Source organism: Lactuca serriola, chromosome 2 (assembly GCF_051521515.1).
Source record: "Lactuca serriola cultivar US96UC23 chromosome 2, Lser_US96UC23_V15, whole genome shotgun sequence".
NCBI lineage: Eukaryota > Viridiplantae > Streptophyta > Magnoliopsida > Asterales > Asteraceae > Lactuca > Lactuca serriola.
The window spans coordinates 153,323,604-153,467,782 of record NC_136409.1 but is presented as its reverse complement, the minus strand read 5'-3'; the positions used below and the strand labels follow the sequence as shown (position 1 = coordinate 153,467,782).

Below are 144,179 nucleotides of genomic sequence, written 5' to 3'. Positions count from 1 at the left end.
CCAACTATCGTGCTTCACGGAACAATTTAAATACCATGTTTTGTAGAAATTTCTAATCATTCTATCTGTCGAAGATAATTTTGATGTGATTTGGCTTAGTTTTGATGTTGATTTGGAGAAATCAATAATGTTGGGCACGATTTTGATCGACTGTGGTGATGAAGATTATTTGGATTGATTCAATGGCTGATTTTTTTCGCGATATGGAGAGATATGCCTTAGTAACTTGCGATTTTGGTGGTTTCAAAAAAAATGTGGAGGGTAAAATCGGTATGATCTGGAGTTCGATAAATATGGTCACTATTCTTTCCCTGGTGTAGTAAATAGAGTGAGGAAGACACACATATTCCTCGATTCCATTTGTCTTTCACACTAGTCCTGGAGTTCGAATCAAGGGTTAAACTTTTAGGTGGAAGGAAGCGGTCGTAGTGTTGTGGTTGGATGAAGTGGTAGAAATATAGGGGAAATGATTTACAAGCCCAACAAAGTTTCCAAACCATTCAAAAAACCTCAATTACGTTTTATCTCTTCAAGAAAACCCAACGAACTTAACATTTTTGTCTAGAAATCCCAATCAAGTTTTCAAACTGTTTAAAAAACTCCAATCATGTTTTGTCTATTCAAAAGGTTAAGTTCATTGGGTTGGGTTTTTTTGAACAAACAAAACATGATTGAAGTTTTTGAACGGTTTGGAAGCTTCGTTAGTCTGACAAGTCATTTTTCCGATATGGTAGTAAACCAAGCCATCTGTTTCTCTTCTTTGAGTTCTATAGAATTGAACAAAAGTGTAACTTAATTAGTTTGGTTTTTTTAGACAAAAGGTTACGTTCGTAGGGTTTTCTTGAACAAACAAAACATAATTTGAGTTTTTTGAACGGTTTGGAAACTTTGTTGGGCTTGTAAGTCATTTTCCCTAGAAATATAAGTTGTTGGCTAAGAAGGGGAGGAGGAGGATAGGGAGCAATCAGCTAAAGATGGTGCATTGACAGGTGAGAGTAAAGATACTTATATGGGTGTGGTATTAATAATCTCATATATTTTTGTCTATGTAGCATTAATAATCTACATCATACAATTAAGTCTACATTGATGAGGACCTACAAACCGGATATAATACCATTCATTACATTTTCCTTGTAGGTATATTATTTTTCATTTCTAATAGTTTAAAAGTCACAAAATTTAGTTGAGGAGTCATTTAAACATTGAAGTCATATCTTATGATGTTTTGACGACAATAACTCTAATAATAATTACTCATTTACATGATCGTAAACACTCTAATTATAGGGTACGTTAATATGTTTGGCACAAGTTGTTAGTAGTAATCAGTAGTTGTAAGGCTGAGATTGGTTTCGAAACCGAAATGAACCGAACTATACTCAACAATCTAAGAACAAAATTTATTGATATGGAGGAACCGAAAACAAAACCGAATTCAGTTTCCAATCGGTTCAGGTTCAGATAGATTCGGTTCCAACGGATATTTTGCTTATTCCTAGGTGTCTAAAATCGGAATTGCATAACGGAAAACCGAAAAATGGGAAGTTTAAGAACTGAAACGATGAACCTATGCGGTTCCAAAACGGTAAAATAGTTGTAAGCTTTTGAAATACACAGATTAAGACTAACGTTAAACTCTACTTGAAATAACCTTTTGAATGAGTTTTTTTTTTCAAATAAAAGTTTTAATTTCTTACTTCCAAATGAAACCTTTTATTTTAATTTGAGTTTTTTGTTAAAAGTTTATAGCTAAAAGTTTTTATGAACTCTCATAATCGCTCGCACACATTTTTTTAAAACAAATTACGTTAAACTCATAAATGGACTATGGAAGTGATTCTCTTACACAAGTACCTGATCCAAAATGAAAACATATTGAACCTGTGACACGTTTCTTAAACGTGGGAAACTCCCGAAAGAAGAGCCTCTTTGATAAACCGATGGAAGTTATTATATGATGAACCACCAATATCATTCGCTTCTTTTGCTTTTGTTTTCCATTCATTGGCCTTTCTTCTCATTTCCTTTCCATCATTCCCCAGAAGCATTTCCTTAACAAGAACTTCAACTTCATTTCGCTTCACATCGTGATTAATCTCCATCCCAATCCCCCATTCAATGCAAGAATATCGACAATTTGTTTGTTGATCTGCGAAGAAAGGCCAACAGATCAACGGAACACCTTCCGATATGCTTTCAGTCGTAGAATTCCACCCACAGTGTGTTAAAAACCCACCAATCGATGGGTGGGCCAGAACCTGATCTTGTTCGCACCAACTCACCATGAGTCCTCTATCCTTCGTCTCCTTCAAGAATTCTTCAGGCAAAATTGCTGAATCCCCCATTGTCACATCTGGTCGAACCACCCATAAGAACGATTGCTTGCTATCTGCTAAACCCCATGCAAACTCAATCAGATGTTGCTCTGTCATAGTAGTCAAACTTCCATAATTGACATAGATAACAGACCTTTCCTTCTTCTGGTCTAGCCATTGCAAACATGAGGAATCTGGTTTCCATAAACTCGAATTCAACGAGTGTACTGGACTATCATCTGGAACGTATTTGGCGAGTAAGTGAAGAGGGCCGAGTGTGAACATGTTATGGTAATTGAATTTGGGTGCAATGGCTTTTAATACTTTGTGCTCTAATGCATCGAAAGTATTGAAGATAATTGCGGAAGCATTCAAGTTATTTTGGGTCTCCTCGCCCGAGAAATCCATCATGATATCATCGGGATCTGTTGTTCTAATGAAACTTGGAATATCTTTATAACGAATATTGCTCATCCCCGGGATCCAATCGATTGTTTTTTCCAATGTTCCATCCGTTAGATAGCTATCATCTACACAATAACGCAGTTTAATACGATTATTAAAACATGAAGTTTAAAACAAATACACATTTGCTAACCTTTAAAAGGAACAATTCCTCTTTTGATGAACTCTCGATAATGCAAAAGACCCATGAAAGAACACGCCGAAGAAGTCCAGAACTGAACCTCCGGAATCCCCAAATCCTTAGCAGCTTTTATCGCAAAGGTCATCAGGCCATCTCCGACGACGCAGCTGACTGGTGGGATTCCGGCTGACGAGCTCAACTTCTGCAACAACTCCTTGAACGGAACCAAACATGTCTTTCTGGTCATGTCACAAAGCATCGGTATGTCCTGACTGGTATCTTGATCTGAGTGAGGCATGCCGTCGGGGATGGTCTCGAACCGAAAGTCCGGCAAACCTTCGACGGACTCCGGGCCTTTGGAGCGGATGAGACGCTGGTGGTTGAATTCGGTGTTGACAAAGGAGATGTGGAAGCCATTAAAGTGGAGAAGCTTCGCGAGCTTCATAAAAGGGTTTACATGGCCTTGGAGTGGGAATGGCACAAGAACTGCATGTGGTTTGTTTCTGCAACTCATTTTGCTTTAGATTGTCGAGTTTTCTAAGGAATATGCTAACCTTTAAAAGAATGGTCGCGGTCCCAATCATTAGCTAGTCAGAAAATCTATAATTTTATGAAATTTATATATTAATTATAATTAATAATTTTATTTTGGGAAAACAAATCTTTAGTACACTGTACACAAACGTTTGTTAGCTACATAAAAACGATGAGGGACCACGTGTGTCTGCCTTTCGATTTCAAATCGAAGTAATGTGTGTAGGGGTAGAAACGGTAGTTTTGTAGCTTTAAATATGATGGTAAGAATCATTTTATAAATAGGTTTAAGATGTATGAATTACAAACATATTTTGATATTTTGATTCATTCAAACTCATTTTTTTAGTCAAAGAAATTCGTGTGGTCCTTTCTGGATGATTTAAAAAATAAAACATTATCTTCTTAAGCATGTCGGTAGAAATTGATTATTCAAAAGTTTGGTTTGCATTCATTGAAAACCAGAGTTGAAATACAAGCACGTATCCAAATTGGAAACACAAAAACGTATCCAAATTGGAAAGAAACTAGAATCCTAATATTATGATAAAGATAACAATAAATATCTTCTCTTCTCTTCCTCTAATAAAGATAATAATAAATATCTTCTCTTCTCTTCAAATAAAATAAATCTTAAGGTGCCACGTGTCAATTTTCTATATTCATATTTTGCCATATGGCATATTTCTAAAACGTCACACAAATAATTTCCCGTCCATTCCTACATAATTATAAAAAAATGAATTTAAATAAGTATTTTTCATTCAAATTCATATTTCAAATCTAAAGAAACCCAAAATGTTAACCTAAATTTCCGTCAAGTATCCTTAGATTCTAGAGTTTTATTTGTTATGATTTCACCTTCATCTATATCTCGGCCGCTCCCATGACTTCTTCCCTTATTTCTCATGATGCTTCGAGCTCTTTCATTGATTTAATTGCTTTATTTAAATTTTATTAATAGAGAAATTTGGGCAGATAAGGTTTTTGTTGTAGATAGAACCACCATATTCAGAGCTAGAGCTATTTTATTGGCAATACAAGGATGATGATCAACTATAGTTTTCCTTATCATGTATTACTCATTGTGCTTATATTTCTTGTGTTGATTTTGTTATGTAGACTGTAAATAATTGAGATCTTTGAGCTATGAACGACTAAAACCTTAACCTTTGAAACCAATATTGACATCTAACAATCCCATTCATAGTCGGTACTTTATAGAACCCCATATAAGCATTATACTATATATCTAGATTAGATCTCTGTTTTATGCGTTTTCTTTTTTACATTTTATGTTTCTTGCTACTGCTTTCTTTGACATGGTGGATCTATTTTTATCAAATTTGGTTTTCTATGTTTGTTATTTGTTGAATCAGTATAAACTAGGTGTAAGACCAGTGACGTAGCCAAGATTTTGCTTTAAGGTAGGGCAAATAATTTATAAAATATGAACGGATAGAAAAATACTTCAAATATTAGCAAAATTTAATAATGTATGCATTCTAAAGTAAATTGTTTATTTAAGCTCCACACACGCTCTCTTACATCATTAAAATCATTTAAAATGTAATCTAAAATGAAAAGCTTAACAATATTTTTCTCTACAAAATTTACTAATCACAAAAAATTCAATTACAAACATACTCATATTTTTAAACAAAACAAAGTTTCATGTAATATAACAATACAAATAGCTATAATTAATTCATAGAAGTAATAGCCTAATTTATTAAAAATCAACAATAAAAATATAAAATCTATGATAAAAACTAATTAGGATAAAAAATAATAAAATAGCTTCATTGTAACTATTGGTGAATACCCTTAATATATGGAGACAAAATACTGAGCCGGTGTGAGTTAAGAAAATAGGTGTCACAAATTCTTGAATCAGAAAAGATAAATATGTATATATGCATTAAAAGTGGCGTCATCTGTTCTATGCAATTTTAATATGTTAAAGGGGTGGCCATTTTAACCGTATGAAACCCAACTTTTTTTATATAAATGAAATATATACTATATATAAAAAATAAATTTTTATAGGGTGGGCCAAGGCCCACCATTGTTTTAATGTGGCTCTGTCACTATGTAACACTCATGTATTACATAGGTTTATTTTAAAGAAAAAAATATGAAATTCTAAACATTTGAAAAGTTTGGATTTATAAGAAAAAATTAAAAAAATATTGAATTATTAAAATTAAATTGTTTGTTTTTCTTTTAAATTAAACAAATAATTTAGTTAAATAAACAAAGGAAACTAATGAAACTTTAATTTAGAACATTTGAAATTAAAAGTAAGTCAATTAATGAAATTGATATGCATTTATTATTACATTTATTGCAATTATTACATTTAAATATTATGTGGAAATTAATAAAATGAAAAAAACCACAAAATGTCATGTGGAAAAAAATTAATTGAAAATAACCATAAAATGACATATTGTCAAATCAATGAGAGTGTGACATATGACAAAAAGTTCTTTATTTATTAGAGATGATTATGTCAATTAGGGTTCTATCTGCTTAACTGTGATCACTTTCCCTAATCACAATTTAATCGCATATCTCTTCTTTTTCATCTACTTATACTTTTTGTCATTTGTTTTCTCTCAATCTGTTAGAGATTCAATTGTTGGAGGTGTTTTGGCATTGTTGCTTGACAGGAAGTAACTCAAGGAATCTGGTGTACATAATTCAATGGTTATGTTGGATCTATTTTGATCAAAATTTGGTTTTCTATATTTGTTATTTGTTGAATCAGTTTAACTTATGCCAATTAGGGTTCTATCTGTTTAACTGTAAACACTTTTCCTAATCACAATTCAGTCATATCTCTCTTCTTTCTTCTTCTTTTTTCATCTACTTATACTCTTTGTTGTGTGTTTTCTCTTAATTTGTTAGAGATTCAATTGTTGGTGGTGTTTTGCATTGTAGCTTGACAACAAGTAACTTGAGGAGTCTGGTATACATAATATCAATGGTTATGTTACTTTGTTGACTAATAATTTGTTAATTCTCATAAGTGCCAATTTAAACCAAGATCTGATCTCAAATCACTTAACATTTTCTTTTGATTCTACTTGTGACTTGTGAGGAAAGCTATGGCTTTGTGATCTAAGAAAGGCACGTCTTTACAAAAACTCTTGAAATTAAGTTCTTATTATCGATGTTGTTTATGATTTATTTTATTATTTGATTTTTTGGAGTTTGTAGTTAGTTACAAATGAAGAAAGTAAAGTGTTATCTCAAATAGATATTTAGGCAGATATCATGTTCTCATTTTGTTGCATAAATGAGCTCATTTTTTCTTACGTTAACAAATTTTAAATTTAAAGTTTGATGATATAATTACAGAGCATTATTTATTTTGGATTGAAAGGAAGACAAATGGGAAACCTTGGAATTTTGGGCCAAAATCATTCATTTTTAAGCATACTATTATACTTAATTTTAAAAGTATGATTGTTTTCTTAAAACAACTTGCACCACATTGATTTTGTCCAAGTCTTTTTCAGCATCATCTACTTCAATGACTACAAATGATAAAATTTGATCAAGCAAATGCAAAATAATAATAATAATAATAATAATAATAATAATAATAATAATTACAATTAACAAGAGTCAAGGGCACTCATTGTCGAATGTTAGTTTGTTTCTCAAGTTTTTACATTTCGCCAATTATATGTTGTTTTATCCATAGTTTAAAATAGAAAATGATTAAAATTATTGATTTATATAAAACTAGTAGACTAACAAATAAACATATAATATTGTGTATAAAGAAGTTTTTAGAAATTTATAAATACTTTGTACATTTTTATTATTTATATCAAATTTTATTTATTATTAATAAATGAACATTACTTCAGCATTTTAATACATACATTTTTTCTTGTCTCTGCTTGTTTCTATTATATTACAACAAAGTTTAAATTTCATAGAATACCATTTCCATTAATATTTTCATTTCTATTTTAAATTATGTTCAAAATTATATTGCATTGTATAAAATCATAATTTCCTAACATATCTACAAATACAAATTCTCCATCAGTTATGCAAATCACTATGCTTTCGTAGTTTTAACCTATCATTTTATCATTATGAACTTACAGACAAAACAACTATATTTATAAATTATTTAATTTTTTATTATCATTGGTCAATAATTACGTTAAAATTTTAATAAAAATTATTTTTACGTTTTCTACCCGTGGTGTCCACGGGTTATAACCAAGTATCATAGTAATCCGCTATGATGGTGATAACTACGATGAAATTCTTTATTTCCCTTCAAGTTGGAGCATGTAAGTTCCGAATGCCCAACTTGTATAATAAAAATTGTAGACGTTGTGCACCTAAAGCTTTGTTTAACAAATCGGCTACTTGATGTGTCGTATGAATGCAGAGAGGTAGAATCTTTTTAGATGTTACTCGCTCACAAACAAAGAAGCAGTCCATTTCAACATTCTTTGTTCATTTATGGAAGGGTTGTTAGCAATGTGCCTAGCAAATTGGTTGTCATAAAATAGAGGTGTAGGTCCATCAAAAGAAAAGTCCAAATCCTTGAGAAGCCAATGGAGCCATAAAATTTCAATTATTGTTTCGCTAAAGTCATGTATTGTGACAATCGGTAAAATTATGTCATCTTTCACCGATCTAAGTTACCATGAACACAAATTGTAATATATATAATATAATAATATATTCCAATCTTTTTATACGATGGTGTAACAACGTAAATTTTCAAAACAATTTTTCATTTTTAAAACATACATTTACTCATAAAATATTGTATCAATTGTTATCATCACAAAACATCTCCCCAGAATCTCAAACATAAACTCCATAAGTGTGTACGAATCATGCCGGCGCCTTCCCGCGCTCATCACTAGTACCTGAAACACATAACACAACAACTGTAAGCATAAATGCTTAGTGAGTTCCCCAAAATACCGCATACAACATATACGTCACTCGAGGCTATAATACGACCTTCCGGTCGATGTGTCTCAGCGGGACCCTCCAGTCCCGTAGCTCGTTAGACCCTCTGGTCCGGTCATAGCTCGTTGGACCATCCGGTCCGGTCTATAACATCATACACATACATATATCACATAGCACATAAACTCATACGTGACACATAAGACCCTCTAGTCAACACATAATACCACTCTAGGTAACGTATAGTGAGAAGACTCACCTCGATGTCTCGGTAAGTATCTGACTCGGTAAAAATGTGATCTAGCCTCCGCCTAAGCACACAAAGTAAATACTCTCATAAATACAACTGTACTCAACCCTAAAAGTCAACAAGGTCAACGGTCAAACTTTGACCCGACTCGTCGAGTGTACTAGGGCGACTCGACGAGTCTACACGTGTCCATTGACTCTCTTAGTCCCTCTCTTGGCACGTCGAGTACTTCCCCTGACTCGACGAGTTCCACCTGGCATGAATCGCGGGGCCACCTCGACTCAACTCGCCGAGTCTCAAGAACAACTCGGCGAGTTCCAACTTGAACTCCGACTCCCCTGACTCTCCCTGACTCACCGAGTTATTCCCCAACTCGGCAAGTCCACTCACTGAGTGATTAACGGGCAACTTTCATACTACTCGCCGAGTCTGTTCTTCGGACTCGGCGAGTTTATGCCATGCACAAACTCTATACAACTCCTGAGGTCAGATCTGTTCCATACAATCATAGATCCGGCCTCCCCAAGCATGATAATCACGTAAAGTTCGGACCTTGGCACTCATATAACATCTAAATGGTCCAAAATGGTGATTTAGCCCCAAAAATGACATCCCTAGCTCATGGCTCCCAAAAGGACTCATAAAGCTCCAAGGGTTAAGGCCTCTAGACCTCTTTGGGTCCAGATCTAGAACATAAACTCGAGAAGGGACCAAATGCTCCACTTAATCAACCTCTAAAAGGGTTAGAAAACCCTAACACTAAGAATCAACACCAAAAACTGAAGAAGGTCCGAGAATAATACCTCAATACAATCTCTATGAGCTTAAAAACCACCAAAATCGCACCTCCTTCAGCCTCCTCTTGCCTTGAACACTTCCTTCTTGCAAAAACACCCACAAAAGGTTCAAGAATGGCCTCTCCTTCCTCACAAACGCTCTAGATCTCTTAGGGTTTCTCTCTGGGGGTTGGTGGCCTCAAATGATGGCCCTAAGACCCTTTAAATAGGTCTCAAACCCTGGAAATTAGGGTTTCATTAAACAGCGTGGACTCGTCGAGTCCACTCATGAACTCGCCAAGTCCAGTTGTGAACTCGCATACGAATCCGCGACCATACTCGTCGAGTCTCCCCTCAACACCCAAAAATAAAAGAACAAAATATAATACCTGGGAAACCGGATGTTACAAATGGAAGTTTTCATACTTGGAAATGCATGTGGAATACCACTCAAGTACTCTTCAATGGATATAGATCGTTGACAAAAAAACACTATACAGTATACATTAGTAATCTCCCTATCTAATAAAAGACTCTTTTTTTTCCATATGGCTTCTCCAAATTGCTTTTAACCTTAAACTTAAATTACCAATGTACCCTCATAACCGATTTAATTTGAACCCCTTTAAATAAGGAATGCATTCAATTTGATATCCTCATAGCCATAAATCTCGACAAATCACCTCTTTCCCATCTCGTTTAAACCCCTAATTCCTGCTATTATCTCAATCAAGATCGAAAAAAAATAAAAGATACTCCATATGGTTTCATATGCACGAGTTATTACCGGCTCTCGTCTGTTGCCCCTCGAACGATAAAGTCCCTGCTTTAGCGTTGAAATCCACTTGTTGTTGCTACCACCTAATTTTAGGTAGTTTTGTAAGTTATTTTTTCCATAACTAATGTTCAATTTCAAATTCTGCAACTCAAATGGTTTTTCTTTTTTTGTCCACTTGATCGACTCACTGAAATCCATTTGTTGTAGCTACCACCTAATCTGAGGTAGTTTTGTAAGTTCTTTTTTCTATTTTTTACTTCAGTTTCTATAAGGGATTTTAAATTGTGATTTCAAATTACCAGTTTACCTTTTTCTTTATTCATTCCCAAATTAAGCTTTGATTTGAATTCCTTTAAATCAGGCTAAACAGCTATTGATTTAGATATACAAATTTCACTTCACTAATTAATATTGTTATAACCACCCCACTTTTTGTCTGTCGAATTCTAGGGTTCTAGTGAGGTACGACTATGATTCCAGATAATAAGATTTCTCTAGTACATGTTTTAGAAGAAGGAAACCCAGTAAGCCATTTGAAATTGTAAACGGTAAAACATCGACACTATTATTTCGTCTTCTTTATCCACCAACACATAATATCTTCTCCTCATGGATAATCAATTCCATTCATTTAATGGACTATGATACATGTGTATTTGAAAAACATGGAAGAGAATAAGTTTTTTTTCATCAGATTCACCACCCACCACCAGGTAGTTTCATTTACAATGCAATGCTTTTGAAATTTAAACCTTTTGACTCTTAGGTTTGTTACAGGCAGGAGATATATTTTTCTAGGTTTGAGAAGAAGAGATTCAAATTGAAAGGCTTGAATTTATCATGCATTATAACATGTATATGAAGAAATTCATTCAAGGTTAATACAATCACAACCAAGTACATACATGTTTAAAAGTATGTGACAGAGACAAACCATCTATGGGATGTAATACAGAGGCTACCATTATTGACCTTCATTATTGAGCTCTAACGCTCAGGTAATGTTTATGATCTATATTCATATGATTTCACATTTACCAGGTGTTTAGAGGCGTAATATTAGTGATAAAAGTGTTTTATTTATTTGGGGGTGATACATCAAGAAAATAGAAAGAACATATTCCGTAGAAAAATGAGGTTTTTATTTCTATCGATCTAAACTAAAGTTATTTAAATATATATCTTATGGAAGAAATCGTCTACAGAGAATACTTTTTATGAAAAACTTTTAACTCAAGCATATAAAGAAGCTAAAGTGATTATATTATCTTTCTGGTTCACATACATATTTGGTAGAACTGTATGATTATTTTTGTATTAATGTAATACTCGAAATCTTGAAGAGAAATTGTTGAGAAATAATCCAACAATTTACTTTGCATTTTTCCCCACACACCATAAATGACTTTTTCCCTGGCAGGTTTACTTTTACTATTTTCTTCTTGCACAATATTTCAGCATCATTGGCACTAAGTCAATCCATCCTGTAACGACCCGAAAATCCTATCGTAAACGACGTTAGCTTCCATTATTCGAATAATGATTATTGTAAATGATTTTTAGTTTTTTTTATAATAAGTTAAAATAAAGTGAGTAAAAATGATGTTAATTAATATCTAAGAGAACTAGATAATATTTAAAAGAATCAAGCAATTATTAAGAGGTATATAATATAATTAAATTAATCATAGTTGGAGGGTTTAAGTTGATAATGTGGCAAATTATATAATTTTAATGATAAGTAAGGGTTAGAAATAACTCAAACAAAAATAGAAGGTTGATTATGAACAAAGGAGCATACATAGAATGCTATAAGTTGTAACGTGTTCTTTAACAGACAAATGCAAACGATGGAATCAATTAAAGCCTCGTAACCCCCATGTCGTTTGTTTCCTTCGTCCGTTTCTTTACGAGTCTTTATGGGTATTAAAAAAAGAAAAACGATCGGCAACTACTACTTCATGGTGTACTTCGATCGATTTCAATCCAAGAACACAATGAAAAAAAACTGAACCCTCTCTTGAAAGGGTGAGTGTGTGACGCAAGCAACAAGGAAGAAAAAAAACGATCGTTTGTATTAGGAGGAGGAGGTAGTGACGAACCTAGAAGAGAGGGGAGTAGAGAGTTGTGATTTTGGATCAATTTTGGGTCTAGGAATCATCCTTGGTAAGCCTCTAATTCCCTTCTTGTGAAATTCATTAACCAATTGATGATAGTTGGTTAATTGCATTGTCAATTTTTCTCTCTTTGATGTTATTGTTCATTCTTTCTTCTTCCTTGAAATTTTTCAATGTTCTATTGGCTAATTCCATCCTCATTGAGTGTGTTTTGATGATTCGTTGATGCCCAAATCATGTTATGAACACACTCAAGAATGATTTAGATATGTCCTTGAATTACTCTTTTGTTGATTGTAAAAATTCACGTTTTTGTTATCTCCTATTCATGAAGGAATTTTTGGTGAATGTTTATGTGTTGGACTCTTCATAAGATCATGAAAATAGTTTTCAAGTATATTTAAATATGTCATTTAGTGGGAGAAGTTCAAAACCAAGTTGGTTTTCTCTTTTTAACATCATATGTTGTCTTTCCTTTAAAGACAATGTATTTTGGACCAAGGTTGGAGGGTGAAACTATCTTTTTACATCCACGACACATTGCTACTGTTTTGGATTTGTTTATAAGCTATTTTGTCGATTTGGGTGATGGCTTAATGGGTTAAGTGGTCAAAAAGTCTTTAAAACCCAAAGCTGGAAAATTCAGCAAAAATTACTAATCTGTCCCTGTATTGGAAAAATTATAGAGAACTCACCAGGAATCGAATTAATGATCTGTAAACTCTCAAAGTTTCCATTTTGAGTCTAGCTTATCCATGAATTTTCCAGAACCTGTTGTTGCTTCTAACTTAGGTGAAAATCGCCCTTTTCACCAGCTGGTCAAAATTTAGCTGCATTGATAGGTAGATTTGTAAAAATCATATAAAATTGTAGAAAAATTGTTTGGACCTTCAAATGTACATTATAAAAAGCTAAAAGTATGAACTTCTGTAATATGAAATAAAAATGAAAGTTATAGAGGTCCTAAGTTTGCTAAAACAGCTCTAAACAGGTGGCTATTTTGGGTCCAAAACTGGGAATTTTACTTGCTAGTTGATTTATGTGTTTGGCTTATAAATTTGTCATCTTTGGCATTGTAGAACTCCAATAACCTTGTTTTTTGAAATGTAATAGGGGAAAGGGTGATACTTCAACCAATACAATATTTGAAGTGTGAGTTGGTCACATTTTTGGCAAAGGTGAGTCAACTTGTGGTTTTAAGAGTACATTGTTAGGAGTATCCCATATCTTAGATGGATTGGGATGAACCTAGTTATTTAGGATGCATGTGCCCTTTTGATGATTGATTGTAATGCCATTCTTGTTGAAATGTTTTATGTGTAATGATACCTAGGGTGTTGCATGCTAGACTCTTCCTTGTTTGGTGTGAGATGTGAGTTAAGGTCATGTTAGATTGAGTGAAGTGTATGATCATTATGTGATGTGAGCATGTTAATTCTTGTTTGAAAATATTTGTTTAAAATGTTTTAGGACAAGCATGCTAGTGTTGTATCAAATTCATTGATGTGTTGGGTATGGAAGTAGTGTGTGACGTAAAATGTAATAACTTCATGAAATTACATGTTTGTATGAAAATAACCCTTAAGGAGGTAATATGTTAATAAAAGAATATTCATAATAATTACATGATTACTTGAAAGGGTAAAAGTGTAACTCTTAATTTAATTAATCATTATTAAATTAAAAAGGGGAACACACTAGCGGGACGAATAGTAGAAACCTAGACATAGGTAAATACCCAATCCGGATATTATGATAGCCTAGTGGGTTGAAAGATACCTATAGGAAAAAGAGCTTAAGCCAACTTTGACACCGATTGGTTTTTCTAGACAACCACTCGGGACATGGTCTTGGTACACTTTGGTATACCGGGACTGGAGTGATGTTGGTCAAGCGGTGGGACCAGTGCAAACATCACGTGGGATTTGGGAGGTGTATCTGTTGGAATTGGCACCGCTCGTACCAGTCCTTAACGACAACGCATGTACATGTATGTGCACAGTCGGAGTAGCGAACGCAGCGCACCGGGAGCAATGATTACGGGTGAGAGTCGCGCCTCACTCAGTGCATTGGGTCATGCCGGTCACGTTAGTAGCGAATGGGGTCTTGTTTTGGGGGTTTTGCGATGAATAAATAGACCCTAAATAAGAGGTAATACTTTAATAATTATAAAAATGAGTGTTGAGTAATTATTAATGTAAAGCAGAGAAACAAACTATTATATAATAATATTCAAGCGGTGAATCGATAAGATTAAATTAGTTACAGCGGTGTTGAGGAGAGTAACTAATAAAATAAGCTCCAACTGAAGAACTAAAATAAATTGAGCTAAACTTGTGTTTGTTATGTGGTGTGATGTTGTATGTCTGGCTAGTGAGTCTTTGACTATGTGTGGATGTTTTGTGTGATTCTGTCTAAGATATGTGTGTTCTCTTGACATTGTACTGTATTGAATCACTTAGCTTGTGCTAACACTTGTTCTTTGCTTGTTGGCTTTCCTTGTGTGTTGGAACAGGTAGCTTGACATGATGCTTTGGTGAGGATGGCACCATTTCACTTCGCTTCCTCCTCCACTTCCTCTCAAACTAGACTTCAAGAATTTATTTTTCCTTCTGGAATCTGAAGGTCGATCAAACTTCTTTTTCTCTCCAACCTCTGACCTCTCCAGACCCTTCTCCCTGATTTGGGTCTCAACACTCTTAGCAGCCCAGATGTCGGCTTTCAATGTTGTTGCTTGCTTAACCATTAGACCAAAGTCCGCTGGTAATCCACGAGCAAACTTGTTGGCCTTAGAGAGTCCAGTTGGAACTAGGTATGGAATAAGCTTCATCTTTTCCGTAAAACTTGCAGCGTATTCCGCAACGCTCATCTTTCCCTTCTTCAAATTCTGAAACTCATTATTGATTTCCGGAAGCTCTTGCTCTGAGCAGTATTGCAATTTAAGTTGCACCACAAAGTCTTCCCAAGACATCCTGCTAGCTTCTCCTTTGGGCATCGAATCAGCTAACAACTTCCACCAACTCAACACACCAGATTTTAATAGAGGGATCGCAAGAGCGGTCTTCTGTATGTTGCTGCATTCACAACTTTCAAACATTGTCTCCATTTCGGAGATCCAGTTCATAACTTCTACCGGTGTCGGGCTTCCGGATAGACATGGTGGTTTGGATGCCATGAAATCCTTGTACTTGCACCCACGCCCATCATTTCCTCCGTCCTGGTTGATTTGCCTAACAATCGGTGGGTTGGCTTGACCAACAATCCCACTGAAGTCATATGTGAGATATAGTTACTAGACTTATCCAAGTGGGAGACTGTTGGATTAGTGTCTAAGTCCGTAACTATATTTGGTATGTACTTGACCTGGTTGTGCATGGTCCTTTTGGGTTGCCTTCACCAAAGCAACTTGACAAGGTAATTTAAGGAGAGAGAGAGAGAGAGAGAGAATATTATGGTTTATTAATATATTATAAGAATAATATAATAAAGGAGAAATCATATTTATTTAATTAGTATTGGTCATAAATTAATTAGGAATTAATTTGGTGACTAAAAGAGATTAATTAAATAAAGGGGCATAAACTGTCAAATGTATGATAGTTGAGTTTTGGGCTGCGAAACCTAATGGAATAAAGGGGGAACTAAATTATGATGGGGATCCATCATATTTTCGTCCAAGGCCTTATTCCAGAAGGTTCCTTGGGCTGCTTGGTGGCTAAGCTATCTATTAGGGTTTAGACTGAAACCTTAACAACCTACAGTATAAATATGACCCCTAGGTTATGAAAAACTGCTACACTTGATTCCAAGAGAACCCTAGGGCCGACTTTAACATCTCTCACCCTCTCTCATATTGCCTTCTTGCTTGTGGGGTTTGTGAACCATTAGAAGAGTTACAATTGTGACTCTAAGCTCAAGATCAAGAAGACTACAAGGATTTCAAGCTTTGAAAGAGGTAAACACTTAGATATGTTCTTATGATGTTGATTTCGAATTTTATATGATAGATCTAGGGTTGCAAGTCTTCGATTCAAAGCATGTACAATAGAGAAAGCTAAATCCAAGCATTAGGGTTTGTATGAGCACTAGGATTGTTCTTATGCATAAAACCCATCAGTGAGTTGTCCTCACTGTACTTAAGGGTCGAAGGCACAAATGTCGGCCCATTGGATTGATATCATGTTATGCATGTTTTGTATTGTTGAGATATGTTAGATCGGTATCTGGTAGATAAGATGATGTTATGCTATAATGATTTGTTAGATCGGTATCTTGGTAGATAGGATGATGTTATGCATAGTGATCTGTAAGATCTGTTTAGTTGTTCACTGGCTGGTTAATGGTATGCTTATCTGAATTATGTGCACATGTTTGGTCGTTGGTTGAGGCTTCACTGCTTTGTGTGTGAGCCAACAGGCCAGGGCATTCCAACCCGATGGTTGAATGGGCCCGAGGGTATTCCATCCCAAGGATGATTGGACCCATTGTATGTTGGTATTCCAACCTGATGGTTGAGGGTTTGGGGTATTCCAACCTGATGGTTGACTGGACCCATAGTATGTTGTCATTCCAACCCGATGGTTGAGGGCCTAGGGTATTCCAACCCGATGGTTGACTGGACCCATAGTATGTTGACATTCCAACCCGATGGTTGAGGACTAGGGGTATTCCATCCCAATGGTTGATTAGACCCATAGTATGTCGTTATTTGTATATGTTATCTGTTTGGGTATTGGTACTTTGGGGGAACTCACTAAGATTCGTGATTACAGTTTTGGTTTATGGTTTCAGGTACTTCAGTGGATCGTGTTAAGATGAAGGCGTGACCGTACACATCCTTGCATTGTGGACTTATGATTTATGGTAAACTCTAATAATGTGAATATTTTGAAAACTATGTTGAAAGCAATTTTGATTTTTAAATAATGTTTTGGGAACAATGGTTTTTGTAAACACTTCTTTAGAAAAGGGTTGTTTTGAAAAGTTTAAATTTTATGAATTTTTATGGATGTTACAAGTTGGTATCATAGCCCTGGTTTATGTGAATTAGAGGAACACTCGTGTGATTTCGGTCTCAAACTAAGGAAAAAGGTTTATAAAACAATTTTCAAATGGTTTTCAAAATAATAAAGGAAGATTGTTTAAATTGTGGGTCATGTGATTGTATGCATGCAATAGTCGCCTGGAACCAATGGAGAATCACATGGCAATTAGTGGTATGGTGAGTAGTATGGGGTCAGCCGACCAGTCGGGTTATTGGATGAGGAGGCGGTGGTTTCCTTAGAAGGGGCTCAATTCATAGCGGGTCAGTGTGAGGAATGATCAACCCCTATTAATAGAGTGGGAGCAGAGCAAAGGTGCACTGTGGTGTCGGGAGTTTGAGATCGAGGATTTCGTAGAAGGATCTATCATATTTTATTGCATTTTAGTGCTAGTCGGCTCCTCTGCACGGATGTTGTTTGCTTTGTGCTTTGTGCAATTCATGAGTGATATGAGTTACATATTAAGTGATATGCAAGTTACATGTGAGCAAGGTTGGATAATCTCAGAGTGACGAATTTGACCATTATGTGCAGCTCTTTTCTGAGTCCAACTGTTGTAGGGATGAGTCTGTTACTTGAAGAATTATCTGAGCTTTGTTGCATGTGATTGTATTCATGGAATAGCTAATTGACATTGTGAAGAGTTCTTCAACAACTGATGGAGTATTTTAGTGCAGTTGTTTCGATTTCAGGAGTATTTTGTGACTAGGTCTTAGAGGACCCAAGATGATTCTTGAGGAAAGTATGGATATTGGGCTCGTACTACTGGAAGCACAAGATCCATACCCGATTTAAGGAAGATTTCGAGGATTCTAAGGACTGGTCAGAAAAGATAGCATGGTTGGATACCATGGTTCGAGGCAATAGTTTCGTATCTATCGGTCTTTTGACTTGGGCCGCCCAGGCGAGGATGGGTTTTGTGTATGTTCAGGCCCCTATGGCGATATTGATGTGGGTTGAGTGGTTCAGACCCGGATGGTATGTTGGTTGGAGGTCTTGGAGGTTTGGCTAGAGGTCGTGCCTTGGGCCTCAAGTAACAGGGAGGAAGCGGTTGATATGATCGGTTTGGAATTGCATCTGGGATTTAAGTGGCAGATTGTCGGATTAGATTGTCGTTGTTTGTGCCAAGGATCTCGCCCTTCAGATTTCCTAGTTTGAAGGAGTGGACAGGCTTCTGACCTCCTGAGTTAGGTTTGATTCTCAGCTTGAGGTCTGTTGGTAGCAGTGGTTGGTGATACTATGTCAACGGCCGGTGTGCGCAAGTGGTTTGATGTGGCACGAGTACCTTAGCGATGTGAGCAAGGGTCGTATTGGTGGGAGATGGGAAAGCTAGGTGTCAGATTGTCGTGTAGGTTACAAGCAAGGTGTCACACCCCCGAACCAGACGACAGAAACGTCCGGGGGCTTGGGTGACTTTATCGTCACAATGTATATAATTGAAACAAGACAACATCATACATATCAAAATACAACCATCATTGTTTACATCAAGTATAGTATTATAAATTACATGCCAACATATTTAGTGTATGATGGTAACAAAATACGACAAATTCCACATGTTCTTGTTGACCTTTCCGCTTAACGATTCCCTAAGAATACAAGTTATTTTGAAAATGTCAACATATATAATGTTGGTGAGTTCATAAGCATGTTTGAATGAAAAATTTTGTATTGTTCGTAAAACACCAGAAAATCCGATATTTTCTGTAAAATGGTTTGAAAGTGATGTATCAAAATCAAGTATTAATGCATGTGTGTTTTCTGTTTTTGGAATGTATATAAAAATCTAATCCGAGAAAAAATCTTGTATTTTCTGTTGTAAGTATAAGGTATTGTTTAATTGTATGTTTCCCCAGAAAACCCGATATTTTCTTTTTATAAAAGTGTCGTGGTCTTAAAACCCTAAGACCGAATATCAGTGTATGTATGGTTTCGTATCGACAAGATTTTATATGTATTCCATAAATTTATGATGGAGTTAATCTTTATGTGAGCCGTTATAACCATACTTGATAACGACAAATTCACCTGTCATGGCGTTTTCAGGCGCCGACTTGTTTAAGGTAAAGTTTGTCACCCTAGACCGGCCTAGTCTAACTGTAGCGAACAGTTCAGGTGTGGGGTGTCACCCCGTATAGATCTATACACAAACTCTCCCTCTCCCTCTAGGAGAGTCTGGTTATAACTTACAGGCTACGATTGTACACTCGAGAGGTGTCAACCGACATGTGTCACTAGATCCTTAACTGAGTTTACGCGAATATTGTATTACGTTGTGTATAATGTTTCCGTGTACGTTTTATGTTTGAAAAGCCAACGAGTATGTATGTAAATATACGAGGCCCAACAGACATGTAGAAGGACAACTAAGGCCCACTAAACGTGTAAGTTATTTTCAGGCCCAATAAGCATGTAAATGGACCACTAAGGCCCAACAAACATGTAATGTATAGTCCATGCCCAATAAGCATGTAAATGGACCACTAAGGTCCAATAAACATTTAATGCATAATCCAAGCCCAATAAGTATGTAAATGGACCACTAAGGCCCAATAAACATATAATGTATAATCTAGGCCCAATAAACATGTAAATGGACCACTAAGGCCCAATAAACATGATATGTAAGTATTAGGCTCAATAAACATGTAATCGATGTATTTAGTTCGTTTGTTATTACATTGTTTGTTTTAGCTCAATTGTTTTCCTAAATGACATAAAAAGCCCACTTTTTGTAATGATGACATTTTTGGCCCATTAAGCCGAAAGTTTACAATTTAGACACATTTTTGGTAAAATTGACACTTTAGGTCCCTTAAGACCAAAAGTATTCATTTATGGGTTTATTTCAAATAAAATGACATTTTTAGCCCACTTTTGTTAAAAATAACATTTTTGGCCCAATATCATGAAAATTGACATCTTCGGCCCGATTATATAAAAATTGACATTTTCAGCCCAATTTAATAAAATTGGCATTTTCATCCTTTTTTAACCGAAAAACAACATCTTTGGCTCAAATTTGTTTAAAATGACAATTTAATCCACAAAAGTCATAATTTTTCCAATTTGGCCCATAAAATCGTAAAGGCCCAATTTAAGCCCATTTTGTGAAAAATTTACTCTTTTGGCCCTTTTAAAACCATGAATATCATAAAGACTCCTTTTTTTATAAAAATGACTCTTTGGTCCTTGGAAAACCGTAAGTATCATAAAAGCTTCATCTTTTGGTTTATTTATAAAAAATGGTCCCTTTACAAGATTTTGTTTAGTTTTTCAACATCCTTAACATGTTTAACACTTTCATCTTTATGGTAAGTTGCATAAAGTGTTTTAGTTTACAATATTGTCAAGTTTTGATAGAGTTCTCGACATTTATGAAGTTTCATCACATAATCACAACATATACCCGAGAAAACACACTTAAACATGCACAAATACATAGATCTATCACATAAGCAACTTGTATTCTCCCCCAAAACATAGTAAAACCAAAAACAAAGGGGTATAAACTCACATAGGGGTGTTGGATTCGGCTTTGATGAAGAATGAGAGAGATTCTTGGCCTTGGTTGTTTCTTGAGGAGAGTTTTCGAGTCCTAGGGACTTCTAAGAGCTTGAATCACAGTTTAGAATGTTAGTAAGTGAAAGATTGGTCATATGAAGTTAAACACTTTGAATAAAAAGTGTCTTACCAAGTATGAACTTTGATGGAGTGTTCTTGAACACAAACACACACAAATTTCTTGATGAGAAATGAGAGACCTCTTTAGAGTTATTAGAGGATTTTAGGGATTGAAGTTGGATGAGTTGGGGTGGGGTGTGGGATCTTTGGCCGTAAATAAAGGGGAAAGATGAGAGTGATTAGAAAATTTTGCATGGAGGGTAATAGGTTTCTAGATGTATGTGATTATCTTGATATATGATGGATAATTATGTGTTGTCAAGCTTACATTAAATCTTCTTTCATTTCCCCTGTTTTTTTGAACCATGAATAGGGTGAGGGAAGGAAAGGATTTGATGTTGGTCTTGAATTGAATATATCCGAAAATATAAGGTCCACTAAAGGAAGTTTTCGGCCCATTGGGCCCAACTATGTGTTTACGACCCAATAAGATAAAAAGGAATGGAGTTTACGGCCCATTAGGACTAATGAAATCATTTATGGCCCATCATGGTCCATTAGAGATAATTGAATCATTCTATGCCCATATGACCCGAAATGCTTTAGTTTCATGGATGTGGGTCCAATTGGAGCCCAAATAGGGTTCCTTGGCCCAACATAATCAAATTGAGAGTTTATTGGCCCAATAGGCCAATAAAAGGATTCTGGTCCAATCTGAGTTTGAACCGGAACATTAGGGTTACAACCCACAGTTAAGTGTATGAATTGCTTTGAATTAGGTTTTTGGAATGAACATCATGTATTATCAGATTAAAGTTACAGAACACATCAAAAGTTGAATATATATTGACAGAATTTCCTAGCCGAGAGTACTAGTTGTGACACAAGGGGTGTATGTTTGGATGGTAGATTAGTAGTTGCCTATGCTTTGTAAGTGTTTATTATGAGGGAACTCAGAGGTTTTCAATTTAAATTCAGGTTTTTCTTGGGGTTCATTTGATTTGTATCTGGAGGATCATTCTACGGATGATATTTATTCCATGGTCAAGTATGGTTGTACCTGGTTGGGTTGTTTGGGTTATGTTTTGGTATCAACACTAGTGGATGGTGGTTCGAGTTCTAAGTGGGGGAGAATTAGGATTCTCAGTTTGAGCGTCAGTCATTGAGGGTTCTGTCAGTTTGATGTTTAGTTTGCTACTATCAGATTTGTTGGGCAGATGTTGATCGGTGAACCCTTTCCAGAAGCGGGTATGTTCAGCTACATGTGGGTTGTGGTTCTCTAGTTTAGGTGTCAAGGTGTCCTAGACCATTGGTCGTTGAGTTCATCTTCCAGCGGGAATTCTATGAAGGATTTAAGTGGTGACAATTTAAGAGCAAGGAATGTGTCACCTACCCTCCAGTGCAGTATGTATGTTCCATTGGTTCGTGGGTATGTTTACCCTCAATGGTGTAGTGGAATTCTGATTCATAGCAGACTCAAGTTTTGGTACCTTGTAAGATCATCTTGGAGGTCTTCTCGAGCTATCGATGTAGTTTCGGAATCTGTTCAGTCTAAAACAAGTATGGGGTCTTGTTTGACCAATCATGAGGATGTTTTTTGTTTTGATTAAGGTGGCCTTTCGATTATCTCTGGTGTTTCTTTTCTTTTCAGATGAAATCATGGGGTTCTTAAGTATGTGTATGGGGGTACTCTTTGTGAGCTGGGCAAGAGGGAACTGGAGCATTTGGATCAATTTATGTGCATGGTCCTTTTTGGGTTATAGTTTTCGAATTTGACCAAGTGTGCGATCGTTATCCAATCCGCGAATCATGTGTGACTTTATTTTCGTAAGGTTTTGCTTGGTATGTGTTCTATGGTGCTCAGTTGGCATTGTAAGGGAGTCGATTAGATCCCTTTGAGGCAATTGAATGAGGTGGACATCTTCAGGAGTGTTGGCCAAATGATGCGATAACTACAATTTCGGTGGGTTATGGGGAGCATTCCAGTCATAGGCTGTGGTTGTAGTGCTTTCGGTGTGGACGCGTTGGCGGACGGTCTGGCAAATCGTAAATTTGTTGGTTGGATAAGGGAAACAGTAAGGATTGAGGAAGTATCAATTCGGTATTAGAAAGTCTCGGTAGGTTGTATGCAATATAATTGCAGTTGTTCTCAAGTCGTTGTTAGATTTGTGATTCTTAAGTTGGAAATTTCTGATGTAGTCATAAGTCATAAAGTTCTTGGTGATTCTATCAAGTGGATACCCAGATGGGGGTGCACCAGAGCCGGTAAGGTTTGGGTGTATCGTAGAAGTTCATGGTTAGATCGTCATTGCTCTTCGAAGCAGGGGTTGTTAATGACATAACAAGAGTCAAGGGTTGTTAAGATTTTGGTTCATCATATGGTTCGGTTTTGGGTTAAGTTTGCGGTCGGTGTGTTTCGAGGATCATTCTTCATGGTTCTGGTAGTGCACCAGTTGGGGACTAAGGGTAGAATCAAATGGATATTCATCAGTTTTAGGGAAGGTTCCATGAGGAGTTTTCATGGGTAGCCATTTTCGTGTAGGCTTTTGGTGGGAACTCGTGTTAGGAATCGCGAGTGGGTTCGTGCAATGTCCGTATCCAGAGCGGAGGGGGTTAAGGAATTTGTATGTCAAAGTCATCAGTTAGAGGGTTCAAAATGTAGTCTATGTGTATGCACTCCAGGATATCTCCATCTTGTGAATGAAGGGCAAGTAATGAGGTTTCAGGCTCTTAGTAGTAGTGTATCGGCCCGACAGTCGATGAAGTCCGTATTTTGTATCTCTTATGTGTTTATGGAATTGTTATCATCAAAGGCTGGATAGATTGTTTAATGGATACGTTTCATGGTTTTAGCAATCGGTTCAGTTGGGGAGGTCTATCAGGGAGTCAGGCTAATTCGATACCCAAGTTCGGATATATAAGACTAGGCCTTTGCATGGGATTATGGGTTATCCTTCTTCTAGTTGGCAGTTTCTGTTTAGGTTTGATTGTTTGGGGAAGCTCGTTTTATGTACAAAATTTTCGGGTGCATTCCTCAAGTGTTGTTTTGTTATGAGTGTTAGTAAGGAGCGATTTCGAGGACGAAATCTAATTTAAATAGGGGAGAGTTGTAACATCTGAAATCTTGAAGAGAAATTGTTGAGGATAACCCTATTTATCGGTTAACTCAATGAGTTGGAGGGACCAACTCTACGTGTTTAAGATGGAAGAATCGCGGGAATGAAATGAACCAACTCGACGGGTTGAGAAGCCTCAACTCGGCGAGTTGGAAGTTGGGAAGGAAACCCTAATTTTTAGGGTCTTACACCCTATTTAAAGGCCTTAAGTCCTTTTTATGGTCTCCTTATTAGCCTCCACTGTTATCAAAATCCTAAAACGAGTTGTAGCCTCCATTGTCAAGTTTTTGAGCTTTGGAAGGAAGTTTGGTGTTCATTTTGTGCATTGTGAAGGAATTAGAAGATCTTGAAGTTTATAGCTTAGAGAAGGAAGTCTTGGATCTAGAATCCTCCATTTCTTGTAGTCACTTTAAGGTATCAAGTTCATATCTTGATTTGTAGATGATTAGATCTCCTCATTTTGGGTTTTGTTGTGTTTTGGCCTCTTTTTGGGGATGATGATAGAGTGAAGTCATTTAAGGGGTTGTCCTTTCAGATCCGAGTTGGTTTTGGTACCCTTGAGTTTAAAGGTGCAAACTTTATGAGGATTTTGGTGCTATGCATGCATTAAGTCTGTTATTACGTCCATTCCAAGCTTAAGAGCTTCATTTAGACATGCATGAATGTAAAGTTGGCAAGTTTACGTGGTTTTCCAGCTCAAGGAAGTCAGATCATTGTTGAAACCCATTTTGACGATCGGTTTGTGCGGAATAAGAACATCTTGAGATTTAACAATCATAAAAATATAAATGAAGAACATAAGATGAGTAATTCCATGATTTTACTAGAAAAGATAGATAAAAATAATACATGAAGAACATGGGTTGGGAGAGATAACTCTCCCTTCGTGGGAGAGATCCCACCACACACTCTCTCTCTAAGAAATACATTTTAGTGCACTCTTACATTTTATATGACCAACTCTCTCTATAGAGAAACCAAACAATACAATAAATGGAATAAAATAACCTAACTTATCACTCATAATTTATAGAGCATTTACATGCTCCAACATTATCTCCCTAAATGATCGCAAATAATGAAGGATACAAATGAAGTGATAAAAGGCTAAAATACACAGTTTCCGACTAGGAAGTGTGGTAATAATGAGAACCAAATGCTGAAATGTCTATGAAACTCTGAAGTGTCTATGATGTCTGAAACTGGTCGATGAAGTCTCTTTCGTCAAAGTCTTCTAAGTACCGATGCATAAGCTTCTCCGGTGCTGAAGAGTGAGATTCCAATCCACAAATGTAATCAGTGAACCGAGTTGATCAACTTAAAAAAATGTACCAATAACTTTTGAACTGTATGTCCCGTAATGAATTCACACTTCGGTTTTAAAAATTATGAAACATCTCTTGTTCTCTAATCATAATACACCCAAAACTCTTCAAAAGAATAACCTGCTAAATAGGGTTGAGCATTTGGACCAGTGGACCGGACCGTTTTTTCCTGGGCCGGTTCTCGGTTCTAGGAATTCATCAAAACCGGTCCGGTTCGGTTTTTACCGGGTTTAGAACCGATTGGACCCGATTTAAAAACAATTGTAATCTGTGAAAATTTTTAAACAATCATAACTCATTCTTTTAAGTCGGATTGAGACACGATTTTTTCCAACGTTTAATTTACAATTTGCAGATGAACTTAGACTATAATTTTGTTGATTTTGGTATTATATTCAATGAGTTACAGTTTTTCAAAGTTGAGCTATCAAAGCTGAAAAAATATTAGCTTTTCAGCCACATTTTTAAAATTTTGTAATTTGTGAAAATTTTTAAACAACCGTAACTCATTCATTTTAAGTCGGATTGACACACGGTTTTTTCCAACGTTTAATTTACAGTTTGTAGATGCATTTAGACTATAATTTTGTTGATTTTGGTATTATATTCAATGAGTTACAATCTTTTAAAGTTGAGCTATCAAAGCTGAAATTTTTTAGTTTTTCAGCAAGATTTTTAAAATTTTGTAATCTGTGAAAATTTTTAAACAACCATAACTCATTCGTTTTAAGTCGGATTCACCTTCAGTTTTTTCCAACATTTAGTTTACAGTTTGTAGATGAATCTAGAATATAATTTTGTTGATTTTGGTATTATATTCAGTGAGTTACAATCCTTCAAAGTTGAGCTATCAAAGCTGAAATATTTCAACTTTTTAACTATTATTTTATACTATAATTCTGAATTTTATGTGTATCTGACAGATAAATCATATGAAAGGGATCTTGGTAAACTTGATTTATATGTTAGTTGCTTTTATTTGGAAAATTATAATATTATAACATCAAGGTAGATTAGTTATGTATGAAACGAAAACATAATCATTTTTACAAGTATTATCGTATCAAACCCAATAACATATTCGTTTTAACAAGTTATATCAAACCCAAAAACTTATTTTAACGACTTGTACTCTATGCAATTAAAGTTGTACCGGTCCAAACGGGTCCAAGAACCGGAAAACCCATACCTAGACCCGGACCCGGACACGACTCATTCGATTTGGTCCGCGGTCCACAATATTCTCTATAACCGGTCCGGTCCAAGAGCCAATTCGGTCCAAATGCTCACCCTATATATGAACATTTCCAACAAGTTTGTTACCCAGATGTGTACAAAAAAAAGATAATTACTCAAATATAAACAAACAGAAAAGTTAATTACCTTTCATATTCCATCAATCAAAATAGGATGATATAATAGTTATTTATAGTTTTTCAACTTTGTAATTTTCTAAAAGTCGGGGGGTGGATGAGCCAAATAAGAATCTTGAGGGGGAAGAGGGGTAGAGGGCTGAATCAATTACTCGACATAACGTGATTTGCCGTCAAACGTTAATGCTTTTCTCCTTTAGATTTCATGCTCCGTCAGGGTCGCTATACCAAACCTACAAATCGGAGAACCCCTCTTCTCTCACCGACGAAACCCGGTCAATCAAATCGAATTCTGGGCGTTTACTCAATTGTTTGTTGATTGGAGGTCTGTTTCCGCAAACAACCACAATACATACGTATATAGAGCGAACAGAGCTGGGTGAGCAACACAGACAACTAGCAAAGTAAAAGAAAAACAAAATCAATGGGTGTTCCGGCGTTCTATAGGTGGTTAGCTGACCGGTACCCTCGATCAATAGCGGACGTCGTGGAGGACGAAGCATGCCAGGGTAATGGGGTTGAATTGTTAAAGCCGAACCCTAACAACATCGAGTTTGATAATTTGTACTTGGATATGAATGGGATTATTCATCCATGTTTTCACCCGGAAGGAAAGGTAAATTACTTTGTTTCACCTCTGTTCTGATAAAAACTATGCGTATCGGAGTTAAACTACTACTTTCCAAAAAGAAAATCTGAAAGATTTTTATCAAATTTAACACCATTATCTGTATTTAGCACACGAAGCTTGGTGTAAAATTTCAACACCTATCCTTCAACTATTGCATTTAATCCAATTTGACATTTTTTGTTCTTGCTCGAATCAAACAAGGATTATAGAACTTGAATTGCATTATTTGAGAATAGAAGGTATTTTCTGATTAAGTCTTGCACTTGGTATTGCAGCCTGCTCCAGCTACATATGATGATGTATTCAAGTCAATATTTGACTACATTGATCATCTCTTCTCATTGGTGCGTCCAAGAAAGATTCTTTATATGGCAATAGGTAAAGCCAACAACTTTCAATCTTTTAAATCATCATCCAAATTGAACTACCCTTCAGCTGTTTGCACTTTCAATTTTTGCAGATGGTGTGGCCCCCAGAGCCAAAATGAATCAACAGAGGTCTCGTCGATTTAGGGCTGCTAAAGATGCTGCTGAAGCAGTAAGATTCCTTTTTCTTTCTTATATAATATGTACTCTATCAAAGTGGTTGAGATAATAACCAAATTAAGTAACTAAAGTAGTTTTGTGTCATTTAGGAAGCTGAAGAGGAGAGATTGAGAATTGAGTTTGAAGCTCAAGGAGCTGCACTTTCTCCTAAAGAGAAGCTTGAAACATGTGATTCCAATGTCATAACACCTGGCACTCAGTTTATGTCTGTGCTTTCTGTTGCCCTTCAGTATTTTATACAATGTAGATTGAACCACAATCCTGGTTGGCAGTATACAAAGGTTTATTGATAATCCTTCACCTTATACTTTCTTTTCAGCAACAATCAAAGTGTTTTTGTGTCTAATTTGTCATCAGTTCAATTCTAATTCCTTTTTGTTATATATTTATTTGAAGGTGATTCTTTCTGATTCAAATGTTCCTGGTGAGGGAGAACACAAAGTAATGTCATTTATTCGGTTACAACGAAATATTCCTGGTTTCAATCCAAACACACGTCACTGTCTCTATGGACTGGTGAGTTGAGTTGTATTTAGTTATTTACCATATTACCCTTCTCCTTCCTTATCATTTAAATGAGGTATATCGGTTATTTTGATAGGATGCAGATCTTATTATGCTTGCTCTAGCCACTCATGAGGTTCACTTTTCAATATTGAGGGAGGTTAGTGGATAATGACATAATGTATAGTGGAATCTGTCATTTATGTTCATTGGTTTTTTACCAATCTAACCTTAAATGCTGGACAGGTGATCACACTCCCTGGGCAGCAGGAGAAATGTTTCCAATGTGGGCAAGTTGGTCATTTGGCAGCTGAGTGTCGTGGGTCTGTAGGCAACCATGTTGATGCAAATGGAAAGCCTGTAAATGATATTCCAATTCACAAGAAAAAATATCAGTTCCTCAACATTTGGGTGTTAAGAGAATATCTGCAATATGATTTAGAGATTCCAAATCCTCCTTTTGAAGTCAACCTTGAAAGATTGGTGGATGATTTTGTTTTTCTTTGCTTTTTTGTTGGCAATGACTTTCTTCCCCATATGCCAACTTTAGAGATTCGAGAGGTATGTGAAGTAATTCTTTTTGATAAACCAATCATATCATATAATGTATTTCACATTTATAAATATCAATTTTTTTTTTCTTTTTTGTAATTCTAGGGTGCTATAAGTCTGTTGATGCAAGTTTATAGAAGGGAGTTTGTTACAATGGGTGGTTATCTTACTGACTCGGGTGAGGTATGTAATTTCTTGAATTTTTGTCCTTTTTGACACAAAAAACAACCATATAATCATTTTATATCAGAATGGTTAGAAATTGATCAGTTTATGTAATAGCATAATGCATAAATAACATAAAAATCCTTTTTTTTTGTATGTATTATATACAAACACCTAAATTTCCAGGTCTTGCTGGACAGAGTTGAGCAGTTTATTCAAGCAGTTGCAATTCATGAAGACCAAATATTTCAAAAGCGGGCCCGCATACAAAAGGTAATTTTGGAAAATGGAAAATGGAAATCTCACTATAAAATTTATATGCTTCTTATAATAACTTATAACTTATATTATGTTGTTTTAATTTTAGTCATATGAGAACAATGAAGAGATGAGGCGTAAAGCAAGACAAGAAGTTGTTGAAGAGCCTGTGACTCCAGTAGTTGACAAGGTATGATAAAATATAAATCCTCTGAAATCAAATGATTATTTATTTATTATTATTTTTTTTTGTTACATATGAAAACCATTTTAACTTTTTCCTTAATTTTTTGCATAGATCAAATTAGGGGAACCTGGGTACAAGGAAAGGTATTATAAGGAGAAGTTAAATTTAACAGATCCAAAGGAGATTGAAGAGGTTAAAAGAAAAATGGTGAGTTCCTTTTACTCTTTTAGTCTTTTAAGTTTTATCATAAGTTTCTTTAATAAACACAAATTAATTTATAAAAATTGTTTCTTTTATTCAGGTATTGCATTATGTTGAAGGATTATGTTGGGTTGCTCGTTATTACTATCAAGGCGTATGTTCTTGGCAATGGTAAATAAAAATTATCCTCAAAAATTCTTTCTATTATTATTATTTTTTTAAATTGCTCAAATTGACATTTTGTAGGTATTATCCATATCATTATGCCCCATTTGCATCTGATCTTAAAGATTTAGCTGACTTGGAAATAACTTTTTTCCTTGGAGAGCCATTTAAACCTTTTGATCAGCTCATGGGAACCCTACCAGCTGCAAGGTACTTACTTACTTTACATCAACCAATAAGAAATCGACATGTGTCTTTTTGAATTAGTTTATATTATATCTTATTCGGTAATAATAGCTTTGAATTCTTTAAAAAAAATGCTACAGTTCAAATGCTCTCCCTGACAACTACAGAAAACTCATGACTGATCCCTCATCACCTATAATTGAGTTCTACCCTTTTGGTAATTCCAACTAATCTTCTAATTTCACTAAATGTTTATTTATTAATCTTCATAACAATAATAGTTTATATATGTACATGTAGATTTTGACATTGACATGAATGGAAAGCGATTTTCATGGCAGGTAATATTGGTTAAAGATGTCAAACAAATATTTTTTGTTTACTAAATTATTTAATTTCATGATATTTTGTTCTTAGGGGGTAGCGAAATTGCCATTTATTGATGAAAAGAAGCTACTCACTGAAACAAGAAGACTTGAGGACACTTTAACAGTTGAGTATTTTGCTACATTTGAATCTTGATTTTTTTTTGATGTTTTTATTTTTCAAATGCTATATTTAAAATATGGGTTTTATTTTTTATTTTTTTTACAGGAAGAAGAGCAAGCACGGAATAGTATTTGTTCTGATTTATTATATGTATCTCCACATAACCCCCTGGCCCCACAAATTATTGCATACTATAATTTTTTCAGTCAAGTACACCCAACTCAAAGATGTCTGTGGCCAATTGATGTATATGCTAGGTTTGTTGTTTCTTTTTTTCTTTTTTTTTTTTTAAATATAAATTTTAATTTTAAGTTTTTATGTTGGATTTATTCAGTGGTGGAATGAATGGTTACTTGTGGTTGTGTGAGAGAAATGGTTTCAGAATGGTGCTTCCTTCCCCAATTAATGGCTTAGGGGATATTATGAATAACCATGTCATGTAAGTTTCCTTAAAAACAATATTTAGAAAATAAAAAAGATTTATTATTATGATTATTTTTTTAAATTTAGTTATTGTTTTGCAGAAATGCGACGTATATAAATCCAGCACCTCATAAACATATTCCAGAACCACCAAAAGGTGTAGCCATGCCAAAGAAGGTGTGTTTTTCACTTTTTTGTTTTTATATTTATTGAAAGTATTATTATATTATATATAAAATTGACATGTAATTGTAATTATTATTATTTATTGCAGATTTTGAAACCTGTTGATATAAAACCGTTGCCTATTTTATGGCATGAAGACAATAGTGGACGTCGAGGACAAGGCAGTTATAATAGGTACACTTGCATCTCTCTTGCTAATAATTCTTAAATATACATAAGGGTATTTTGGTCTTTTTTTTTTTTGTTTTTTAATGCTGACATATCTATAATTATTCAGGCCACAAGTACCAGGGGCAATACATGGAAACATGTTGGGTGAAGCTGCACATCGTCTCTTGAAAAACTCACTGAATATAAGATCCAGTGGTCCGTCTTCAGGGTACTACGAGCAGTCAAATTACCGAAATACCCCTGGCAGCAACAATCTTCAACATAGACCAAGACCAGCCGGTCCTTCTGGGCATGGAAGAAACCCTAACCCTAATGAAGATCAATTTTTTTACCAAAATTACCCCTCAAATCTTAGGGCTTCAATGCCTAGGCCCAAATTCGGTTTCTCCAGACCACAAGGGAATAATAATAATAATAATTACACGTATCAAGAACAGTACCCAGATTTAAGCAATGGGATGGCTGGTTTATCAATGAATAATAATGGAATCAGAAACAGACAGTATCCGGTTAGGGCGGCAGCGGCACCACCACAGAGCTCCGGCAACCTCCCGACCCCGCCGTCTACTTGGATCAGTAGACCTTCTTCTTCAGCTGCCATGGGAGGGGATGGAAATGGAAATGGAAATGATAAAGATGTAAAGAAGGTTTATCAAATCAAGAGTAGGGTTCCACTTTCACAGGAGGATTCTGTTTCTGGTAATAATGGAGGAATATAATGGGGGGTTTAGTAGTAGTAACTTAGTTTGTTTGATTTTTATTAGAGACATTTGAAGGTTGTAGTTGTTTGTTGTATATCTTCTTGGTTTATACGACAGGATTAGTCAAAAGGATAGAAAAAGGGAAATATGCATATACCTCTGCAATTGTGTAAGCACATTGACATTGTAAGTTAACTTGTTTTTATTATTTTTATCAACTTTGTTTATTTTATTTAACTGTTTGTAACTGGATTTGTCATTTGTGTTCTAGTTTCGATACATTAATAACTTGATACAATAATGAACTATGCTCCGTGTACACATTTGGTCTGTATATATATTTATGTACGCTTTTTATCATGAAACTTATATTTGTGTTGGTTTATCAAGAATTCAAGATGGTGGTGTCGTTTGATTTTGTTGAAGATCTCATTTTCAACAAATAAAATATAAAATGGTGTAGTTCAAAACCTGCTTCTTCCATTTTCTGGTTTCTTGCAAAAATGAAGATAATCCAAATCTGGAAAAGGTACGATGTAGAAACGAAAAAATCTAGAAAAAGAATCTTAGAAAATCACAAACAAGGTTCACACCAATCCAAATCAAAACCCACTTCCTCAATTTCATCTTGTATGTTTTTGGCCTAGAACAAAAACTTTGTATCCTCCACCTATGATAAAGATTCAAGAAGAAAAAAAAACCAACTCGAGGAGTGATTCATGACCTCTCACATATATCCCTCGGTTGAAGCCATGAAGCCCTTATCTCCTATATTGAGTGTTTTTTTGTTGGACTATGGATCATGCGGGTGGAATGGAGGAAACATTTGTTAACTCAAAAGGATGCCAAAATGTCTATGGTGGCCATGTCTGTGATCAACAAGGTTGATAGCATTTGATTGTAACATATATCGAAAGAATTATGAACTGTTTCGGTTTTTAACACCAATATACTAAAGTAAATTACCAATAAAATGGTAGTTCTTTCTCTCAAGACATATTAGCATAATGGAATCAAAAATATTGGGAGAGTTCAAGAATCTTTCTATCGATATTCACTTGTAATTGTGGGCTAGCATAAATATATTGGAAAACTTACAATAACAATATCCGGCATGCATCACGAGATACAAGCAACTACACAAAGCACATTGTCATTAGTCATTACAGTTTGACTATTTTTATTGTTTAACCACTTTATTTCACACTTGTCAATAAAAACCACTCAAGTTTGACTATTTTTTTATGTGGTAGGTTACACTAAAAAATCTATCAAAGTTTAGTAGCTTTAGTGATATATTAACACTAAATGTTCAAGCCATTGACAAATTTATTGTTCTTACCGCTTTAACCTATATATATATATATATATATATATATATATATATATATATATATATATATATATATATATATATATATCAAGCCAAAGTTGTCCATAGAGGGAAAATGCGCAAACATGGCTGACTTTTTGTAACATCCTCTCTGACACGTATCATAATATTGTCCGCTTTGTTGTTGTATGCTTATCTGTTTATGTTTATTTTCTGGTATATGTCGACATATTGTATTGGGTTGGGTTGAGGCTGTACTATTCCGTGCGGTAGCCAACAAATCCTGGAGCATTCCAGATATGAGCTGAGGGTCGAGTAGGGCATGCCAGACTCATACTAAGGGCTCATGAGTATTCCAGATACGATTTGAGGGTCGAGTAAGGCATGCCAGACTCCTACTGATGGCTTGATGGTATTCAGTCCAATGACTGATCTGGTCGGGGAGCAAACCAGACATAAGCTGTGGGCCGCGAGGGCAAGCCAAACTTAAGTTGTGGGCTCAGAAGTAATCCAAACTTTTAGCTGTGGACCCATTGCATGTTGTTATTGTATATTTATATTATTTGGTTATGTGTTGGTATTTTGGGGGAACTCACTAAGTGTTGACTTATAGTTTTGGGTTATATTTTAGGTACTTCAGATGACCTTGGGAAGACGAAGGCGTGACCGTACACATCCTCATGTTTTTGACCTATGATTTTGGAAACTCTAATGTTGAAATGCTTTTTGAAAACTATGTTTGTAAACAATTTATGAAATTGATGGATTTTTAAAAGTTTAAATTTATCAATGATTTTATGAGTGTTACAGTTGAGGAGGACGATTTACAGATGATGTTGGTGATAAAGAAGATGAGACTGAGAAGAAGATATGCGTATTGTGATGGGAGAAAAATGTGACATCCCCATTTTCACGTCAAAAAAAAACTGATTTGTTTATGCTTTATTTAAACTAAGAGTATTTTTTTTGAAGAAAAGTGTTGCGGAATTTGTTCCCAGAAAAACATGATAAATACGTTATCAAAGCATTTCTGAAAAATGTATTTTTATTCATTTTAAAACATTGGGATGTCATCGTCAATACAGAAATATAAGCATAAACAGAACTTACATTCATTATCACTAGTAATTTATATCTCCTTAATCTCTCAGTGTAATGTAACTTCATATTGACACTTATGATACAAATAAACTGAGTGAGTCAGATTGGGAAACCTGGTTAGTACATAGGGATTTCAATCCCACAATGTTATACTATATATATATATATATATATATATATATATATATATATATATATATATATATATATATATATAATCTAGAACTCACTATATATACAATTTCACATCATATAAGCAATTCCATCCCACCCCGACGATCCTTACAACGATACGATCTATACTCTCGGATCTAAAAATTACCGTATTTCATAATCCATACTCCTGGATCTGAAATTAACCTCTTTACCTAAGCCATACTACCAAAGGGCTTGTAGCCCAGCGGTATCAGGTGGTGCCCTCCCTCTTTGAGGTCGAGGGTTCAAGTCCGGTCGTGGACATAAGTGGAATAGGTGTTGTTAGTTTAAGAGTATATTAGATTTGCCGGTTCAAACAAAAAACCTAATCCATACTCCTGGATCTAAAATTAACCTTTTTACATGATCCATACTCCCGGATCTAAAATTAACCTTTTTACCCGATCCATACTCCAGGATCTAAAATTAAACTTTTTACCTAATCCATACTGCCGGTCTGAAATTAACCTCCTTACCTAATCCATACTCCCGGATCGGGTATGTTTGATTCATACTCCCAGATCAATAATTATGCTCATTCCATACTCTCGGACTAGGGACAATTGACTATGTCTAATCAATGCTCTTAGATCAATGACAAAATTAAAATTCGACTCTCTGTGTATATCTCGCTCGCTCTCATAAAGGGATACTGCCCAATATTCCTCTTAATTAATTTAGGTTTACTCTGTGTCCTAAATTATCGTATATTATCAGATATGCACTTAACACGTATTTCAGGCAATATCAAATATTTTACACACCAACAAACATTTAATACATTATTCAATGGTTATATTAAAATCATGTTCATGAAAAGGACTATGCACTCAATTGTTAAAGTGATGATTCCAAACTCGGGCAGCGCTTCGTTTCTAACGATTCTATTTTCCTTCGACGAAACCTAGCACTATTATCGCTAAGTTTTAGTCTAATCTTTATTGTGACTAATTATTAGTCTAGATTCATCATTAACTCAAAGTCTATTTCATGATCTATCAAGTAAGGATCAGCAAGGCATGACAGTTAGGAGGCAGGACCATTTCGACATATATAGCTTTTCTGAAATCCAACAACCAAACCCAACGTGACCATTCTAGACACCTCTCCCGTAAGTAGTTCAATTAGTATAATGACTTTGAATCACTAATAAATCTTATTTATAGGTTCATAATAACGATATTATATTTATATATAAGTTATATTTAAAATATGGTAGGCGTATCTCACTTACAACGGGTTTTTATTAAAAATCGGGCTTCGCTGGAGCAGCGTTTCCGAGTCGAAAAGCTCTTTTTCTCAGAGCCGTCGGGCGCTCCGGGGCTTTCCTCTAGTGCCTTTAGGCTACTAGGGCTTTAGGAGTGTTTTTTTTTTTTTTTTTTTTTTTTTGGGGGTGGGGGGGGGGGGCTTAGAGAGATGTTAGAGAGAGAAACAATGAGGGAAAGGTGTGAGAAAGAATGAAGGCCTTGCATTTTATTTATAGGCTGAAACACAGCTCAACTAGCCGAGTTGGGCCTCCAACTCATCGAGTTGGGTGCTTCATGTCACCATCTGGTGGCAAGACTTGGGGAGAAAACAATGTCTCAGATCGCGCCACGTCACCCCCTTCGCAGCAGCACCCTGTCGACTTCTAAACCCCATAACTTTCGCATACGAGCTCCGTTTTCGACGTTCTTTTTATCCATGCGTAGGTATTGACAAGATCTACAACTCTCCTTTTGACTCCGTCGGCTAATATTTGATCGATTTTAAATTTAACAGTATAAGAAGATTACACTGTTAAATGACCGTGTAAATTCATAACTTCTACATACGGAATCTGTTTTCGTCTGTCTTTTTATCGTTGAGCTCCTATTAATGATATCTTCAATTCTCATTTATTTTGCGTTGGTTAAAAATGGATCGATCTAAAATTCAAATTCCGGGCTGTTCACTGTTATGCCAAATCTTAGAAAAATCATAACTTCCTCTACGAAGTCAGATTTGGGCGTTCTTTTTATGCACGCTCTCAGTTTAACGTATACTACAAATTTCATTTAGATACTTAAGGCTAAAAAGTAGTTTATAAAAAATTTACTTTTTACGTCACACAACGCCCGCAGATCCGGGCTAGTCAATTTAGAGGCAATAGGGGTCGAAAACGACTTTTCGACAAAAAGATTATTTAGAGTAAATAATCTTAACCAAGTTGTAGAATATGTTACAAGGTTTCCGTACATATAAAGAACGCCGAAATCCGAGTTATAACGAAGAAGTTATGACCCGTCGAAGTTTCGCATCGGAACCGGCACAGCACCGGGAAGCGTAAATAGTAAATTTATGATAGAGCGAGATTTAGCCTTAGCGCTCTAAACTAAAGTCGTAGAATATGTTAAACTAAGAACATCGATAAAAAGAACGCCCAAATCTGACTTCGTATGAAGAAGTTATGATTTTTCGAAGTTTCGGATTAGCGGTGTATAGCTCGAAATTCGAATTTTAGATCGATTGATTTTTAGCCGAAACAACCCAAACGAGAATCGAAGATCTCGTTATTAGTAGCGTAACGATAAAAAGACAGACAAAAATGGACATCGGATGAAGAAGTTATGAGATTTTAACGGACCAATCCTGTCCCGGCCTGTTAAAAATATAACTTTAAAAATAAATTCAAAATTAGCCGACGGAGTCTAAACGAAAGTTGTAGGGTACGTTCCCGCCTACGCGTGAGTATAAAGAACGTCAAAAACGGAGTTCGTATGAACGAGTTATAAAATATAATAGCATATTTACGTATTAAAATAAAATATAAATCATATATACGTATACATATATATACATATGTATATATCATTAGAAAGGTATCGACGATGCGGTCATTATAAGACTAATGTTGAGTTCTTTCGACATTAGTTTAGTACAAATATCATTAAATCCATTTAAAATAGTATTATAGAGGGGTATTTAGTTGTTTAAATAACTAAAAGGTCATTAAGTAATTATGGAGGGTAGTTTTTGAAAATTCAATTAGTATAAATAAGAGCCTTGGGCTCTCATATTTCTTGCACCATTCTCTTGATTCAAGAGTCTTTCTCTCCTTATCCCCCGAGCATTTCGGTCCCTCGTGATTCGACTTCTCTTTCTGTAGTTTAGTATAGTAAGGTGAGCACTGAAGCGCTGCACGAATCTTTCTTAGAAAGATTCAGCGACGAAGTTCTGCCACTGCAGAGCCCGACTCCTAGCTAAAACCCTCTTGTAAGTAAGTTATGCTTACCTTATTTTAATATAGCTTATATTTAAAATTAGTATTATTATTATGAACTTATAATAAATATTTGAGCTATTATTATAACTTATATAAGTGTCGTTATAATATATTTTTTAACTACTCGCGGTACGGGGAATCTGGTTTAAAGGGCCGCATAGGGTTGTTGGATTTCAGAAGTGCTATATGCCAAAATAGTCATGCCCTCCGGTGTTTTATGTCTGGCCCTGTCTGTACATAGTGGTTGGAAAATATTGTTTAACGCTTATATAATAATAATAATAATAATAATAATAATAATAATAATAATAATAATAATAATAATAATAATAATAATACTAAGACTAATAGTTGGTCACGGTAAATATTAGACTAAAATTTAGCGATAATAATGTTAGGTTTTGTCGAAGGAAAATAGAATCGTTAGAAGCAAGCGCTACCCGATTTTGGAATCATCACTTTAACAAGTGAGTGCATAGTTACTTTCAGCTTACACATAGATATGAAGTATTTTATATAAATTACGTGCTATGTGTGCATATTATCTGAATACTTGCTATTTATGCTGGATGAACGTTTTATACATGTTTTCAATGATTTAAACTGTATATGTATTTTATATCTACAAAATGTGTTGGGTAAAACATGGGTAGATGTAATAGTTGTTGTGTGACAAGATAAAACGATGAGAGGCCTCGTTATAGATGTTATTGATGATCCAGTCATCTAGCAGAGTATAGATGACGACCACGGACTATTCTAGACAGTCCAGTGGAACACCAGCAGACTCGCAACCTGTAGGTGTTTATTCGAACTGTGTGTTTATTTGAACTGTGTGCTCACCAGATGTACTCCGTCCCCCACATGGTTGCCTTAAGGTCATTTATTGCTGAGGAATCCCCTTAGTAGTAGTGTCCGTCCCGATGATAATCCTTAGGATAGGTTCGTTATGATAGATGCTTAGGGACGTAATGTGAGGATAACGGGAACGGGTAATCGGGTTTGTTTAATTTAATGAAGTTAATAAACTTATTTATTGTGGGTTGAAAATCCTATGTGCTCACCAGACTCCCAAGCCTGACCCACTCAGTTTTATGTATTACAGGTAGTGGCGCTTGAGCATAGTTATGATGTTTGGACGAGGGATTACGGATATAGGCCTGTAGATATGAAATAATGTAGTAAGGCTTATATTGTACTGTTTATGCTTTTGATCTGTACGAACATGACATCCCAAGTCTTTTAATGAAATACATTTCTATGGAAATGCTTTTGATAAATCTTTATCATATTTTGTTTTGGGACAAATTCCGCAACACTTTTATTTAAAATGTTACTCTGATTTTTAAACAAAGCATAAACAAACCGGTATTTTCTGGCCGTGATTTTGGGGATGTCACAGTTGGTATCAGAGCATTAGTTTAAGCGAACTAGGAATATGGATTTATTTCTAGACTTAAACTTAGAATGCTAAGCGATGATTGTGAGGTGTGAGCACTAGATTATTTTAGGAATTGTGCCTAAAATGCTTTTATGTGCTAAATGCTTGTGTCTGATATGTTGTTATTTGTTCGGATCTATGGTATGTTGCCGACCGGATCTGGAAACCTTATGTGTTTAGGATTCTAAGCGTTTACCTATGATATTAGAACTAGCATATAAACGTTTCGGAGTGATAAGAATGATTTAAACATCAATCCTAAGTAAAGGTCTAGATTCACCTTATCCGGTGTATAGATCAAGATGGCAAGAACCCGTAGCGGAAACGTGAATGCAAATGGGAACCGAGATCAACCCCCAACGATTGAGCAAATACCGGTTGTGGTAGCCGCTGCTGAGCCAATAACGATGGCCGGAGTGCAAGCGATGATCCAAGCGATGTTGGATCGTCAAATGGAGGAAACCAGACGTTTGCTCCAGCAAAATCGAGAGGAAGCGACTATTCAGATCGAACAACCCGAGTTGAACGAAGGGCAGACTGAGGAAGGAAACTACAGTGGGACTGTTGGTCAAGTCAACCCACCAATAGTTCGACAAAACAACCAAGATGACGAAGTTGAGAGGAATGGATGCAAGTACAAGGATTTTCTGACTTGCAAGCCATCGACTTTCACTGGAAAGGAGGATCCGATCGGGTTCATGGATTGGATCTCGGAGATGGAATTAGCTTTCATGACGTGCGGTTGTAAGGGAAAACAACATACCACATTTGCAGTGCGTCAGTTTCGAGGAGGCGTTGTACGATGGTGGAATACCTTGGGAAAGACGTTGAGCCCAATGAGCCCCTGCAACTGACATGGGCAGAATTTCTGGTGCAATTCAAATGTAGGTACTGCTCAGCCCAAAATCTGCTCAAGCTAGAAAACCAATTCCTTACCTTAAAGAAAGGAAGCATGTCTGTTGATGAATACACCAACAACTTCACAGAGAAGATGGAGTTCGCCTTACGTCTTGTTCCGGATGAGCTGACGAAAATTGACAAGTACGCAAAAGGACTTCCATGGGAATATGCAGTGCCAGTGCGTCAGGCACCTACTTTGGAGGCAGCTATCTGGGCTGCCAAGTCGGTTGAGGAGATGATCAAGGGAAGAGCCGCCAACAAGACCGAGGTTGGTGAAAAGAGGAAATTTGAGGGGTCTGCGAAGCCCGATGAGAGAAGCAAATCCAGTACCAGGAAGTTTAGAGGAGGAGGGAGTGAAGAAAGATGGTGCGAGAAGTGCAAAAAGAAACACTCTGGAAAATGCGGTGAGGAAGTAACTTGTTTCAAGTGTGGGAAGCATGGGCATTATGCCAACGAGTGTAAATTCAATAAAAGGGTATGTTACGAATGTAATGAGGAAGGGCACTTCAAGCAAGATTGCCCAAAGAGAGAGGGGGCTACAAAGCCAAATGTGTCGCCAAAGCCAAAGGCGAGAGCATTTCAAATGATCCTTGACGAAGCAGATGACAATGCGAGGATTCAGGAGTGACGGCTTGACATCTAAGGATCGAGTTATGAAGTAGCCATAGAATCGTATGATGTAGCCTGTTAGAGGCATAGTCTAGGGTGAACTTGAACACCTATGTAATAGTTTCGAGGAATAATAAAAAAAAAACCTTCGTTTTGATATTTGATGTGTTAAGCTGTTATGTGATTTTCTTGTGTGGTGACTTGGAAAACTGCGGGACAATACTTGAGACAAGTATGAGTAGGTGTGAATGGTAGTAGAGGCCTATACTACCGGAAGCACAGGACTCACACTTGGACCAGGGAAAGGCACAAGGTTACCAAGAAGCTAGTAACTAATTCTCTTTTATTCAAGTATGTCATTACCATCGTTTCGGTAATGACTAAAAAGATTGTTGATATTCCGACCCTAGTGGTCATATCGAATTGAGTCCGACTACGATGAGTATGTTGCGTAGTTCAGGGAACCAAGTTCGATGTAGTGTCCGACTTAAACCAAACAATTGAAATCAAAGCGATCAATAGAAGTATCGCGTTCGTTGTTAAAAAAGTTGGTAGCTAGAAACGCTACATGTTAAAGTGTGATTATATCACATTAGAACATGAAGGAAGGCATAGTCTGGTTTAGAATTTAACTCTAAGAGACCTGAGTCTAAACGTGCATCACATGATGATAGGTCATAATTTGGAGTCTAGCATGAGGTAGAGAGCAGGTGCACGATCGAGTACTGCTTACGGTCAATGAGTCTAAGAGATAGACTTGAAGGAATATAGAAGTTATAATTATTACCTAGGATGAAGAGATGACGTATGGAGTCATTATACGATCCCTGTTTCGTTGATGATTCCGGGACGTAATCATCCTAAGGGGGAGATAATTGTAACGCCCGCAGATCCGGGCTAGTCAATTTAGAGGCAATAGGGGTCGAAAACGACTTTTCGACAAAAAGATTATTTAGAGTAAATAATCTTAACCAAGTTGTAGAATATGTTACAAGGTTTCCGTACATATAAAGAACGCCGAAATCCGAGTTATAACGAAGAAGTTATGACCCGTCGAAGTTTCGCATCGGAACCGGCACGGCACCGGGAAGCGTAAATAGTAAATTTATGATAGAGCGAGATTTAGCCTTAGCGCTCTAAACTAAAGTCGTAGAATATGTTAAACTAAGAACATTGATAAAAAGAACGCCCAAATCTGACTTCGTATGAAGAAGTTATGATTTTTCGAAGTTTCGGATTAGCGGTGTACAACTCGAAATTCGAATTTTAGATCGATTGATTTTTAGCCGAAACAACCTAAACGAGAATCGAAGATCTCATTATTATTAGCGTAACGATAAAAAGACAGACAAAAATGGACATCGGATGAAGAAGTTATGAGATTTTAACGGATCAATCCTGTCCCGGCCTGTTAAAAATATAACTTTAAAAATAAATTCAAAATTAGCCAACGGAGTCTAAACGAAAGTTGTAGGGTACGTTCCCGCCTACGCGTGGATATAAAGAACGTCAAAAACGGAGTTCGTATGAACGAGTTATAAAATATAATAGCATATTTACGTATTAAAATAAAATATAAATCATATATACGTATACATATATATACATATGTATATATCATTAGAAAGGTATCGACGATGCGGTCATTATAAGACTAATGTTGAGTTCTTTCGACATTAGTTTAGTACAAATATCATTAAATCCATTTAAAATAGTATTATAGAGGGGTATTTAGTTGTTTAAATAACTAAAAGGTCATTAAGTAATTATGGAGGGTAGTTTTTGAAAATTCAATTAGTATAAATAAGAGCCTTGGGCTCTCATATTTCTTGCACCATTCTCTTGATTCAAGAGTCTTTCTCTCCTTATCCCCCGAGCATTTCGGTCCCTCGTGATTCGACTTCTCTTTCTGTAGTTTAGTATAGTAAGGTGAGCACTGAAGCGCTGCACGAATCTTTCTTAGAAAGATTCAGCGACGAAGTTCTGCCACTGCAGAGCCCGACTCCTAGCTAAAACCCTCTTGTAAGTAAGTTATGCTTACCTTATTTTAATATAGCTTATATTTAAAATTAGTATTATTATTATGAACTTATAATAAATATTTGAGCTATTATTATAACTTATATAAGTGTCGTTATAATATATTTTTTAACTACTCGCGGTACGGGGAATCTGGTTTAAAGGGACGCATAGGGTTGTTGGATTTCAAAAGTGCTATATGCCAAAATGGTCATGCCCTCCGGTGTTTTATGTCTGGCCCTTGTCTGTACATAGTGGTTGGAAAATATTGTTTAACGCTTATATAATAATAATAATAATAATAATAAGACTAATAGTTGGTCACGGTAAATATTAGACTAAAATTTAGCGATAATAATGTTAGGTTTCGTCGAAGGAAAATAGAATCGTTAGAAGCAAGCGCTGCCCGATTTTGGAATCATCACTTTAACAAGTGAGTGCATAGTTACTTTCAGCTTACACATATATATGAAGTATTTTATATAAATTACGTGCTATGTGTGCATATTATCTGAATACTTGCTATTTATGCTGGATGAACGTTTTATACATGTTTTCAATGATTTAAACTGTATATGTATTTTATATCTACAAAATGTGTTGGGTAAAACATGGGTAGATGTAATAGTTGTTGTGTGACAAGATAAAACGATGAGAGGCCTCGTTATAGATGTTATTGATGATCCAGTCATCTAGCAGAGTATAGATGACGACCACGGACTATTCTAGACAGTCCAGTGGAACACTAGTAGGCTCGTAACCTGTAGGTGTTTATTCGAACTGTGTGTTTATTTGAACTGTGTGCTCACCAGATGTACTCCATCCCCCACATGGTTGCCTTAAGAACATTTATTGCTGAGGAATCCCCTTAGCAGTAGTGTCCGTCCCGGTGATAATCCTTAGGATAGGTTCGTTATGATAGATGCTTAGAGACGTAATGTGAGGATAACGGGAACGGGTAATCGGGTTTGTTTAATTTAATGAAGTTAATAAACTTATTTATTGTGGGTTGAAAACCCTATGTGCTCACCAGGCTCCCAAGCCTGACCCACTCAGTTTTATGTATTACAGGTAGTGGCGCTTGAGCATAGTTATGATGTTTGGACGAGGGATTACAGATATAGGCCTGTAGATATGAAATAATGTAGTAAGGCTTATATTGTACTGTTTATGCTTTTGATATGTACGAACATGACATCCCAAGTCTTTTAATGAAATACATTTCTATGGAAATGCTTTTGATAAATCTTTATCATATTTTTTTTGGGACAAATTCCGCAACACTTTTATTTAAAATGTTACTCTGATTTTTAAACAAAGCATAAACAAACCGGTCTTTTCTGGCCGTGATTTTGGGGATGTCACAATATATATATATATATATATATATATATATATATATATATATATATATATATATATATATATGTAACACCCATAATCAGATAGACCAAGAAAGGAAAGGAAAACATTAAGTCGGGGGGGGGGGGGGTCAACTCGTCGAGTCCAGGGTGGAACTCGACGAGTCCGAGCGGGATCCATGTCGAAGAGTAAGTGACCGACTTGACGAGTCGGCAAGAGGACTCGGCGAGTCCGGTTTGGAGAGGAAAACCCTAAATCTGGGACTTTGTGCACTATATAAACATCTCATTCTCTCCCTTAGGGTTCTCTATAGCCTCTATTATCCAGAACACGAAACCCTAAGCCTCCATTTTAGCACATTCAAGCTTTCTTGCCATTTTGGGTGATTTGAAGGAAGAAGGAGGAAGGGAACCTTTGGTGATTCAAGGATTGGATTTAGATCGAGAGTTGGTGTGACTTTTCAGATCCCTAGAGGTAATAAGCTGACCTTATTACATTTAGATTTATCTTATGGTTGAGATTTGGGCATTTTTGGGTATGGAGGAGGTTTATTTCGAGTTTGGAGTAGATCTGAGGTTGCTACCTCAGATCTAGGCTATTAAGGATCCAGAAAACCATAAAGTTTATGCCAATAAGTTGTTGGTGAAGCCCCTTGGTCACAAAACCTAGCCCTAGAGTGTTTTAAGCCCATATCTCTTTGGTTTCACGTAACGTTTGCAACTTTACGTGAGGAATAGACTTGGGAAGGGTGGATCTATGGTTTGGATCCCCTGCATGGCTCGAAAAGCCACTGTATGGATTAAGAACTGAAGCTACTCGGCGAGTCACATGGGTGGACTCGGCGAGTTGGATGAAGATAGGCAGGAACTCAACGAGTTGGAAGAACAACTCGCCGAGTCTGTTGAATATTGCCATGGACTCAGCGAGTCTGTTCTTGGACTCAATGATTCGGATCGCAGAACCTCAACCTTTTCTGGTTAAGACTTAGATCGGTGAGTTGAGTGGTGACTCAGTGAGTTGGGCAGGATGGGACTTAGAGATCGTTGAACTCGACGAGTCTCGGGGTGACTCGGTGAGTTGAGACGTATTGTGTGAGTTTCTGAGTATAAGGACTCGACGAGTCAACGGGTTGACTCGGCGAGTAGGGTCAGTCAGGAAGGTTGACTTTGACCAGGACTTTGACTTTGTCAAGAGTGGACTTAGTTGGCTTCTAGAGTTCTGTTTGGTTCTAAGTGTTATGTATATTGATATTGGTAGCTCGGGGAGCTAGTGGAGCAGCGGTTCAGAGAACTGTCGATCAGCAGTCAGAGGGTTATCAACAAAAGTTCAACAGTGCAGGTGAGTTTCCCTTTGTGTGAATGGGTCTAAGGCCACAATGCCGACCCATGTAGATATGAGTAGGAAGACCCAGGGGTTAGCCCTAGGCACTGTATGCCAGTATTATATTTAAGACCAAGGTCCATTGATAGCGGGCGGGTGCCCAAGGAATGGTTTTCATGATAGAGTAGACTTGTTGTCTGTATGATACTTGTATGTGCATGGTAGGGAGGTGAGTGTGGGCGAAGTCCCGAATCTCACCAATAGCAGAGTGTGGACGATGTTCCACATCTCATTAACAGCAGAGCAGGGGCGAGGCCCAAGTTAGAGAAAGAGTGAGTGTGAGTTGGGCCCGTGTCTCACTACCAGTAGGAGCGTGTACGGGGTTCCATGACTCATCAGTAACAGGACAAGGGCGAGGCCTTAGGACATGATTCATTAGTATATGTTTAGCTTATGTGTTGTGATATGTTTATGTGTTAGTATATGTTAGCGGGTGAGGCCCAATGCCAGGCGAGGCCTAAGTGAAGCAGATCTGTATCCGAGCGGGGCTCAAAGCCAGGTGGGGCCTGGAGCGGCGGGGCCGTTGTAGCGGGCGAGGCCCGGAATAGCGGGCGTGGCCCAGTATGTGCAGTATGTATTTAAGCAGGGTATGTGGTAGGTTGGGGGAAATCACTAAGCTTCGTGCTTACGGTTTTCAGTTTTGGTTTCAGGTACTTCCGGTAGCGGAAGGAAGAGCTCGGGGTGATCGCATGACACACACCATTGATTAGTCAGCCTGGGATGTTTACTCTGATAATGAAAATATGTTTTGGAAATGATACTCTGAATTCATGTTATGACTTATGATATGTTTCTATGAATATGGCTTTAGTAATGATTTAAAGAAAAAATTTTCGTTCGGATTTTTGGGACGTTACAATATATATATATATATATATATATATATATATATATATATATATATATATATATATATATATAATGTCATAAAAGCCATTAACTTTTGAAGTCATGTGTAGACGACCTGTTGGTTACCGGATAACCTGCTAAAAAGACAAAAATAAATTTTTTTTACACAAAGTTTTGGTTTTAGTGAACCCAAAAGACGTCAAAGGGTAAAACCAAATATTTTTTTTGAAAATTTAAGAGCTTTTATGATATTAACCCTATTTTTGTCTACTTTTTAGGTCTTAAAGACTAATAATATATTTATAGTTTTTCTATGAATATACAAATACCTTATTATATGTTAGATAAATATTTTATTAGATTGATTATGAATTTTGGGTTTAATTTTTCCCATCATGTTCTGGTATTCTCTTTATAGTGTTGATAATTTTATTGTTATCAACATATTTTTGTATAGTTATTATTAATATCAAGATAGACTGAACTCCATTTACTCACCGAGACATGTGATGCAGGATGTACACTCGGAGTGATAAATATAAACTCGAAAATACGGGGTCTGGGGGCAGCACCCCTGGTTACAGGTTCCAAGCGGCAGCGCCCCTTATGAGGTCCAAGAGTTAATGACATCATTATGATGTAATAATCGGTTATGTCATATAACTAACCTTCCAACCACCATTTTGGCGCCAAAATGCATATAACCACCATTTAACTATTTTCTTTCCTGTATAAAAATAGATTGCATGTTCCAAAAAAAATAGTTATATTTTATGTACTTGAAATATGTTCATCGGATTCTTTCCATCTCTCAAAACGCAAAATAGCAGAAAACTTTCTGTGTTTTGCATATAACCACCATTTAACTACTTTCCTGTATAAAAATAGATTGCATGTTCCAAAAAAAAAATAGTTATATTTTATGTACTTGAAATATGTTCATCGGATTCTTTCCATCTCTCAAAACGCAAAATAGCAGAAAACTTTATGTGTTTTGGATTTGAAAGTGGCCCGACTTCTGCATTAATATTCTTTAGACCCCCAAAATCTAACATATAGCAATCACAGCTTTAAATCTATAAAATGATTTAGTTACCTAAAAATAAAATAATAACATGTGATGGCTAAAAAGTTTGAAGTTGGTAGAACCAAGGTGAATGATTTTTTGAAGTGACATTTTCTTTAAACAACCAATACTTTGAATATAAAATAGATATGGTTTTTGAACCATATTCTTTTAAGCACACGACAAAGATTTCCACCACATGAAATCCGGTTTCAACACCGAATTTTTGTAAAGCACGTTGAGCAGTGATGGTTTTGTCACTGCTTCTTAATGCAACCCCCATAGTCATGCAAATGTCGCGAGACAATATTTAACATCAAGGACTAAACATTGTCCATGCAATGATGGAATAGTACTTGAGTACAAACAAATGCAATACAAGAAGCCTCACAAACTCCTTGATTTAGTACAAACTAATGCATGTTTCAGTCCATTTAGACGGATGTCAATGACAAAAAATGTAAAAATTTGTCATACTCAAAATTAGAGGTGACAAAAATTAACACGATACGAAATAAACGGGTTTGGATAAGATATTACAATCCGTTTAAATAAACGGATTGACACGACACGAAAATTAAACGGGTAAAGTTAGGGTTGAGAATTTCAACTCGAATATGACACGAAAATGATCCGTTTATTTATATGCAAGTTTTTTTAAATTATTTAAATAAACTAGAAAGATACAAAACCCAAACCATAAGTAAAAGAAAACCTTCGAATGGAATCGTTTTGTAATGTTGAAATGACTTAGCCGTTTAAATCAAGACCTCATTTTCAGTTTTTCCATTCTCTCTCAAACTACATAGTCCCTTTGACCACTCTCACATCCTCATGACCTTGCCTTCCGCCTCCCCAGGTCCCACTCTTTCAATTTTATCATCTATGACTTCATTTATTCCGCCTCCAAACTATTACTTTTTCTTTTTCGTCTACCAAACTCCTACTTTTTCAACATGCTCAATCTTTTATCCTCACATGACACGACATATTTCAAGGTATACCCCTAACACAAAACCCGACACGAAAATAAACGACATATTTCAAGGTATACCCCTAACACGAACTCGACACGAAAATAAACGGATTGACATGACATGACGCGTTAATTAAACGGGTTAGGTTAGGGTTAAGAATTTTCAACCTGTTTAATGTTTCGAATCGATCCTCCTTGTAATGTCCAGAAATAGCCCTAAAATGCTCGTAAGTCATGTGACTCATGTCTAGTGAAATGTAAAGATAGTTTCTAGTTTATTTTCACCATAGCCCTACAGTCAATCCAGTTAAAGGCAAATGTTCGTGGCTTGAGGAGATTTTTATTATCTAAACACAGTTTATTCCATTAATATCCATCATACATATTCTTGAATCGAGAAATTGAAGAACAGATATCAACAATCATATCAATCATCAAGAACCTCAAAAAAAATCCTACCCACATCTCTTACATATACATATATTCATTCACCTTCAAAAGATTTTGCATTCACCTCTGAACAATGGATTCAGAACTTATATGAGAAGGGTATACAGATTACAAAAATTCTTTAAAACTATACCGTTACCAGTTACCACCACCATATATGTGTTTCATTGAAGAAAATAACCAGATAAGAACAATACAAAGAAGAAGAAAAGGCTACCGTAGATCAGAATCGCCTTCTGGCCGGAGGTGAGCGTGTTACCCCCTAAACCAAACTGCTGATTCTGAGCGAACCCCGCAATCTCCACACTCTTACTCTGAAAGAACGTCTGCGCAGCGCCACATGTCGGACACCTCCAATCGTCCGGCAATTTATCGAACGGCAAACCAGGTGCGATCGGGTATGATGGATCTCCGGCGGCTTCGTTGTACAAGTATCCACACGACCGGCACTCGTAAATTCCGGTGTTTAGGACTGCGAATTTCTCTTCTAGTCTGCGTTTATCGAATTCTTCTGTGGTCTCTACCGGTTCTGTTGGTGGATCCAAGATGGGTTTGTCTTCTTTGGAGACATCAATGGACTTCGAAGCGATTTGGAGTTTTGGGTATTTGGGAATAGGTGAAAAAACGTAGGGTTTGTAGGGGAGGGTGAAATGAGGTTTTGGTCTGGGAGAAGAAGAAGACGAAGAAGAAGGTTGAGTGAGGCGAAATGTTGCTGATGCTGCAGACGCCATTTTCGTTCGGATAATGGAGGTAGTGGTAGTGGTGGAGATGGAGATGGAGGGGTGGGTAGAGCAGGAGGAATCAAAAGGGAACCATGGGAGAGGATATGCTGCTGCTTCTAATGGAGGAGGATACGGATTGGATAAGGCTGGGTGGTAGTCGTTAGCTTGGGGCACCTCGCTTCATTCGAAAATCGAAACTGCTATCAAATAATGGGTTAAAATAAAATAAAATAAAAATGTCAAAAATTAGTTAGCTGTTTTTTTTTTTTTTTTTTTAAAGATTATCAAAAAGTTAGAAAATGAAACAAATTAATATATAACATGAGTGAAGCGACCAATCCACCCAGTTAATTTATAGCGATAGAAAATAACCCTTAATATGTTCATCCGACTATTTTGTAATGTTTTTATCAGTCGGTCGGGTACAATTATATAATATAATATGAGTGATGCAGCTAATCCACCCATTTAGTGTATAATGTTGGAAAAGAACCCGTTAATGTGATCATCAGACACTATTTTATACTATCAGTTGAGTACAATTTTATTATGTATCGCAACATTTGTGGCATAACAATTTGTCATAATGACATAACAAACCTCTAGGCTTAAAGCATACGTAGGATATGATATTTTGTCTATAACTTAAGAGACTAAGTCTATATAGTTCTATAAGTTAAAAATAAAATGGAATTGATAAATTAAACATTTAATTATGAAAGAAACTTGTGAGAGGAATATCAATTGATTCATCTACTCCTAACAAAAATTCTTTCTATCTATAAAAACACCACAATCACATATATGTTATCGAACCATTTGAATTGATCAATAAGACATCTATCACGGGAAATAAAAATGAATCATGAATTATCATTTTCGAGATCAAGGGGATATCATTTTCTCCAAATAAATGTTCTTCATTAAATTTTAAGTTATCAGGTTTATATAAATCGATCTTGTGATTATACTCATAAATCCAACATGTGATATTAGAGAGATTCAAATTTCTTCAAACTTGATTTCGATTATGATTCTCGTTCGATAAATATCATCACTCCAACGAGGAGAAGGGTTATAATTGCCCATAATCGTGTAAGCCTAAGATTATGAGGTTTATGTATTGTTTTGAAAGGATGATTTACGTGATAAATTTTGAAAACGTTTCCACTAGCTATGTGTGGTAATTGTTCGTGTCTTTTTATACCTTACTAGATGAATCCTCGCGCATTGTGCGAGAATAAAATTATATAGTTAAAATAATAACTTTTATCAAATTATTATTTAATATTTCTACTTTGAAACAAAATGTTAGTAGTAAAGCAAACATATAGTTAACATATAGTTTTATTAAACATTATATTTTAATTTTTAAGTCATTGTGATATATACAATTATTTGATAATTTTATAAACCGTTTAAAATTGTGTAAATTATATATCAAATGAATGATAATATAACGGGTAACAAAACGTATTTTATATCTACACAATGTGTTGGGTAAAACATGGGTGGATATAATAGTTGTTGTGTGACAAAATAAAATAATGAGAGGCCTCGTTATAGATGTTATTGATGATCCAGTCATCTAGCGGAGTATAGATGACGACCACGGACTATTCTAGACAGTCCAGTGGAACGCTAGCAGGATCGCAGCCTGTAGGTGTTTATTTGAACTGTGTGTTTATTTGAACTGTGTGCTCACCAGGTGTACTCCATCCCCCACATGGTTGCCTTAAGGACATTTATTGCTGAGGAATCCTCTTAGCAGTAGTGTCCATCCCGATGAAAGTCCTTACACTAGGTCCCTTGTGTTAGATGTTTTAGAAATCAGAGTTGTTTATTCTTTGTTTTTAAAATCAGAATAATCTTTTAAAGAAAACAGTTGCGGAATTTGTTCCCAAAACAAAATATGATAAGAGTTTATCAAAGCATTTCTTTAAAAAAAATGTATTTTCATTATATAACAAAATCTCGGGATGTCATGTTCAATACAGACCAAAAGCATAAACCGAACAAAATAGACCTTACAACAGTTATACATAACTACTGGCCTATAATCCAAAATCTCTCGTTATGTCAACCAACTTATGTTCTCGTGCCATAACCTGTAATACAAAGAAAACTGAGAGGGTCAGGCTTGGGAGCCTGGTGAGCATATAGGGTTTTCAACCCACAATAATATAATTATTATATTTAATTATCAAATAATCAATCCAATTACCCACCCCCTTTATCTCCATTTATTTAGTAAAGATTTACCCTAAGAATCGAATACCCTTCTCCCATTTATTCCTAAGAATTGCCCTAAGGAATTGGCACAAAGTCTAGTGCTGCCATGGTTCTTAGATTACCTTTGGTGAACACGCAGTTTAAAATAATTAATAAACACCTAGTTCAAGAACACCCATTGAACATACTCCGTTCAATAATACCTAATGAACACCTAGCTCAAATATCCCTGGTGAACTCAATCACCTAAGGAACACAGAGTACGAAAGCTCTTAGTTCAAACCACGTGATTATAATGTATATCTCGATCCTACAAAACCACTAATATTATTAACACATATGAATCATATTTCTAAAACAATCTATCCCATCCCGTCGATCCCCACATACTGACCCTATACAATGATCTTACGAGATCTAGCCTAAGGAAATCGATATGAACAACAACTGATGAAGCTGCTTCGAAAATTCCCTAGCAGCAAACGAGGATCAATAAAGACATCAAATGAGGGGAATAGAATAAGTTTCACCACGAACCTTCGTTCGTAAAAGAAAGAACCACAAGACATTTTAAGTCAGGGGTAGTTATCTAGATAACAATGCCTAGGCGTGGTCTGACTATCATGAGGTATTATACCCCCAGACTTTACCTATCCCAGCATCGAACTTTGCCTAGCAGTGGCCTGAATACATGAGGTATTTCACCCCCAGACGCACCCTATCCAACAATATAACACCAGACATACCTATCAGTGGTCTATAACCGACACACTTTATTAGGCAGTCTACGAAGTTCCCTTAATTACTTCGTGAAAGAAAACGCTGACATATGAAGCTCGGTCGATCACTTCATAAAAGAAACGCCGACTCCAAAGCTCTCTCAAAATAAAAGTGTGGGGAAATACTACTAGAGTACTCCCGTACGCTCCCGTAACCGACACACAAAATTGCCAAAAAGACTTTGTACATGATAATACTTCTGGCACATTATAGTACTTTGGTATGCGAAAGAATCATACCCGAGAACATAATAGTACCCTGGCACAAGCAGCACCCAAGACACAGAGCTTTGAAAAAGACTTCGTACATAAAATGTACTTCTGTACGTAGGACGTACTCCACCGATCATCAATCTCGCAACGCACGTACTCTTAATAAGAGACTACCCAATGTCCAAACTTAATTGAACTAAACATCCCATTTAAGTCTTAACCCATCACTAGGCAAACCTACAATACTTATAATCAATTCCCGATACTATCTCCGTTTAGGAAAAAGACTAACTAGTGTATACTTAACACAAGGTTTTAAGTAATAATATCATATATATATATATATATATATATATATATATATATATATATATATATATATATATATACATTTTAACACATATTGAACCATATCTGATTCGTACGTTGTATATCATCAAATATATCTAACACGTATTTCAGAAAATAACAAATACTTCACATACATATGTATATTTCATACTTTAATCAATTCTTGTATTAAAATCACGTTCCTAAAAGGGACTATACATATGATACCTTATCGAATGAACACGTAATTCAAAAATATATAATCCGTACTCCCGGATCTAAAACTAACCTCCTGATTTGATCCCTACTCTCGGATCTAAAACTAATCTCTTGATCTGATCCATACTCTCGGATCTAAAACTAACATTTTGATCTGATCCATACATCCAGATCTAAAACAAGTTTATCTCTTTATTCCTTTATGTCATGGTCCAACCCATATTTTATCACTTACCAACAACCTCATCTACTCATGTTCTACCCAACATATTTTTAGATACAAAATACATACATATATATATATATATATATATATATATATATATATATAGTTTAACTCATTAAAGCTTATATAATTCACCTATTCCACAATCATCTCAAATAAACAACAAAATATTATACACATAGCACGTATTTCATAGCAAATACTTAGGTCCCGTTTGATAGTTTCTGTCTAGGAAAGTGATGTCTGGTAAAGTGCTGTTTGGGAAAGTTTTCTGACTGGGAAAGAAACCATGTTGTTTGATTGTACATCTGATTGACTGTGTTTAATAATGAAAAAAAGTAATAATTCAATAAAAAATAAATTTAAAAAAAGTTATTTTAAAAAATTAATAATCCAATAAAGAAAGAAAGATGCGGGGTTTGATGTATAATTGTCTTTCCAGCCCATTCAGCCAGAAAGATATGATTTTTGGTCTTTCTGGGAAAGACATATCTTACCGGGAAAGACCACTTGTTTTGTGCAAATCAAACCGTCTTTCCGGTCCATATAGCCAGAAAGATCTGTTTGGACCTGGAAAGATGCGTATCAAACGGGGTCTTAATATTTATGTGTTTAGAAGAAAGTAACTACACACTCACTTGATTAGAAGATGATCGGACAGCACTACGGCTTGTAGAAGTAGTATTCTTCGGCAGATCTGGAAGATCTTCACAAAAACCAAACTCCTCGCGGGCAGAGCTTCGGCTCGGGAATTGCACTTCTCGGGATCTTCGGGGCCTTGGGACTTGCTTCGAGGCTCGGGAATGATACCGGGGCTTCGGGATAATTCTTGCACGAAAAACGATGCAAAAACACGAGAAAAAGGGAAGAAATAAGCAAACTACTCGGCTGCCCTCGACACCCTTTTATAGGGGCTGGAAGGTTGATTTACGCAGGGCGTAAATCCTAGTTACACGGGGCGTAACCTGGATAGGATCGCTGACTCCCCCCCTTCGGATAATATCGGCCAATATATATATATATATATATATATATATATATATATATATATATATATATATAATATTGAAAATATTTAATAAACTTCAAAATTTCATATCTTCCTCATACGAACTCGTTTTCGACGTTCTTTATATCCACGCGTAGGTGAGACTACGATCTACAACTTTCATTTAGACTCCATCGGCTAATTTTGACTTTATTTTTATTATTTATTTTTAGTAGGCCGGGACAGGAAAACTCCGTTATAAAATCATAACTTCTTCATCCGACGTCCGTTTTCGCCTATCTTTTTATCGTTTTACTACAATTAATGAGATCTTCAATTCTCATTTAGATTGTTTCGGCTAAAAACCGCTCGGTCTCAAATCGAGCATTCGGGCTGCATACCGCTAAGTCGAAACTTCGAAAAATCATAACTTCCTCATACGAAGTCAGATTTGGGCGTTCTTTTTATCCATGATCATCGTTTAATGTATTCTACGACTTTCATTTAGATTGCTAAGGCTAAATATCGCTCTAACGTAAATTCACTTTTTACGTTGCGCTGTGTCGTGCCGGTTTTGTCGCGAAACTTCGACATGTCATAACTTCTTCGTTATAACTCGGATTTCGGCGTTCTTTATATGCACGAAAACCTTGTAACATATACTATAACTTAGTTAAGATTATTCATTCTAAATAATCTTTCATCAAAAATTCATTTTTGACGCCTATCGTCTCTAAATTGACTAGCCCTGATCTACAGGCGTTACACAGGTAGTGGCGCATGAGCATAGATGTGATGTCTTGGGATGAGAGATTAAGGAACTTTAGGCCTGTAAATACAGAATAATGTGGTAAGGCCTATGTTGTATTGTTTATGCTTATGATATGTATCGAACATGACATCCCGAGTCTTTTTAATGAAATACATTTCTACGGAAATGGTTTTGATAAATCTTTATCAAATTTTGTTTTGAGACAAATTCTGCAACACTTTTATTTAAAATGTTACTCTGATTTTTTAACAAAGCATAAACAAAAATCGGTTATAATCTGTTATAAGAAACGACATAAACAACACTTTTCTTTAAAATGTTACTCTGATTTATTGAAAATGTTACTCTGACACGACTCGACTCAATTACACCCCTACCAACAATAAACCTGGTGGATAATCTGTTATAAGAAACGACATAGTCAACAGATTGTCCTAACTTCAAAAATAGCTTGTGAAGAAATGTAACACCAATACTTTATGATTTATAAGTCCCTTAATCTTGATGCCCCTATAAATACATGGTGGGTTTATTTTGGCTCCATGGGACATGCATCTATTTCATTATATGGGTTCCATATAATCTGAAAACTTTATTGAAATCGAAGAGCAAATAAAGTTGGGAATGATAAAGACTTAAACATACCTTCATTACATTTTAGAAAGTGGTTATTGTTTAAGTCTTAATAATATTTTTTTTTTGTATTGAGTATAACTTGAAACTTACTATTTGTATCTATGTGACATCCCCTATTTTCCAGAACAAAAAAAACATATTTCTTTACGATGAAAAAGCGTAGTATTTTTGTTTGCGGAAAATCTAGTATACTAATTTTTTTTTGTAGAAACTATTTCGTTTTATTAAAACATCTTTGAGTACAGATGTTTCAAAATACAAAAACTCTAAGGATGTTATAATCAATACATAACATTATTATAACATAAATACCTAATGGTCCTAAACACTATTGCAAGTTATCTCTAAATCAATAGGCATCCTAAACAAGCCCCAATAGCTTTTAATCATGTTATATGTGATGCATATAATGTGAGTGGGTCAGGTTGGGAAACCTGGTGTGACACATAGGGTTTTCAATCTCATAATATTATTATGATAATAATTTATAAGGGAAAATGACTTGTAAGGGTAACGAAGTATTAGACTTGTACAAAAAATATCATTGAACTTTTTTTTGTACACATATCACCAATCAACTATAGCTTTTGTACACATATGACCATTAAACTTCACATTTGTTCAAAAAATACCATTATGTTACCGGTAATAGTAGGTCACCAGCCACGTAACATGCCTCGTGGCATGCCATGTGGCTGCTGACGTGGATTTTATTGTATATTATGTACACATTATACCATTAAACTTTTTTTTTTTGTGTACATTTTACCATTAAACTTTTTGTACACATTTTACCATTAATCTTATATAATTTATTCAAAAAATACCATTTCAAAAAATACATACTTTTACATAAAATGGGTTTTCCATCACCTATTGTGACTCCCTGATTTTGTAAGGTTTGGGGGAAACAACTTGTTTTTTACAATGATACTAAGGACTTTCTTTTACAACTACATTGTGAATTTATGTTGGTCATACATCAATTTTGAAACCCACAAGGTTTAAACTTGAGACTTTTATCTGGAGCGGCGAAGAAATACTCAATTGTTTATTATTTTAGCTAATGTCTAATAAACATATTCTTATAAGTCATTTTCTTAGGAAACTACGTTTAAGGCACACTTATAAACTCATGAAACATTTTGTACATGTTACCTTATTATAAACCCCCCTCTTCTTGATTATGGTTGATGATTAAAAAAATGCATTGAAATTATGTCGTTGTTTACCGATAGGAAAATGACTTATAATGATAAGTTTACTAAAATTTAGAAAATCAGTAAAATCTACGTCAGGTGATGGGAAACCTACTTTTATGTAATAATATGTATTTTTTGAAATGATATTTTTTTTCAATAAATTATATAACATTAATGGTAAAATGTGTACAAAAAAAAGGTTAATGGTAAAATGTGTACAAAAAAAAAGTTTAATGGTATAATGTGTACAAAAAATAGTTTAATGGTATAATGTGTACATAATAAACAGTAAAATCCACGTCAGCAGCCACATGGCATGCCACGTGGCATGCTACGTGGCTAATGACCTATTATTATCGGTAATATAATGGTATTTTTTGAACAAATGTGAAGTTTAATGGTCATATATGTACAAAAGTTATAGTTGATTGGTGATGTGTGTACAAGAAAAAGTTCAATGGTATTTTTTGTACAAGTCTAATACTTTGTTACCCTTACAAGTCATTTTCCTAATTTATAATTATCAAACCTACAAAACCAACGTTTACCAAATAATATAAATATATCCCATAACTTAGATATCTATAAAAAATTGCACTCATACATACCCATCCCAATGGATTCTCATGGATCCAAAAGAAAAAAAAGCTACTTATTCAAATATGCTTGGTCTTTCAATAAACAATGTGTATGCAAATCAAGAGCATAAACATAAGAGAACCAAGTTTTTAGAGAAACCTCTCCTAACCAAATATCCTCCTAAAAAGTGGTTGGTACCCATTTCCAACTTTTAAATTACACAAAAAGTCTAATTCGAGCCCTCTACTCAACAATGGTTTTTCCAGTGGCCATCCAGAGGCCCCTACGCCCCAATCTAATCAAAATAATTCATTATGACCAAATTCCTAATACAACACTTTAAAACCTGAAACTAAATATTGTCACCATGTTGCAAAAACTGCCATGAAACACCCATCACCTTCAACCATTGGGAATAGCAACACCTTTAGGAAAAACATAATATTTTAATTAAAAACATCATTGTGGAAATGTTTACAGTTTGTAGCTTAGAAATAACCAAAAACCAAAACAAAAGGGTGTTCCTTCAACATAAAAGAAAACATCATAGTCTAATTATTCCCAAACATAAACAACACATAAATTTTAATAGAAAAACTCTATAAATACATAACAAGAAAGGTAATGTTATAAATAAAACCATTTAAAATGTGTATATGTTTATTACACCATTCTTGGGGACGCTTAGTCCTAATCCCAAATTATTATCATCGTATACCACATGGAGAGTCACCTATGACCAGTGACGTGACTGGGGATGAGCATATTAGTCCGCTAATCACCTAATGGTCCAGAAATGGTCTAAGTGAGACTCATAGTATAATCATGCATATCTTGTCTCGATCACTACATGTAGCTAGCCCGAGTGACAATGTCAATCCCCAAAATCCTTGAATCATCTTTCCATGCATGTTTCGAACCTCCCATAAGTCATCACACACCTTTTTCCATATGGTATATATATATATATATATATATATATATATATATATATATATATATATATGAACACTTTAAATAAAGTATTTTAGTAATGTAAAGCCCTCTAACACTTTGCATGTCGTATGATGTCACATCAAAGTCACATACATGTAACATATTATACAAACTTCTTTAATAAACTTTTTAACATGTTGCATGCTTGTAACATCCAAAAATATCGTTCCAAAAAGTTTCGTTTTAATATAAGATAAAGAGTAACTTTATATATTATCCAAACATTTAAAATAACCCAATGTAACAATTTTCATAAATGAGAGTATGTCATCATAACAAAATCCCAATGGTGTGTGTAATGCAGTCATCCCGAGCTCTCCCCTCTGGAACTAGAAGTACTTGAACCATAAATTGAAAACTATAAGCATGAAGCTTAGTAAGTTCCCCTAAAATACCACATACCAATCATACACATAACAAATAGTGGGCCTCGCCCGGCATCGAGTTGAGCTCGGTAAAACGGTCCCCGCCCAACATACAATAACATATATCAATAACGCATACCCATGCAATAATCACAAAGATACATAGCATATGAATATCCATCGGGCCTTCTCGGCATCGGGCCTTAGCCCGGAAAGCATATAAACACATACACATGCTAAATTCACAAAGACAGCTAGCATACTCATAACATAAACATGGGCCGGCATTGGTGCCTTCAACCCATAGAGCAACGAGGAAACTCACCTCAAATGCTGAAAGATAACTGGATAATCCTCGGCCCCGAAAACAGCTCTACTCAATCCTTAAACAGAAACAATCCCTTAGATATTGACCATACTTCAAAGTCCATAAAAGGTCAAGCTTGGCCAAAGTCAAAGTCAAGGTCAACATCCAAGTCAAAGTCAACGCTCCATGTTGACTCAACTCGTCGAGTTATCCTTTAACTCGCCGAGTCCCCATGAATCACAAAATCACGATATATCGAATCAACTCGTTGAGTTTCTCTTTTCAACTCGTCAAGTTCCTTCTTTTTCAACAGAATCAGGAACATTCCAAACCAGTTAGTCGAGTTGACGAGTTCTCTTATTGACTCGTCGAGTTCATCAGTTTGCCAACCCTTCTTAATGCATTAAGCCATTATTCTTCATATCTACACCCAATACTCCAGATCTAGACTGGAAATGCCTCTAGAAGGGTAAAAATTCCAACTTTACCCATTAATACCTTTCATAAAGAGATTAATCTCAAACCCTAACCCAAAAAGGCCAAATCCTTAATCCAAAGACCACCAAAACTACAAGATAGACCATGAAATCATAGATCTGGACTCTAAGGACAAAAAGATCACATAAAGTTCCACTTTTTTCTTCATGCATGGCCATTATAAGCTCCAAAAGGCCAAAATGATGGTCTAAAGGTTGCATGGGACTCCCATCATGGACGGAGCATATATAGGGCCAGGGGGGGCTGTGCCCCCCCCCCCTAAAATTTTTTTTATATATAGTCCATAAGTATTGAAAAGTTTATATATTATGCCCAAAACTATAAATTTTGACTTTGGCCCCCCCTGTTCTTCAATTTTTATACGTATTCTATTTTCGCCCCCCCCCCCCCCAAATCATAACTTCAAGCTCTATCACTGACTCCCATGGCCATAAAGTTGGCAACTTTATGCCATGGAAACCCCTCAAGACCCCAGATCTGAAGTGTTAACCCATTTGGGACGTCCAACTCCCATGGACCAAGATATTTGGACAAAACCAAGCAAAATAACGCAAAAAGAAGATCTAAACAACTACAAGGCAAGGTTCAAGCTTTATACCATAAAAGTAATGTGGATGAGGCAAGGATTCTGGATCTACAAGCTCCTTCTTGTGCCTTCAAGATTTTCCTTCTTCCATTGGCTTCAACATACACCAAAAACACACAAAAAAGGTTCACAATCACTCAAAATAGCTTTAGGGTTTTGAGATTTAAGGTTAGGACAGTGGAGGCTGGAAATGAGGCCAACGCCTTGGGGTTAAGGTGTTTAAGTATGGTACAAAACTCTGGAATTAGGGTTTCATGTTACCCAGCCAACTCGTCGAGTTAAGACCTCCCAACTTGTCGAGTTGGTCACCAAAATGTGCAGTCCAAAACATCTCTACTCGACGAGTTTGGGGCCTCCAACTCGTCGAGTTGCTATATAAAATGAATAATTTATAAGTTAAATACATACCAGGAACCAGACGTTACAATGCCACACACACACACACACACACACATATATATATATATATATATATATATATATATATAACGTCCCAATTTTCAATCCATTTTTTTATTTATTAAAATATATCAGAGTATAATTACATTATACAGAAACAGGTTGCGAATGCGCATGTGTACAGTCAAACTTTGTCCTTCTCACAAATCAATGAAGTGTCGAAATACCATATACATGCATATAACCAATGAATCACAATCCACCAATAATATGTGTATTTATAGCCTACACACCATTTTGTTAAGACAAGTCTATACGTACTTACGGCATACACATCATTTTGTTAACATGGTTATATGTGTACTTACGGCCTACATGCCATTTTATTAACATGCGAGCCTATAGGCTCCCGACCTCTTTTTCATTCAACCATCATCCCCTAACTAAATCTAATTTTATAATAAGCACGCATATAAAGACTGCACTTCAGACTTTACTAATACAAGCACAAAAATTGAATTTTACATCGGTCGATTTTTAGCCAAAATGATCTAAACAATAATTGAAGATCTCTTTAATAGAAGTTCAATGACATAAATACAGTAAAAAATGGACGTCGTAGGAGAGAGTTATGCATTTTATACAAGTTTTAACAGTCTAAGCATGTGTGAAACAAATTAAGTCAAAACTAGTCGATATAGTCTAAATAAAAGTCGTAGATGTCGTCGATAGCTGTGTAGACATAAATAAAATAATAAATGGAGCTCGTATAAAGAAGTTACACGGTTTTGAAATTCTAAAATTTTGTGAACGCGTATGCGTGACGCGCAAGGCATTCAACAAGTCGTCACGTCGCTCCAGCCCCTAATCGCCACATGCCATGCTGAGAGAGTAAGAGTAGCGCCCAAGCAGATGCGAGGCATGCACCTACCCTTGAATGGCGCACATCCTGATTTTTCTTCCTATAAATAGACATTGAGCCTCCATTCGTTCCCCACACCTTCCAGATCAATTATCCCGAGTTTTACTCGATTTTAGCCTATTTCTTGAGTTTTTGGCCTGCAATGAAGCCCTTCATCACCCTTGAATACTTATCCAGTTGTAACCTTCGAATAGGAGTTCCCGAGTCATTATTATGCCCGCTTAGATTTTGGTTTACATCAAGAACCCCTATAACTTAAACTACACTCTATTTCTTTCAGTGTAACTTATATTTATAGTCATAAGTCGTTATTATGAACCTATAAACAAGATTTATCAGTAATTCCAAGTCATTATATGTGACATCCCCATTTTCACGGCCAGAAAAGACCGATTTTGTTTATGCTTTATGAAAATCAGAGTACCTTTTTTAATAAAAATGTTGCGGAATTTGTTCCCAGTAAAACATGATACATACGTTATCAAAGCATTTCCGAAGAAAAGTATTTTTATTCATTATAAAACATTTGGGATGTCATCGTCAATACGGAAACATAAGCATAAACAGAACTTACATTCATTGTCACTAGTGATTTATATCTCCATAATCTCTCAGTGTAATGTGACTTCATAACAACACTTGTGATATAAATAAACTGAGTGGGTCAGGTTGGGAAACCTGGTGAGTACATAAGGTTTTCAACCCACAATAATATAATTATTATGTTTAAACAATTAAGCAATCAACCCAATTACCCATCCCCATTATCTTCTTTATTCTTAAGGATCTACCCTAAGAATCAACTATTCCTCGTTCATTTATTCCTAAGGATCATCCTAAGGAATCGGCACGAAGTCCATCATTGCCACGGTTTACACAATAGACACTAAGTCTGCATAGTCGCTAGGGGTTAGGCATCAAGTCTGCATGATCGCCAAGGTTTACACAACGGGAACTAAGTCTACATAGTTGCCAGGGTTTAGGTATCAAGTATGCATGATCGCCAAGGTTTAGGCACCAAGTCTGCATGGTCGCCAAGGTTTAGAGTACACCGGGTGAACACATCTTTCACAACACCTACAAGTTGCGAGCCTGCTAGTGTTCCACTGGACTGTCTAGAATAGTCCGTAGTTGTCATCCATACTCTGCTGAATGACGAAGCCATCATTTGGGAAAAGGCTTCTCACATCATCCACCTCTCACCCTCACCTCGTGGTCTATAACACCTCTCAACTCATCATCAAACTCATATTCCATCTATTACATCACCCATGTTTTACCCCAACATTATCATAGATATAAAATACATATACAATTTAAATCATTTAAAACATGTATAATATCGTTCATCCAACATAGACAGCAAGTATTCGGATAATATGCACACATAGCACGTAATTTATATAAAATACTTCATATCTATGTGTAAGATGAAAGTAACTATGCACTCACCTGAGAAGGTGGTGACTCGGTACTTGGACAGCGCTTCGTTTACTTTAAAATAATTTCCTTCGACGAAACCTAGTATTATTACCACTAGATTTTAGTCTAATATTTACCGTGACTAATTATTAGTCTTATTATTATTATATAAGCATTTAAACAATACTTTCCAACCACTATGTACAGACGGGGCCAGACATAAAACACCAGAGGGCATGACCATTTTGGCGTATAGCACTTCTGAAATCCAACAACCATATGCGGCCCTTTAAACCAGATTCCCCGTACCGCGAGTAGTTAAAAAGATATTATAACGACACTTATATAAGTCATAATAATAGCTTAAATATTTATTATAAGTTCATAATAACAATATTAATTTTAAATATAAGCTATATTAAAATAGGGTAAACATAACTTACTTACAAGGGGATTTTAGCTAGGAGTCGGGCTCTGCAGGGGCAGAACTTCCTATACTAAAAACTACAGAAAGAGAAGTCGAATCACGAGGAACCGAAATGCTCGGGGGATAAGGAGAGAAAGACTCTTGAATCAAGAGAACGGTGCAAGAAATATGAGAGCCCAAGCCTCTTATTTATAGTAATTGAATTTACAAAAACTACAATCCATAATTACTTAATGACCTTATAGTTATATAAACAACTAAACACCCCTTTATAATACTATTTTAAATAGATTTAATGATATTTGTACTAAACTAATGTCGAAAGAACTCAACATTAGTCTTATAATGACCGCATCGTCGATACATTTTTAATGATATATACATATGTGTGTGTATATATATATATATATATATGTGTGTGTGTGTGTGTGTACATATATATGATTTATACTTTATTTTAATACATAAATATGCTATTATAATTTGTAACTCGTTCATACGAGCTCCGTCTTTGACGTTATTTATATCCACGCGTAGGTGGAGACATACTCTACAACTTTCGTTTAGACTCCGTCGGCTAATTTTGAATTTATTTTTAAAGTTATATTTATAACAGGCCGGGACAGGATTGGTCCGTTAAAATCTCATAACTTCTTCATCTGATGTCCATTTTCGTCTGTCTTTTTATCGTTACGCTACTAATAACGAGATCTTTGATTCTCGTTTAGGTTGTGTCTGCTAAAAACTGCTCGATCTAATACTCGAACTTCAGGTTGTACACCGCTAAGCCGAAACTTCGAAAAATCATAACATCCTCATACGAAGTCAGATTTGGGCTTTCTTTTTATGGACGTTCTCAGGTTAACATATTCTACGACTTTCATTTATATTACTAAGGCTAAAAGTCGCTCTATCATAAATTCCCTATTTACGTCTTCGCGGTGCCATGTCGGCTCCATCGCTAAACTTCGACGGGTCATAACTTCTTCGTTATAACTCGGATTTCAGTGCTCTTTATATGTATGGAACCCTTGATACATGTTATACAACTTGGTTAAGATTATTTATTCTAAATAATCTTTTGTCAAAAAGTCGTTTTCGACCCCTATTATCTCTAAATTGAATAGCCCGGAACTACGGGCATTACATTATACTAGTTGATCTACTTACGGGAGAGGTGTCTAAAATAGTCACGTTTGTTTAGTTGTTGGATTTCAGAAATGCTATATGCTGAAATGGTCTTGCCTCCCAACTGTCCTTCCTTGTTGATCCTTACTTGATAGATCTTGATGTAGACACTGGGATTAGTGAGGAATCTAGACTATAATTATTATAGTCACCATGATTACGAAAGTAGACTAAGGCTTAGTATTTTATGCGTCTAGGCCTCTTCAAAGTACAAAGCAAAGCGCTTACAAAATATGATATGTAAAGCACGTACAGTTCTATTTGCGCTAAGAAATATATATATATATATATATATATATATATATATATATATATATATATATATATATATATATATATATATATATTATTTCATGATAATAATAATATAAGTGCTAGGAGCAGAGCATCATAGTCTTACTAGAGATAAAATAAGACTAACACAAAAGGCCTAAGTTAAATAAGATGGATATTGGGTACTATCTACTTCAGAATACATGTGAGATATACACGAAGAGTAGAACTATAACATTCATCCCTGGTCCGAGAGTATGGATTAGGCATAATCATTGTCCTTGGTCCAAGAGTATGGATTAGGCATAATAGTCCATGGTCCGAGAGTATGGACTAGACATAGTCATTCATTCATGATCCGAGAGTATATATTAGATATAACTATTTATCCCTGATCCGAGAGTATGGATTAGGTAAAGGAATTCATTTCTGAACCCGAGAGTATGGATTATGTGAGGATCGGTGGGATAGAGCAGATTGCTTATAAGAGATATATTTGTATATTGCGAGTTTTGAGAGATATATATATATATAGGGGAGGGTTCATGCGAAAATGCAAATAATTTGTGAAAACGCGAAAACAAGAGAAAACTATGAGATTGTGTCACGTCAACCTTAGATTTTAGACAATAATCCATCCAAACTTTGAACTACATGATGATAATCGATGATACATGAGAAATTGTTTCATATTAGCAAAGTATGATCTTTTACATTTTTATTATGAAAACATGAATTTAACAGTGGTTAAGGACATGAAAAAAAATTGTTAAAATGGACTTTAAATCTATAATAACATAATCCAATATAAACTTATTATCTTTAATTTATTGCTAATAAATTTAATTTTTATAGTACTTGTGTTTGATTCTTGTAAGATAAAAATTGTTTTCGTGTTTTCGCAAGGTATTTATGTTTTTGCATGAACCTACTTGTGTGTGTGTATATATATATATATATATATATATATATATATATATATATATATACGTGTGTGTATGTGTGTGAGTGAGTGTTATAACATTATGGGATTGAAATCCCTATGTACTCACCAGTTTCCCAACCTGACCCACTCGGTTTATTTGTATCACAGGTATTGATGCAAAGATACATTGCACTGAGAAAGTAAAGGAGATATAGATTATTATTGTAATTTATTGTAATGTATGTTTATGCTTATGTTTTGTATCAGTTATGAAATTCCAAGCTTTGAAATAATATCAATATCGAACGTTTCTTCGAAAATGTTTAATGTTAATATTATCTCACATTGAGATAATAATTTTGTGACCAATTCCACAACAAAAGAAATACTCTATTTTAAAATAAGCATAAATAAATGTTTTAAAATGGCCTTAAATATAGGGATGTCGTGCGCGCTCACACATACACACACACACACACACACACACATATATATATATATATATATATATATATATATATATATATATATATATATATATATATATAGCACATAAAAACAAAACACTTTATTTTAATAGATATTTGTGTTAAAAAAATCTATGTTTACCTTTAGTGTAGCACCCCGTTTTCACTTTTCAGTATAATCGACTAGTCACGTAAATAGAAAATTTTTTTAGAGAACTATTTAGGATAAATAGTCATGAAAAAAGTCGTAGCAATCACAAAACCGAGAGTGTGCATATAAAGAGCAACCAAATCTGACTTCATAAGAGGAAGTTATAATTTTTAGAAGTTTCAATACAACAGTGTGCGACACTGAGACCGAAATAGAGATTGGTCAATTGTTAGGAAAAACAATCTAAACTAAAGTTGTAAATCTCGTCTACATGATTTCGTCAATATAAAGACAGTCGAGAACGGAATTCATATGAGAGGGTTATGATTTTTATACGGGGCTTTAACAATGTAAGTCTGTTAAAAATATAGCTTTAGAAATAAATTTAAAATTAACCGATGGAGTCTAAATGAAAGTTGTAGATCTCGTCGATAGCTATGCGTAGATATAAAACCCGTCGAAAACGGAGCTTGTACGAAGAAGATTTGAGATTTTTAAGAAATCATAAATCTTCGTGCGCAATCGCACGCACAGATCAGACGCACAACGTGCACCGACACACCACCCAGATTTTGTAACGTGTCACTTTATGCATGGAGCCACGTCAGCACCACCGACCATGTGTGCAACGCGCTCCCCAAAATCAGCTATAAATGGGCGACAATTTTCATTTATTTCTTTCACACCTTTCCTCCATAACCTCTCTGGAACTCCTTCGTGTCTCTTGGACTTTTTCTCTCTAAATTCCCGACTACATTAGCAAAGCTCTGAGGCAGGGAATCGGGTAGATAGAAGTGCTCAATATCAAGGTCCTGCCAGTGCAATCTTCCGGTTTCATTAGAAACTATTTATAAGTTAGGCTATACTTATTATGTTTTATGATATGTCCTTATTTAGTTAGTTTATTTGTTGATTTAATTGAAATTTAATTATCAAAAACTCCTTTTTACTGTTTTCGCGTGTTTATTTTAACCTTTAATCAAACATCCTAATATTAATTCAATATCATTCCACTTGATTTCTACACCCTTTCTTGTCAAAAATATACTATACTCGATCAGGTTCACGATATGTAATGTGTGGTTTAGATGCGATATACTAGGAATTATAAATAAAAAAACTAGTGCATTAAAAATACACATCACTTTAAGTGTAACTTATATTTATATTCATAGTGATTGTTATGAATATATAAATAAGGTTTATTAATAATTACTATTATAATGATGATTAATCTACTTACGAGAGAGGTGTCTAGAATGGTCATGTTGGCTTGGTTGCTAGATTTCAGAAAGGCTATACGCTGACATGATGTTGCCTCCTGACTGTTCAGCCTGGAAAATCCTTATTTGATAGAACTCTCAGTATTCATTGGAATTAGTGAAAGATCCAGTTGTCATTACCAAATCATCATAGAAATTGATAAGTTAAAGTATTATAGGTTAATACTTGTTCATCGCGTTACCCGTGTATTGGATCACCAGTTGGATCGCCCTGATCATTGTCACTCGTGTGACTAATTGTCCAGTGTGAGTTCTTCTCACTCTATTGTATATTCCAGTATGTATCATTTGTACGTTAGGATATAGTTACCATGTAGTTTGGACTTAGGCAATTAGACTAGGATAGCTAGTTGCATGTTATGTGGATTGTTACTATATGCATGTTGATATATTATGTGGGAGTTGAGGGCAGACTAGCCTTGAGCTGAAGGCCAATATACTCCGGCGGATTAGCTTTATGCTAAAAGCCAAGGTGCGGACCAACTATATGATGAAGGAAAAAGGGGCGGAATCGGCTATATGCTAAAGGCCAAGGGGTGGACCAACTTTATGTTGAAGGCAATTATATGTATTGTTGGTGGATCGAAAAAAAGGTCATGAGCTTATTTGTATGCATTGTATATGTGTTGTGGAATATGATATAGGGGAACTCACTAAGCCTAGTAGATACCCAACTGTTTATAAATAAGGTTCGACTGTACACATACGCATTCGTAATAATGTTTTTGAAATTGTAAATGTACTCTAATATAATTTAATAAATAAAAATTAAAATTTTGGATTGAAAATCGGGACATTACATTTAGACTTTGTAGTGTTGCTTCCCTGGCAGGATGTCTCATAATTTCCCTAATTTATCATGGAAGCCATATGTTTTGGTCAAAAACTAACAAACTAATTTTGTAACCAAATTAGTAAGTGTGTGATGTTTAAAATAAGGTAAATGAAAGTAAAGTTAAGATCTTGAAATGTGCCCAAGATCCCGGGAAGAAATCGATAATGTTTAGAAAACTGTTTAATAAAATCTTGTATTTCATAATAAAAACAGATGTATTTAAGATAAAAAAAAAATAGTGTTAAAGTTGCAAATAAAGTGAATTTAGATAATAAATCTCAAGATAATAAAAAAGAAACCAAGATACCGGAAAATATCTTGGTAATTTTGACAATGAAAACATATTACTGTAATGCCCACAAATTCAGGCTAGACAATTAAAATATAATAAGCTATAAAAATGATATTTTTATAAAAGATTATTTATGGCAAATAATCCTAACCAAAGTCTTAGTATACGTGATAAAGATTCCTTGCATATAAGGAACTCTGATATCTAACTTTAACCGACACGGATCAACATATCGTAAAAATTGAGTTTTAGATAGGTTTCTTATTAGCCTAATTAGTCTAAACAAAATTCATAGTAGTCGTAAAACCGAGAGTGTGCATATAGAGAATGTCCAAATCTAACTTCGTGAAAGGATATTATGATTTAAATTTCAACACAATAGTGCGGACACAAAAATCAAAATTCAAACCGGTTGATTGTAAGCCGAAACAATCTAAACGAGAATTTAAGATTTCATGAATATAAACCCGTCAATATAAAGACAGTTGAGAACAGAGTTCGCATGAATGAATTATGAATTTCGCACGAGCTTGAACGGTCTAAACCGATCTAAATATGAATTTTAGTTATAGCAAGAATTAGTGGTTGAGACCTTAATGAAACTTGTAGAGCTCATCGAAAGGATTCCAGGGATATAAAGAATGTCGAAAACGAAGCTCGTATGCTGAAGTTATGGCCATCCAAAGATCTGCAAGAAACATCTTGGGCTTATGACGTGGCACCACCTGGTGGTGCGATGTGGCATGGTCGACCATCCATTCCTCCAAGAGACATGATGGCATGGCACCACGAGTTTGTGCTACGTGACGTCACAATAAGTTGACAAGCGACATGTTCTAGAAGAAGATGAGGTAGCCCAAGGAAGATTGTACACATGGTAGCAGCTAAAAGGGGCCAACATGACAAGAGGGCGCGATGCGCCTTTTGTATGTGCACGACAAGCACTCAGCAACATATATATATATATATATATATATATATATATATATATATATATATATATATATATATATATATATATACCCTTATGATTTTTATTCATTTCACACCAATTTTTCAAGTCTCTTTCTCTCTAAAGCATTCCTCCTTCTTGGGTTTGGTTTTATTGGGTTTCTTGGGTAATTTAGCGGGCCTCTAGCATATCTAGGAGTCCAACAAAATAGAGTTTTTGTTTTCGGAATTCTACATGCACAATTTCCCGGTTTTCGCGAAAATCTATAAAAGTTAAGCTACATTTATTTTATTTCAAGTATAATTCAAGAGTAAATTAAACGAATCATCCCTCGTACAAATGCCAAAATGCACGTCCAGTCCTTATCTTCAAAAATTAACCCGGACCGTCCCTGAATATTTTTTTTCACTCTGACCGTCCCTACAGACATAAAAGGACTATTTTACCCTTAATAACTTCTTTTTCAATTTTATTTATTTATTTATCATTTTTAAATTAAAAAGAAAAAAATAAAAAAAATATTGACACAAACCCACCCATCCCTCCCTTTCCCCAGATTTATATCCATCTCATTCATACCCATTCGTCTTCATCTCCATCGATCAAAAAACCTCCCCCTCTAACGACTCTCAACCTTTCACCCCCACAACCTAATATGTTCATCGGCAACCCTAAAGCCACTCCGGTGAGATCATGAAACTGAAGGTTCTACTTCCACCTCCGACCACCATTCGATTCCATATTCTGATCTGGAAACCTTCATCATCTAAAACCGAATTTATCTAAGACACTCATTCCGAAACAAGATTTGCAAGTTCCTGGTGCATCATCGTTACCCATCTCCTTCTCGATTTCATATTGAAAATGATGGTTTCAATAGATTTGAAGGTTTTGGTTTTATAAAAATCCCAAATCGACATCCCATATTTTGTTTTCGATGCTTCAATCGGATTTCCAGAAGTTGAATATTTAATAGGGTTTCAAAACTTGATGATTTATATTGGAAAAATATGCTCTTTTATGATCGTTGCATTAATTGGATCTTAGTGTTTGAATTAGCTCTGATGAATGAAGGAGGGTGCAGACTGTCGAATGGTTGTGACAGGTGGTGTAAAGTTTGATTGTGTCGACTGTGTTGGGGATGACAATGAACATCGTACAACTGGTAAAGTGAGGGTAGAGGGCGAGGGGTGGCGGTGGTGCTTCATTTACAGTAATGATGCAGATGACCGATTATGGTGGTGGTTAAGTGTGATGGTTTCAATATATTTGAATGTTTTGTTTCTGGTTTGATTTTCGAATTTAAGTTTAAGGTTTGATTTCTAGGTTTTCTTTTGATTTTGATTTATTTGAGATTTGAATTTCATTTGGATTTGATGTCACTGGTTAGTGGTGGTGGTTTGTTGATGGTTAGTGATGGTGGTTGCTAGAGGTAGACAAAATGTCGACTGGTGCTAGATTGCAGATGGTGGTTTTGCATATTTCCGGTGGTGGTGTAGATTTCCGGTGTGGTGGTGGTGATTAATTGTTCTTCAACATGTGTGTGTGTGTGTGTTTGTGAGTGTGAGTGTGAGTGTGAGAGAGAGAAATTTCCTGATAAAAGTATAATAATAATAATAATAATAATAATAATAATAATAATAATCAAAAATGTAAATAACATTTTCAACCCTTCACCTTTTAAAATATCATATTCACCCATGTATTTGAATATTAGAAAATGTCGATTTCACCCATTTTATTTTCTAAACTTTTGTTTTATCTCCCATAATATGTATAATCTAATTTTCCTACAATTATCACCTCTCTGGTTTTTCTAATCTTTCATATGTGTCGCTATAAATTAGAGGTGGTCAATGTTTCAGCAGAAATTGTTTTGTCGTAAATTTAGAACTTTAGTTCGTTTATTTAATAAAAAGTAGTGCATCTGTCGGGATATAAATTCGAGCTCGTCTACATTTAAACGTATTTTTTTTATATTTTCGTGCTTATTTTTATACGTGTAAGCCGGATCACATATGATACGTTTTTAATTATTTGAACTTCCATTCGTTAACTTAAAAAATATTACTTACTTATACATGTCATATGTAATACGATTTTATTATCTTTGTTTGGCATGGTTTTAGTCTCAGACTATTGTAGTTTGTCAGATTAAGTCTTTTTAAATTCATGTTCCACATGTAGCAACTTACTTTTTACTATTTCTCAATACATTACTACCGCCACAACGTGTGGCGTGTAAAATCATAGTTTACTCTAAATTCAACAATAATAAGAAAAAAAAAGTTACGCTTTAAAAGAGAATTTGAAATGGAAAATATTGATGGGACTCAAATGTACATAACCATAAAAACAAAAGGGGCAAAAAGCAACCATTCATATTTCAAGGTCATAAACTATAACTTGGGTTTTTCTTTTATGCCCTAGAGCGTATACACACATTACAGCCGCTTACAGAAACGCATATATAAACACACACAACCCATTGATTCTAAATCCCCATCGCATACCAGATTCCAGGTAACTTGGTTTCGTTTTTTCTTTTAGTTAATAATCGTAGAGATGCTGTGATGATTAAATCTACCTATTTTATGAGGGAAAACTTGATTTTCTGCTCGTGATTAGAAACAACCAATGGATCCTTCTGAGCATCCTACTATCTCTCTCTGTGTTTTTTTTATTTTATTTTTTATTTAATTTATGCCTCTATAATATGCAATTGATTTTAGTTTTTGTCATTGAGGTGATGAGCAAGTTGTCGGAAAACACAATGTCGATCTAAAAATACTTCCAGACTACAATTATCTGATCAATGATTTAAACTTCTGTTTCTCGTTATTATGTTGTTTTTGAGTCTTTTGGATCTGTATTTTAAGACGAAAGTAATTTTCGGATTTTAATTTCCTGGAGTTCGTTTATTTACTAGGTATTAATAGGGAAAGGGATGGAAGTGATGATTATTTCCCCAGATGATCGAATTTGATTATACTGTGCGCTATTTACACATTCTCTTTTTTAGAGAATCCAAGCCAGAAATCTGATCCATTTATTTTCATATTTGTCTAGTTAGTTTGTATCTTATACGAAAATTCGTTTTTAATGTATAAGAATGAAATCGAAAAGTATTTGTGGACAACAAATATTAGATTAATGGTGAATTAATCCTGATTTGTAATTGTTGTTAATTTTTGTGATGTTTTGATTCAAAGGTATTGTGGATCCTCTTGAATAAAGAGGTGAGAATGATGAGCTGATTATTGGTGTCTGCAACAAGATTGAAATCGATTTCGCCTATTGCAGTTATTATGTGGACATAAAAGTCGCAACGTAGCAGTCAATGATTAATGACTTCAGTGGTGAATCTTCATCCCATGAAAAGACTATTTAAGAACAAGAACAAACATGAATTAGTTTAGGCCTCACAATGATAATGATAATGGACTTGATGGGTTAAACAAGCATGGTGCTTCGTGGATTGACATCAACCAGACTCAAACTTATTAACCTTGTAAGAACTGATGATTCCTAATCATAAACAGTTGGTATTAAATATAATATTAAATTAGCAGATTTTTTTTAACGGGCAAATATATTAAATAAAAGAGGTTCATCCTAGCAAGTTGCTAGGCTGCAACCCACCAGAAATAGTACAAAATAAGAATACAAATAGCCCTTTCAAATACAAGAGAAAGGGCAAACAGTCCAATCACTGTTGATTTGATGATATCCACCATTCTTTCAGGAATTACAAACTCCTTTCTTTCGTCTATGTTTAAACCATAAATACACTGTTGATTTGATGATATCCACCATTCTTTCTGGAATTGTTTTTATGTTGTTGAACACCCTATCATTACGAGCTCTTCATGTGCACCAAAACATACCATAAAAATGTTGGTTAATATCCTCCTTCTCTGTGAACAATTTCCCCAACTGGAAGCAAAGTTCAGAACTTCAGCTACCTGCGAGAAGCTGGACAGTTGGATTCCACACCATGTAAACACCCGATCGAGTATGGAACGCACAACAGGGCATCCACATAATAAGTGATTAGTAGTCTTTTCCATTGCACCACAGTAGCTACAATTCTTATCTACACTATTAATTCCTCGCCTGTGAATATTTACTGCGGAAGGAATCCAATCTAATTTTACGCGCCAAGCAAAACATGAGACTTTTAGTGGAACTCCACAGGAAAGGACCCAAGGGAGTAATAGAGATTGAATTATCAATCGTCTACCTCAAGCTCGACACCATGTATCGCCCTCCATTAGCCAAATCAAACACCCACGAAGCCTCCCTTAAGTATGCACCCCTTCTTATGACACTGTTAAAAGGAATGTTGTGCTTGATCAGATCGAGTTTTACCTTAGCAATGGAACACCATACACCTGACCTCGATCTACTAGCAAGAAAGTCATCTGGTTTGTTGTCGAGCCTATGACTATCTCGAATCACCTTGGCCCATAGTGAATTTGGTTCTTTTTTTAATCTCCACCACCATTTACAACGTAAGGCAATATTGAATGCTTTTAAGGAGCCAACATCCAAACCTCCTTTTTCCTTTGGAGCCAATATCTTGTCCTAACTCACCCAATAGATTTTCCTCAAGTCCTTGAGCCACCCTATAAGAAGCGTAGTCTAATTCTCTCCAATTCGTTAAGAATTGCACCTGGAGCAACAAAAAGAGAAAAATAATATGAAGGTAAGTGTGACAACACCGACTTGATGAGAGTAAGTCTTCTTCCAAAGGATAATGATCTTTCTAAAACATTTAAAGCAAAAATATAATTTGTAAGACGATCAATCTGCTTAATCTTGTGATATCGATTCATAGGAAAATTAATTAAGAAATAAATAAAACAGTTTTTTTTTTTGAGAAAAAAAATGTTATGCTTTTGAAGATAATTTGAAATAAATAAATATTGTTGAGGCTGAGATCTAAATATTCATAGAAAAACATTGATATCGGATGGCCATAAATAGTAACTTCGTTTTTTTATCTTTCACCCTAGTATTAAGAAACGCATAAAAAACCTAAAACCCTAACCTACATCATAGATAAACACAAGCGATTGATTCCCAAACTCCAATGTTGGTTTAGATGTGAGTAACTATATGTATGTTCGTTTTGTTCGTATGAATCTTGCACGTTGAAAACTAGGCATGTTGAAAATACCCGATTACCCGACCCGACCCGTTTTGAATTTGGGTATCGGGTATATATTTTTGGGTATTCGGATTACTCGATTTCTTTTGGGTATACTTGAAATAAAAGGGACCTTGAGCAATATCCACACTTATCCATTTGTTGTTCACGACTTTACCCTCGTTCCAGATCATTGATTTTTAAAAAAAAATAATAATAAAAATAAAATAAAATAAAAAACCTTGTCTGTTTCTTGAGTGTTCCATCGAAGTATCGAACCATACGAAGACAAAGAGACATCTCGAGAAGACTTCAAACTTAACTCAACTCGTCGTCACCGGTCATCAAGTTGTCACCAACACTCACCGATTTAGACTTCAAGCTTCAAAGTAAGTGATTTTCTTGTAAATGATTTCAGAAAAGGGTCTTGGCTTCTTGCATTTAGGTTTCTTGTGAATAGTATTATTTTTGTGAAAGATTACTTGATATCTCAAATATTATTGACTAAAAATCTTAATGTTCAAAGTTTGAGTAACTTCATTTATGTTCTGTTTATACAAATAAGACAAATAGAGCATGCCATATTTACTTAATTACATTTATTTCGGGTAATACCTGAATTATCCAAACCCAACCTACTACCCGAATTTAACTGGGTCGGGTAACGGGTATTTTTTTTTAACATGAAATTCCCGAATTACCTGAAACCCAAAAAGTTACATGGTACATCCCTACTGAAAAATATATATTTTATGAAGAAAAACTTGTTTTTCTCCTGGTGATTAGAAAAAACCAATGGATCTGTATGAACATCCTACTATTTATGTGTTTTTTTTATGCCTATTAGCAATTTGGTTGTCATTGAGGTGATGAGAAAGTTGTCGAATATGTCGATTGCAAATTGCTTCTGATCAATAGTCCAAAATCTAAACTTATATTTATCGGTTTTAAGAAAATTTATTTTTATTTATAAGAATACCTTAATTTTTTTTTTAATTATTGATATCCACTTTCCTAGATTTGTTTTCAAACATGTAAGTTTTATATCTGAATTTTCCAAAATTGATTTATTAAATTAAATAAAATGAAGGGATGAGGATGGGGTGTAAAGACTTGATTAGAATGGCAGAGAGAGAATATCCTCCTCATGAGAAAATGGTCAGAGAAAGAATGCTCCCCTTGATCATAAAATGCTCCGTTGTCAAAATAATTATAAGTCCTTAACGTTACCATGCATTTGGCAAAGTGATCGGATGCATGGAGAATGCACTCATAATGTGGGGAATACGTTGATGGGTCGGAGTATGTGTTGGGTTAATCATGGAGGTTCAAGGATGTGTTTGCATTGTTGTTGAATGTGCTATAATGTGACAACCGTCAATTTTGGTCAAACAAAGTCAACAAAAGTCAACCAGGTAAACTCAACACGTATTAGGATTTAGGAGAAATGTGATACTCCTTAATATTACTAATGTACTATTGGCAAGTTATAATTCAAAATACCTATATTTTTACAATTATTGAATATTAACCCTAATTAGGGTTAGTAACGTAAAAATCCGATGATTCAATTATATATTATTTAGGTATAAATAATACTCATAATACAATGTAGTTGAGTTCATAAACCTTATATTACATGACAAATTCATAACAAATGTTACATATATAGATTTTTTTGTGAATTTTTCACCAAATGCGACAGATTCTATACCCGACTTAAACACTCAAACTTTAACGAAAAAAATTAGGAATCATCCTAACTTTCGTGTAATGTGTTATTATTTTTGATGATAATGATTTTTATAATAATTTGAATTTAAAATTTAAATGATTCAAATTAAGTAAATATACATCATTTTTACCACACTTTTTATAAAAATTACCCATTCTTTTTATAAAAATAAACTAAGGAAACCACTTTTGTTTTATATGATTATTACACTTTTATAAAGTATTATTATTAAAATGAGAGAGACATACTTGGATATTTAATTCAAGAAAACCATAACCTACTATGTAACACCTGTAGATTCGGCTAGTCAATTTAAAGATAATAGGGGTCGAAAACGACTTTTTGACAAAAGATTATTTAGAATAAATAATCTTAACCAAGTTGTAGAATACGTCTCAAGGGTTCCGTACATATAAAGAACGCCGAAATCCAAGTTATAACGAAAAAGTTATGGTTTGTCAAAGCTTTACGGCAAAACCGGCACGACACCGGGAGACGTAAATAGTGAATTTACGATGGAGGACTTTTTAGCCTTATAAATCTAAAAAAAATTTATAGTATACGTTAAATCGAGAACATATAAAAAAAAAAAGAACGCCCAAATCCGACTTCGTATGATGAAGTTATCAATTTTCTAAGATTTGGCTTAGCAGTGCACAACCCGAAACTCGAATTTTAGATCGAGCGGTTTTTGGCCTACGCGACCTAAATGACAATTGAATATATCATTAATAGGAACTCAACGATAAAAAGACAGACAAAAACAGAGTCCGTATGTAGAAGTTATGAATTTTACGTTGACATTTAACATTATAATCTCCTCGTACTGTTAAATTTAAGATCGGTCGAGAATTAGCCGACGAATTCAAAATAAAAGTTGTAGATCTTATTTTTACCTATGCGTGGATATAAAGAACGACAAAAATGGAGCTCGTATGTGAAAATTACGGATTTTAGAAGTCGGAAGTGTGCTATGCGAAAATGGGTGACATGGCAAAATCTTGGTCATTGCTTTCTCCCCAAGTCTTGCCACCAGATGGTGACATGTGGCACCAAGTTCAGCTATATTTCACCCTATAAATAGAACCTCTCCCACCCTCGTTTTCTTCACACCTTTCCCATTCTGTCTTCTCTTTACTCTCTCTCTTTAGAACCTCTCTCTAGCCCCGAAACCCCTGAAAAGCCTAGGGAACCTCCCTAGCACGAGGCGGAAGCCCTGGAGTGCTCGGCGGATCCGAGAAGAAGAGATTTTCAGCTTGGGAACGCTGCTCCAAGCAAAGCTCGGTTTTCTATAAAATCCGTTGTAAGTGAGCTACGCCTACGCTATTTTTAATATAGCTTTTATCTAATTATAATAACATTATTATGAACTTATAATAAGTACTTGGGCTATTATTATGGGTTATATAAGTATTGTTTAACGCTTATATAATAGTAATAATAGCTAGACTATTAATTAGTCTCGGCGAATAATAGACTAAACTCTAGTGGTAATAATACTAGGTTTCGTCGAAGGAAATTATTTTTAAGAAGCGAAACGCTATCTGAGTTCAGAATCACCACCTTTTCAAGTGAGTGCATGGTCCCTTTCATCTTACACATAGATATGAAGTATTTAATATAAATTACGTGTTGTGTGTGCATATTGTCTGAATACTTGTTGTCTATGCTGGGTGAAATATTTTTATACACGTTTTAAATGATTTAAACTGTATATGTATTTTATATCTACAAAATGTGTTGGGTAAAACATGGGTAGATGTAATAGTTGTTGTGTGACCAAATAAAATAATGAGAGGCCTCGATATAGATGTTATTGATGATCCAGTCATCTAGCGGAGTATAGATGACGACCACGGACTATTCTAGACAGTCCACTGGAACTCTAGTAGGCTCGTAACCTGTAAGTGTTTATTTGAACTGTGTCCTCACCAGCAGTACTCCATCCCCCACATGGTTGCCTTATTTGACATGAATTGTTGAGGAACCCCTTAAGCATGTGTTGTCACCCTGATTGAAGTCCTTAGACTAGGTCCCTTATGTTAGATGTTTTAGGGACGTAAAGTAAGGATAACGGGAAAGGGTAATCGGTTTTGTTTGGTTTGATAAAGTTAATAAACTTATTTATTGTGGGTTGAAAACCCTATATACTCACCAGGTTTCCCAACCTAACCCACTCAGTTTATTTATATCACAGGTTTTGATATGAAGTCACATTACACTGAGAGATTAAGGAGATATAAATCACTAGTGATAATGAATGTAACTTCTGTTTATGCTTATGTTTCTGTATTGACGATGACATCCCAAATGTTTTAAAATGAATAAAAATACTTTTCTTCGGAAATGCTTTGATAACGTATTTATCATGATTTACTGTGAACAAATTCCGCAACATTTTTATTAAAGGAGGTACTCTGATTTTTATAAAACATAAACAAAATCGGTCTTTTCTAACCGTGAAAATGGGGATGTCACATAGTATCCCCCCACCCTCCCTCCCTCTCCTTCTTATTTCGGCCGAGACCTCTCCCCCCCCCCCCCACCCCCCCACCCCACCCCTCATTCCATCTTCTTCATTTTCTTCATTAATGAAATTAATATCCATTTATTACTATATTTATTGCAATTATTAAATTAAAAAATATTATATGAAATTTAATAAAATAGGAAAACCCATAAAATGACACGTAGAAAAAAAAATCAAAATTACCACAAATTGACATTTGTCAAATTGAAGGAGAGCATGCCATGTGGCAAAAAAGTTCTTTATTTATTAGGGAGGACTGATTATAAATACCATTGATTTGGTTTTACAAAATAGAAAACCTAAAAATCCATCAATTTATGTAAAAATTAGGGTTTTCTAGCAAAAATGGTCATAACCAGGTTATGGTACCATTTTTGTGAGATTTGACCTAAAATATGTTGTTTTAAACATATAAGGTTAGCTTGACTTAAACTTCACAAAAAGGTAAAAATAAATTTTACAAGTTTATAATTCAATGTTTACCGTTTGGTGACATAAAAAAGGCCAAAAAAAACTAAAAAACTGACTTTATCATATTAATAGTTCATAAACTTGTGTTAGATGTATATTATATGTTATTTATGAACATCTAAATATGTTAACTTATATATGTGTATATATAGGTACAACGAAACATTTATAATAAAGTATAATAGGTATAGTTTATAGGTCATTAACACTATTATAACATTTTGGGGACAAGACGAATAATTATATAAAAGTATATAATTATTATACACTATGTTAATACCATAGTCACATAGTTCGTGGTACGTTTCGATATGGGAACGGGGATCGGGAACGCGATTCGTTAGGTTAGACGTATCAGGTACGGTGGGGGTAGGCTCATTTCGGTATGTTCTGGTACGTTGTACCCTATAAGCCGGTACGTGTACCCAATTGAAAATAGAATTATGGTGCACTTAGAAAAAAACATAAACAAATTATATTAAAAAACAATTCAAAACAGAAATCCAGAATTTTAGTCATAAACCTAATCCTGATGTTAAAACATAAAAAATAGAACTCCAACTTCACTTAGAAAAATAGAAACAGATTAAGCTAAACAAAATCATTATCCTTGCCAAGATCAACAAAGTTTCCAGGGGCTTCTGTTTCACTGTCTTCTGGAAGAGAAAATCATTCCAAAAACCATTTCAAAGAAGAAAAGAAATACTGAATAGTATTAAAAAAAAAAAGGAAGAATGAATACAGCGTATTGGAAGAGTACAGGGGAAAGCAGATATCGATTGTGATGCTGGTGAAATTGAGTAACATCATATGTAATAAATTGAATCGATGGATGTTGGAGAAATCAGATATGGGAATTGAAAGCATTGGAATCGATGGACTTTAATCAAGTGTCGACATGTTTTTCACAAGAAAAGTATTTCCCGCCGAAACACAAAATCGGCGTTCCAGACACAAAATTGACGATCCCAATCGCGTTTCTGTGCAATAAAATTCGCCAAAATCACGTTCCCAGTAGCGAATCGGAGAATAGAAGGGATCGCAAGGAAGTCGTACCAAATAGCATTTCGGTTGGCAATTGGTACGAAATTGTACCGCATTTGGGAATGGGGGGGTTCGGAACGTGGATCGTGGCTATATTGGCGATCCCTGTGGCTATGGTTAATACTGTGAAAAAGTGATAATTACACCTACAAAGGTTTCCGTTACACAAAACATAAACTTGTTGAAAACAATTATGTGAGACAAAGTCTTCACCGTACCTACCAGAGTACACACTAAAGTCCTGAATTATAACCAGAATCTCGATAAGAGAGTGTGATACTTGTGTATAGATCTATATGGGACTGACAATCTTGCACCTAAGCTGCTAGTTACAGCTAGACCGGCAGGTCTTGGGTGACAAATGTCTAACATTCTGACGCCTGAAGAACGTTGCGGCAGACCAACTTCGATTTTAGCATGGTTGTAATAACTCGCATGGGAAATCCATGATACATTTAGTTTAGGGGGTAACATGCGTTCAAATGGTTTTATATAAGAATAAAACTACGTAATACTATTTTAAGTATAGAAATACGTACATATTTTTGGTCTTAAGGTTTTAAGACTACAACTCATTTTAAGAAAATATTAGATTTTCTGGGAACAAATACTATCATTTTTACAAGGAAAGAATTTCAGATTTTTATCACTACAAACTCTTATGAACTCACCAGCTTAATTGTTGACACTTTTCAAAACTACTTGTATTCTCAGGAAACCGTTAAACAGGTAGTCACAAGGCTTTTGAGGATGGGACGTTACGGCGTCGTACAATTCATTTTTGTCATCATAATGTAATTGGTTTTGAAACATACAATACTTGGAAACAATGTAACATTCTCAATTATATTTATGATCGTTGTGTTTGCTTTGATCACTATTGTACATTATGTTGTGATATTGTTCATGAAGTCATCCACCCCGAGACGTTTCTGCTATCCTGGTTTGGGGGTGTGACAGATTGGTACCGGAGCATTGTTTATGGTGAACTAAGTATATCAAATCATGTAAGATATACAACTATAAATGCAATGGGACTAATACTCTGTGACTAAAACATTTAGTACAAGTATACTTTTAAAATATAATGATATTTTTAATAAATTATAAATACATGCCTACATACTAGAGCGGTGTCATAACAAGAACAATACAAAAGTAATAAGATAAGTTGAACACTACGAATAGGCCTAGGTAGTTATGTAATCAGATATAGGAGAGATAGAGCCTGATCAACTATATTTATACGAGATATCACTAACATGCGCTTGGGAATAGTCATAGTGAACAGGTCTAAAACTTACCAACACCCCATACAAAGAAACTCTAGAACCAAACATAAAGTTTAAAATACTATAGGAGTATTTTATGATATTATAGAACCATACACCTAGACTCCTTATGTGCCCCTTATACCTCTATCTTTGCATAGACAACATGGTCAGATTTCACCTACCAGGACATCCTTACTTTCCTGATAATGGGAATGGTGGATGGATCGAGGAGGAGCCCGAAGAGCAAGTCGAAGCTGACACACCAGCCACTGAGGAGGACCCAGAGGAGGGTCAAGATGATGATGAGGAAATTGACGAGGACATGATGGAGGAGGACTCCGATGCTGATTATGAGGTCAACAACCCACGCTTTACCGTACGCAACATGCACGATCCTATACCCGAGCCGAGCTTTCAAGAACCGACACCCTGCTGTGCAGAGAAGCTGCACAGATGGAGCCACGGGCATGGCCAACATCCCTCGTATGGTATGTGCTGAGAGTTCAACGACCTCCGTATCGGCAGTTCAGCCGACAGGGCTCTCCCTGTCATGATTTGCCACATTTTGTGCCTTGACGAGCATGCTAGGGTGTTTACCAACCAGATCCTAGATGTTTTGATTCAAAATTTTTTGTTAACTTCCACCATTGATCTAGTGGATATTTTTTTGTGATAAAATCATGTTTTGATTCACCAAATAAGCCTCAAAACAATTTCTCAAAGTCCTTCCATGAGACTTGGTGGTGGAAGAAATCCAAATTCTTATTTGTGCAACCTACTTCAACAATGTATCTTGTTATTCCACCAAATGCTATGTACTTTGAAGCATGGGGTGTGATTGGAATTGTCATTTTTATTTCTTGACATGTTATTTTTGTTAAGAAGTTAGTTTTTATCTTTATGGGTGTTTTGGTGATGGCTTAATGGGTTAAGTGGCCAAAAAGTCTTTAAAACCCAAAGCTGGAAATTGCAAGAAATTGTCGAATCTGCCCCTGTATTGGAAAAATTGTAGAAAAATCACCAGGAGTCGGATTAATGATCTGTAAATTCTTAAAGTTTTCATTTTGAGTCTAGTTTGTCATGAATTTTTACAGGACCTGTTGTTGCCTCCACATTAGGTGAAAATTGCCTTTTTCATCAACTGGTCATAATTTAGTTGCATTGATAGGCAGTTTTGTAAAAATCATATAAAATTGTAGAAAAATTGTTTGGACTTTAAAAGTACTTTATGAAAATCTAGAATTCTGAACTTCTGGAATATGAAATAAAAATAAAAAGTATATAGGTCCCACGGGTGCAAAAACAGCTCTAAACAGGTGGTTGTTTTTGGGTCCAAAACTAGGAACTTTGCTTGTTAGTTGATTTATGTGTTTGGGTTATGGATTTGTCATCTTTGGCATTGTAGAACACTCCAATAACCTTTTTATTTGTACTTTAATAAGGGCAAGGGTGATACTTCAAACCTTACAAGACTTGAAGTGTGAGTTGGTCACATCTTTGGCAAAGGTGAGTCCACTTCGTGGTTTTTTTAAAAGCACATTGTTAGGAGTATCCCATATTTTAGATGGAATGGGATGAACCTAGTAATCTAGGATGTATGTGCCCTTTTGATGATTGAATGTTGTGCCATTATTATTAAAATGTTTTACGTGTAACGCTATCTAGGATGTTGCATGCTAGATTCCTTTTTGTTTGATGTGAGATGTGAGCTAAGGTCACGTTAGATTGAGTGATGTGTATGAATATTCTGTGATGTGAGCATGTTAATACTTGTTTGAAAATATTTGTTTAAAATGTTTTAGGACAAGTATGCTAGTGTTGTATTATCTTTATAGAAGTGTTGTGAATGAAAGTGGTGTGTGATGTAAAATGTAATAACTACATAAAATTACATGTTTGCATGAAAAGAACCCTTAAAGAGGTAATATGTTAATAAAATAAAATTCATAATATTTACATGATCGCTTGAGAGGGTAAAATTTTAATTAATTAATTATTATTAAATCAGAAAGGGAAAAACACTAGCGGGGCGAAGGGTAGTAACCTAGTCATAGGTATATACCATATCCGGATAATATGATGACCTTGTGGGTTTAAAGATACCTAGAGGATAAGAGCTTAAGCCAACTTTGATGTCGAATGGTTTTTCTAGACAACCACCCGGGGCATGGTCCTGGTGCACCTTGGTATAGTTTGGGGATTTCATTACCGGTTTTACAGAATCAAACTACATGAAAAGCCAAACATATAAACTATGACAGATTTAGTTTATCCATACAAATAACAAGAGTATCTTACTAAATAATTATTTATACTCTACACCGTTACAAACGATTTCGAACTCGAGAATAACAGAACAACGCATAAACTAGTTAATACAAGATTATGAGACCTTCTTCACAGTACCCTGCGAGGTACTGGTAAATCCTATACTTTTAGTATAACCAGAGTCTCCTGGAGGGAGAGCATGAAATTTGTGAATAGATCTATTCGGGACCGACAATCCCACACCTGAACTGCTAGCTACAGTTAGGCGGGCACGCCTGGGTGACAAATTTTGTAACCATACGACGCTTGAAGAAACGTCTAGGAGGTCATCAGTCATATTAGCATGTTTATACGAACTCACAATAGTATCAACTAACCTTTGTTTACGGGATTTCATTCTTCTATAGTTTTATTTCAATTTGATAAAACTACCTATTTGCATACTGGTTGGATCCAAGGTTTTCGAACAGAACATACACTACATACTGGTGGGATCCAGGATTTTCGAACAGAACATACACTACATACTGGTGGTAGCCTGAGTTTTTACAAACGAACATACTTTTCATACATAAATCAAAAAACATGTTAGAAAATATTGGATTTTCTTGGAAAGCATGCATACATATTTCAGAACTTGATAATAATGGTTTTCGATACAAATGACATTTTACTTATAATGAAAAGAAACCATTTGTACAAATTTAGTGACTAGTTTCCAATTCAAAAACATGCTTATGAACTCACCAGCTTTATGCTGATACGTTTTTTAAATCCGCTTGTATTCTCAGGACAACGTTAGACAGGTACCTTGCTAGCTTTTGGAGAAGACATAGCATTTTGGAGTCTCGTCTTTATCTTTTGCTTATACTGATGTATACAAACTATGTTTTCAAATAGATGTAAATATTCATATTGTAATGTAATGGTTGTGTTTACTTTGATTTCTATGATACTACGCATGACATCACCCGCCCCCGGACGTTTTCACCGTTATTTCTGACGGTTCGGGGGTGTGACATAAAAGAACTAAAATAAATTGAGCTAAACCTATGTTTGTTGTGTGGTGTGATGTTATATGTCTTTCTTGAGAGTCTTTAACTGTGTGGGGATGTTTTGTGTGAATCCATCTATCATATGTTGTAACGCCTGTGTTTCTGGGCTTGTCATTAATGTTGATATAATAGTCCAGGTTAACCTTTGTAACCCGTTTTGAAATAATAGAAGTGTATTATTTGAGTATTATGTGTTTTGTGCTTAATTGCTTAATTATGTGATTTGATTAATTAAGAATAAAAAAATAAGCGTCAAAATTTAAGTGTAAAATAAACTTGATATCATTGGATAATGTTGTAGTAGTTGAAACGAGGTTTCCGAATATATATAGAACGCCCAAATCTGACTTCGTATGAGGAAGTTATGATTTTCTGAAGTTTCGACTTAGCAGTATGCAGCCCGAAATACTCGATTTGAGATCGAGCGGTTTTTAGTCGAATTAATCTAAACGAGAATCGAAGATCTCGTTGTTAGTAGCGAAACAATGAAAAGTTAGGCGAGAACGGACGTCAAACGAAGAAGTTATGAATTTATAACGAAGTTTTCTGTCCCGGCCTTCTAAAAATAAATAATAAAAATAAAGTCAAAATTAGCCGACGGAGTCTGAACGAAAGTTGTAGAGCATAGTCTCACCTACGCGTAGATATAAAGAACGTCGAAAACGGAGTTCGTATGGAGAAGATATGAATTTCCGAAGTTTATTAAATATTTAATATTTAAATTTAATTCCAAATTTTGGTATTATCCGAAGAGGAGTCATCGGACTCATCCGAAATACGCCCAGCGTACAGCGAAGCGTAACGTCCCTCGCACTCGAGTTCTTCGGACACGTAAGCAATGACGATTCGGACGCGTACGCCCCGCGTACTGCTGTACGCCTAGCGTACTCCGAGGCTCCAGCCTCCTATAAATAGGATGCGAGGGCAGCCGGCTCATTTGCTCTTTTTCTCTCTTCTCTCTCCTGTTTTGCATCGTTTTGCGTGCCAGAAGTACCCCGAAGCCCTGATATTATTCTCGAGCCCCGAAGCAAGTCCCGAGGTCCCGAAGATCCCGAGAAGTAAGATTCCCGAGCCGAAGCTCTGCCCGCGAGAAGTTCGATTTTTTGTGGAGATCTTCCAGATCTGCCGAAGAATACTAATTCTACAAGTTGTAGTGCTGTCCGATCATCTTCTGATCAAGTGAGTGTGTAGTTACTTTCTTCTAACGCATAATTATGAAGTATTTTATACGAAATATGTGTTATGTGTATAATTTTGTTGTTATATGTGTGAATGTATATTCATTCTCTTCTATCTCATAGATCTGATTTATTTTCTATGAAATACGTGTTATGTGGGTATGCCTCATCTGTTATGTGGAATATGTATTGAATGAAAATGCTATACAGGTTTCAAACTATGTATGAAAATATATATTTTTATCTACTAATATGTTAGGTAGAACATGGGTAGATAGTTGGTGTGTAATAAACAGATGAGAGGCCTCGATGTTGTTGTTGTTGATGATCTAGTTATTCAGCGGAGTATGGATAACGACCACAGACTCTTTCTAGACAGTCCTGTGGAACGCTAGCAGGTTCATAACCTGTAGGTGTTGTGAACGATGTGTTCACCGGTGTACTCTATCCCCCTCATGGTTGCCTTTAGGATATCTATTGTTGAGGAAACCCCTTAGCAGTAATGTCCGTCCCGATGAAAATCCTAGATTAGGTCCCTTGAGATAGATGTTGTTTTAGGGACGTAAAGTGAGGATAACGGGAATGGGTAATCGGGATAGTGATTGGTTGGTGAAATTAAATATAATTTATTTATTATGGGTTGAAAACCCTATATGCTCACCAGGCTCCCAAGCCTGACCCACTCAGTTTTATTTGTATTACAGGAAGTGGCGCAAAGGCGTAAAATGGATGAATCATCGAGTTGTTTTGCTTACAAGTCTGTATATGTATATATATTTGTTGAATGACTTGTAATGTTATCGTTTATGCTTTATGGTCTGTATCGGAACATGACATCCTGAGTTTTGATTATATAAATGAAAATGCATCTCTTGATGAAATGCTTTGATAAATATTATTTTATCATGTTTTGTTTTGGGAACAAATTCCGCAACTCTTTCAAATCAAAAGGATTTACTCTGAAATTATTTTAAAAGCATAAATGAAAATCGGTCTTTTCTGGCCGTGATTTTGGGGATGTCACAGTTGGTATCAGAGCATTAGTTTAAGCGAACTAGGAATTTGTAGGATTTCTAGACTTAAACTTAGAATGCTAAGTGGAATTTTGAGATGTGTGTCTGTTGGATTTTAGACACGAACACTAGTTTATTTTTAGGAAAGTTGCCTAAAATGCTTTTATATGCTAAATGTTATATGTTGCCATATATGATATTATTTATTCGGATCTACGGTTTGTTGCCAACCGGATCTGAAGGTTTATGTGTTTAGGATTCTAAGCGTATGTATACGATATTAGAACTAGCATGTAATTGTTTCGGAGTGATAAGGATGATTTGAAATCTATCGTGAATGAAGATCTAAATTTCACCTTATTTGGTGTGTAGATCAAAAATGGTGAGAACAAGGAGTGGCGTTGGAAACGCGGATGAAAACAGGAATCAACCGCCAGTGATTGAGCAAATACCTGTTGTAGCAGCAGCACCAGAACCAATAACAATGGCTGGGGTGCAAGCCATGATTCGAGCTATGCTAGCCTAACAAAGGGATGAGCTACGACAGATGCTGCATGATAATAAAGACGAACCTATCATACCTATTGAGGAACCCAAATTGATTCCCGAGCAATCGGAGGAAGGGAACAATAGTCGCATTATGAGTCAAGTTGGGACTCAAGGAGAACGAAGGAACGATCCGGAAAGGAGAAACAACAAGGATGGGCGAATGTACAAGAACTTCTTGGGCGCCAAGCCGCCAAGTCTTTCTGGGAGCCCAAAGCCTGTTGAGATAATGGATTGGATCTCCGAAATGGAGATGGTATTTGAAAGTTGCGACTGTAGCAACAAACAGAAGACTGTCTTTGCAGTTAGACAACTGAAGACTGGAGTATTGAGTTGGTGGAAGTTGTTGGCAGATACTATGCCACGAGGTGAAGCCATGAAAATGTCATGGGAGGAGTTCTTGGAACAACTAAGGGTGCAGTATTGTTCATAGATAGATCTGAACAATGAGTTCCAAAACTTGAAGAAGGGGAGGATGAGCATAGATGACTATGCTACTGCATTCACTGAGAAAATGAAGTTATTTCCGTACCTAGTGCCAACGGAACTCTCCAAGATTGAGAGGTTTGCTAATGGACTGCCTGCCGACTTTGGTCCGACAGTCAAGATGGCAACTACTCTGAAAACGGTTGTTCGTGCAGCTAAGAATGTGGAGGCCCAACAGAAGGAAAAGGGTCTGGAAAGGATAGAAGTTGGTGAAAAGAGGAAGTTCGATGGAACTTCAGGGTCCAATAAGAAAAACAAGTTCTTGAAGTCTGGTTCGAGGGGAAGTGGAGTCGAAGCAAAATGGTGTGACAAATGTAAGAAGAAGCATCATGGAAAATGTGAGGTAGCGGCCACATGCTACAAATGTGGAAAGCCAGGGCACTATGCAAATGAATGCACCCTCTCTAAGAAGGTTTGCTATGGTTGTGGTGAGGAGGGACACATGTCGAGGGACTGCCCGAAGAAGAAGGAGGCAGCTAGACCCAACATTCCGCCAAAGCCAAAGGCGAGAGCATTCCAGATGACACTGGAAGCTGCTAAAGATGAAGCTGATGTCGCTTCAGGTACCTTTCTCGTAAACACATTGCCTGCCCAAATTTTATTTGATTCTGGAGCCAACTACTCCTTTATATCGCATGAATTTGGTAGAAAACTAGCTTTTCCTGTTGTTAGACTAGATAATGCCTTATTAGTCGAAGTTGCTAGTGGCAAGTTTGTACCTGTTAGCCATCGTATGAAAAACATCTTAATTGATCTGAATGGGAATAAGTTCCATGAGGAATTATTGCCTATCGAACTTAATGGTTTCGACATCGTGCTTGGAATGGATTGACTTAGCGCCAATGATGCCGAAATTTTATGCAAGAAGAAAATAGTGAAAGTGAACCCGCCTGGGAAGGAATCGTTTATGGTGTATGGAGATAAACGCAGAGTAAATTCTGGAATCATTTCTCTAATGAAAGCCAGAAAATGTTTGACCAAGGGGTGTACATCATACTTAGCATTCGTGATCGATGCTAAGAAGGAAAGAAGGTGATGCAGAATATTCCCGTTGTGTGTGATTATCCGGAAGTATTTCCCGAAGATCTTCCTGGATTACCGCCTGATCGACAAGTGGAATTCCGTATTGACTTGTTGCCCAGAACAACGCCAATTGCAAAAGCACCTTATCGATTAGCACCGACGGAGATGAAGGAGTTGATAATGCAACTTCAGGAGTTATTGGACAAAGGTTTCATTAGACCTAGTTCATCACCCTGGGGATCTCCGGTGTTATTTGTAAAGAAGAAAGATGGAAGTATGAGAATGTGTATTGATTACCGAGAGCTGAAAAAGGAAACAATAAAGAATAGATACCCGTTGTCGATGATTGATGACCTGTTCGATCAACTACAAGGTTCAAGTTATTTTTCAAAGATCGACCTAAGGTCAGGATATCATCAGCTGAATGTAAGAGAGCAGGATATAAAGAAGACTGCATTCAGAACCCGATATGGATACTATGAGTTTTTGGTTATGTCGTTTGGACTAACCAATGCTCCAGCAGCATTCATGGATTTAATGAACAGAGTTTGTAATCCGTTCCTAGATAAATCTGTGATAGTGTTCATAGATGACATTCTGATTTATTCGAAAAGCCAAGAGGAGCATGGCAGACACTTGCGAGAAGTGTTAGAAGTCTTAGAGAAGGAGAAGTGTATGCTAAGTTCTCCAAATGTGATTTTTGGATTCGTGAAGTCCAATTCTTGGGTCATGTGGTCAACCAAGAAGGGATAATGGTTGATCCAGCAAAGATCGAAGCTGTGATGAAGTGGGAACAACCGAAAAGTCCCACGGAGATCCGAAGCTTTTTGGGATTAGTCGGATATTACCAAAGGTTTATCCAAGGCTTTTCTTCGATCGCTACTCCGTTGACATCTTTGACCCAGAAAGGAGCTACTTATGCTTGGAGTGATAAACATAAAGAAGCATTCGAGAAACTAAAGAAGAAGCTATGCGAGGCACCGATACTTTCTCTACCCGATGGAGTTGAAGACTTCGCTGTTTATAGCGATGTGTCTGGGGTTGGATTGGGTTGTGTTTTGACCCAAAGAGATAAGGTGATCGCGTATGCATCTCGACAGCTAAAAGAGCATGAAAATAACTACCCGACTCATGATTTGGAGTTGGCAGCAGTAGTTTTCGCTCTGAAAATATGGAGGCATTACCTCTATGGCACGAAGTGCAAACTTTTCACTGATCATAAGAGTCTCCAATATCTCTTTAATCAGAAGGAATTGAATATGAGGCAACGACACTGGCTAGAATTACTTAAAGACTACGATTGTGAGATACTTTACCACCCCGGTAAGGCTAATGTTGTTGCTGATGCTCTCAGTCGGAAAGTCAATCTTGAAAGGAAAAGGCCAAGAGCGTTGAGAATTGAAGTTGTCTCGACTATTTTGAAAAGTATAAAGAAAGCTCAAAGCGAAGCTTCTGAGAAGAATGACCGAAAGGAGGAACGTTTGGGCAAAACGTTGGTGTTCGGTGTAAACAGTCATGGACTGAAGGTGTTCCAAGATCGGATTTGGATACCTAAGACAGGAGGAGTCAGAGATCTTCTGATGGAAGAAGCTCACAAAACCATGTACTCGATTCATCCCGGTAGCACTAAAATGTATAGGGACCTAAAACCCTACTACTGGTGGCCGACGATGAAGCTTGATGTTGCAAAGTATGTGGCTGAGTGTGTGACTTGTGCGAGAGTAAAGATACAACATCAGAAACCGTACGAGAGTTTATAACCATTGCCTGTGCCTATGGGTAAGTGGGAAGACATTGCTATGGATTTTGTTACTAAACTGCCCAGAACAAAGAATGGTCACGACATGATTTGGGTGGTCGTTGATCGATTCACTAAGAGTGCGCATTTCATAGCAGCCAAGGAGAAATGGTCTATGGATAAGCTTGCGAATTCTTACGTGAAGGAAATTATGAGGCTTCACGGTGTTCCGCTAACGATTGTATTGGATCGTGATAGCCGTTTCACCTCGAGGTTTTGGAAAAGTCTACAAGAGGAATTAGGTACCAAGTTGTGTTTAAGTACAGCTTACCATCCGCAGACTGACGGTCAGAGCGAACGAACGATACAAACGCTTGAAGATATGCTGAGAGCATGTACTCTAGAATTCCTAGGTAACTGGGATGAACATTTACCTTTGGTAGAATTTTCCTACAATAATAGTTTCCACTCGAGCATTAAGATGGCACCTTACCAAGCTTTGTATGGACAAAAGTGTCGTACGCCGTCTTGTTGGCTTGAGGCTGGGGAAAGCAGTTTATGGGACCGGAGATGGTTCATCAAACTGCTGAAAAGTTGAAAATAATTAGGGAAAGAATGTTAGCAGCTCAGGATCGTTAAAAGAGCTATGCTGACAAAAAGCGAAGACCGATGACTTTTGAAGTTGGGGATTCGGTTTTGCTTAAAGTCTCGCCGTGGAAGGGACTTATAAGATTTGGTAAAAGGGGAAAATTAAGTCCAAGGTTTATTGGACCGTTTAAAGTTCTTCAGAGGATTGGGAACCAAGCTTACAAGCTTGAACTACCAGAAGAACTGAATAGAATTCATAACACTTTTCATGTGTGTTATTTGAGGAAGTTCACGGGGGAAGTTCCCGACATGATTCCACTTTCGGAGATGAGAATCGATGAGAAGAGAAGGTTGATTGAAGAACCAGAGGCAATCGTTGACCGAAAGACTAAGAAGTTGCGACGCAAGATGGTCGAGTTAGTGTTTGTCCGATGGAAACACACGAATGGGCCAAATCTCACATGGGAGACGGAGAGTGACATGATGGATCGCTATCCTCATTTGTCTATTGATGTGTGATTCTGGGGACAGAATCATTCTAAGATGGAGAGAATTGTAACGCCTGTGTTTCTGGGCTTGTCATTAATGTTGATATAATAGTCCAGGTTAACCTTTGTAACCCGTTTTGAAATAATATAAGTGTATTATTTGAGTATTATGTGTTTTGTGCTTAATTGCTTAATTATGTGATTTGAATAATTAAGAATAAAAAAAAATAAGCGTCAAAATTTAAGTGTAAAATAAACTTGATATCATTGGATAATGTTGTAGTAGTTGAAACGAGGTTTCCGAATATATATAGAACGCCCAAATCTGACTTCGTATGAGGAAGTTATGATTTTCTGAAGTTTCGACTTAGCAGTATGCAACCCGAAATACTCGATTTGAGATCGAGCGGTTTTTAGTCGAATTAATCTAAACGAGAATCGAAGATCTCGTTGTTAGTAGCGAAACGATGAAAAGTTAGGCGAGAATGGACGTCAAACGAAGAAGTTATGAATTTATAACGAAGTTTTCTGTCCCGATCTTCTAAAAATAAATAATCAAAATAAAGTCAAAATTAGCCGACGGAGTCTGAACGAAAGTTGTAGAGCATAGTCTCACCTACGCGTAGATATAAAGAACGTCGAAAACGGACTTCGTATGGAGAAGATATGAATTTCTGAAGTTTATTAAATATTTAATATTTAAATTTAATTCCAAATTTTGGTATTATCCGAAGAGGAGTCATCGGACTCATCCGAAGTACGCCCAACGTACAGCGAAGCGTGATGTCCCTCGCACGCGAGTTCTTCGGATACGTAAGCAATGACGATTCAGACGCGTACGCCCCGCGCACTGCTGTACGCCCAGCGTACTCCGAGGCTCCAGCCTCCTATAAATAGGATGCGAGGGCAGCCGGCTCATTTTGCTCTTTTTCTTTCTTCTCTCTCCTGTTTTGCATCGTTTTGCATGCCAGAAGTACCCCCGAAGCCCAGGTATTATTCTCGAGCCCCGAAGCAAGTCCCGAGGTCCCGAAGATCCTGAGAAGTAAGATTCCCGAGCCGAAGCTCTGCCCGCGAGAAGTTCGATTTTTTGTGGAGATCTTCCAGATCTGCCGAAGAATACTACTTCTACAAGTTGTAGTGCTGTCCGATCATCTTTTGATCAAGTGAGTGTGTAGTTACTTTCTTCTAACGCATAATTATGAAGTATTTTATACGAAATACGTGTTATGTATATAATTTTGTTGTTATATGTGTGAATGTATATTCATTCTCTTCTATCTCATAGATCTGATTTATTTTCTATGAAATACGTGTTATGTGGGTATGCCTCATCTGTTATGTGGAATATGTATTGAATGAAAATGCTATACAGGTTTCAAACTATGTATGAAAATATATATTTTTATCTACTAATATGTTAGGTAGAACATGGGTAGATAGTTGGTGTGTAATAAACAGATGAGAGGCCTCGATGTTGTTGTTGTTGTTGATCTAGTTATTCAGCGTAGTATGGATAACGACCACAGACTCTTTCTAGACAGTCATGTGGAACGCTAGCAGGTTCATAACCTGTAGGTGTTGTGAACGATGTGTTCACCGGTGTACTCTATCCCCCTCATGGTTGCCTTTAGGATATCTATTGTTGAGGAAACCCCTTAGCAGTAATGTCCGTCCCGATGAAAATCCTAGATTAGGTCCCTTGAGATAGATGTTGTTTTAGGGACGTAAAGTGAGGATAACGGGAATGGGTAATCGGGATAGTGATTGGTTGGTGAAATTAAATATAATTTATTTATTGTGGGTTGAAAACCCTATATGCTCACCAGGCTCCCAAGCCTGACCCACTCAGTTTTATTTGTATTACAGGAAGTGGCGCAAGGGCGTAAGATGGATGAATCATCGAGTTGTTTTGTTTACAAGTCTGTATATGTATATATATATTTGTTGAATGACTTGTAATGTTATCGTTTATGCTTTATGGTCTGTATCGGAACATGACATCCCGAGTTTTGATTATATAAATGAAACTGCATCTCTTGATAAAATGCTTTGATAAATATTATTTTATCATGTTTTGTTTTGGGAACAAATTCCGCAACTCTTTCAAATCAAAAGGATTTACTCTGAAATTATTTTAAAAGCATAAATGAAAATCGGTCTTTTCTGGCCGTGATTTTAGGGATGTCACATATGTGTGTTCTCTTAACACTGTATTGTGAATGACTCACTTAGCTTATGCTAACACTTGTTCTTTGTTTTTTGGTTTTTATGTATTGGAACAGCTAGCTTGACATAATGTCGTGGTGAGGATTAGAACATTTGGTTAGTTTAATTTAGTATCTTTAGTTATGATACCATTTGGACATGTTGGGTTTTCATCATTATGTTTTGTGAATTTTAATTTTGATGGGTTTGTTTTGACACGAAAGTAACATTTGTGATGTTTTTTGAAATAATCATAATAAATCTTCCGTAACGTATTCCGTTAAATAAAAGTTTTAAAAATAAAATTAAAAAATTGGGTGAAAAATCACGGTGTTACATAAGTGATATTAAACCTTTTGTGAGTGATTGTACTTGTTTTTGAAAGTTTAATAAGACCTTCTCTCTAGTTCGATCGTGGACGTAAATCACATCGACTGAACCACGTTAAATATTGTTTCAGTTTTGTAGTTTTTTATTAATACTTTTAAGAAATTTATTATGCATGTTTTATAGAAATCGTTAAGATTAACAAATTTGACTATTACAATTTTGGATTATAAAGAATGCACCCAATAGTAGAACAACCACCACTTGACATGTAACGTTCGTACTTTCGTTAGACAAATCGTCGATAGACCCTCATTTACGTCAACAAATTAATATAAATTGTATTATAAATAAATAAAAGATAATTATTCTTTCATATTGTGTGTTTACAAAGTGGTCTTTGTATATGATACTGTGTATATGTTATACGGATAAATATTATGTCAATATAATATATAATATTTGTATAAAAATACAGTTGAAAACGAATGAAAAGCTATAAAGAAACAATTATAAATAAAAGTGTATTTAAAGTAAATGATCTAAATGAAAGTTGTAGTAATCATGATTACAAAATCGTGAGTTTATAGAACGCCCAAATATGACTTCGTATGAGGAAATTATGATTTTTCGAAGTATCGTGTTCAACACGACACAATTGTGTGTGTCATAAAATATGAAACGAAGACGATGCACTTGTTAGACAAAACAATCTAAATGAAAGTTCTAGTACTCATCAATATAAAAATGTCGATCTAAAGAATGTCGGAAACGGAGCTCGTATGAAGAAGTTACGAATTTCACAGCGTCATTAATAATGTAACCATCTCAGACTAAATGAAAGATAGATTGTGAATTAGTCGATGAAGTGAATGAAAGCTGTAGTACTCGTTAATATGAAATCGGAAATATAAAGAACGTCGAAAACAGAACACGTATGTGGAGTTATAATTTTTCAAATATTTGAAACGTTATCTATGAAGTTGATGGTGTGGCACCATAAGAACTCGCCACGTGTCACCAGCCAAAAGTCGCCATGTATCGCCACCAGGTGCAATCCTTCCTCTTCAAGAATGATGACTTGGACCAGCCAAATGATTACAAGTGTGTTAGGTGCATTTTATGCACCCATTTTGCACTTTTATTTCATATCATTGCATTGTATTTAGTCTTAAGCCCATACATTTTTTTTCATGTGTTTTCGGGATATTCCATGTTATTATTTTACTCGCACACTTATGTGATATTTCAGGGACTCTTGGAGGTGGGATCTCGCTTAGGGAGGTGACTAGATAATGAGGGGAAGATTTCACGACTTTTGGAGTGTCAAGGAGGAAGCTATGGAAAATTTAAAGAACGCGGCCATCCAGGGACTTCCACTACCGTGGAAAATTAAAGCATGAATTTCCGCGGGCCATGAATTTGGATCCACAATAGTAATGTACTTTGAAGCCTTGATCAGTTCGATCATTCTACTTTTTGTGTTTCCACGGGTCGTGTAAATGACAGTGTTAATTTATGCGGGTCGTGTAAACGTGGACGTGAGTTTAGTGGCAGTTTCTTTTATTTTCTAAAAAGAGGCATCTGACCTCATAATTCTATCTATCAACTTTGACAAATTTTCTGGAGAATTTTGTAGTTGATTAACACTTGGGAACATTTGATTTCATTTTGTAAGCATTTTAATTTCGTTTTTTAGACTTGTGATCTTGTTCTGCTCATGACTGGCTAGAACCATAGTTTCCCCAACTTCATGTCTTGAATTTTTAATTGTGATTTCAATCATGTGACTTGATGCTTGCTTTCAATTTCTATATAGTGAATTTGATTTTGTTTTAATTGAATGTTTGATTCTAATTGCAATTCTTATTGGTCATTTGAATTAAGGTTAGATCATTCAAGTTATCTAATTGCAAAATCCGTAATTGTTTTGTGAATTGGATAGACTGCAGGCCAAAGGAGCGTACCAGTCAGGCCAAAGGCCCAAAAAATGGTTTAGATAGGCTAAAGTCCCCGTGAGGTGGTCCAGTCATGCAGAAGGTTCTGTGAGCAGTCCAAATAGTTTGTAGGCCGGTGGGGCGTTCCATTCAGGTTGAAGGCTCTGTATGCATGTTATTTGTTGATATATGTTATCTGTTTGTGCGGCGGTCCTTTGGGGGAACTCACTAAGCTTTGTGTTTATAGTTTTTGGTTTATGGTTTCAGATACTTCCAAGAACCGTAGCAAGGCGAAGGCATAACTGTACACATCCAGATTTTATGTCATTGATCTTGGGAGACAAACATTTTTAAATAATGTTTTGGAAACAATGTTTTGTAAACACTTTTATAAGTAAATGGGTTGTCTTGAAAAAAGTTTTAATTGGTTGATTTTTTGGGATGTTACACCTATTTAAGGTCTCTAACCCCTTGGGGGTCCTTCATATCATGATCCTCCACCCTATTAAGCCTCTAACTCGAAACTCTAGCCTCCTCTCGCTTATTTTGAGCCTTGACATCATTTATGAGCTTATTTATCCATTAGAAGGTGGGATCTTGAAGAACAAGGTGGTTTCAAAGTGATAGAAGAAGGATTCAAGCATAGATCCATCAAGATTACATCATTTCTGGACCTTTGTGAGTAAAAAGCTTCAAACTTGCTCATCAGTTTCATAGATCTTGTTAATTTTCATATTTGTTACTTTCTGGTCCCTTTAGTGCATGAAGTTTAGATCTTGAAAGTTTGTGACCTAGTTATGGATAAAGTTGGAAACTTTATCTATCTAAACATCATAATAATTCAGATCTGAAGGTGTGGAGACTTGGACTTAATGGATTAAGTTGAGAAAGATGCATTTTTGGTCCCTTTAAGATATAAATACTAGATCTTGGTAATTTGGACCATCCTAATGGATAATGTTGGAAACTTTATCCATTATGGAGCTATTAGAAACCATAAACTTGATCCTTTTCTTCACTTCATGCAAGAGTTATGATGCCTTGCTTTATGTATTAAGTTAGGGTTTTGGTGTGTGGACTCCTTCTAGCCATGGAAAGCCATAAAGTTGGAAAATTTATGACTTAGAAAATTATTTGAGACTAGATTTGAGTGTTGGATGTGAGATCTTAATGGAATAAGCACTTAATGAAGGAAAATGGAATTGGTCGAGTACGTTGGGCGTACCAGGCTAGAGCCTTATAATCAGGAAGGGATGCACTATGTTGAGTATAGTAACTAAGTACATTAGGCATACTCATTTTGTGTTGACCTCCTTTGATTTTTTGACTTTTTGACCCGTTGACTTTTTGGATTAGTTTGACTTTGGTCAAACTTGGGTAGAATTGAGTATTTGACTAAGGATTGGTCTTAGTTTGGTTTTAGAATATTTAGGTTGGTTGTTATGATGTTAAGGTAGCTATTAGGCTTTTGTTGAGTAGTTCAGGTGAGTCTTCTCATAGTGTTTGATGGGTCGAAGGCACCAATATCGTCTCATTGATTATTGTTTATACGATGCTAGTTGTCTGTGTGACTCTTGCATATATTGTATGTGTTTGTATGTATATCGCACATGGCTTGATGTTAGGCGAGGTCTGATGAACGTGTTGGCGGGCCCATCGCATGTTACTAACAGATCTATATCGGACGGGGCCCGATGGCCCGATGTTGGGCGAGGTCCATTGTATGTATGGTATGTGGTATTTTGGGGAACCCACTAAGCTTCGTGCTTACGGTTTATGTTTAAAAATTTTTTCATGTACTTATGGTTTCAAAAGAAAGGGTTGACTTGATCGCATTACATCCCCTGGAGATTTATTCCGCATTGACTGTTTATGATTTTACTCTGATGTTTTGAGAATACTTTTATTATACTCGTCTTTTTGGATAATGAATGGATGGTATGTCCTTTGAGTATGTTTTGACCATTTTGTTGTTATTTTTTTCCAGTATGGTGGTGACTCGTAATGGAGGTGGTTCTGGTTCGGGTTCAGGTTTGGGTTCAGGCTTTGATGTTGAACCTATTGATGCTGGACTACAAGAGTCTATAGCATCCGAGATTAGGTGAGGTATCCTTGAGGCAACCCTATCATTTTTGGGTCGATCAATGAGGGGATCATTGATGGAATGACAAAATCAAAAAAGAAATTATACTTTTGACAAAATCGTGAATAACAAAATTACAACCTAAATGTCAAAATCCTAACCCGTGACAGGCTATTTACAACTTTGTTGGCTATTTGGGTAATTTCTTATTTGTTTTTTAGCTGCTTCTTAGATTTTTTTTAAATAAGTTAAATTTGTCAATTTCTCTCGTTTTAATCTAAATTTTGGTCCTTAAAGTTGAAACTTTAGATTTGTAAAAGTTTCATTAATAACTAGAAAGGTTACCCCCGCTACGCGGGGGCCAGAAGCTTTCAATGTTGTTTCCGAATCGATAAATATGACAGACGTAGAAAGTGCAAGGATGAAAAGCTCGGATTTTGCTCGGACCGTTTTTTTCATGTTTTTATGAAAAAATGTAAAAGTTTTGACTGCAAAGACCAGAAGTGTCAAAATGACTAAAGAATTAAAGGGGTAGGAATTAGCAACTTTTTAGAAAAGGGATCAAAGTTGTCAAATTGTTAAAGTTTTGTGGCCAAACTTTAAATATTAAAAGGTTCCTAAAAAGTGTAAAAATATTGATTGCAATGACCAAAAGTGTCAAAATGGCTAAAGAATGAGGAACAAAGTTGTCAAAAAACATCCAAATTTACTATTCCTAACTTTGAAGCCCAACAATAATACAGGACCAATTCTGCCAAAAAAAATGGCAAGTTCACTATTCCTAAGATCCATTTCTTATATATATATATATATATATATATATATATATATATATATATATATATATATATATATATATATATATATATATTCCTAACTTTGAAATCCAACAATAATATAGGGACCAATTCTACCAAAAAAATAACAAATTCACTATTCCTAAGATTCATTTATTTAATATATACTTTCCAGGTGTTTAACTCCTATTTTTTGGAAAGATGGAATTCTTACTAAAATACTAATAAAGAGCTAGAAAAAACCATTATAACAAAATAGAAGTTAAAGAAGGATTATGTAATAAAAAACTCCAACATAGCTTCACTTTGTTACAACTATTGGAAATCCAAGAAAAATTTCTTAGGTAATACACTTCCAAAAAAAATGAAATTAGAAAAATTCCATAAACACAAAAAAATAGTCAAAATCACAACATCAAACATCATCCGTTGTCCTTCTTATTATGTATTCCATTCTCAATTAAATGCAAAGAATTTTCATCTTTACCCATATCACAATAAATAAAACTTATAACTAACATTTAAGAATTTTCTGGGTACTTTTCATACTTCACTTATTCCAAAATGACATCGAAACAAAGTTAATTTCACGATTAACCCTAACAAATCTCATATTATTGAAATGATCAACTAAAGTACATTTTAATGAGCCAAATCTTAAATGAAACCTATTTAACATAAACCTCTTTTTTTTATTAGATTTGATATATCAAGTCTAGTTTTTAATAGAGATATTTAAGTTTTTAGAGATCTCGAACTATCGAATTAAAAACGTTTTTTTTTTCCTAACAATGACGAGCTAGAATTCTGACCCCAAAAAGGTTATTGTATTAACTTATGTTTTGAATAGAGGCCCAGGCCTATATAAATAAGTATGGGCCGAATCCATATTTCCCAACCCTAATCCACATCACATATATAACGAACTCACAACTTGAAATCCTGCACAGAAAGAAAGCCCTAGAGATCCCCTTCGTTTCGTTGCTGCAACACACAGAAATGGCCGCCGCCGCCCGACCCCTCGTCACCGTGCAAGCTCTGGAATCAGACATGGCTACCGACGGTGCGAGCCTCCCACTCCCTGAGGTAATGAAAGCTTCTATCCGCCCTGACATTGTTAATTTCGTCCACTCCAACATCTCCAAAAACTCCCGTCAACCTTACGCCGTTTCCCGAAAAGCCGGTCACCAGACCTCCGCCGAGTCATGGGGTACAGGACGTGCTGTATCTCGTATCCCCCGTGTTCCCGGTGGTGGTACTCACCGTGCCGGTCAAGGTGCTTTCGGTAACATGTGTCGTGGTGGTCGTATGTTCGCACCTACCAGGATCTGGCGCCGTTGGCACAGGAAGATCAATGTGAACCAAAAGAGATACGCTGTAGTTTCGGCGATCGCTGCTTCTGCTGTTCCGTCGCTTGTGATGGCGCGTGGACATCGTATCGAATCGGTTCCCGAGCTTCCATTGGTTGTTAGCGATTCCGCTGAAGGCGTTGAGAAGACTCAGAACGCAATCAAGGTATTGAAGCAGATCGGAGCTTTTCCTGATGCTGAGAAAGCCAAGGATTCCGTTGGAATTCGTCCTGGAAAGGGAAAAATGAGGAACAGGAGGTATATTTCCAGGAAAGGACCACTGATTGTTTATGGAACTGAAGGCGCGAAGCTAGTGAAAGCATTCAGGAACATTCCTGGCGTCGAAGTAGCTAATGTGGAGAGATTGAACTTGCTGAAGCTAGCTCCAGGTGGTCACCTTGGGAGGTTCATTATCTGGACGAAATCTGCGTTTGAGAAGTTGGATTCGATCTATGGATCGTTTGAGAAGACAAGTGAGAAGAAGAGGGGTTACGTATTGCCTAGGGCAAAGATGGCGAATGCTGATTTGGCTAGGATTATTAACTCCGATGAGGTGCAGTCAGTAGTGAAGCCAATTAAGAAGGAGGTGAAGAGAGCTCCAATGAAGAAGAACCCATTGAAGAACTTGAACACCATGCTGAGATTGAATCCTTATGCCAAGACTGCTAAGAGGATGGCTTTGCTTGCTGAGGAACAGAGGAAGAAGTCCAAGAAGGAGAAGCTTGATAGGATGAGAAAACCAATTACCAAGGTATGTTTCGATACCTTTCATTGTTATCTTATGATGTTTGATTTGTTGTTTATATTGTTTCTTTGAAATTTGAAACACAGGTGGAGGCAGCAGAGATCAAGATAGCTAGCAAGGCATGGTATAAGACTATGATTTCGGATAGTGATTATGCTGAGTTTGATGTTTTCACCAAGTGGCTTGGAGTTTCACAGTGATTTTCCTTTTCTTTTGATTCTTGTGTTGCTTCGTTTTGTTAGGTTTTTTAAACAATCCCAGATAGAAGTTGATACCGAGTACCTTATGTTTTATCATTCTGTTAGACATACGTTTTTATCTGTGTTCTATTGCTGGTTTCATCTGGCATCGAGTTTTGTTATGATTGCATTTTTGGTTAAAACAATGGCATGTCGTTTGTGTTATAGTGTCATCGAAGTTATCATAACTTATCAAACCATACGTCGTGAGAGCATACGATGTTACTGAATATGTATGGTTTGCTAAAACTTGATGATATATAAAGGAGTTGGAATCTTAAATTTCGTTCCAGTCTGTGTTCTTGTGACAAACAAATAGAATTGAATCCTTAGAGATTGTTTCAGTCTCATGCTTAAGAAATTATCATTAAGACATTCTTTACTTTTCGTTAAAGAATCAAGTTGTTAAAGATCCATTCCATTTAGAAAATAACAAAATAATAAGTTATATTTAATTTCATCAACCAAATGAGTTGCATTAATGAAGCTTTTATAGATCCCAATTCTTCAGTGGAACAGATGATTCTTAAATTTCTTCCAAATGAAAAATATATGCCCACTTTTTACTTTTTGGGAGTTTGTTATCTGTTCATAAATGCCTGCCCACAACAAGAAAATCCATCAGCATTTTCAGCGAATGTCAAAATGTTCTGTTAAATTTAAAAAAAATGATAAATTAAATTAAAAGGGTGCAAATGTCATCTTTTTTTGAAACCATAAGGACCAAAATATTACTTAATTACGTCTTTTTTTGGAAAACCACATAGACACAAAATGTAACTTTAACATGAAATCAAATAAAAGCTAGAATCATCAGAAAAGTCATAAAATGAATATATGCATTAAAACGTCAAAAAATAGATTGCATTTAGATAAAAGAATCATATTCTTTGAAAGAAAGAAAGTACCTTATATGCGAGTACTCGAAGTATCAAAATCATCAGGTGCCACACGAGCAATCCAACTGCTAAGTGTCTTCTTGATATCCGAATGATTAACATAAGCCAACTCATACATACTACACAAATTCACCACAAATATCTCATTCAATGCAGCTGTAGGGATTCTCTCCAAAGCATTCTCCATCACCTTAATGGAATCAGACAAATCACGCATATACATCAAACAAAGTGCCTTGTTGTTAATAGCAACAACATCTGATCCATCTCTATCTATGCACTCCTGATACTCCCTCACAGCAGATACATAGTCTTTTTCAACCATAAACATCAACGCTTTATTCCTATTCACAAGATTTTTCATCTCAATTTCTCCATTTCCATCATTCACAATCCCCTCAATCACACCAAAAGTCCCCCTGGCACCTTCCAGATCCCCATATTGCATTTGGATGTACCCTAGCTTCGCCATCAGAATTGCTCGAGCTACAGGAGTTGAATCACGTTTAATCAAGTCTTTCATCAAATCCAAACACACTCCGAACTCTTTATGACATAATTGATGACTGATTATCGAATTAATCACCAAACCTTCTCGTTTACTCCACACTTGACGTGATGCATTTGGCAAATTTTTTGTTAATTTTTCCCTAATGAACTGTAGTAACAAGTAGAATCGATCTAAAGTTTCTTGACGTCTTCCTAATTTGGAAGGGAGTTCAGCGTGCAACCAACGGAGGACAAAAGGGGCCATGGAGCCATGGCGATTAGGGTAATGATGTGGATAAGTTTCGTACCTGTAAATATCGAGGCCTTTTTCCACCAAATCGAGCTCGGCGACTGCTTCAGAGAAACGGCGGAGTTTAGTCAGAGCAATGGCGTTGTAGGAGAGATAAATGAGATGTTCGTGAGGTTTAGAGAGGAGAGATTTGGAACGTGCTTTAGCGACTTTATCGAGAACCGATCTCCATGCGCCACGGCAGGCGAGCTCTTGTAGAGACGATAAGTCGTAGCATAGGCCATCGCAGATCCTAAGGAAATCGACATTGCCAACTTCGCTCGTCCCTTGACCACCGGAACGCGATATGGACATCGTGCGAGGACAGATTTGAATTCGTGCAGGTACTCGACTTCGGAGATGACGGTGGCGACAGTGGCTATGTGATGATTAGGTAGAGTTTGCTGATCGGAGAAGAATGAAAGCGTCACCGGCGGGAAAAGTGGTGAAGCTTGGTCGTTCAACGCTTATATCGTGATCCCATGACATTCAAACAAGCTTAACTAAAAAAGGAAGAGTAAATTACATTTTGGTCGCTATATTTAGTCCAATCTGCACTTTTAGTCCAAAATTTGATTTTTTTGACATTGATGGTCCCTGTGTTTTTTAAATCTTACACCGAAGGTCCATGAGCCTTTAGTATTAACACCTTGGCTGTCAATATTTTATGAGGATTATTTTCTTCTAAAACAATATATTTCATCTCATACATTCAATTTAGAGACCTATTATTCTCTTCTAAATAATTTTGTTCTTCATCTGGTTCTTTAGTTACATGTAAAATCACAAAAAAACACTAATTTTAATGTGTGTGTCAATATTTTGTAAGTATTCATAAATTAAATAGGTCAAGAATAATAATGCGGGAGAAGGGTAATGGTGTATCCGAGGCAGCCACCTAGCTCAACCTAATACCGACTCGTATCCAATAGGACAGAAAGGAGAAAATAAAGAATACTGACCCAGTTGATATTAGGTTCATACCTACCCGACTGATCGCAACCCATTCCCACAAAGCGACAAAAGACAGTTGTCGGAGCTTGACCCAAAAGGCAATATCAATGCACAGCGGATGAGCAACACTATACAAGACATATCCCCTGATTTGCATATACATAAGATATTGACAATAAAATATAAAGGTTGTACACAACCAATTAATTGTCTTAACCCAGATAATGGAGAAAGACCGAACAAAACTAATTATCCAAAAATAAAAGAATGTCTATAAGGCTACTCCCATTGAGAGTTTTGACGAGCCACTCATTGGATTTTTAGAAAGAAAAAAGTAAAATTAATTTATTTTTGGTGGCCTAAGCCATGAGAGCAACCTAGCTCAACAAATATCCCGCCCACTTTCCTTATCAATTTTTTATATGTGTTCAATTTTGAAGTGGTTGTTTAATATATTTTTTTAGATAAAAGAACAAATATTATTTCAGTAAAAATGTATAAAAATAATAATAATGATAATAATAAAACAAAATTTGTGATTTTTTGTCCTGTAAATAAAGTATAATATATACATATTTCATATCCCATTCCAATTCTTTATTTTTAAATCATTTTTATTTAATTTTATATTTAAATTAATTATTTATTTGTTTTGAAATAAAATATTTAGATTTAATATTTCTAGTAGTTTTTAGTAAAGTAAAAACAAACATAAATTATATTTATTAAATAAAAAATAAGTTTAAGTTGGGTTGTTAATGAGTATTAATAATTTGATTGGATTAGGTTGTATAGGTGGAAGAAAGAGAAATTGATTTTTTATAGAAAAAATCGGTTAGATTGGATTGCTAATGGGGATAGATTAAAAACCCTTAAAGACCACGGTAAGGTAAGTTCTCACAAGGACCTAAAACTCTTTTCAATTCATTCCTTAAGCTTCATACAATATCTAACTTACATATCAGAAAACACCCTCAATTTGGAATACTCATTAGAAAGGGCTAGCAAAAACCAGCGAGAACCCACATAGCAACAAAGAGTAATCATGTATAATGTATTGTTACAAGTTAATTATTTTCTTAACAACAAAAATTCAATTTAAAGATAGCGTTTTTATTTTTTTTAATATATTAAATAAAATTAGATTCAAGTATTTGGGTATATATGTAATATTATAGGTTTTATAAAGATATAAATATACTTATGAAGCTTTACATATGAAAGTTTAGAAGGATATAAATGAATTTATCTTAAATAGTATGTTACCCAGTTATGATTATGACATTAACCTAAATAGTATGTTCCCCAGTTATGATTATGACATTAACCTAAAGAATATACATTAAATGAGGTGGTAAATAATAAGTTTGAAATATGATCAATTTAATAAATTTGCCCAAATTTAGTATGGTAGTTATGATTTGGCTTAAACCGATTATGCTGTTCAAATCAAAGTAATTTGGCAAGGTTGAGGTCTTGAGGAGCCTACCAGTTTGGAAATGTGAAATCAAGCATAGCCAAATCCAGTCCTGGTTTTGTCAGATTTCGTATTACTAATCACAGATTTCAGTTTTTATGTTACCAAATGAAGAATAAATTTCAGTATCTCAATTCTCAAACAAATGCTACAAATATCTTACAAGCATACAATACACACTGGCAGAATAAAGTTGGTTGTACAACTCATGGATTCTACAAAAGAATTAACTAAATGATAATAATAATAATATATATACCATTTGGCACAATAAAAGAGAAAAATAAAACATGTCCTTGAGATTTCTTGTTATGATTTATTCTTTGTGTGTACCAAAAAAAGATCTGAACGTGTGACCTCGCTATATATACTCATGAGCCAGATAATTTTACTTGTTTGACCACTGAAATTCTATTTCAAGAATCCTGGAGGCCCCAGTTTTGCTTTGTGGCAACAAAGCGTATTCACCCGCCACTGCTCCCATCATCACAACACGGTCAATCTGGATAGTCACTTTCCCGAATGATTTCTGCCCAACACAACACAACACACAATTATCAGTATTTTTTTTTTTGTATGCTTCAATTTATTGTACACTTCAATAACATAATTTTAAGAGTAAATTGCATTAATGGTCCTTAAGTTTGACCCAAAATTGAAAAAAAATGAGCTATATACTTAGGGACCAAATATGTAACTTAGTCAAGCTATTAATAATTTATATTTGACAAATTTAAGTGTGCTTATTGTGTGAAAATATAGCATTTATTTTAGGGCATATGAAGTAATAGATATTTGTTTGAACTTTTGAGGTATATATATATGGACTTGCCTTCCCCATCTTGCTTTTATTCTTGCATGAGATATGTAGCTTTTGGCCTTTTGGAGGGCTTTCAAACGACCACACAAAGTTCTCATCCCATTCAGGATTTGGCCCAGTTGATACCACCTGCAACCCATTCCACAACAAAAACAACTTAATCTCATCAGCTATATATAATATATGAGTGTTTCTTTTTTTACTTAGAATTGGTTCATCATTTTCTTAGATATTTTCTAAACATCATTTATCCAGACAACACTATAAAAGTACCTTAGTTTGCACTGAAGGAGAATTCCCAAGTGTAACCTTGCAGTACACACTAGGGTTTCCAACCGACTGTCTCAAATCATTGGCACGCTTAATTGTCACTGTTAATGTCCCGGGCAGACACTGCAACAAGAATTCGGCTTTTTCATGAAATCGAGGAGGCCCCGATTGGATCAAATACTGCAACAATGGAATTGCATCTGCAGCAGCAGCTGATTGGGCTTTGGAGACATCAGGTGGGCAAGCTGACCATGCTTGTCTCAGAAGAAACAGTGCATCTAATGCAGCTTCTTGAGTTGCTTCTGAGCCTGTCTTCAGAGATGTCACTAAATGTGGGATGCTTAATGTTGCAGGTTCAGTGGCTCTTAAACGTGGGAAGTTGCCAAAGAGAGCATTCAGAGCTTTCAGATACCCTTCGTTTACCATTCCATTAGCCAATAAATCCTTTTCAATAGCAGCTGCATGGTTAGATGAATCAGAGCATCAATATCAAATGGGGCCTTACAGATATATAGCATAACCAAGTAAGAGAAAAAAAAAAATTACCAGTTATAGCTCTGACAGTTTCACTAGAGGCATACTCTTGGATGGCATTGTTAGAGAAAAGAAGCTTAATAAACCTTGCTGCCTGAATCGATGTATCACCATCACTTGAACCAATCAGATCCAGTCCCACCTGGACCCCACCAGCTTCTGCAACTGCTCTTTTATTTGGGCGACTAGACATAACAAGATTCTGCAAAGCACAGATAGCCACCACTTTCATTTCTTCAGAAGGTTGATCAATAAGCACATTCACCAAAGCACGACACGCCACAACAGCATCACTAGATTGTGTCAAACTTTCATTCTGAAACAGATCTCCAAGAGCAAGAGTTGCCAACAATCTCGCTTGTTGAGCTTGAGTTTGTGGATGTAACAGGTATTGTGATAGCTGTAAGATAGCTGATTTGATAGCTTTCGTTTCTCGAATCTTCACATTATGTAGTAAAACTTCAAGCAATCTTGCAGCAGTTCCTTCACATAAATGACACCTCAGAAGCTCCAAAAGAGCCTCAATTGCACCGCTTTCTGCCATGGCTACTGCACTCATGGAATCATCACTTTCCAGGACTAAAAGAGCATTCAGTGCACCGATTACAGTGGCTTCTGAGTTTGAATGTAGCAAACGTACCAAAACTGCAATGGGCACTTCGAGATAGAACTCTGAACTGAACTGAAGAATACTAGATAAAACAGTAGCAGCAGATTCCCACAAAGGATTTGTAAGAAAGGAATCTGATAACATTATGACTCTCGATACTTCACTTACACCACCCTCTTTTGCAATCTCATTAGGCCAAGTGAGTGCAATGCTAACAAGACCTTTTAAAGCTCTTTGCTGCAAAATCGGAATCCCGGAAGAAAGAACTCGCATTAATGGACCGATCACTTGTTGTATCATGGAATCCTTCTGGTAATGTTCTTCTAGAAGAAGATAAGATAAAAGCTCAGCTGATGTCTTTTGAACTGCTGTAGAATTAGAATCTAGTAAAGGAATGAGAGGTTCAATGGCTTGGTGAGGGGACAAGATGTAATCAGTACGACATTGTTCATGCTCGAAGATATTCACTAAAACCTGCAAAACACTATGTTGTCCATCGGGTCCAAGCTCTGGTCTTGTTAACAACACGAAAAGGGGTTTGACCAATTTCTCTGCAGATTGACCCTTTGCGATTGTAGCATTGTTTGTCAAGATTCTTAGCAATTCAGCAAAAGCAGCAGAAAGAAAATCCGGTGCTTCTTGGAGGATTTTGAGTATGTTATCAATGACTCCAGCTTTCACCATTTCAATCTTGCAAGACGGTCTATCTTTTCCCATTTTCACGAGAGCTAAAGAGGTTGCTTCATGAAGCATGTAGTTTTTCCCATGTAAAAGTCCCACAAGAGGGATTATTCCACCGTGTACTGAAACCAATTCGGCTAAATTCTCATCATCTATGAGTCTATCGAGTGCACGAACAACCGAAAGGTGAGCAGGGGTAAATTCGGAAACGAGAAGCGAAATTAACGGCTCGACACTACGACCAGCAGTAACAGTACATCTGATCCTTGTGTTTTCGAATAGCACACAGCATAATTCAGCAGCATCACTTTTCAACTCCATTGAAGAATTCGATGAAAGAATTCTACAAAGGATATCAACCGCGTTTAATTCAACATCAGCAGCAGTAAGCCCTCTGGATGGGTTATCACTGAGAAGCCTAACCAATGCTGCAATAGCAGCATGCTGTTCCTTTTCCAAACCATTGTTCAAAATTTCCACCAATGGTTGTACAGCCTGGCGAGAAGATTCCGCGTTTTTTATATGATCAGCAGAAAAAAGGTTTTCAAGTGCTTTAGCAGCACTGTATCGCGCACGCCTTCCACCTAGACGTAACACAGCCACAAGCTGAGTCACCGCACTGAATGCTGACTCGTGTTTTCGTATCTCAGCAGTGCCAAATAGGATGCCAAGTAGATCGGTGGCAGCTTCTTCGGTTGCATCTTGTGGACCGAGTGAGAGGTACTTTGTTAGAGCTTCTAAAGCACCGGATTCCACCATGGCGATCTTGTTGGATGGGGAATCGGTGCTGAGCTGGATTAGAAGTCCGAGTGCGAGAAACGGGGCACCGGGTCGATCCGGGATTGGTTTCAGGAGGTCAACGAGAGCGGGGATTGACTTTCGTGATGTGGCGCCGACTCTGATGTCATCAACTCTGAATAATCTCTCGAGAGCGACTTCTTCTGGGTGAGGTGGCAAAGAGAATTCTTGGGATAATTGAAGGAAATCATGTAAGTCGGAATTGGAACACCCGAGTAATGATATGAGCCCATTTGCAGCTCCTGAGTTGGCAACAGAAAGAAGTGTTCCCCTGCTTCCATTGCTGACTAGACTGGATATAGCTTGTGAAGCAAAGTATCTGTTGGCTGGTGCTTCTGATCTTAACAAAGAAGAAAGAGCTGGAATAGCTTTTACTGTTGCACTTGCACGTATAATATCTCTGTTTTGGAATAGAATTGCTAACAGTAGTATGCATATCCAGATGCTATTATCCTCATCAACATCCAACTGCATATATGATTTTGGAATGAATGTCAAAATCATAATAAATCCATTTAAACTAAAGGCAAAGACCTTGAAATACATACCTGGCTGTATGGCAATAGACGTGAGATTCTTCCTGTAAGAATTTCAACAGCTCCTGCTTCTGTAATCTGAATTTTATATTTTTCATCATGGCTAGCGATAGCAGAAAGTAGCCAAATCGAGATGCTAGCACCATTTATAACTGATGTGCTAGTCCTTTTCTCACCAGGACATCTGCAGATGCTTATGGAGTCCATGTCTTCCGAATGAGAAGAAACAGGAGAACTTAACATCAAAACAAGACACCGAATAAATTGGGAATGAAAATTTGCTTCATGGAGGTCCTCCATCACTCTTTGGATATTTACTTTTGTAGCACAAACGAGAAGTGAAGCCCCACCAATTTTAACTCTTATGTTTGATGAATCGATTACTCTTTTTGCAATCAAAGAAGTGCAATGAGATTGTAGAATCGCATTTCCAAGAACAACACATTGATCATGGCAAAGCCTTGACAAGATTTCTATTGCTTTGTCCTGTAAGAGAGTAGTTGCACCATTGATCAATGAAACAATGGGGGTTATACTCTCTGGATTTTCAACCAGCACTGCCCATGCAGGTTTGATGTCACCTGATCCTTTTAGTCTTGACAAAACAACGAGTGCATCTAGTCCTGCTGACATGGCAATAGCTCCAGAATTACTCGATTCCATGAAAGAAACCAATGCAAGAACTGTTCCAGTTTCATTCACGTACTCAGTTAAAGTGGAAACGGAATCCAGTCGAAGGCGGGAAATCGCTAATGCAGCATGGTTTTTTCTGGTGGCTTTCTCTTCAAGAAGAACTCTAGTGGCTGGCATAATGATTTCTTGAGGTGAAAGTTTCTCCACAACTTCAGTGTCCAACAAAAGGCTTGCCAAAGCAGATAAAGCCTGTTCTGCAACTTGTAAAGCTGAAGATCTTGAAAGTGTCAGTAATGCAGGTAGCATGTTCCTTGCAACAACAGCCACATCATGATTTTCTTTCACTGATAGAAAAATTGCAGAAAGACAACCACAACACTCTGCCAAAATGGTCTCAGAATCAGAATCCAAAAGCTTCATCACAGAGGAAAGAGTCTTGATAGCTATACTACTTTCACGCAAATCCTTTCGTAGAGTAAAGATTCCACCAAGGGCCATGGAAGAATTCGCACGTGTCTCTTCATTTGTAGACCCTAAAATCTTGATCATTGTTTCAATTGCATCATTGGGTGCACTACCTTCACGTAGTAGATCAGTAATCGGGGCAATGGAAAGTAAACTTTTTAACGCATCCAAAACATAAACTTTGGATTCCGGAAGGTCACTGGTCAACAGTGCAGTGAGTTGACTTATAGTTGCTGTATCTGATCTTCGAATCAAATGGTTCAATGTCTTTGCAGCAATCTCTTTCCCATTTGAGCTTCCATTTTTCAACAGCCATAACAAAGCAGGAACAGCATCAGCACTTTCAACACAGTTCCTTATATCTTCACTGTGATTACAGAGGTTCCCAAGAATTGTAGCAGAATCTTCACGTGCTTTTGCGGACCCCGTTTCAAGAATTTGTACAAGTGGCGGGATTCCACCAGCAGCTGTGATGGCCCATTTACTTTCATCATTCTCATTTGACAACATACAAAGCAATGCAACAGCACATTCTTGTTGCTGTTCTGATGAAAGTCCAAGAAGAGAAATCAACATCTGAACGCCTTCACGACCTTGTAAAGCATTCCACAAATTGCCCTCATTGTTGCATAAAACAAGTAGTGATTTTATTAACTCATCTTGAACTTCATTGGTTGCCATTGTGATCAAACCAACTAATAAATGTTTTGAGACAGGATTTGAAAGTTTGCTTGAAAGGGTGACGTTCCCATACAAACTAGCAAGAGCTTCTATGGTGCGCTCCTGGACTAAAAATGGCACACGTGGCTTAAACTGTTTGACTAAAGTCAACTCAATGTCAAATGGATCTGATGCTTTGTTGGTTTCTGATTCGTTACCGTATATCATAAGAGCAGAAGCTAAAGCTCCTAATGTATCCGCCACCTGTCCAGGTGAAGTGCACGAGTCAAGACTTTGACCGAGACTAGTGATGACATGGCACAACCCACCGGAAATGTTGGCAAGAGCACACATCGCGTTCTCTTGTAAAGCTTGTGCATCTTCACCTTGCATAAACTCTTTTGAAGGAGCTATTGTGGCATTAATCAAAGAAGGGATGCCATTACAACTTGCTATATCTTTTCTTGCTTTTTTGCTTTGAGCTGAAAGAGACTTTAAAGCAGATGCAGCTTGTGCTCTAACTGGAGGTTCATAACCAGGTCCTAACAGCTTCAGGAGTTGTTTTGTAGTTTCAGAAGTTGAAATCTTTGAACATACGGATGCATCTTCCATCATCATACATGATAATAAAAAGCAAACATTGGCTTGAGTGTTTGACTGGTCATGTGTTAATAGCTTTACCAATATATCTTCTCCCCCAGCTTTGACTGTTGCTGACCAAAAACCCTCGGTGGTCCCACACAGGTTTCTCAAAGCACCAGTCAGCAAATCATCAACTACTTTTGAACCCTTTTCGAGTTGCTCCCAGAGCACTGGAACAACCCCTTCAGTGGCAAAGATTTTGGATCCAACATGATCTTTGGCATCACCTTCAGAAACAGCATAAATGGTCTTTGCAGCTGTGATTTGACCTTCTTTTGATTTTAGAAGAGCGAGAAGCGGAGGAATGCAACCCCCAAGTAATACTTTGACCCGTAGTTCGTTTTCCTTACATAATGAGCCCAAAACTGTAGCTGCTTGGATCTTTACACCAAGTGACCCTGATCTTAGGAGAGATACTAGAACTGGAACTGCTTGAGAATGTGAACTAACAGCACTGAATGCACCTTCACGTGTATTGATCAGGTCTAGTAACTGTTTCAGACTGAACTCTTTGTCTTGTGAAGATGATGATTTTTGGCGTAACTGTTCGATGCAGTGAGCAACACTTGATAATGTCCCATCTGGATCCTCCATGCTACTACGCTCTCTGAAGAAACAAAAGAAAACTCTCATTAAAATGAACAGGTTTTAGATGAAAATGGAACTTCAAAAATCACTTCATCTGCATAATTCAACTGACCTAGAACCCATTTTTGTTAGGGAATGTGGAGTCATAGGTTCTCTTTCAGGTGTGCCATTCCCATTTCTTTCCTGAAACGACATTGTAAACTTGTCAGCAATTGATAAATATACAAATCACTGACAAAATTCATTTATTATAACTTCTAATCATAATTTCATGAATAGAACCCCACGGGAACTTCTTACTAATAAATTTCAGATCATAAATAAGTATCTACAACAGGAAATTCAAATCTCTTTTCAATTTCACATTAACTTAAACAGGAAAAAAAAAACCCGTTCAAATCAGATTCGCAACTTAGAGGAGTAGCTACCTGATGCGTTGTGGCAAGATTGCTGCCATTTCTTCCGGTAGAATACCTCCGACTGACCTGAGCCGCCAGCTTGACTGTAATAATTTTATCTAAACTTTAGATCAGATCTACCTCCAACTCCAACCCACCGTGCAAAAACGTAGAAATCTCGATTGAATCCTGTAGAAACACCCGAAACTCATTACGTTTATCACATATTCACCTAATTTGAGTTAGATTTCTCACATTTTGCAATCAGAACAGCAGATCAGTACTGATCATGGTAATTTAAATACTATTTCGGGATTAACTAACTGAATTCCACACATACAGGTCAATAGATACTACATTCGATTGAGTACAAACAGAAATGCAGAAGAATATATTGAAGAAACAGTAAATGCAATAAGAATTAAATAAGTGCAAGGTGTGTAGATTGCAGAATGAAATAGCGATGAATCTAAAGAGTTCTAACCACGGAACAAGAGTCGAGGATAGATTTGGTGTTTCAGTGCATTTGACGACTTTTGTAGCAGAGAAGTGACGAAGAAGGAGATATGAGAAATAGGGACGGAGAAGAGTAGTTAAGAAGTATGCATCAGAGAGGGAGGAGTGTGGGGTGAGGGTGGGCTGCCAGCCACCGACAGCTCAGATCACACAAGTTTTCGCTTGGCTCACGTTCCGACTCTTACACCCTCTAGTCTAGCGAGTAGTGAGCCTTGCCCATGAGAGATGAGATACCATAGATTGAAATTTTTAGAAAATTATTTATTTTTAAATGGAATTCGTGAAGTCCTTTTGGTTTTATTAAACTTATTATAAAATAATTATTTATTTGTAAGATATAATTTGTGAAATATCTTTGGCTTTATCGAGTAATGATACCTAATTAATTATCTAATACTTTGAACTTGTCATTTGTAATTTGTCATTTGTAATCTTGTATATCCGATTAACAGACATATATTAAATTCTCTTTGCGTGTAAAATTTATGCTCAAGTTATTGGTATTAGATTTTGATAAGTATACATCATTAATAAATAAAGAATTTTTTGTCATATGGCATGTTTTCGTTGAATTTGACAAATGTTAATTTCTAGTAATTTACAATTAAATATTTTACGCACAGTGCCACCTATAAAAAAACGTATATGATCTATGTCACCTATAAAAACCGTATATGACCTAATTAAACTAAATAAATCAAGCAATTCAGCCAATTTTTTAAAATTTATATTGGGAAAGTTTTATATCAGTTCTGAACCTCCAACAATCAAGCATTGGTTATATAGTTTCTTTACAAATTTAAGCTTATTTCATGAATCATTCATATTTCAAAACTTTTACTTGATTTGCTTCGAATCGGTCAATGAAAGATTTTTGTTTGTACATTTCAATCAATCGAAAATTACATTCAATTGGTTTCCATATTAAACTTCAATTTCAGTTCAATCAAAGATTTTCCTTTCTGTATATCTTGGTTCTTATAACGTTATTACCACAAAAAAAAAAAAAAAAAAAAAAGAAGTAAAATCGGCATCAAGAATACTAAGGAGGACAGCAGGTTAGTATCCAGTGTATTTTTAAGTATACCTTATTAATTTCGTTTTATTCTTTCTGTAAAAGACAGTCTAATAAAAGCATTTGATATATGTTCACCACATGCTCGATGTAATGCCAAAAAGGTTTTCTATGTTTTTCCCATTACTGAAAGAATTGTTCTTCTTATCCTACATTTCGATTTTTTTTCCTGCATAATCGTATACTAGAATCAAGTTATAAAAAATTGATGCTTTTTTTATTATCTTTTATGTGTAATTGTGGTGTGTGTATTAGTTTGTCAATGTATAGTTATATAGTCGTATAGTTGTTCAGTAGTCATAAACAGGATGCTTTTCTGATTCGTGTCTCCCCACCCATATACCTAACCTTCTCATCATTTTCTCTAGTTAGTATTCTACAACAAAAAACGCTCAGAATTTTAATTCGTATAAGTTTATGATTGTTGTGTGTGTTGTTTGTATCCTCTAATGGCATAATCTTTATGATAGTATCCTCATGTTAGATCAGAATATGCAGTTTCTTTTAAATCAATGTTGTCAAAGGTAGCTTTAATATATTTTTATTTGATTTGAGAAAAATATTTTTATGTTTTTGTTTGTCACTCTATCTTCCTTTAGTTGGTAGACAACCAAATTCCTTCATCCATGGTTAATGTAAGTCAATGAGAGAAACAAATGTCTGGTAAGGAAAAAAGAGGTTGGCCGGAATTAGAATTCAATTCCATTCCAATCCTTGAAATTCCATCTCATTTGACAGATTCTGGTTCCTTGAAATTCCAGCTCATATGAAAACCCAACATATGAAAACCTTTTTTTAAAGACAGTTAGAATCTCACAATAATGACTATCTTGTCCTTTGTCATGAACAAAACCATAATGCCAGGCGGCATGAAGAGGGTTTTTTCTAATTGTCAATAGTGATTTACATTTGTTTCTCACATTAATTGTCGTAAATAAATGTTTTGGAAGGAATCAGAATCTGTCAAATGAGTTGGAATTTCAAGGATTGAATAAAAATAAATCACCATATATGCTTTGTTGCCGAATTGCAGGTTAACATATATTTAGTATAAGAGTTCTAAATAAGAATAAGAGTTCTAAATCATAAATAAGCCCAGTTATAGGTTAAAGTGTATTTAGGATTCTCATGGAACTGATAAGCATGGTAGAAAAGTAATAACTTTTCATCAATTAAAATTTCCTTTTTGTGCTATCTAGATAACTGATTTATATAAAATATTATGACACACTTAGGAAATGCAAATAAATAACAAACAAGGACAAACTTGTATAAAGTTTAGGACCACATGCCTATAAGGGTATCTCTATAATATAAAGTATAATTTTGATTTTAGGGGCATTTATGTCATGATTTACAGAAATGCAATTTTTTTTCTGTTTTTTGTAATATTTTGTCTACTTTGGTTTTACTTGTAACACCCCGATTCACATGTATTAATTATATAAGAATTCCTCTTAATTTCAAGGCTTAGTCGACGAGTTGGTTGCCCTAACTCGTTGAGTAGTAACGGGTTGGTCCGCGTGTTTAAGTGACCTACTCGCCGAGTCCAAGAAGGGACTCGACGAGTAGGAGCTGGAGGATGAAACCCTAATTTCCGGGGTTTTGCACCCTATTTAAGGACCACTTATCCCCCCATTGGCCTTTCTTATTGCCTCCCTTGAGTTCAGAAACCCTAATTCGTGTTTGCTCTCAATATTTGTGTGCTTCTTAGCTTGGAAGAAGGATTTTTGGAGTAAAAAGCTTGGAGTTCAAGAAGTTGGAGCAAAGGGCTGTTGTAGATCCGAATTCTTCTCTATCTTGGCATCATTTTGGAGGTAACAAGTTGTTACATTGGCTCTCTTTTAGTTAGATCTCTTCATTTATGGGTTTGGGGCCCTTTTTAGGGTTTTGTGTGGAGGTTCTCTAATTTAGGTCAAGATCTGAGGTTGCAACCTTAGATATGGACTCCTTTAGCTCCTCATTGTCATAAAGTTTCAGTCTTTGTCAAGCTATGATCTTTCCCTTGCATTAAGCCACTCCTTTAGCTTGTTTGGGCCATTATCATATTGCATGCACGTAAAGTTTGCAAAATTACATGATAATCATGCCCGAGGAACTTAGATCTACAGTATGGAGCCTTTGCATAGCTTAAAAAGCATCTGTATGAATGAAGGATTGAAGGGACTCGACGAGTCGCATGGTCGACTCGGCGAGTCATATCAAGATGGTCCTAAACTCGACGAGTTGGATGAACAACTCGGCGAGTCTGATGAAGATTGTCGTAGGCTCGGCGAGTCAATAGAGTGACTTGGCGAGTCGTTTAGGTTTTTTACCAACCGTTGGATGTGTGTGAACTTGTCGGGTTGCAAGGGGGAAAACTCAACGAGTGGCCAAGGAGCTTCGACCGCGAGCCTTAGGAACTCAACGAGTCACTCTGGTGACTCGGCGAGCAGAAGAGTTATGCAAGGAACTCGGTGAGTGGCTGGTTTCACTCGACGAGTTTAGGGCAACATGGACTGTTGACCATGACAGTTGACTTTGACTTTGACCAAGGGTTGACCAGTTAACTTTTAAGGGTGTTTTGGTAAATTGGATAATTATAGCGAAGGTCTTTGGTGAATATAGGTGTTGGAGTTGGAGCTACATTTGGAGGAGACTGGCATTACCTTCCGATCTACTTGCGAGGTGAGTTATCCTCAATATATCAACATGGTCTAAGGCACCAAGGGTGGCCCTTTATGGATTGTATTCGGGTTATTGCATGTTATGCATACTAATTTGCATCCTGGTAGTTAGGATGGTGATGTGCTATAATAGCGACCTGTAAGGTCGGTATCCTGGTTATAAGATTATTGCCATGCTCTGTGATATGTTGATCGGTTTGACTGTTATGTATGCTAGTGTATGATATTTATGTGCACATGATTATTTGTTTGGGGGTTGGGTTGAGGCGGTTCTGCTTTGTGTTGAAGTCTAATATACCCAGGGCGGTCCGGACAGACTACGGGCCCAGAAGGGACGTTAGTCAGATCGAAAGCCCGGCGAGCGGTCTGGATAGGCTGAAGGCCCTACGAGTCGGTCCAGACGTGTCAAAGGCTCGGAGAGCGGTCCAAATAAACTGAAGGGCTGCGAGATGGTCCAGTCAGGCTGAAGGATCATTATGCATGTTGTTTTGTGTTTGTTGATATGATATGATTATGATTTTATGAGAATGATATTTTGGGGGCAACTCACTAAGCTTTCAGGCTTACAGTTTTAGTGTAATGTTTTAGGTACTTCTGGTGATCGTGCAAGGCGAAGGCATGATCGTACCGCTCCTTCTGCTGTTATGATTTTTATGAATTGATACTAGGAAACTCTAATATGATACATTTTGAAAACACTTTTGTAATGATTGGTTGATTTTGAATGATTTTTAAAAGTTAAAATTGGGATAAATTTTATGGCTGTTACATTACTTGATTGACTTAGACATAAAGATGAGATGAACCAATTTGTTTTACTGGGTGATTGGTCAACTAATCAACATTACTATAAATTTATATATGTGCCAAAAATTTTGAATTTTTTAGTCAAACATATATTGGTTGTACGCATCCCCGATTAATCCATTTGAAAGATTCATTAGAATAGTAAAAATCAGTAACTCTAATATAAAAATATAAAAGAGTATGTTAAAATGCCTAAAATACACCTCAAGAGACCAATCATGTTCACATTTTTTTGTCATTACTAAAGGGTATAATTATAATTTATGGGTTGAAACTGTGGTAGAGAGGGAAATCTTACATTTTATATGAACTGGAAAAATACATTTTATAGAAATATAATTTTTTTCTGTTTTTTTTACAGAAATTTTAGTTGTCCAATCACCAAGTAAAAAAAATGGTTCATCTCATGTTTCTTTATCGACCCAACACACAATTTTTTTTTTCAGAATTTGTTTAAAACATGAAAGAAAAGCCCCTGTTTTACAATGTACTGCAAACCTGTACATTTTCAAAATTTATTTTGTTTATATTTCAGATTCATTGTGGGATTACACAAAGAAAGCTAAAAGTCCATCAAACTCAATACAAATAGAAATATAATTTTGTATTTATGTTTTCTGAGATCAGGAGCATTTTTGTCACATTTTTATAGAATTACATTTTTTTCTATTTGTATTACTTGCTTGTATTTTGTATTACTTGATTGTTTGGTCCTATTTTGAATTAAGTGGTATTTCTGTCACGTCCTACTAGATTACATTTTTGTCACTGATCTGAACCGGTTTATACCAAAAACATATTAAAAAAAGGGAAATGAGATATGATGTACCATTAAACATGACCATTTTTAGTTGTTAACATTACTAAATACCAGATTTTCATTTTTGCATTACACTACTACTATTTTAACAACCACTACCTTTAAAATAATATTACTATATTTGTGCACAAGTTCCTGGATTCCACCAAGATTAGCATGATTAGTGACTTGGCTCTCTTGCAATATGACTTCACCATCAAGGTCCGAATTATCTGTCTATGGAAACAAACTTTCTGGAATAACCCTCAACAAATCCCTTGGAAAAAAGAGTGTCACACTCAAAATGGAGGATTTAGAGTGGGATTCATTTTTATACGTATATTTATTATTTTTATGAGAATATGTTTTATTTTTCTTAATTTCTACATAGGACGATAACTTTTTGTTACTTTATGGGATGGTAATCTGATGAAGTTGTTGCATGTGTTTCTAAGCACCCGAACAATTTTGTATTGCTTATTCAACGTCTAAGTTGAATCTTATCCAATGTACGTATTTAGTAAATTATTAATTTGTATTATTATTATTATTGTTATTATTATTGTCATATTTAAGATATAATATTATCCTGTTGCAACAAATTATTTAATTTTCATTTCAGAATGTCCATATGTCAATAACACTTAGCTACAAAACTTTTTATTGAAGACATCATTGAAGAAATAACGTCTCTCATAAAAAGGAAATTGACTTCATTTGGGATTATAAGTTTGTTTTCATTATTATTAATCTTGATTTAGTAGTTTTTAAGTTATATGGAAATTATCCGTATTCCAAATATGATAAGAAGTTTAACCATTTTTGTCAATATCTATTTTTTCTTTTAAATAATGTCGTTTTTCATCCATTTTGTAAACAGTGTTTATGATCATGTTTTAGTGTGTGTATTTTACTATGGTTGTGGGTTAGGGGGGGGGATCTTATTACTTATTGCTACTTTTGAATTAATATGCATGATAATAGCAACTTTTTTTTGAATTTAGGAAGGTTATAATTGGTAACCATTTGTGTTGATTTTTAAAGTGGACTATTTGTGTGCTATACTAACTTCATGTTTTTCATTTTCAAAATTATTGATGTATATTTTTAATTGTTTATGTTATTTTACTTTGTCAATTGTATACATTCTTAATTGTTTATGTTATTTTTTGGTGTCGCAAATCTACATTGATATTTAGTGCTTTTGCATCTTGAGTGATGATGCAAAGGAGGTTCAATAGATGGATGGGGGGTTAAACAAGTGAAAGTGTTAAAAACATATATTAAAACAACACCGAATAGAACCAATTTAAATCTTGGGTGCTCTTTACTACAAGTGATATGTTGTATGTTTAGTTGTTTTGAATCAGGTATACATCATTATATTGTTTTGCCACATGGCCCGCATTTGAGAATGGGAGATTTTATGTAATAATAGTTTTTAATTGATTATTAATTTCATTTTTAATTGTTTTGAAGCAAGTATCAACTTCTATGGGTTTGTTTGAAGAGAATGATTGTAACGACCAAAATTTCAACCAATTTAAAATTTTCGAAAACAACCCGATTCCATTAAAGTTATTACAAAAAGGTTTTCAATACAATTTATTTTAAGTAATCCCAAAATCTCATCACAACATAAACACGAGGAGTGGTACCATCACGCCTTCGCCTTGCCACGGTCTCCTGAAGAACCTGAAAACATAAAACCACAACTGTAAGCCCGAAAGCTTAGTGAGATATCCCCAAAATACCAACCACATATACCATACACGCATAACATGCCATAACATATCCGATCACAGAACAGCCATGCACTTCGGGTCTAGTGTGTGACTGGTCCGCCGCACCGGCCAACAGTCCACCTGGTCCACCCTCTGAGTCTAGCCATAAACCTCGAGTCTGCAGTGTGATTGGTCCGCCCGCACCGGGCCTTCAATCCACCTGGTCCACTCTCTGAATCTATCCGCATACATCGAGTCTGCAGTGTGATTGGTCCGCCCGCACCGGTCCTTCAATCCACCTGGTCCACTCTCTGAGTCTACAGTATGACTGGTCCGCCCACACCGGGCCTTCAGTCGGCCTGGTCCACTCTCCGAGCCTTGGCACGTCTGGTCCGCCCTCTTGGGGCCTACAGCCTATCCGGACCACTCGCTGGGCCTTCAGGACAACCGGTCCGCCCTGGGTATCTTGGCCTACAACATGAAGCAGGACCCGCCTCAACCCAACTCCAGTCCAACAACCATGTGCACATAAACATACAATCATATGACAATTCACAGTCAACAAACATATGAAACAGATCACATAACATATCATCATCCTAACCAGGATACCGACCTAACCAGTCACTAGCATAGCATCACCCTACATCTCAGGATTACCGATCTTAACCAGGTCTCTAACATATACCATCCTAGCTACCAGGATGCAAACATATCAAAGCAATAACATAACAAAAAATACCCGGATCTCAATCTGATAAGGGCCGGCCTTGGTGCCTTAGACCCTATTGATATAGTGAGGATGACTGAACAGATAACCCAAGCTGCTCCGATCACTGATACGATCTCCACCACTGGACAACCACCAAGGCACTGAACTCAAAACAATATCCAACAATTACCAAAATGCCCTTGGAAATCACTGGTCAACCCTTGGTCAAAGTCAACCCCTGACTGACTCTACTCGCCGAGTCAACCCGATGACTCGCCGAGTCCCCATGCTCAGAATTCCCCCAATCCGCGACTCAACTCGCCAAGTCACCCCGAGACTTGCCGAGTCCAACAACTCTGAGTCCACTCACACACAACTCACCGAGTCATCCCTTAACTCACCGATTCACGGCTCAACCAGAAAAGATTGGGGGCTCTTCGACAAGACTCGCCGAGTCCAAGAACAGACTCGTCGAGTCTAAGGCTATCTTCAACCTACTCGCCGAGTTGTTCTTCCAACTCGTCGAGTTCCAGGCCATCTTCATCCAACTCGTCGAGTCCCAACCTATCTTCAAGCAACTCGCCGAGTACCACCGGGTCTGAATCCATACAGAGGCTTTCCAAGCCATGTAGATGATCCAAACCATAGATCTACCCTTCCTAAGGCCATCCATCACGTAAAGTGGCAAACTTTACGTGAATCCAAGGAGATCTAGGCACTTTCACTCTAGGGTTTGGGCTTGGGACAAGATAGCTCCTTCAATCACTCACAAATAGAGACTTTTATGCATTCTAGACCTTCATCATTCCAGATCTGAGGTAGCAACCTCAAATCTAACCTCTAAACTCCAATACACCAAAAGATATGATCTCTAACACCCCCAAAAAGATGAATCTAGACAATAGCAGCTCAAACAATGAAATAATACCTCAAAAGGAAGCTCCAAGAGAAGATTAATTCGAATCCTTGCAAAGCCCTTTGATCCAAGTCTCTTCTCCTTCAAGATTTCTTCAACAACCACTTCTCCAAGCTCCAATTCACTCAACAATGGGGTTTCCTCACGAATTTAGGGCTTCTGGAACTCAAGGAATGATAAGGAGGCTGGGGAGAAGACATCATGTTCTTTATATAGGGCTCAACCTCCGGATTTAGGGTTTTCTCCACTCAGCACCAACTCGTCGAGTCCACCCATGCTACTCGCCGAGTTGGTCACTTAACCCGCGACTAGAGTCGCGACCCTACTCGCCGAGTCCACTCGTGGACTCGCCGAGTCGCTCTTTCCCATTTTACTCTTTTAGCCCTTCAACTTTACTCTTGCTATTCCAGGATGTTACAATGATGTAATAATATAACAATATAATCATTAAATTTTGTTTAAAAAAACAACGTTTGGGTTCATCAAAGGCTTCATATATATGTAAAATTATTAATTTAAAAATTGCTTAATATTTAAGAGTTTATATTAATTGTTTTTAATAAACACGTGTAATACACGAGTCTCACACCTGATAACATAAGATGCAAGCAAACACTAGGGGAGCCACATAAATGAATATCCTAAAAAAAAATCGTGTAATATACAAGAAAAAACGTAATTTTATTAGATATATTGTTCAACTTCCATAACAAAATTACATTTTAATGTTCACCTCTTCGCTCTTTCATTTTACAAAAACGAGTAATTATATTTCCAATCTTAACATTCTCCAGTGCTTCATTTTTTACACTACAAATCAAAACACCATTCATAAAATTGTCACCTAATTCTATTACGCAAATTGGTCTTCAAGAACTTCATTGCATAAAAACATAGTTCAACGGTTGCGGTTGCGGTTGCGACCGACAAAACCAAAGTTAGTTTTAATAATATATAAACCAAAGTAAAAGAGATGTGTTTTTCAGTTTCCACCAACAAACGATAGAGGTCTGCAATTCCCTTCAAGTTGAAAAATCTTTCATCATGAAGCAAAGAATGATAAGTTGCCCATTAAGTTGCGCACTTTCTGAATCGTCAAAATCGTTTTTGTATATCTCGCTTAACTTTATCAAAACTAGAAAATAAGTCACAAGGACTCAAAGTTGCCATGTTCTCCATAACTACGTGCCAACTTCACTAAATCTATCCCCAAATTCTTGAATTTGCATATCGAAAACCGTGTTAAAAATCACATCTTCAAAATGATGTTGATTAGTCTTATTGGTCCTACGCTTTCGTGGGGTAACATAATATTATGACATGTCCACAATTTCAATACTACGCTTTTCACAAAAAGCACATACCTTCTTCCAAATTTGTGGAAACTCGTCTTTTCTAAAAACTAAAAATGTTTTCTTTGTCCCTTTTACTAACGAAGTCGCTTCCAAAATATCATGATCTTTTTTTTAAGAAGCTTTGACAAGGTATCTGTGAGGCATAGAATTTTCAACATCAAGTGTAACAGAAACACAAAATCAAGTGTCGTAAAATATGACAAAATATCATTTACTTGATTATGGTTAGATAAAGTAAACCCCTCCTCTTTTGTAACATCACTAGTTGTGAGACTCATGTATTACATAGGTTAATTTAAAAGAAAAAAGTTAAATATGAAGGTCTAAATAATTGAGAGCTTTGAAATTATAGGAAAATAAGACAAATAATGAATGATTAAAATTAAAATGTTTTTGGAGCAATGTTTTCATGCAAGATTAATCCTTGAAGCTTGGCAATTGAAGATATCAACATCCTTCTATCTTCTAGACCTTTGTAAATTATAGAGTTCCAAACTTTATTGCATCTCATCTTGGATGTACTTGAAATTCCATCTCATTAGACAGATTCTGATTCCTTGAAATTCCAGCTCATATGAAAACCCAACATATGAAAACCTTTTCTTTTGAAAGACAGTTAGAATCTCACAATAATGACTATCTTGTCCTTTGTCATGAACAAAACCATAATGCCAGGCGGCATGAAGAGGGTTTTTTCTAATTGTCAATAGTGATTTACATTTTTTTCTCTCGTTAATTGTCATAAATAAATGTTTTGGAAGGAATCAGAATCTGTCAAATGAGTTGGAATTTCAAGGATCGAATAAAAATAAATCACCATATATGCTTTGTTGCCGAATTGCAGGTTAACATATATTTAGTATAAGAGTTCTAAATAAGAATAAGAGTTCTAAATCATAAATAATCCCAGTTATAGGTTAAAGTGTATTTAGGATTCTCATGGAACTGATAAGCATGGTAGAAAAGTAATAACTTTTCATCAATTAAAATTTCCTTTTTGTGCTATCTAGATAACTGATTTATATAAAATATTATGACACACTTAGGAAATGCAAATAAATAACAAACAAGGACAAACTTGTATAAAGTTTAGGACCAAATGCCTATAAGGGTATCTCTATAATATAAAGTATAATTTTGATTTTAGGGGCATTGATGTCATGATTTATAGAAATCAATTTTTTTTTTCTGTTTTTTGTAATATTTTGTCTACTTTGGTTTTAGTTGTAACACCCCGATTCACATGTAATAATTATATAAGAATTCCTCTTAATTTCAAGGCTTACTCGACGAGTTGGTTTCCCTAACTCGTTGAGTAGTAACGGGTTGGTCCGCGTGTTTAAGTGACCTACTCGCCGAGTCCAAGAAGGGACTCGACGAGTATGAGCGCGCTGGAGGATGAAACCCTAATTTCCGGGGTTTTGCACCCTATTTAAGGACCACTTATCCCCTTATTGGCCTCTCTTATTGCCTCCCTTGAGTTCATAAACCCTAATTCGTGTTTTCTCTCAATATTTGTGTGCTTCTTAGCTTGGAAGAAGGATTTTTGGAGTAAAAAGCTTGGAGTTCAAGAAGTTGGAGCAAGGGGCTGTTGTAGATCCGAATTCTTCTCTGTCTTGGCATCATTTTGGAGGTAACAAGTTGTTACATTGGCTCTCTTTTAGTTAGATCTCTTCATTTATGGGTTTGGGGCCCTTTTTAGGGTTTTGTGTGGGGGTTCTCTGATTTAGGTCAAGATCTGAGGTTGCAACCTTAGATATGGACTCCTTTAGCCCCTCATTGTCATAGAGTTTCAGTCTTTGTCAAGATATGATCTTTCCCTTGCATTAAGCCACTCCTTTAGCTTGTTTGGGCCATTATCATATTGCATGCACGTAAAGCTTGCAACTTTACATGATAATCATGCCCAAGGAACTTAGATTTATAGTATGGAGCCTTTGCATAGCTTAAAAAGCATTTGTATGAATGAAGGATCGAAGGGACTCGACGAGTCGCATGGTCGACTCGGCGAGTCATATCAAGATGGTCCTAAACTCGACGAGTTGGATGAACAACTCGGCGAGTCCGATGAAGATTGTCATAGGCTCAGCGAGTCAATAGAGTGACTTGGCGAGTCATTTAGGTTTTTTCCCAACCGTTGGATGTGTGTGAACTTGTCGGGTTGCAAGGGGGAAAACTCAACGAGTGGCCAAGGAGCTTCGACCGCGAGCCTTAGGAACTCAACGAGTCACTCTGGTGACTCGGCGAGCAGAAGAGTTATGCAAGGAACTCGGTGAGTGGCTGGTTTCACTCGACGAGTTCAGGGCAACATGGACTGTTGACCATGACAGTTGACTTTGACTTTGACCAAGGGTTGACCAGTTAACTTCTAAGGGTGTTTTGGTAAATTGGATAATTATAGCGAAGGTCTTTGGTGAATATAGGTGTTGGAGTTGGAGCTACATTTGGAGGAGACTGGCATTACCTTCCGATCTACTTGCGAGGTGAGTTATCCTCAATATATCAACAGGGTCTAAGGCACCAAGGCTGGCCCTTTATGGATTGTATTCGGGTTATTGCATGTTATGCATACTAATTTGCATCTTGGTAGTTAGGATGGTGATGTGCTATAATAGCGACCTGTAAGGTCGATATCCTGGTTATAAGATTATTGCCATGCTCTGTGATATGTTGATCGGTTTGACTGTTATGTATGCTAGTGTATGATACTTATGTGCACATGATTATTTGTTTGGGGGTTGGGTTGAGGCGGTCCTGCTTTGTGTTGAAGTCTAATATACCCAGGGCGGTCGGGACAGACTACGGGCCCAGAAGGGACGTTAGTCAGATCGAAAGCCCGACAAGCGGTCTGGATAGGCTGAAGGCCCTACGAGTCGGTCCAGACGTGTCAAAGGCTCGGAGAGCGGTCCAAATAAACTGAAGGGCTGCGAGGCGGTCCAGTCAGGCTGAAGGCTCATTATGCATGTTGTTTTGTGTTTGTTGATATGATATGATTATGATTTTATGAGAATGATATTTTGGGGGCAGCTCACTAAGCTTTCAGGCTTACAGTTTTAGTGTAATGTTTCAGGTACTTCTGGTGATTGTGCAAGGCGAAGGCATGATCGTACCGCTCTTTCTGTTGTTATGATTTTTATGAATTGATACTAGGAAACTCTAATATGATAGATTTTGAAAACAGTTTTGTAATGATTGGTTGATTTTGAATGATTTTTAAAAGTTAAAATTGGCATAAATTTTATGGGTGTTACATTACTTGATTGACTTAGACATAAAGATGAGATGAACCAATTTGTTTTACTGGGTGATTGGTCAACTAAGCAACATTACTATAAATTTATACATGTGCCAAAAATTTTGAATTTTTTAGTCAAACATATATTGGTTGTGCGCATCCCCGATGAATCCATTTGAAAGATTCATTAGAATAGTAAAAATGAGTAACTCGAATATAAAAATATAAAAGAGTATGTTCAAATGCCTAAAATACACCTCAAGAGACCAATCATGTTCACATTTTTTTGTCATTACTGAAGGGTATAATTTTAATTTATGGGTTGAAACTTTGGTAGAGAGGGAAATCTTACATTTTATATGAGTTGGAAAAATACATTTTATAGAAATATAATTTTTTTTCTGTTTTTTTTTACAGAAATTTTAGTTGTCCAATCACCAAGTAAAAAAAAAATGGCTCATCTCATGTTTCTTTATCGACCCATCACACAATTTTTTTTTTTCAGAGTTTGTTTAAAACATAAAAGAAAAGCCCGTGTACTTCAATGTACTACAAACCTGTACATTTTCAGAATTTATTTTGTTTATATTTCAGATTCATTGTGGGATTACACAAAGAAAGCTAAAAGTCCATCAAACTCAACACGAATAGAAATATAATTTTGTATTTATGTTTTCTGAGATCAGGAGCATTTTTGTCACATTTTTATAGAAATACATTTTTTTCTATTTTTTTATATTTTGTCTGCTTTGGTATTACTTGATTGCATTTTGTATTACTTGATTGTTTGGTTCTATTTTTAATTAAGTGCTATTTCTGCCACGTCTTACTAGATTATATTTTTGTCACTGATCTGAACCAGTTTACACCAAAAACATATTAAAAAAGGGAAATGAGATATGATGTACCATTAAATATGACCATTTTTAGTTGTTAACATTACTAAAATACCATATTTTTATTTTTGCATTACACTACTATTTTACCAACCACTACCTTTAAAATAATATTTTACTATATTCGTGCACAAGTTCATGGATTCCACCAAGATTAGCATGATTAGTGACTTGGCTCTCTTGTAATATGACTTCACCATCAAGGTCCGAATTATCTGTCTATGGAAACAAACTTTCTGGAATAACCCTCAACAAATCCCTTGGAAAAATGAGTGTCACACTCAAAATGGAGGATTTAGAGTGGGATTCATTTTTATACGTATATTTATTATTTTTATGAGAATATGTTTTATTTTTCTTAATTTCTACAGAGGACGATAACTTTTTGTTACTTTATGGGACGGCAATCTGATGAAGTTGTTGCATATGTTTCTAAGCACCCGAACAATTTTGTATTGCTTATTCAACGTCTAAGTTGAATCTTATCCGATGTACGTATTTAGTAAATTATTAATTTGTATTATTATTATTATTATTATTATTATTATTATTGTCATATTTAAGATATAATATTATCCTGTTGCAACAAATTATTCAATTTTCATTTCAGAATGTCCATATATCAATAACACTTAGCTACAAAACTTTTTATTGAAGACATCATTGAAGAAATAACCTCTCTCATAAAAAGGAAATTGACTTGATTTGGGATTATAAGTTTGTTTTCATTATTATTAATCTTGATTTAGTAGTTTTTAAGTTATATGGAAATTATCCGTATTCCAAATATGATAAGAAGTTTAACCATTTTTGTCAATATCTATTTTTTCTGTTAAATAATGTCATTTTTCATCCATTTTGTAAACAGTGTTTATGATCATGTTTTAGTGTGTGTATTTTACTATGGTTGTGGTTGGGAGGGGGGGGGGGGGGGGGGAGGGAGATCTTATTACTTATTACTACTTTTGAATTAATATGCATGATAATAGCAACTTTTTTTCTTTTTTCTTTTTGAATTTAGGAAGGTTATAATTAGTAACCATTTGTGTTGATTTTTAAAGTGGACTATTTGTGTGCTATACTAACTTCATGTTTTTCATTTTCATAATTATTGATGTATATTCTTAACTGTTTATGTTATTTTACTTTGTCAATTGTATACATTCTTAATTGTTTATGTTATTTTTTGGTGTCGCAAATCTACACTGATATTTAGTGCTTTTGCATCTTGAGTGAGGATGCAAAGGAGGTTCAATAGATGGATGGGGGGTTAAACAAGTGAAAGTGTAAAAAACATATATTAAAACAACACCGAATATAACCAATTTAAATCTTGGGTGCTCCTTACTACAAGTGATATGTTGTATGTTTAGTTGTTTTGAATCAGGTATACATCATTATATTGTTTTGCCACATGGCTCGCATTTGAGAATGGGAGATTTTTATGTAATAATAGTTTTTAATTGATTATTACTTTCATTTTTAATTGTTTTGAAGCAAGTATCAACTTCTATGGGTTTATTTGAAGAGAATGATGTAAAATATAACAGTATAATCATTAAATTTTGTTTAAAAAAACAACGTTTGGGTTCATCAAAGGCTTCATATATATGTAAAATTATTAATTTAAAAATTGCTTAATATTTAAGAGTTTATATTAATTGTTTTTAATAAACACGTGTAATACACGAGTCTCACACCTGATAACATAAGATGCAAGCAAACACTAGGGGAGCCAAATAAAGGAATATCCTGGAAAAAAATCATGTAATATACAAGAAAAAACGTAATTTTATTAGATATATTGTTCAACTTCCATAACAAAATTACATTTTAATGTTCACCTCTTCGCTCTTTCATTTTACAAAAACGAGTAATTATATTTCCAATCTTAACATTCTCCAGTGCTTCATTTTTTACACTAAAAATCAAAACACCATTCATAAAATTGTCACCTAATTCTATTACGCAAATTGGTCTTCAAGAACTTCATTGCATAAAAACATAGTTCAACGGTTGCGGTTGCGGTTGCGACCGACAAAACCAAAGTTAGTTTTAATAATATATAAACCAAAGTAAAAGAGATGTGTTTTTCAGTTTCCACCAACAAACGATAGAGGTCTGCAATTCCCTTCAAGTTGAAAAATCTTTCATCATGAAGCAAAGAATGATAAGTTGCCCATTAAGTTGCGCACTTTCTGAATCGTCAAAATCGTTTTTGTATATCTCGCTTAACTTTATCAAAACTAGAAAATCAGTCACAAGGACTCAAAGTTGCCATGTTCTCCATAACTACGTGCCAACTTCACTAAATCTATCCCCAAATTCTTGAATTTGCATATCGAAAACCATGTTAAAAATCACATCTTCAAAATGATGTTGATTAGTCTTATTGGTCCTACGCTTTCGTGGGGTAACATAATATTCCGACATGTCCACAATTTCAATACTACGCTTTTCACAAAAAGCACATACCTTCTTCCAAATTTGTTGAAACTCGTCTTTTCTAAAAACTATAAATGTTTTCTTTGTCCCTTTTACTAACGAAGTCGCTTCCAAAATATCTTGATTTTTTTTAAGAAGCTTTGACAAGGTATCTGTGAGGCATAGAATTTTCAACATCAAGTGTAACAGAAACACAAAATCAAGTGTCGTATAATATGACAAAATATCATTTGCTTGATTATGGTTAGATAAAGTAAACCCCTCCTCTTTTGTAACATCACTAGTTGTGAGACTCATGTATTACATAGGTTAATTTAAAAGAAAAAAGTTAAATATGAAGGTCTAAATAATTGAGAGCTTTGAATTTATAGGAAAATAAGACAAATAATGAATGATTAAAATTAAAATGTTTTTGGAGCAATGTTTTCATGCAAGATTAATCCTTAAAGCTTGGCAATTGAAGATATCAACTTCCATCTATCTTCTAGACCTTTGTAAATTATAGAGTTCCAAACTTTGTTGCATCTCATCTTGGATGTAACTATATTTGGTGCTTTGGTCCATTTTAATGAGCTTTTAAGTGAGAGTTGGGAATAAAGTTTTGCAACTTTATTACTCTTATAGGTCCCAATAACATTGTATGTTTTAGATATAGACTCCAACACCTTTTTATCAGTTTAGAATTGTAACATCCCAAAAATGCAGTCTGAAAATTTCGTTTTAAATTAGTAATAAAACCATAATCATCATTCGTCATAGAAAAATCATAACAATGTATCTAAAAATAATATAACAATTGTCATGTATATCAGAGTATAAACATCCCAGGCTAAACAAATTGTGTGTGCACTCCAACCTTCCCGAGCTCCTCTTTTGAAAACTGAACTTCTTGAAACCAAAACTGAAAACTATAAGCAAGAAGCTTAGTGAGTCTCCCCAAACTACCACATACCATACAATAACATATAAAACAAATATTGGGCTGTAACATCCCAAAAATTTCATTTTAATTATGTTATTACGTAACACCATAAATATAAAAAAAAACATTGATAATAACGTCTCATGACAAAACCCGAGTGTCATAAATCCAAAACATAGTATCATAAAACCATATCAAAGCGAAATCCCCAAGGATCTCACGTGTGGAAAACTTAGTGTGATGCGCTGCGATCAAGCTGGCTCCTTCCCTTTGAAAACGAAGTACTTGAAACCAAAACTGAAAACCGTAAGCACAAAGTTTAGTGAGTTCCCCCAAAATACTACACACATATAATTATCCACTCGAGGCTAAAACTTAACGAGACCTTCCGGTCAATGTGTCTCAGTGGGACCTTCCGGTCCCACAACTCCGATAGACCTTACGGTCCTACTCTGTTGACCTATCGGTCCATACTCTGATGACCTTCCGGTCTAAACCCTGTAATCTCATAGCATATACATATCACATAGATAAGAACATATATCACATAAACAAAATGCATAATACCACGTAGACAAATGCATAATATCACATAGACAAAATGCATAATATCAGATAAACAAATTGAATAATATCACATAACTCATGTAAGCACATAAGACCTTCTGGTCCTGACTATGTAGACCTTCCGGTCCAACTCTGTTGACCTTCCGGTCCTACTCTGTCGACCTTCCGGTCCGAACCAGGCAAACTCATAACATGGCATATCACATAAAACATATATCATATATCAAGTATAAGCATACCAAGATAATTATCACAAATACAATTATCTCCCAATTAATCCTTTCGGTGGGCCGACATTGTAGCCTTAGACCCACCCCTACTGGAAGGTAACTCACCTCATACTGCTGAAGTCCCATAGACACAATCCCACACTGCTGAAGTCTCGCAGGCTGAACCCCAGTGTTGGTTGACAGATTCCCAAACTATCAACACCAAAATAACACCCAATTAATAATTGGGCTCCACTACATAACCATAAGTACATTCTTTGGGTAATTACTACATTACCCCTTTGCTTGGCTTTGTTCAAGCCCAAGGCCCAAACCATAGGCCCAAAGTCAAACTAGGAATCAAGGCCCAACATATAGCCCAATTTTCCAAATTGGGCCCAACCTTTAAAAGGTCTTACCCTAAGGCCCAACCATTAATTCTAGTCCAAACAATTGGCATTTCATTGGCCCAATGTCTCATAATAATCTAGTCCCAACTATGGCCCAACTTTCCAATTTGGGCTCGACCCCTCATATGGGCCTTACCCGAAAGCCCATTAATTAATCTAGTCCATTTGCTTGATCTTGGATGGCCCATTTAATAGCCCAATCATCAAAGCCCAATAAAAAGGCCCAACTCAAGGCCTAAGTGAAATTAGAGTTTCTCATAGATTAATGATTAGGGTTAAGTGTCCTACTTAACCCATTAAGGACTTAATCCACTAAGGACTTAATCCATTAAGTCCAATATTAACTTAGGTTGATTGTAAATGATTACCAATTAGTACATTAGATTCATTAAATAATTCTCGTGTGTCCCGATTAATTCCCCAATTTAGGGTTTTATTGGTATTAGGGTTTTCCAACCCAAATACTAGTCCATTTATCAATTTGTCAGGCTTTTAGGTCAATTATGGCTTTATTGGGCCTATTAGACCCACTAGAATATCATTAAGCCCATTAGGGTTTTATTGGGTCAATTAGGGTCCATTATGGCTTACAAGGCCCATTAGGGTTTCAAGCACCCCAAACGAGTCAACATAACGAGGCAAAGCACACCGCCACCCGACACGGCGGCCGGTGGCGGCAGCCACCACCTCATGGTGGTGGTTTTCAATTTTCTTTTCATTATCCAACTTGTAATTACACTTTACAATGCTAAATCTCAAATAAACACACACACCTACTAACACACACATACACACGACCACACTATGGTGGCCGGTGGTGGCGCACGGCGACAGCCACCACCCTAAGGTGGTGGTGATGCCATTACCGAAAGCTACATCTCTACACACACCAACTGAAACACACATTTTTGCTTCTTTACTCGAAAAGGAAATCCAACCACCCACCTGGTGGCGTAAGGCGGCGGAAATGACACGAAAAGGTGGCAGCAGCAGCTACACCACGGAAGAAAATGGGACAACAACAGCTTCGTCATTCATGGCAACCACCATAACCGGCGGGCATGGTGGTTCTTCACTATCTCCCTTCGACAGAAAGCCTACACAGAACAACCTCGCTCGGAAAACGAACTCAACACCCACCTGTGGTGGGTGGCGATGGCAGCAACAACTCAAGAAGCCGACAACAATGCTTCTGGCGGCTGAAACAGCGTTGTTCGAACATGATAGCCCTTCGGGGTGGCGACCAATGAACGGAACCATGGAGACAACACATACGGCAGCGGCGCGAACTGTAGCGGTGGCAACAGATGAAGGAGTTCCTGCCGACGGTTCTTGTCCTCATCAGTGAAGAAGTAGCATCGATGCGCCGTCTCGCTCACATCAACAGTTGACGACGGAGGCTTTAGTGATCGGAGGTAATAGCGGTGCCGGAGATTGAAGAGGTGCATGGTGGCGGCTGGAGGGAGGTATAGGTTGGAGGGTGACGGCCGCATAAAAATGGTCAATAGGGTTAGGGTTTATTCTTTATATACCCGACGCCCTTAATCATTTCTCCATAATGCCACAATTAGCCCCTCTCTTCCCATATCTTTTCAAACTAAGCCCAAATTTTACCTTTTCTACCCTAGCTTCGGAAATCCCCTTCAAATCTGATACCTGATTTACCAAACAACCCCTAGGCCTCCACAATCTCTTCAATGAAGTCCCAATAATTTCCATTTAGTCCCCGAATTCCATAAAACTTACAAATTAAGTTTGGATTTTACACTTTAAACCCCAATCTCTTAGTGTGTAACAATTAGCTCCACGAGACCATCATTCGATATATAATTATTTATTTTAGGGCTTCTATTTGTTCATTAATTTATTTATTTATTAAATAAATAAACGGGGTGTAACAACTCTCCCCCACTTAAATTAGATTTCGTTCTCGAAATCACTCCTTACCATTTCTTATGCCCCATACCACCCGAGTAATATGGTCACCATCCTGGGTACACCCTAGCCTTCCCAGGGTAGCTGTGTCCAATTCTTCACATGGCCCTAAAATCCGCAGGTGAACAAATTTCTCGCAACAAGTTCACATCTACTTCGTCTAAAATCTGCTGTCTTGGGATGGTCTGATTCTCTGACATACCACTCATACTAAATCATTGTCGTTCAATCAAGCCCGTTTATCCCTCAACAGGCTACTCAACTCTGATAGCTTGAGGTTCCCACTATAAAACAGGTTCACATACCTAATTATCCTTGTGTATCACTTATACTTGGCCAAGGCTCAGCTAATTATGTTGTGAGTGACTCGTCACTACCTAAATCATCTAGCTATTCCTCCCATACTCGCAACCTGAAACACAATGCTAACATTGCCCAATGTTGAAACTGCTTGAACACTAGACTGCCTGAAGCAGTATGCTGCTACATAGTTGCTTCCCATAATCTATCGAGACCTTCCTAGCCTCGATTCATCCGTTAGTCAACTGAGTTTACCGGGTTTCGGCCTAGCTGCGGAGCCTAAGGGCTCCCTACTTAGTCGACTCGCACAAGTTTTGCACGAAATCCTTCTCTGGACTAGTTGCCACTAGTTATCACGCCATTGTGGCTCTAACAACCTCCCAATCCAACCGATCGGGTCCATACGTCGAATCCCGCAGTCTTACAACGTTTTCCAAACTGGTAGAACACGCACTCGACCTAACACACACTGAACTTGAGTCCTAACTGGAGCTCTAACCTGGTTCCCAAAACATGCTATCTAATGCCAACGAAAAACATGAACCAAACGTTGGAACGTTTTCTAAACTTCCAACTCACCCAATCCTCAACCTAGATGACCACTCGACCGCCTTTCCCCATGACGGGATGCCAAACTCATCCTAGTTTCACACCTACTTCTGCTCCTGGGCACTTGCTCGATTATCCCCCACTTAGCTTCGATTAAGTCTTCACGGTTCGTGAGAATTGAAGGATTCTCGCTTCCTAGTATCCCACTGATGACACCCTGTGCTTACTAATGCTAGCGATCAATCACCGATTACATCCTAAGATTGCCCATCCTTTGCAATCTTAAAGAGTGCTCATGAAATCTGGTCCATCCTGACACCTCAATCCACTTCCCATGCTGACAACCAGAGGCCTTAATCTTCACTCTGGCTGATGAATCCTCATCCTCACTTTCATTCCTGTAGCATTACTGAACTCTAACCGAGCACAACCCATGCAAAAATGCAATTCTCTCGGACATTCAATGACTGAACACCCATACATTTAACACTCGCAACTGAGTCCACTGTCTTCATGCTACCAGTCCTCTCCTAGCAATGGTAGTGCCTTGAACTCCAAAGTTCTTTCGTAGGCAGCTAATGACCATACCCAACCAGTGATAGAACCACTAAACTCTGACTTCACTGGAGAACCATCACACTAATCCTGACCCAATGTTCTCTGAATAATACTCTTGCACTGATCTCGTCAATCGGAATGATAATGGTACACACGGAACCCACACCGCAAGGTACGTCCCTCTGTGGGTTCATCAAGGACCTTTTGGCATGCAGAATGGCATATATGATCTTTAATAACCCAAACACTAACAGGAAACTGACCTGAGATCTGTCCTATCCAAGCTCACTCACAATTCCAAGGCGATACAGATTCCCAACATCCACCATGAAGTGGCAAAAGATAACATATCTGCGAACATCTTGAGGAATACTGATTACTTTCAGCTGGCATGACCAACCCTGCCACACCTATAGCAGTCTAAACCCTTGGAGTGACAGACTCCCTTGTGCGCTTTCTTGTACGTGCTACATTGTCTCAGGCCGTACTGGCATTTCACCCGATGATCAGAAGTCATGGGTCTCTTCCCGGGACCCTCTACTATACGTACCTAGCACAAACCTTGTTGCTCAAAGTGCTCCAAGTCGATCTCACATTTGCAACCTCTTGAAAATCATATCCTTCAGGGTCTGAAACCCTGCCACACTTACTAACTCACTTGCCAATGACTAAGCTGCAACAACTGGGACATCCTCTATCCCCCACACCGGGTCACAAACTTCTTCCTGAAGCTTCTCAGATTCTTCAAGACTCTCACCGATTCGAGTATGGATGTTGTGCTTTCAGTAGTACGGGCCCAATACTACCTTCCACACCTATCCATACTTTCCTCAACAATCCTCCCGAATCCTCCAAGTTACTTCCTCAAACTGGTACCCAAGTCTCCCTGAGCCTCGCTGCTAACCCACTGAAACATATCCTAGGCTTTTCTAGGTTTCCGAATTTACACAGTCCTCAGCTGCTGAAAGATTCCCGGTAATGTCAACTAGCTACCTCATGAATATAGCTAGATCACATTACTAAGAATCTCACAAAGCACAAAGCAAACAACATTCAGACAATGGAAAATCTAACCATCTTATTTCAATCAAACCTTTCTATCCTCTACTTAGGGATCAGTACATGCAATTCAAAAGGTCATACAATCAGGCATAACCTAAACAGGCTATCCTATTGCTAATTGATCAGTATTATCATGTAGCTCAACAAGCACATACAACAGGCACATAAGGCATCTTCCTAGATCCTTAGCCCTAATCTAGCATGCAATTTCCATACACATACAACAGGCATATAAGGCATCTTTCTAGATCCTTAGCCCTAATCTAGCATGCAGTTCTCATACACATACAACATGCATATAAGGCATCCTTCCTAGATCCTTAGCCTAATCTAGCATGCAGTTCTCACAATCATATCATATCATCACATAATATGTATGGGTATCTTGGGGAAAACTAACTTGAGCTCGACTGATTGCACGCATCACACACCTTGTTCTTTTCTCTTTCCAAATTCTTTACAATTTTTTTTAAATGATTTTATCTTGACAATTTTCATTCCAAGTCCTTAGTTTGAGTTCAGACACACCTGGGAGTGTGCTCGAATCCCTCAAACCATGGCTCTGATACCAACTTGTAACATCCCAAAAATACAGGCCAAAATTTTCATTTTAATTATGTTATTACGTAACACCATCAGTATAAAAAAAACATTGATAATAATGTCTCATGACAAAACCCAAGTGTCAGAAATCCAAAACATAGTATCATAAAACCATATCAGAGCGAAATCCCCAAGGATCTCACGTGCGGAAAACTTAGTGTGATGCGCTGCGATCAAGCCGGCTCCTTCCCTGTGAAAACGAAGTACCTGAAACCAAAACTGAAAACCGTAAGCACAAAGCTTAGTGAGTTCCCCCAAAATACCACACACATATAATTATCCACTCGAGGCTAAAACTTAACGAGACCTTCTGGTCAATGTGACTCAGTGGGACCTTCCGGTCCCGCAACTCCGGTAGACCTTCCGGTCTAAACCCTGCAAGCTCATAGCATATACATATCACATATATAAGAACATATATCACATAAAAAATGCATAATACCACGTAGACAAATGCGTAATATCACATAGACAAAATGCATAATATGACATAAACAAATTGCGTAATATCACATAACTCATGTAAGCACATAAGACCTTCCGGTCCTGACTATGTAGACCTTTCGGTCCTACTCTGTTGACCTTCTGGTCCAAACCCTGTCGACCTTCCGGTCCGAACCAGGCAAACTCATAACATGGCATATCACATAAAACATATATCACATTGTGACATCCCCAAAATCTCGGCCAGAAAAGACCGATTTTCATTTATGCTTTTAAAATAATTTCAGAGTAAATCCTTTTGATTTGAAAGAGTTGCGGAATTTGTTCCCAAAAACAAAACGTGATAAAATAATATTTACCAAAGCATTTCATAAAAGAAATTTATTTTCATTATATAATCAAAACTTGGGATGTCATGTTCCGATACAGACCATAAAGCATAAACGATAACATTACAAGTCATTCAACAAATATATACATATACAGACTTGTAAACAAAACAACTTGATGATTCATCCATCTTATGCCCTTGCGCCACTTCCTGTAATACAAATAAAACTGAGTGGGTCAGACTTGGGAGCCTAGTGAGCATATAGGGTTTTCAACCCACAATAAATAATTATATTTAATTCCACCAACCAACAATAACCCAATTACCCATTCCCGTTATTCTCACTTTATGTCCCTAAAACAACTAACACAAGGGACCTAGTTTTAGAATATTTCATCGAGGCGACAACACATGCATTCGGGGGTTTCCCGACAATATATGTCAAATAAGGCAACCATAAGGGGATGGAGTACAGCGAATGAACACCCAAGTTCATTAACACCTACAAGTGGCGAACCTACTAGCGTTCCACAGGACTCTCTAGAAAAGTCTGTGGTCGTCATTGCTAGATGACTGAATCAAAAACAACATCGAGGCCTCTCATCTGTTTATCACACATCAACTATCTACCTATGTTCTACCCGACATATTAGTAGATAAAAATATATATTTTTATACATAGTTTAAAACCTGGATAGCATTCTCATTCAATACATATTCCAAAACAATAGATGAGACACATACACATAACACGTATTTCATAGAGAATAAATCGTATCTATGAGATAGAAGAAAGTGAATATACATTCACGCATATAACAAGAAAATATACACATAACACGTATTTCGTATAAAATACTTCATAATTATGCGTTAGAAGAAAGTAACCACACACTCACTTGATCAGAAGATGATCGGACAGCACTACGACTTATAAAAGTAGTATTCTTCGGCAGATCTGGAAGATCTTCACAAAAACCGGACTCCTTGCGGGCAGAGCTTCGGCTCGGGAATTACACTTCTCGGATCTTCGGGGTCTTGGGACTTGCTTCGGGGCTCGGGAATGATACCGGGGCTTTGGGATAATTCTTGCTCGAAAAACGATGCAAAAACGCGAGAGAAAGGGAAGAAATGAGCAAAGAACTCGGCTGCCCTCGACATCCTTTTATAGGGGTTGGAACTTCGATTTACGTTGGGCGTAATCTGAAATTACGCTGGGCGTAACGAGGATCAGCTCGCTGACTCCCCCCCTTGGATAATATCGGATATATTATATTTAAATTAAATATCGAAAATATTTAATAAACTTCAAAAATTCATATCTTCCTCAAACGAACTCCGTTTTCGACATTCTTTATATCCACGCGTAGGTGAGACTACGCTCTACAACTTTTGTTTAGACTCCGTCGGCTAATTTTTACTTTATTTTTATTATTTATTTTGAGTAGGTCGGGACATGAAAACTCCGTTATAAATTCATAACTTCTTCATTTGACGTCCGTTTTCGTCTATCTTTTTATCGTTTTACTACTATTAACGAGACCTTCGATTCTCATTTAGATTGTTTCAGCTAAAAACCGCTCGATCTCAAATCGAGTATTCGGGCTGCATACTGCTAATTCGAAACTTCGAAAAATCATAACTTCCTCATACGAAGTCAAATTTTGGCGTTATTTTTATGCACGTTCTTGGTTTAATGAACTCTATGACTTTCGTTTAGATCACTAAGGCTAAATATCGCTCTAACGTAAATTTCACTTTTTACGTCATTCAGCGTTGTCGGTTCTGTCGCGAAACTTCGACAGGTCATAACTTTTTCGTTTTAACTCAGATTTCGGCATTCTGTATATCATCGGAATCCTTGTTTCGACCACTACATCTTTATGCAAAGATATTGGGCTTATCTCATACTTTAATTTTGACGCTTATTTTATTCTTAATTCATTAAATTATAATAATTAAGAAAATAAACACATAATTCACATGATACTCAAATATTTCAGCATTAATACTCCAAAAAGAGTTACAAGGGTTAACCTAGACTATTACATCAATGATAATCCCTAGCCTGGAAACGCGAGCATTACATATCACGTATAAGCATACCAAGATAATTATCACAAATACAATTATGTCCCAACTACTCCTGTCAGTGGGCCAGCATTGTGGCCTTAGACCCACCCCTACTGGAAGGTAACTCACCTCATAGTGTTGAAGTCCTGTAGACACAATCGCACACTGCTGAAGTCCCGCAGGCTGAACCCCATTGTTGGTTGACAGATTCCCGAACTATCAACACCAAAGTAACACCCAATTAATAATTGGGTTCGACTACATAACCATAAGTACATTCTTTGGGTAATTACTACATTACCCCTTTGCTTGGCTTTGTTCAAGCCCAAGGCCCAAACCATAGGCCCAAAGTCAAACTAGGAATCAAGGCCCAAAATATGGCCCAATTTTCCAAATTAGGCCCAACCTTTAAAAGGTCTTACCCTAAGGCCCAACCATTAATTCCAGTCCAAACAATTGGCATTTCAATGGCCCAATGTCTCATAATCATCTAGTCCAACTGTGCTGACCCTTCATATGGGCCTTACCCAAAAGCCCATTAATTAATCTAGTCCATTTGCTTGATCTTGGATGGCCCATTTAATAGTCCAATCATCAAAGCCCAATAAAAAGGCCCAACTCAAGTCCCAAGTGAAATTAGAGTTTCTCATACATTAATGATTAGGGTTAAGTGTCCTACTTAACCCATTAAGGACTTAATCCACTAAGGACTTAATCCATTAAGTCCAATATTAACTTAGGTTGATTGTAAATGATTACCAATTAGTATATTAGATTCATTAAATAATTCTCGTGTGTCCCGATTAATTCCCCAATTTAGGGTTTTATTGGTATTAGGGTTTTCCAACCCAAATACTAGTCCATTTATCAATTTGTCAGGCTTTTAGGTCAATTATGGCTTTATTGGGCCTATTAGACCCACTAGAATATCATTAAGCCCATTAGGGTTTTATTGGGTCAATTAGGGTCCATTATGGCTAACAAGACCCATTAGGGTTTCAAGCACCCCAAACAAGTCAACACAACGAGGCAAAGCACACTGCCACCCGACACGGCGGCAGGTGGCCGCAGCCACCACCTCATGACGGTGGTTTTCAATTTTCTTTTCATTATCCAACTTGTAATTACACTTTACAATGCTAAATCTCAAATAAACACACACACACACACCTACTAACACTCACATACACACGACCACACTATAGTGGCCGGCGGTGGCGCATGACGGCAGCCACCACCCTAAGATGGTGGTGATGCCATTACCGAAAGCTACATCTCTACTCACACCAAATGAAACACGCATTTTTTCTTCTTTACTCGAAAAGGAAAGCCAACCACCCACCTGGTGGCGTAAGGCGGCAAAAATGACACGAAAAGGTGGCAGCAGCAGCTACACGACGGAAGAATATGGGACAACAACAGCTTCGTCATTCATGGCAGCCACCATAACCGGTGGCCATGGTGGTTCTTCACTATCTCCCTTCGACAGAAAGCCTACACACAACAGCCTCACTCGGAAAACGAACTCAACACCTACCTGTGGTGGGTGGCGATGGCAGCAACAACTCAAGAAGCCGGAAACAATTGTTCCAGCGGCTAAAACAGCCTCGTTCGAACATGATAGTCCTTCGGGGTGGCGACCAATGAACGGAACCACGGAGACAACCCATACGGCGGCGGCGCGAATTGTAGAGGCGAAAATAGATGAAGGAGTTCCCGCCGACGGTTCTTGTCCTCATCAGTGAAGAAGTGGCATTGGTGCACCGTCTCGCCCACATTAACAGTTGACGGCGGAGGCTTTAGTGATCGGAGGTAACAACGGTGTCGGAGATTGAAGAGGTGCATGGTGGCGGCTGGAGGGAGGTATAGGTTGGAGGGTGACGACCGCATAAAAATGGTCAATAGGGTTAGGGTTTATTATTTATATACCCGACGCCCTTAATCATTTCTCCATAATGCCACAATTAGCCCCTCTCTTCCCATATCTTTTCAAACTATGCCCAAATTTTACCTTTTCTACCCTAGTTTCGGAAATCCCCTTCAAATCTGATACCTGATTTACCAAACAACCCCTAGGCCTCCAAAATCTCTTCAATGAAGTACCAATAATTTCCATTTAGTCCCTGACTTCCATAAAACTTACAAATTAAGTCCGGATTTTACACTTTAAACCCCAATCTCTTAGTGTGTAACAATTAGCTCCACGAGACCATTTGATATATAATTATTTATTTTAGGGCTTCTATTCGTTCATTAATTAATTTATTTATTAAATAAATAAACGGGGTGTTACATGGGCCTTGCCCACTGCAGCGGACCGAAGACCAGAATAACTAGGGCCTCGCCCACTGCATCAGACTGAAGTCCAGAATAACTAGGGCCTCGCCCACTGCATCGGACCGAAGTCCGGACTAACTAGGGCCTCGTCCACTGCATCAGATCGAAGTATGGAATAACTAGGGCCTTGACCGCTGCATCGGACCGAAGTCCGGACTAACTAGGGCCTCGCCCACTACATCAGACTGAAGTCCGGCATACCTAGGGCCTTGCGCGCTGCATCGGAACGAAGTCCGGAATAAACTGAACATAGCATAAACATGATCGTAAACATATAACATAATAACATATACATACATGAATCACAAAGACATCAAGCATACAAAACTACTTCTTGGGACTACCCCGACATCGGATCACAGTCCAGAACTACTATCATCTAAACGGGTCGGCATTGTGGCAGAGACCCGCTCCTACTGCAAGGAAACTCACCTCACACTATG

The 144,179-nt window shown here is 36.3% G+C and overlaps 6 protein-coding genes, 2 long non-coding RNA genes and 3 other non-coding genes across 13 annotated transcripts in view; 7 read left to right on the top strand and 4 right to left on the bottom strand.

Moving 5' to 3' along the window:
- Nucleotides 1-3,447, bottom strand: part of LOC145087069 (linamarin synthase 2-like) — a 7,340-nt gene extending 3,893 nt beyond the window's left edge. The window contains exons 1-2 of one of the 2 annotated variants that reach the window (XM_079024970.1): nt 2,917-3,447; nt 1,858-2,848 (exon numbers count right to left, since the gene is read on the bottom strand). In XM_079024970.1, the coding sequence (XP_078881096.1) occupies nt 1,899-2,848; nt 2,917-3,418 (1,452 nt within the window). In that variant the 5' untranslated portion in view covers nt 3,419-3,447 and the 3' untranslated portion in view covers nt 1,858-1,898. Of the gene's footprint in view, nt 1-1,475; nt 2,849-2,916 lie in introns of those variants that run through there. The other variant, XM_079024969.1, reaches the window with a different exon arrangement.
- A 23,537-nt stretch (nt 3,448-26,984) lies between these two features.
- XRN4 (exoribonuclease 4) lies at nt 26,985-32,402 on the top strand. The gene is made up of 21 exons (XM_079024966.1): nt 26,985-27,417; nt 27,708-27,810; nt 27,893-27,969; nt 28,067-28,258; nt 28,374-28,493; nt 28,579-28,641; nt 28,728-29,042; nt 29,139-29,216; nt 29,385-29,471; nt 29,566-29,646; nt 29,755-29,850; nt 29,945-30,015; nt 30,091-30,219; nt 30,336-30,412; nt 30,496-30,536; nt 30,613-30,687; nt 30,790-30,941; nt 31,019-31,123; nt 31,209-31,284; nt 31,382-31,467; nt 31,571-32,402. The coding sequence occupies exons 1-21, from the start codon at nt 27,226-27,228 to the stop codon at nt 32,181-32,183; spliced, it is 2,829 nt and encodes a 942-aa protein (XP_078881092.1). The 5' UTR covers nt 26,985-27,225; the 3' UTR covers nt 32,184-32,402.
- Nucleotides 32,403-49,127: 16,725 nt separating this feature from the next.
- On the bottom strand, nt 49,128-50,004 carry LOC145087063 (Rubredoxin-like superfamily protein). Its single transcript, XM_079024965.1, has one exon. It carries the CDS (start codon nt 49,819-49,821, stop codon nt 49,255-49,257), a length of 567 nt encoding a protein of 188 aa, XP_078881091.1. The 5' UTR covers nt 49,822-50,004; the 3' UTR covers nt 49,128-49,254.
- A 22,672-nt stretch (nt 50,005-72,676) lies between these two features.
- On the top strand, nt 72,677-73,859 carry LOC145087062 (uncharacterized). Of its 2 annotated transcripts, none has more exons than XR_013700724.1 (2): nt 72,677-72,799; nt 73,489-73,859. It is a non-coding gene; the product is annotated as an uncharacterized LOC145087062 (long non-coding RNA). The 2 variants fall into 2 exon arrangements; XR_013700725.1 differs by having other exon boundaries at nt 72,684-72,799; nt 73,206-73,859.
- On the top strand, nt 72,838-72,935 carry LOC145090960 (small nucleolar RNA R41). The gene has a single exon (XR_013701879.1). It is a non-coding gene; the product is annotated as a small nucleolar RNA R41 (small nucleolar RNA).
- Nucleotides 73,016-73,094, top strand: LOC145090973 (small nucleolar RNA Z155). Its single transcript, XR_013701892.1, has one exon. It is a non-coding gene; the product is annotated as a small nucleolar RNA Z155 (small nucleolar RNA).
- Nucleotides 73,224-73,325, top strand: LOC145090943 (small nucleolar RNA Z103). The gene has a single exon (XR_013701864.1). It is a non-coding gene; the product is annotated as a small nucleolar RNA Z103 (small nucleolar RNA).
- Nucleotides 73,860-101,145: 27,286 nt separating the features above from the next.
- On the top strand, nt 101,146-102,712 carry LOC145087060 (large ribosomal subunit protein uL4-like). The gene is made up of 2 exons (XM_079024963.1): nt 101,146-102,314; nt 102,395-102,712. Exons 1-2 carry the CDS (start codon nt 101,214-101,216, stop codon nt 102,506-102,508), a joined length of 1,215 nt encoding a protein of 404 aa, XP_078881089.1. The 5' UTR covers nt 101,146-101,213; the 3' UTR covers nt 102,509-102,712.
- Nucleotides 102,713-102,941: 229 nt separating this feature from the next.
- LOC145087061 (uncharacterized) lies at nt 102,942-104,697 on the bottom strand. Its single transcript, XM_079024964.1, has 2 exons — nt 103,456-104,697; nt 102,942-103,146 (listed from the first exon to the last, which is right to left on the bottom strand). The coding sequence occupies exon 1, from the start codon at nt 104,537-104,539 to the stop codon at nt 103,457-103,459; it is 1,083 nt and encodes a 360-aa protein (XP_078881090.1). The 5' UTR covers nt 104,540-104,697; the 3' UTR covers nt 102,942-103,146; nt 103,456.
- A 2,067-nt stretch (nt 104,698-106,764) lies between these two features.
- Nucleotides 106,765-115,010, bottom strand: LOC145087059 (protein CELLULOSE SYNTHASE INTERACTIVE 1-like). Its single transcript, XM_079024961.1, has 8 exons — nt 114,775-115,010; nt 114,321-114,479; nt 114,005-114,075; nt 110,917-113,911; nt 108,292-110,836; nt 107,749-108,203; nt 107,488-107,604; nt 106,765-107,184 (listed from the first exon to the last, which is right to left on the bottom strand). Exons 3-8 carry the CDS (start codon nt 114,037-114,039, stop codon nt 107,044-107,046), a joined length of 6,288 nt encoding a protein of 2,095 aa, XP_078881087.1. The 5' UTR covers nt 114,040-114,075; nt 114,321-114,479; nt 114,775-115,010; the 3' UTR covers nt 106,765-107,043.
- Nucleotides 115,011-115,559: 549 nt separating this feature from the next.
- Nucleotides 115,560-119,301, top strand: LOC145090511 (uncharacterized). Its single transcript, XR_013701620.1, has 4 exons — nt 115,560-115,864; nt 117,596-117,698; nt 118,489-118,548; nt 119,136-119,301. It is a non-coding gene; the product is annotated as an uncharacterized LOC145090511 (long non-coding RNA).
- Nucleotides 119,302-144,179: the final 24,878 nt, after the last annotated feature.

What these genes read in the sequence shown, in the direction of transcription:
- XRN4 (XM_079024966.1), top strand. Translation starts at nt 27,226, where the DNA reads ATGGGTGTTCCGGCGTTCTATAGGTGGTTAGCTGACCGGTACCCTCGA. An exon ending in AGCGGGCCCGCATACAAAAG is followed by an intron (nt 29,472 to 29,565) that starts GTAATTTTGGAA and finishes TTTTAATTTTAG; the next exon opens with TCATATGAGAACAATGAAGA. An exon ending in GGCGTATGTTCTTGGCAATG is followed by an intron (nt 30,016 to 30,090) that starts GTAAATAAAAAT and finishes GACATTTTGTAG; the next exon opens with GTATTATCCATATCATTATG.
- LOC145087063 (XM_079024965.1), bottom strand. Translation starts at nt 49,821, where the DNA reads ATGGCGTCTGCAGCATCAGCAACATTTCGCCTCACTCAACCTTCTTCT.
- LOC145087060 (XM_079024963.1), top strand. Translation starts at nt 101,214, where the DNA reads ATGGCCGCCGCCGCCCGACCCCTCGTCACCGTGCAAGCTCTGGAATCA. An exon ending in TGAGAAAACCAATTACCAAG is followed by an intron (nt 102,315 to 102,394) that starts GTATGTTTCGAT and finishes TTTGAAACACAG; the next exon opens with GTGGAGGCAGCAGAGATCAA.
- LOC145087061 (XM_079024964.1), bottom strand. Translation starts at nt 104,539, where the DNA reads ATGTCCATATCGCGTTCCGGTGGTCAAGGGACGAGCGAAGTTGGCAAT.
- LOC145087059 (XM_079024961.1), bottom strand. Translation starts at nt 114,039, where the DNA reads ATGACTCCACATTCCCTAACAAAAATGGGTTCTAG. An exon ending in GTCTATTGCCATACAGCCAG is followed by an intron (nt 110,837 to 110,916) that starts GTATGTATTTCA and finishes TCATATATGCAG; the next exon opens with TTGGATGTTGATGAGGATAA. An exon ending in ATAAAAGCAAGATGGGGAAG is followed by an intron (nt 107,185 to 107,487) that starts GCAAGTCCATAT and finishes TGTGTTGGGCAG; the next exon opens with AAATCATTCGGGAAAGTGAC.